General features: G+C 35.4%; 4 protein-coding genes and 1 long non-coding RNA gene across 6 annotated transcripts in view; 3 read left to right on the forward strand and 2 right to left on the reverse strand.

The window, feature by feature from the left end:
• LOC125666159 (uncharacterized) overlaps nucleotides 1–21,099 on the reverse strand; it is a 22,129-nt gene extending 1,030 nt beyond the window's left edge. Inside the window, exons 1-3 of the mRNA XM_048899296.2 lie at nucleotides 20,623–21,099; nucleotides 10,068–10,132; nucleotides 3,926–4,026 (exon numbers count right to left, since the gene is read on the reverse strand). Coding sequence (XP_048755253.2) covers nucleotides 3,926–4,026; nucleotides 10,068–10,132; nucleotides 20,623–20,706 — 250 coding nt within the window. The 5' untranslated portion in view covers nucleotides 20,707–21,099. The remainder of the gene's footprint in view (nucleotides 1–3,925; nucleotides 4,027–10,067; nucleotides 10,133–20,622) is intronic.
• A 17,120-nt stretch (nucleotides 21,100–38,219) lies between these two features.
• LOC125666192 (ADP-ribosylation factor 2) lies at nucleotides 38,220–47,984 on the reverse strand. 2 transcript variants are annotated; one of them, XM_048899306.2, is made up of 5 exons: nucleotides 47,795–47,984; nucleotides 42,100–42,286; nucleotides 41,827–41,937; nucleotides 40,151–40,275; nucleotides 38,220–39,581 (listed from the first exon to the last, which is right to left on the reverse strand). In XM_048899306.2, the coding sequence occupies exons 2-5, from the start codon at nucleotides 42,245–42,247 to the stop codon at nucleotides 39,420–39,422; spliced, it is 546 nt and encodes a 181-aa protein (XP_048755263.1). In that variant the 5' UTR covers nucleotides 42,248–42,286; nucleotides 47,795–47,984; the 3' UTR covers nucleotides 38,220–39,419. The 2 variants fall into 2 exon arrangements, with proteins under 2 accessions (XP_048755263.1, XP_048755264.1); XM_048899307.2 differs by having other exon boundaries at nucleotides 47,587–47,928.
• An 8,935-nt stretch (nucleotides 47,985–56,919) lies between these two features.
• On the forward strand, nucleotides 56,920–62,339 carry LOC125666458 (serine protease inhibitor dipetalogastin-like). The gene is made up of 3 exons (XM_056151458.1): nucleotides 56,920–57,162; nucleotides 61,235–61,348; nucleotides 61,774–62,339. The coding sequence occupies exons 1-3, from the start codon at nucleotides 57,005–57,007 to the stop codon at nucleotides 61,808–61,810; spliced, it is 309 nt and encodes a 102-aa protein (XP_056007433.1). The 5' UTR covers nucleotides 56,920–57,004; the 3' UTR covers nucleotides 61,811–62,339.
• Nucleotides 62,340–66,341: 4,002 nt separating this feature from the next.
• On the forward strand, nucleotides 66,342–80,117 carry LOC125666193 (uncharacterized). The gene is made up of 7 exons (XM_048899308.2): nucleotides 66,342–66,475; nucleotides 69,887–70,048; nucleotides 70,956–71,092; nucleotides 72,038–72,150; nucleotides 73,965–74,117; nucleotides 74,645–74,759; nucleotides 76,930–80,117. Exons 2-7 carry the CDS (start codon nucleotides 69,894–69,896, stop codon nucleotides 77,673–77,675), a joined length of 1,419 nt encoding a protein of 472 aa, XP_048755265.1. The 5' UTR covers nucleotides 66,342–66,475; nucleotides 69,887–69,893; the 3' UTR covers nucleotides 77,676–80,117.
• A 55,038-nt stretch (nucleotides 80,118–135,155) lies between these two features.
• On the forward strand, nucleotides 135,156–137,113 carry LOC125654175 (uncharacterized). The gene is made up of 3 exons (XR_008799069.1): nucleotides 135,156–135,610; nucleotides 136,563–136,647; nucleotides 136,782–137,113. It is a non-coding gene; the product is annotated as an uncharacterized LOC125654175 (long non-coding RNA).
• The last annotated feature ends 7,066 nt before the right edge of the window (nucleotides 137,114–144,179 follow it).

Genomic DNA, 144,179 nt, shown 5'->3' on the forward strand with positions numbered 1-144,179 from the left:
AGGCACTATTTATCCGGAACTACACAACGAATTCGACACCGTTAATCCTGAACTACACATCAAAAGTAATCGGATAATACGGATTTTATAGAATATACATACTTGTACTCCATACAAGTGTAAACAGGGTTATTTTAAATTTTAATCCGCTTGAAAAGAATAACGAGAAATAGGGAAGAAACAAATGTAGGTAGATACAGGAACACTACTGGATGTCAAATGTCCTTAGTAAAACAAATGTAGGTAGATGTCTAATGTCTATATCAAAACAAATGTATATAGATACAGGGACACTACTGGATGTCAAATGTCTGTAGTAAAACAAATGTAGGTAGATGTCAAATGTATATAATAGAGAAAAGAGGTCTGACCGTACTTTATGTGTGAAATGTTTCATAATTACCCATTACTTCTATCATAATTACTCATTACTTCTATCATAATTACACATTAGTTCTATCATAATTACACATTACTTCTATCATAATTACCCATTACTTCTATCATAATTACACATTACTTCTATCATAATTACACATTACTTCTATCATAATTACCCAATACTTCTATCATAATTACTCATTACTTCTATCATAATTACTCATTACTTCTATCATAATTACCCAATACTTCTATCATAATTACCCATTACTTCTATCATAATTACCCATTACTTCTATCATAATTACTCAATACTTCTATCATAATTACTCATTACTTCTATCATAATTACTCATTACTTCTATCATAATTACTCATTACTTCTATCATAATTACACATTACTTCTATCATAATTACTCATTACTTCTATCATAATTACACATTAGTTCTATCATAATTACACAATACTTCTATTATAATTACTCATTACTTCTATCATAATTACACATTACTTCTATCATAATTACACATTACTCCTATCATAATTACCCAATACTTCTATCATAATTACCCAATACTTCTATCATAATTACACATTTCTTCTATCATAATTACCCAATACTTCTATCATAATTACTCATTACTTCTATCATAATTACACAATACTTCTATTATAATTACACATTACTTCTATCATAATTACACATTACTTCTATCATAATTACTCATTACTTCTATCATAATTACACAATACTTCTATTATAATTACACAATACTTCTATTATAATTACTCATTACTTCTATCATAATTACACATTACTTCTATCATAATTACACATTACTCCTATCATAATTACCCAATACTTCTATCATAATTACTCATTACTTCTATCATAATTACCCAATACTTCTATCATAATTACACATTTCTTCTATCATAATTACACATTACTTCTATTATAATTACCCAATACTTCTATCATAATTACTCATTACTTCTATCATAATTACCCAATACTTCTATCATAATTACTCATTACTTCTATCATAATTACTCATTACTTCTATCATAATTACACAATACTTCTATCATAATTACACAATACTTCTATCATAATTACTCATTACTTCTATCATAATTACACAATACTTCTATTATAATTACACAATACTTCTATTATAATTACTCATTACTTCTATCATAATTACACATTACTTCTATCATAATTACACATTACTCCTATCATAATTACCCAATACTTCTATCATAATTACCCAATACTTCTATCATAACTACTCATTACTTCTATCATAATTACCCAATACTTCTATCATAATTACACATTTCTTCTATCATAATTACACATTACTTCTATTATGATTACCCAATACTTCTATCATAATTACTCATTACTTCTATCATAATTACACATTACTTCTATCATAATTACCCATTACTTCTATCATAATTACACATTACTTCTATCATAATTACTCATTACTTCTATCATAATTACCCAATACTTCTATCATAATTACACATTTCTTCTATCATAATTACACATTACTTCTATCATAATTACTCATTACTTCTATCATAATTACACATTACTTCTATCATAATTACTCATTACTTCTATCATAATTACTCATTACTTCTATCATAATTACTCATTACTTCTATCATAATTACTCAATACTTCTATCATAATTACCCATTACTTCTATCATAATTACCCATTACTTCTATTATTCCTTTGTTTTATCGTTTGTCCGTTTAGTTTGATCGTTTGTTTTTTAATTTGTCCGATTGTATATTTGAAAGTCAATGTCCAACGTCCTAGATTTTCCATAATGCAAAGTGCATGCTATTTTGAAATAAAATGATAGGTTTGTCACTTTCATCAATTGGAATTCACAAATGACACACAAAAGTTCCAGCAGAGGTCGCTTGTAGTGGGCCAACTCATAATGAAGAGTTGGTTCTACTATAATTCTGTTTTGGTCTATCGGTGGGAAGGTAGCGAAATGATTTCATCCTCTCTGAAATAATGCCAACAGTGTTTATTCTAATAGTATATAAATAGACCATTATAATAGAATCGTGTGTTTTTAATTTTGACTTTTTTTTTCTGGGAGAAGGGGTGGGGGTGGGGGTGGGGGGGATTGCAATAAAAAAATGACATTTTCCGATCAGAATCAGTCCTGTACGAGATTATATTACACATTCGAGCACCTGTTATCAGCGTCAGAAATTCTGGACTTTTTCTTGATTTGAACACTTAATTCGCCGGTGTCACAGCTATCAATAACAAGTACAGACCTACCGTATAATAGTTTCTATCTAAATCGGTCGCAAACGGCTTTATGAAAATGTTTATTTAACGAATTGGCACACAGTTAAAAGCGGTGGGTCAATTTCGCCTGTTAAAGGTAAATCCATTTCACGCCAAGCAATCTATAAACTTTGTATCGGTAGTACTAACGTCATTAAGAGGTTTAATCGTGTCGTGAGTGTGTTCCACATAATGCCGGAGCAAGTTTCATCAAATACCCTCAACCCCCCACCCCCCACCCCCGGTCACCCACCTCCAGGACATGACTTGCGAAATATTTCATTTTCATTTTTTGCAACCACATCAATGATTTTTAACACTTTAGTATAAATATCATTCAATATAAGAATCCAACATATGTTTCCATGCTATATGAGGAAATATTCAATCCCCAGGGGTGAGATTTCCCAATATTCCTGGGTAGGTCAACTCACGATGGGTCAGATTTGTGTCACTTCTTTATTGATTAATTTTGATAATCCGTTGATGAAACAAAACAAACTACTTCTTTTATTTTGTTGTTAAATCTAGAAATAAATACCAGACAATTTTTTTATTGACCCCCCCCCCCCCCCCCCCACCAAGTACTGAAGGTTGGCTTGCGTGCACTGCACAGCATGTGAAAAATTATGACGTCATAATGGAACTATATAGACCGATCTCTCTGGCTGATCCTATCTAACACGTCCAGTAAATATAAATGAAAAGGGTTTCCGAACAGACGGTGGGAAAGTATTCTGTAGGGCTACCGCCTCACAGAATTCCAAGTACTGATGGAACAAAGATAAACCTGCTCACGTGCTACACTTCCGTCATCCACCGTCCCTAAGTTCTGGGGAGCCTTAACGGAGATTTAAAAATAGCAATCCTGACATTTTAAAAGGAGATTGACACCTCTCCCAATCGTAACTACTCGGCTATTTCCTTAACCGGTTACGGAAAAGGACGACCGCGAGATCCGATTGACATCTCCCCCTATCTGATGATAAAGAAAGCGCATGCGCAATCGCATCTACATACACTGTTAGACGCGGATATGCAAGACTTCGCGAGGAAGAATTTGTCGTGCTAGTAAATAACCAGTGCAGTAATTTACAAGAGGGAGCTGGATTCACTTCTAGGCGGGAGGGGGACAAAACCCGTACAGACAGGACCTCTAGATGGTTAGGAAGTTATTTGAAGAAAAAGAGTTTGCCTTTTGACTTACCTGCTATTCTGCGCACGCGCGTTCTCCGTTTGGACCACTTGTGTTTGTAATAGACTATAACCATGGTGATTAAAACTGTGATGAAGAGTCCAAGAGCAACCCTGTAATACAGAGAGAAATCATACAGGACAGTCAAAATAAACTGTACCGCAGTTCTATATATAGAACAGTCAAAATAAACTGTACTGTAGTTCTAAATATAGAATAGAACAGTCAAAATAAACTGTACTGTAGTTCTAAATATAGAACAGTCAAAATAAACTGTACTGTAGTTCTAAATATGGAACAGTCAAAATAAACTGTACTGTAGTTCTAAATATAGAACAGTCAAAATAAACTATACTGTAGTTCTAAATATAGAACAGTCAAAATAAACTGTACTGTAGTTCTAAATATGGAACAGTCAAAATAAACTGTACTGTAGTTCTAAATATAGAACAGTCAAAATAAACTGTACTGTAGTTCTAAATATAGAACAGTCAAAATAAACTGTACTGTAGTTCTAAATATAGAACAGTCAAAATAAACTGTACTGTAGGCCTACAATGACGAGAACAGATAAGGAAATTTATCATCTGACGTAATTCTACACGGAAAATACGTCATTGTGGGACGCACTTATCTGCGTCCTTCCTGTACTTGTGTTTATCAATGGCGGCAATAGGAAAAAAGGAGGTGTAACGGCTTCTATTTCTTTGAATTTTTTCCTTTGTAGAGAAATTTAGATTCTTTTGAATCGGACCACGAACAAATTATGTTGTCACAACATGCATCTACCTAATAAAGATCCCCCTGTGTGTCTACTGTGTAGCGAAATCATCACCCACACTTACTTCCATTCCTTCACTTCCGCTACCGGAGAAAAGGAATGAATCTTGATTTTCTTCTAATGTGTAATCAAATCTCATACCATATTTTTTTCAATATATACAATACGGCCATCGCGGATCCCGTATTAGACCGCGCTCCCCCCGCGGTATGTTAATCCTTCCCGCCTTATCCCTCCGCGGGATTTCATCGCGGGGCAGATTTACACCACCGCGGTGTGAAGTACCGTTATTTACCTGTTAGGACAAACTAACTGTACGATGGCTATTTCATTCGTCGGCAAAAAATGAGTACGGCTTGCTTATGGACAGCTATCTCGCATTACATACCGATATATTAAATAAATCATTTTAGAAAAATGAAAAATAAAATCAGGGACCTACTAAAACCAGATATACTTAGGATAACAAAAAAAAAAAACAAAAACAAAAAAAAAAACAGCATTTAATTTTGTTTTTAATAGTATTTTTATGCTACAATTAATGATAAGGATTAGGAGCTGTGTCCTAATATTTTTTACAGTGAAAAAATAATACAAACAGATTTACAAATGACCGTATACGAGTGCAAGATTAATATGTTCTGTCTGTTTTAATGGTGTTTGTGTAGATTTCGAGAATTGGTTCAATAATTTATTAGTAACAAAATATTATTTTGCATGTTTTAAGAATAACAAAATGTAAATTTTATATTATGCTAAAAGAAAGATTTTTGTTTTCTCATTTCAATCGAACATCGTTTATATGTACACCTGTTGGGGCCCTGCTGCACGTGTTCTTAAAACAACACACGGGGGAGAAGACCCTGTGTGTATATGTTCAACGCGTCGAATACAGGATGTCAAAATGGTAATGTCTCTACTTCAGGGCATGCGATCTGCTTATCAGCTTACAATTACCTACATGTATACCCAACAAATTTTACCAGTAATTAAACTAGGGTGTTTGTTTTTAATTCCTTCGTCAAGTGCTGGTTTCCTCGCTTACAACTTACTAATTCCTTTTATTACGGTACATATGAATGTCAGTATCATCAAAATTACTCTCTAATTGCATGTTAAATCAAAATTTAATATACGCTGTGGAGTAAGGCCACACATATACGACAGGGGTGATGTATACCCCAAAACTGTGTTTTACTTGTTATCTACTTTTTGGTATTATATTACCTCCTTTAAAATATGCATTACGTTTTTTTCTCCTCTCTTTCAGATGTTCAAAGCCCCAGAAATGTAATTAAAATTTGAGAATTTGGATCCAATTGATATTTTATTTTAATTAGATTGATGCTTTATTTGTATTGATTACCAAGCGGTGTTTGTGTGGCTAGTCTAATGTTGTCATAGCAGTTTCACGGGTAGAGCGTGCGCTGATCGAGGTCTGGGACGTTGAAGCAGACAGGAAGTGTTATGTAACAGATATACACATACCCGAGACGTTCTATACACAATGAAACCTGTTAAGTTAGGACGTCTTCACAATGTCTAGAAAAGAAAATGTACTGTGTTAGGTATAGCTATAGGGACACCTATATAATACTCTCTTTCGAATTGGGGAAAAATGGTTTGGAGAGAATATTAATTAGAGCATATCCTCACACCACTTGTCCCCTCTAACCTAACATTTTGTATCTACATCTTTCGTATGCTGCGGGTCACGTTTATGGAGACGTAACTTGGACAGCTTTTTGTCAAATGGTTAAAAATTGTCTTCACTTTACACGTTTTATCCCCCCTCTCAAATTTTATATAGAGTTTGATGATACTTGGCTTTCCTTTTCCTACTTTAATATTTGCGTGATACATGTTTTTCTTAATATATATTTGTACAAATACATGTATAGACTTATATTCCTGAAAAATAAGTTATGAAACCACCAATCTGTGATTGATACTAACAGGGAAAATCAGTTTTCGTGAAGTTACTTTTGCTGTTTCACGGGTAAAGCGTGTGCCGATCGATGTCTGGGGTGTTGGAGCAGACGGTATTCGGAGCAGACAGGGCGTGTTATGTAACAGATATACACATACCCATGACCGTTTCTTCACAGTCCAGTCAGCTATGTTAAATAGTACTCTCTCTCTCTCTCTCTCTCTCTCTCTCTCTCTCTCTCTCTCAAATTTTATAAAGATTAGAATTTGCTGATGCAAGGTTTTCCTTTCCTTACTTTGATATAAATTTATGTTATCCATGTTTTGTTTTTAAATATTTATACAAATACATTGTTTAGAATTAAATTCCTGAAAAACAATTAATATGTGATTGATACTGACAGGGATAATCAGTTTTCGTGAAGTTACTTTTGCCGTTTTACGGATAAAGCGTATATATATGCACTTGTATATGGTCATCTTCCGACATTGGTATGTGATAATCTACCCTTATATTGAATGTGTGGTTCAATAAAGGTAACATGAGAAGTTTTTGTAAAATGTGTTTTACAAACGATGCATGCACATGTATATGGCAATTTAATGATTTATTTATAGTATTGCTGAACAAACGATCTGTTTTCAGTTTATGATCAGTATATATTTTTTTTTACGTTAACGGGAGATAACTCGCGTTTGTTGATGGCCTTGTACCTTGGTTCAACATGTATCTCATTCATAAGAAAAAAATATTTCATCCTTCACAGACAAATGAGAGAAAAGAGAGAGGGAAACAGTGACGTACGCCTCGCAACTCTAAGAATCAAATAGCGTACAGATTTTATCTGTATAACGTACAGAATTTATTTATAGCGTACAGCATTTATCTATATAGTGTATAGAATTTATCTATATAGTGTACAGAATTTATCTATAGTGGACAAAATTTATCTGTGTAGTGTACAGAATTTATCTATATAGTCTACAGAATTTATCTATAGTGGACAAAATTTATCTGTGTAGTGTACAGAATTTATATATAGTGTACAAAATTTATATATAGCGTACAGAATTTATATATAGCGTACAGAATTTATCCGTGTAGTGTACAGAATTTATTTATATAGTGTACAGAATTTATCTACAGTGTACAGAATTCATATATAGCGTACAGAATTTATCTATATAGTGTACAGAATTTATCGATAGCGTACAGAATTTATCTGTATAACATACATAATTTATTTGTAGCGTACAGAACTTATCTGCATAGTGTATAGAATTTATCTGTATATTATAGTATACAGAATTTACCCACATACCGTACAGAATTTATCTATACCGTACAGAATTTATCTATACCGTACAAAGTTTATCTGTATAGTGTGCATAATTTATCTGTATACCATACATAATTTATTTATAGCGTACATAACTTATCTGCATAGTGTATAGAGATTATCTATAACGTACAGAATTTATCTATAGTGTACAGAACTTATATATATAGTGTACAGAATTTATCTACATAACGCACAGAATTTATATATATCGTGTACATAAAATGTCTATATGGCGTACAGAATTAATCTGTTGAGGAAGGTGTAACAGAAAGGTATTTCCAATTCGGCAATTGTTTTAATGCAATAGCAGTACTTTTGAAAATAAAAAAAGACATTATTTGAAAAATGAACTACACGATATATAAGATTAATTTTCTGAAGGACGCTGGAATTGTACTGAAGATCGCATCAAACAAGCGTTAATTGCAAACGGCTGAGCACTAATTACAGGTCTGGGGGTATTTGCTTTTCATTCAATCTGATCACCACGTGTCATTGTCTGAGGGTAGACTTTCAACAGCGGAAGGATATCGAGTTACCCGCGATATAATCATCCGCAATACACCACAATATCGGAGAGAAACAGAACAAATATTATCCTGCTGTATTTAGCAACAGCAATTGCTTTTTGTCAGCGAATTCAAACGAAGTGCAGATCGTTTTAAGTATTGGATTTTCCTCTGTCACGGTGAGAAGGTAAATATGGCCTCATTTTGACAAGGCCGTGCAGATATTAAACTGAGATCTAAAAACCTTTTGGGTATGTAAATATTGTAAATACAAGTCAGCAGGTAAGTTTTAAACAGTGTTGCTATTCAAACGACACGTTGGCTTGTTGGCTTGTTCTGTGACTTTGGATTTTTTCTTATTTGTGATTTGGGTCGAATCGAATTGGAAAAGAACAATATGTGAGAGAGAGAGAGAGAGAGAGAGAGAGAGAGAGAGAGAGACAGAGAGAGAGAGAGAGAGAGACAGAGAGAGAGAGAGAGAAAGAAAGAGAGAGAGAGAGAGAGGAGAAAGAATGAATCTGATGCAATGCAATATATTGTATAAATATCATTCAGCAAAAATTAGAATGTTATGTTATTTTTTTATAAGAGAGAAAGAAAGTGAAAAGTGAAAGTTATTAAAAGAATGAGAAAATGGATGATAGTGAGAAAAGGGCGTATCAAGATAGGAGACAAATAGAAAGAGAGAGAGAGAGAGAGAGAGAGAGAGAGAGAGAAGAGAGAGAGAAAGAAGATAGAAAAGGAAGAAGAGAGAGCAGAGAGAAAGAAAGAAAGGAGAGACAGAAAGGAAAGAGAAAAGAGACAAAGAGAGGAGAGAGAGAGAGAGAGAGAGAGAGAGAGAGAGAGAGAGAGGAGCGAAGAAAAAGAAAGGAGAGACATATCCTGAAATATTATCCAACTTTGGCTGCATTTGAATCTGAAATTAAAACTGTTGCAGTAGTGCATGCAACTTGACCGTACTGTAATATGAGATAAATAAAACAAGACATTACAATAAAATCATAGACGAATTGAACCCTGTACAAAGGACTGAATCAGAAACTGTCAATATCCTCAAAATTAAACTGTTTACTACTCATAGCGAGCGAAGCTCGCGTCGCAAATCGACGCGACGAGCTCGCTCCAATGATTACACATATGAGTCACGTGATTTGCTCTTTTTCAGCTGAAAAAAGATGAGTATTACCCATAATGCTTCTGCAAAAATGTCTCCGTCACTGCGGTATACTTCATTGACAAACCCGTAATTAAAATAATTAGATTGTTTAGAAAGTACCATAAACGTTTTTAAATTCCAGACAAGCTTTCTCATAGCTTCAAAAATTTTGTTTTTGCTTGGTTTGAGAGAAGAAGAAAAAACATTGCAGCTAATGTGACGTCACAATTTGTAACTGTTTACACCTAGCGCGTTTTATTCCCCGCGTTAAATGAAAGGCGGATAAAAGTCGTGTTGCAAGATGTTAATGGGCTTCGCTCGTCTCAACGGTCACACCGTACAACATATTATTCAACGGGACCGGAAGTGAAGACAAGAGTAAGAAAGTAAGCAGTAACATTAAAAGTTTCATTTTAAGAACCGGAAGTAAACTTACCAGACATACCAAAACGTGTACCAACAGGAATCATTACTACTTCCGGTCTCACACGCAACTATCACCTGAAAATAATAAAAAATATTGCAAGTACTAAATAAATTCTAGCATTACATGAACTATGGCTTTACTCTGGTGTGGTACTCGTATTTACACCAGAAATTCTTAATGCAATTCATCACAAAGTTAAGATATGTGGGTACAATTCATCACAAAGTAAGATATGTGAGTACAATTCATCACAAAGTAAGAGATGTGAGTACAATTCATCACAAAGTAAGAGATGTGAGTACAATTCATCACAAAGTTAAGATATGTGGGTACAATTCATCACAAAGTTAAGATATGTGAGTACAATTCATCACAAAGTAAGAGATGTGAGTACAATTCATCACAAAGTAAGAGATGTGAGTACAATTCATCACAAAGTAAGAGATGTGAGTACAATTCATCACAAAGTAAGAGATGTGAGTACAATTCATCACAAAGTAAGAGATGTGAGTACAATTCATCACAAAGTAAGAGATGTGAGTACAATTCATCACAAAGTAAGAGATGTGAGTACAATTCATCACAAAGTAAGAGATGTGAGTACAATTCATCACAACGTTAAGAGATGTGGGTACTTTGAGTCCGCTCTCTATAAGGTTGGGTCTGGTTTTTCTACAGATTAAAGTAACTCCACCCTCCTGTGATGTCATCAGATTTTGCAAAATCAATGATTTATTTATGATTTATGTATGATACGAACATAAATTTTGTTGGAGTCTTTTCCTATAGTTATTGTAAAAAATCTTGTTAAAAATAAAATATTTCAAAAGTCTAAGTTATAGATGAATAATCAATGATACGTTTCAAAATATTGAATCCAAGGGCAATCACTCAGTTTCTATTGATTTCTTTATCAAGTCTATTATGCGACGATTTTCTGTATTTTTTACAGACATTTTGTACATTTTTGTGAAGATACAGTTTCATGAAATTGTTATGAATGCTATTATATCGCCATAACCAGTTTGTATGGAATTTTGATAACACTGTTTAAGGAAAATTGCAATTTTCTGACGATGATATAGTATTCTGTTTATGTACGTCTTACATCTTAAAAAGTGTGATGACCTATGTATTTTATTTGATAATTTGTTAGTTTTAACTTTAATGAATGGAAATAAATACACATTTTAAACTTGTATCAGATAAAACTGCAAGTATGGAGTTACCTTAAATGAATAACGGAAATGGCTGAAATAACATCACACTAAACTGGCCCCCTATCTCAAATTTCATCGGGAGATAGCAGACCGGCATCTTCGCTAGCCAATGGTGACGCTCCATGGTGTTTCTATGCGTCCCCTATATGAGTTCGCGCATGCGCGTACCGCTTCAACGGAATCCGGACTACTACCGATGCTACGTCATGGTACAATTCACTCCGCGCCCTTCTCTTTTAAGAGGATATATAGATATATAAACATGAAGAAGGACGAAGCGGTCATAATTTCAATGTTTATTGGGCATTAAATGTAAACATAATTAGATTTTCTAATTAATCTACATATATCAGAAAGGCAGACATATGACTCTTGATGATGTACCAAAATTGAGTTACTGAATTTGAAAGCATGTAACTTGAAAAATACTTGAAGCAAATTTCCTGTGAAATGTATGTCGAATTGACAAGAATTCCATGATGTAACTAGTAAAAAAGAATATATTCTTGACTGTAATAAAAATGAAATAAATAACATTATATCAAATGTCATTACAATCCGTGTATATATCAAATGTCATAAAATCATCACCTCAAATACTTTATGAAGTGCAAGAGTGTAGGAACTGCGACGCTCCACGCCGGCGTACTTCATTTCTGTCTGAATGCTCCGCCATTACAACAGACGTACTATTTTTCTCCGTATTCATTCGCGCATTGTTCACAACTGCATCCCATTCATTACAATCCGTATATATATCAAATATCATTACAATCCGTATATATATCAAATGTCATTACAATCCGTATATATATCAAATGTCATTACAATCCGTATATATATCAAATGTCATTACAATCCGTATATATATCAAATGAAATTACAATCCGTATATATATCAAATGTCATTACAATCCGTATATATATCAAATGTCATTACAATCCGCATATATATCAAATGTCATTACAATCCGTATATATATCAAATGTCATTACAATCCGCATATATATCAAATGTCATTACAATCCGCATATATATCAAATGTCATTACAATCCGCATATATATCAAATGTCATTACAATCCGTATATATATCAAATGTCATTACAATCCGTATATATATCAAATGTCATTACAATCCGTATATATATCAAATGTTATTACAATCCGTGTATATATCAAAAGCAAAATCATTAGAAATGTAAATAGTGTTAGATATATACCACACAGAATTCAAATTAGCTTTGAGAAACAACTACGCGATTTTTTTTTGGATTTTTTTTTTTGTAAAGAAACATTTGAAGTTATTTGAGCAACTTTGAGTACAATAGAATAAAAGTTATTTGCATGTGAGTTTTTGCTGCATGGATACTTATATAAAATACCCCCATATCCATTGGTTAGAGCGGAATGTTGGGTTTTTTAAATCCTAACCAAATAAAGTTATATCAATTGAGAACAACACGAAAACGAAGACTGAGATGCATTTCTATATTCCATCACGCCTCTTTTCTCGCGTGATTCTTGTACTAGTGAGATTTTTTCTTCTCACGTGACCTAGTTTCTGCCCTTTTATTTTTCAGAAACTTTTGTTTTTCATTTCCTTGACATGAAAAGTTTTTGCACGGTTTACGAAATAGGTTTGACTTTTATATTGTAGTAAGATGTCTGTCCTTCGTTTGTCGGTCTGATCGGCTCAGTGGTGAGATCACCTAGCAAGTAATACAAGAGGCCCGGGTTCGATACCCAATTAATGAAAAGTGAAGATAACAAACAGTGATCAATCTCAAAACTCCTATAAAAGTGTGAAGATAACGAACAGTGATCAATCTCAAAACTCATATAAAGTTGAAGATAGCGAACAGTGATCAATCTCATAACTCCTATAAAGGTGAAGATAACGAACAGTGACCAATCTCATAACTCCTATAAGAAAAAGTGAAGATAGCGAACAGTGATCAATCTCATAACTCCTATAAGGAAAAGTGAAGATAGCGAACAGTAATCAATCTCAAAACTCATATAAAGGTGAAGATAGCGAACAGTGATCAATCTCATAACTACTATAAAGGTGAATATAACGAACAGTAATCAATCTCATAACTCCTATAAAGGTGGAGATAAGGAACAGTGATCAATCTCATAACTCCTATAAAGGTGAAGATAACGAACAGTGATCAATCTCATAACTCCTATAAAGGTGAAGATAACGAACAGTGGTCAATCTCATAACCTTTATAAAGGTGAAGATAACGAACAGTGATCAATCTCATAACTCCTATAAAGGTGAAGATAATGAACAGTGATCAATCTCATAACTCCTATAAAGGTGAAGATAGCGAACAGTGATCAATCTCATAACTCCTATAAAGGTGAAGATAACGAACAGAGATCAATCTCATAACTCCTATAAAGGTGAAGATAGCGAACAGTGATCAATCTTATAACTCGTATAAAGGTGAAGATAACAAACAGTGATCAATCTCATAACTCATATAAATATGAATATAACGAGCAGTGATAAATCTCATAACTCCTATAAAGGTGAAGATATCGAACAGTGATCAATCTCATAACTCCTATAAACGTGTGAAGATAACGAACAGTGATCAATCTCAAAACTCATATAAAGGTGAAAATAACGAACAGTGATCAATCTCATAACTCCTATAAGCAATACAAAATAGAAAGTTGGGCAAACACGGACCCCTGGACACACCAGAGACATATTTCCCTCCTCTTCTTTGCTACAATGACTTAGTATTGCCCATACGGATAATCTTTTGTTATATATTAGAGCTGACTTCACATTTTTAGTTGCCATAATTTGAAAAAAAACGTTTTCTTTGCTTTTTTTTAGAAACAAGATAGAATGCAAGTTAATTACATCTAAAATGTCACGAAAACAAAAATGAAATATTAAAGAGAGACGTTGCATGTGACCTTAATACTCTCTTTCTGCAGACCCAGAGAGTGCATTGTTTCAGATCAACTATTCATAGATAATCAAACAAGTCTGTCATTGATTACGCATTACTAATATGTATTCGTACTTCAAAATGTCATTATCAACATTTTAAAACTATTGATATTGTGGTAGGAGACAATAAAGACCTCACGGCTATACGATATTGGAAAGGGAAGAAGTTCAAACAATTTAAGGTGGCCCAGCACCATATGATTCTGTCTCTGTTTGCTAGTATTTGGAAAGTACATATGGATATGGCGGATTTAGAGCTTACATTGTTTATACTGACAGCTGAAGTGTTTGACTAATTGCTTTATCGTATCTCAGTGGTCCTGTGTTGGAATAAATCTTAGAATATCTCTCTATATTTCTACATTAATATTTATATTAACTAATATTTTGTACGTTTGTTTTAACGATGTTTAACATGAACTAATATTTTATCCGTTTGTTTTGGCGATGTTTAACATGAACTAATATCTTGTACGTTTTTTTAGCGATGTTTCACATTAACTATAATATTTTATCCGTTTGTTTTAGCGATGTTTGACATGAAATAATATTTTGTACGTTTGTTCTAGCGATGTTTCACATTAACTAATAATTTTTCCGTTTGTTTGACTATTGACCGGGGGTCATAATGCGTATTATTGAGCTGCAGTGTTTTAAACATGACCTTTCTGCACTTAAAAGTTACTCAAGATTTATTCGTTTAAACAGCTTAATTGATTTTTCTGTTGTATCAACACAACATAAGCAACACAAATTAATCATTACATAAAATTGATATACTAGTATTATCATGTCTTTTAACAATGCAGATATATAAAAAAAGGTTTAATATTAGTAATAATAAGTAATAATCGTGACCTTTTTGCACTTCATACACGAAACAATATCGAGTTTACAACAGCATACACACAGGAGTGATGTCAATTTCTAAACTTGTACATTAATCACAAACTTGTACATTAATCACAAACTTGTACATTAATCACAAACTTGTACATTAATCACAAACTTGTACATTAATCACAAACTTGTGTCTTAAAATTTAAAATGAAACTTTAAGAAGCGATGGTTATAGATCAAATTTTTGATGTATTGGCCAAAATATTGAATTTTTATTATAATTTAGAATTTTTAACGAATCGGTTTAGAAAAATATATCAACCAAATTAATAAATTACAACATTTGAATTAGTTCCAAGTGTCAATTATTTGTATTATAAATTATAAAACTGAAATACAAGAATTTATAATATATTGGATCAAACAGAAACTGTAAAATCATGTAGTGTTAGAACTTTTTTATTTAGCAATCCTTCCGCTACAAAATGTAATCCCTGCCAAACCCTTCCAAAATTTGAATATTGACACAAAAATTTCAACTAATTGCGGTTAAGCAATGCATGTCTAATATGTTTGGTCCAATGGGATCAGTATTGAACCAGTACACACACAGGTGTAGCTGCCTGTGCAGTTGTGCTCCAAAGCTCAGGAGCTAAAATCCTTAAGACGGGTGCTATTCATTAGAAATGTTGTCATTTGATTTATTCTAACCCCCCCCCCCCCCCCCCCCCCCCCGAAAAAAACAACAACACGCAAGCAAACAAAACAACCGCTAATACTGGAGTTTTGAATATCTGAATAAAACATTATACAACAGTATGATTAAGTATGAAGAATTCGTCCTCATGCCTTTTGTTTAATGTAATTTACTAATTAGCATTTCCACAATTATCCATCCTCAATATTATTATGGAATCCTCGCACTCTTTTTCTTTAAATTATAAAAACCAATAAAATAAAACTCCATTCTTATTTACAATAAATGTCTAACTTGAGAAGCAAAGAACTGCCATCTTATATCTTTATTTTTATTCTTTGCTGGATTTTTATAGCCTTGTATACTTGTAAACTTTATATTTATTGGGTTTTTTCTGGCCTCGTACGCTTGTAAACTTTATTTTATTGTTGTTGGGTTTTCTTCTGGCCTCGTACACTGGCAAACTTTATATTTATTGTTTTGTTTTTTCCTGGCTTTGTACACTGGTAAACTTTATATTTATTGTGGGTTTTTTCTGGCCTTGTACACTGGTAAACTGTATATTTATTGTTTTTATCTGGCCTTGTATGCTGGTAAACTTTATATTTATTGTGTTTTTTTCTGGCCTTGTACACTGGTAAACTTTATATTTATTGTGTTTTTTTCTGGCCCTGTACACTGGTAAACTTTATATTTATTGGGGTTTTTTTCTGGCCTTGTACACTGGTAAACTTTATATTTATTGGGTTTTTTTTCTGGCCTTGTACACTGGTAAACTTTATATTTATTGGGTTTTTTTCTGGCCCTGTACACTGGTAAACTTTATATTTATTGGGTTTTTTTCTGGCCCTGTACACTGGTAAACTTGGCCGTGTTGCGCTGCGATTTCGCTAATTACGATCCAACTGTATTAACTTATTTCTTTTCAAATCAAAATAATCTGCACAGATTTAATGTCGGTAAATCCGGATTAAAAGGAAATCAAACTACAATTATTAAACGAGAAAACAGAAAAACTGCAAAGTCTCATAAATGCTACTTGTATAAAAGTATTATATTTATTCTATCACCGTAAGGGATGTTCTTCGGTGTTTTTAAGAAAAAGGAAGGAAAGGGGTAACAGAATTATTAATAGGCATGATCATATATACTTTTACTTAAATCAAATGTTTACTTCTCATTAAATGAAAACTTTTGTACACTTGAATTTATAGGCAATAATGCAAACTGAATATCTCAATTAAGGATGAATGACACACTAGATAAATTTAAGAACGAATGACACACGAGATAAATCTAAGGAGGGATGACACACCAGAGAAATTTGATATCGATGAAAAGTTGAGGATATGTACAATATTATGAAATTGAAAATTCATTAAGTTAAAAAAAAAAGATAGTTTTAGTAGTAAGTGGTCTGAATTTTTTAAAAACCCACTAGACTCGAACACGCTCTCTATGGCTACTTTAAATGCTGCAGGAAAATGTACCTAATACATTCAGCATGTATATTGTACTGGGTACGTGAAATACTACAGGAAGATTGTACCCGACACATTAAATAACTGTGGCCAAACGTCATTTGGATACAACAATTCCTACGCAGGATACAATCGTGTTTTAAACACAGAGTACAACCAACCCGTGCGACAATTTACTATGGAGAGTGTAGATGTCTGTGAGGAGGGGTAAAAAAAAGGGGAGGGGCATATTTTTCATTAAAAGGACAGGTGGTAAATTTTCTTTGTTTATGATAAATTCATATAATATCTACATCCGGGGTTAATTGCATACACATGATGATTGACAAATAAGAAGGATTCATCAGTTCCGGTGCTAAAAATCACTGAACGCGACTGCAATTAGCATCCGGCGGGAATACAACGCACCATTTAATACATCTAGCTCTTTCTTCGAATATTCCGATATCCAATACGTTCATTATTCACAATATCAGAAATAAATTTAGGTCCTTTCATCTTACAAATAGCGATCTATTCCTTGTGGTATTTTTTTAAAGTTAATATTTGGTCCAAAAGCGAGAGAATATTTAATACGGGTCTGTCGCAGTTCTTGTGTCGTCATCAATGATTATTTCTCAGTTAGTACCACAGACTATTGTAACTTGTTCCTGCAAAGGTTTCTCTGTGATGGTATGCACCTTAATATATTAACAATTCATTAGAGGGTGGGGTGGGGGTGAGGGGAATAAACAAAGTAACAGGGTGGAAAAGAAAAATCGGGTGTAAGTTGTATCTTATCTATAGAAGAATATCGAGAGCGACGATGCGTGGGGTAGGGAGGGAGGAGGAGAGACTTCAAGGGGGGGGGGGGGGGGGTGAACGATTTCTAGTGGCGGTGGTGGTGGTTAGGGCTATCAGTAACATGGGGTACAGTGGGGCTCTGAGTGAGAGGGGTACAATGGGGCTCTGAGTGGGAGGGGTACAGTGGGGCTCTGAGTGAGAGGGGTACAGTGGGGCTCTGAGTGAGAGGGGTACAGTGGGGCTCTGAGTGGGAGGGGTACAGTGGGGCTCTGAGTGGGAGGTGGACACTGGGGCTCTGAGTGGGAGGGGTATACTGGGGCTCTGAGTGGGGGGGGGGGGGTACACTGGGGCTCTGAGTGGGAGGGATGCGCATGGTGGAGATAATATATAATAAATTTTGCAATCAATTTACACTTTTGCTTTTTTACAATTAAAAAAAAAAAGAAGGATTTTCACATCAGGGTCGCCGTTTATGGTAGAAACACAGTATAAGAATATATATAAGTAATAACGGAATATGAAAAATTGATTATAAAGAAAGGAACCAAAGACAGCTAATATCAATTTTGGTGAGAAAAGACAGAATGCATGAAGGGATGGGGGGGGGGGGGGGGGTAACGATGCAGTGATCAGATGTTTACAATCTAATCACCATCTATGCACTAACGATGTCATTTGATTAGTTATATCAACCATTCGAAAAGAATTTTCACATTTTGATAAAAGTACTATGAGTTGACTGTAACAACACATGAATAACTGCAATGAAAACTTACAACGTGATTTGCGAAAAATATAACCATTTGAATTCAAAAACTAAATTTTTAAGTTTGTAAGTTCTCACCCCCGGAATGTCTGCGAGCGTTTAGCTGCATTTGTTTTTTCGTTTAATTTAATGGAAAACATGAAATATTAATTTATTTTGATTTCTAATGTCCTCCTGAATATTTTGGTGTATTATATGTAAATCTAACACCCTTTATAATGTCCACGAACTTTAGATCAGACCTCTTATGTACCCAATCGTATAGATGTTATATATGCATTATTCAATATGATAAAATAACCAGTGTCTGTCGATTCTGTAAATATTTGTTTTCTTGAGAGCGACATGTAAATTCTTTATTTCCAATTTTATCTATGTCTATTGATTTCACCTGTATGTCTTCATTCATTCATCTAATGGTTAATCATGTCATTCTAGATGTATTTCCGAACGTCTTCATCCCCCCCCCCTTTTTTCTCTCTCTTTTTTATCTAATCTTTTTTATCTATCTATTATTTTTTTTTTTAATGTTTTTATCTATATTTTTAAAAAATCTTTTTATCTATCTATTTTTTCTACCTTTTTTTCTTATCAATCCAATCTTTAACAATCTTTTTTATCTTTTAACTATCAATTTTATCTATCTATTTTTTATCCTTTTTTTTTTTATCTATCTACATTTTTATCTTTTTTTTATCTATCTATATTTTTATCTTTTTTTTATCTATAATAAACATTGAGAGCAGGGCAAACACAGATCCCTGGACACACCAGAGATGATATCAGATGAGATCAGGTGTTTCAGAGGATTAAGCATTCCCTGCAGACCGGTCACGCCCACCCTATTGATTGATTGATTTAACTTTGACCGCACTGTACACTGCGCTCTACAGGGTAATCCCAGTGTGTTTGTTTGCGTTGTAAAGGGATTAAGATTGCTTTCGTGGGATTACAAGATATGATCCTCTACACATGTAAATCAATCCCAGTTTCATATTTGTATATTCCCACCATTGCATATTCTCATTAATTAATGAATAAACGAATAACGTCGATGTAAATATATAATATAATTCTTTTTTTGTTTTAAAAAAAGGGTTACCGATGTTGCAAAGCGTCGTATATTTGCAACCCATAATGATAAATATACACTGGAAGTCCCGTACCCCAAAAGATATTCCGGGGATGACCCTGGGGACAAACTGATGACCACCAGGACAAGAGGATGACCCCGGGAACAAAATGTTATCCTTCGGAGACATCAAACCGCACCTGCCCTCCCTAAGTCACAGTTGATAAAATCACCCAATATATTGATAGTCTACATGAAATATACTCTGTACTTCTTATCATCAAAAGAATCTTACACAGTGCCTTATACATGTATTCATTATAACAAAAATCTGTCCAATTTCAGACATCAGAATTACCCTTTTTTTTTTTACAAGCAAAGAAAATAGTGATATGTTTTCTTAAATACCCTGCACTTGAGACATTGTGTATGAAGTATTGTCTACAGATAGAGAAAAAGAAGGTTTCTAACATCGGTTCATTAAATTGTCCACAGATAGAAAAAAAGAAGGTTTCTGACATCGGTTCATTAAATTGAATCTTACAAAGTTCACTGCAGGATATGTAAAATATATATATATTTTTTAATTTCATATTCAGGCAATAAAAAAAAAATTCAAATATCTCTCTCTCTCTTCTCTCTCCCTCTCTCCTTCCCCTCTCTCTCTCTCTCTCTCTCTCTCTCTCTCTCTCTCTCTCTCTCTCTCTCTCTCTCTGTACGCTTACCTGTGTTGGAATGAGAAGGAACAGTACCACACATAGATTAACATTTTCCATTATAAACAATTTTTCCCGAGGAATAAATAACATATCCCAGGGGATCACGTCATGTTCACCGGCGGAGTATCAGAAACAGGCGCGCACACAAACTCCCTCCAATTCAAAATAATCAGAAATCCAATAAAATAAGAAAAAAATGTACGATGTTTCCCCCCTCTTTCTACTATCCCCCGATTTCGACACTGGCGTGTATTGACAACCTACGGTCCCATTCCGGCAGGGTCACAGGTCAAATTGGAGAGCCCTGCCTGCACTTCACTGAATCTTCGGTGTAACGTAGGACATGGAATTTACGACAAGTTGAAATCGATAAATTTAAATGTACTTTCAATACAATCATTAAAAACTCCGGTTTGTTGGCGCACGTTTAAATCTATATGTGTCGTTAATAACTTCTGTATAAGAGATTAAAATGTTTGAGCACGAACATTTAAAACAGACGGTGTGTTGTATACGGTTCAAATTAAAAAAAAAAACCAAAACACCACGAATGTCAGGAATATAACCAAAATCTCTATTAAAGGACATTCTTTTTTCCTTTTTTCGGTTTTCAGGGCCGTTGTTCTTCGCGCTTAAATCAATATAAGTACAAATCGAAGATAGATGCGTTTAGTTGATTTATCTGACGTAAGCTTGACGTATTTCCATGATGGTGAATTAAGTAGTTCTGGCCGATCTATGTGAACAAAACGTGAAGAGAGAGAGAGAGTGCTTCACTTAACGATAGCATGGTACAGAGCAAAACATGGAGAGAGAGAGAGAGAGAGAGAGAGAGAGAGAGAGAGAGAGAGAGAGAGAGAGAGAGAGAGAGAGAGAGAAAGTGCTTCACATAACAATAGCATGATACAGAACAAAACATGAGGAGTGCTTGCGTTTACTACCATATTTGCAATATATTTATGAATTTGGCTGGTTGTTTGTTGGGTTTCTTGTTGTTGTTGGGTGTGTTTTTTTTTGGGGGGGGGGGGGTGTTTTTGTTTTACGTTCCACTGAGAATTTTTCTCTCATATTGAGACGTGATGTACATAGATCAACAATGTATGCTGAGTGCTTATTGCCGTAGCAGTGATAGTTCTTTAACTTGCCAGCGCCTGCCGCGAGACTGTCCCCTACGTCATATCCGAAAGACCCGTCATTCTAACTTCTAAATGCAATCACTACCTAAGTTCACGTCTAAGGTTTGACACGAACGGAGCTCGAACTCATGACCTCCAGGTTATGAAGCAAATGTTCTACCACTGAGCAGGAAAAAAGCAGTAACTTTCGCGTTATAACGCGAAACATTGGCTAACATTTCCGTAATTATCGCATTATATCGCGAATAAACGCGTAACTCTCGCGCTATAATAATGATAATCAACATTAAACCCAATTCATATAATTTGTACATCACAATGAAGAAGAATAAAAAAAATACTTGTCTGTAGTACTTTGGGTTTTTCTCTCTCTTATTTTGACTGATTGAGCTAAGCAGATCGTCCATTGAACTTAAATGTTGGAACTTATTTTGTGCTATCAATTGTCACATAGGAGAGGTCTTTCTTAGTTTTAAAAACTTTGGTTGTAACATCTTGCCAATAAAATATATTCAAACCAAAATTAAATCAGATGACAAATAGACCAGTTAAGTATTCTGGTTGCTGTGATAATTCTATAGGTTTCTCCCCAAACATGACAGTTAAAGGACATAAACTTTGAAAAGTGTGGATTTATTAATAGTATCGGAAAAAATGATTTAGGGTCACTGAGTGCTTTCTAGAGAAAGTTTAACGAGTTTTACAACTTATCTGAAGAACCCAAAGAAAATGTAGACTTAGTAATAAAACGTACGCGTGTGTGGGTATATAAAAAGCAGGAACAGTTTCTACAGTCATCTAGTCCAGAAAATTGATGATTTCAATAGGATATCCCAATATCTGCCATTCCAAAAGAGAATATATAAGAAAACCCGAACTAAATTTGATTTGATCCAAAATTGCTTCGTGTTATAATGACAAGAGCGTGAAGTTGGCATAACATTGCCAAAAATGCCAAAATCAATGAAAAAATTCATAAATTCAGGGGGGTTTCCTTTCAGAAAATATGCAGCTCATGCGTCGAGCAGACTCATATTTAAATATATTTTTTATCGTCTATTAATAAACAACATATATTAATTTCATTTTGCTCGACAGATGGGCACACCTTTTCCTAGGCAATAATCTGGATGCAATTTAGTTCAGTTATTACGCTTTGTTTGAAAAAAGGGCGGGAAAAAGTCTTTTTCATGACGTAATAATGTTATTAATTAAGCAATAACTTTGATTTAATTAAGTTGAGATAGTATACTTGGCATATATCTAACTTACTTTAAACACGGATCAAGCTTAATTCAAGACAAATTTAAAACAGAGAAATTTTTTGGGCCTTTTTATATACACAATCGTACGTTGTTCTTTGAACATGTGTGTGTGTAATTTGTACACTTGTGTGGTTTTTTGTACACGTGTGTGTGTAATTTGAACACGTGTGTGTGTAATTTGTGTATATAATTTGCACATGTATGAGTAATTTTTGTATATAATTTGTACGGGTGTAATTTATGTGTGTAATTTGTACACGTGTGTGTAATTTGTACACGTGTGTGTGTGTAATTTGTACAAGTATGGGGTAATTTGTGTATATAATTTGTACACGTGTGTGTTTTTTGTACACGTGTGTGTGTGATTTGAAAATGTGTGTGTAATTTGTACACGTGTGTGTGTTTTTGTTGTATACGTGTGTTAATTTGAACACGTGTGTGTACTTTGTACATGTGTGGGACGGTGTAATTTGTGTGTGTATTGGGAGAGAGTTAGTGGTCGATTACGTACATCCAATAGTACGTGTACTTTAAAATTCTGTCACATTTTAAGGCTTGATTTCAATGTATGAACTTTTATAACACTGGTATTAATCAATTACTAATACGTATTCTACTTTGCATTAATAGATTCAATAGCATATTTGCCAAACATTTTGGAATATGCGTGTTTTTAAAGTACGTGTGTCAGCATGTGTACATAGTTTTTACCCTAAGTTACTAATTGCGTATGCTAAAACGTCAGTCTTCGTTCATTGTACTATAATATCAGGTTCCTGTTGTACATAACCATATCTATCAATCTGTATGTAATTATAACATTATATCTATATATCTGTATGTAACTATAACATTATATCTGTATGTAGCTATAACATTATATCTATATATCTGTATGTAATTATAACATTATATCTGTATGTAACTATAACATTATATCTATATATCTGTATGTAATTATAACATTATATATATATATATATCTGTATGTAATTATAACATTATATCTGTATGTAACTATAACATTATATCTGTATATCTGTATGTAACTATAACATTATATCTATATATCTGTATGTAATTATAACATTATATATATATATCTGTATGTAATTATAACATTATATCTGTATGTAACTATAACATTATATCTGTATATCTGTATGTAACTATAACATTATATCTATATATCTGTATGTAATTATAACATTATAACTATATATCTGTATGTAACTATAACATTATATCTATATATCTGTATGTAATTATAACATGATATCTATATATCTGTATGTAATTATAACATTATATATATATATCTGTATGTAATTATAACATTATATCTATATATCTGTATGTAATTATAACAGTATATCTGTATGTAACTATAACATTATATCTATATATCTGTATGTAATTATAACATTATATCTATATATCTGTATGTAATTATAACATTATATCTGTTTATCTGTATGTAATTATAACATTATATCTATATATCTGTATGTAATTATAACATTATATCTATATATCTGTATGTAATTATAACATTATATCTGTTTATCTGTATGTAATTATAACATTATATCTATATATCTGTATGTAATTATAACATTATATCTGTATGTAATTATAACATTATATCTATATATCTGTATGTAATTATAACATTATATCTATATATCTGTATGTAACTATAACATTATATCTGTATATCTGTATGTAATTATAACATTATATCTATATATCTGTATGTAATTATAACATTATATCTATATATCTGTATGTAATTATAACATTATATCTATATATCTGTATGTAATTATAACATGATATCTATATATCTGTATGTAATTATAACATTATATCTATATATCTGTATGTAATTATAACATTATATCTGTATGTAGCTATAACATTATATCTATATATCTGTATGTAATTATAACATTATATCTATATATCTGTATGTAACTATAACATTATATCTGTATATCTGTGTGTAACTATAACATTATATCTATATATCTGTATGTAATTATAACATTATATCTATATATCTGTATGTAACTATAACATTATATCTGTATGTAATTATAACATTATATCTATATATCTGTATGTAATTATAACATTATATCTATATATCGGTATGTAATTATAACATTATATCTGTATGTAATTATAACATTATATCTATATATCTGTATGTAACTATAACATTATATCTGTATGTAATTATAACATTCTATCTATATATCTGTATGTAACTATAACATTATATCTATCTATCTGTATGTAATTATAACATTATATCTATATATCTGTATGTAATTATAACATTATATCTATCTATCTGTATGTAATTATAACATTATATCTATATATCTGTATGTAATTATAACATTATATCTATCTATCTCTATGTAACTATAACATTATATCTATCTATCTGTATGTAACTATAACATTATATCTATATATCTGTATGTAATTATAACATTATATCTATATATCTGTATGTAATTATAACATTATATCTATATATCTGTATGTAATTATAACAGTATATCTGTATGTAACTATAACATTATATCTATATATCTGTATGTAATTATAACATTATATCTATATATCTGTATGTAATTATAACATTATATCTGTTTATCTGTATGTAATTATAACATTATATCTATATATCTGTATGTAATTATAACATTATATCTATATATCTGTATGTAATTATAACATTATATCTGTTTATCTGTATGTAATTATAACATTATATCTATATATCTGTATGTAATTATAACATTATATCTGTATGTAATTATAACATTATATCTATATATCTGTATGTAACTATAACATTATATCTATATATCTGTATGTAACTATAACATTATATCTATATATCTGCATGTAATTATAACATTATATCTATATATCTGTATGTAATTATAACATTATATCTATATATCTGTATGTAATTATAACATTATATCTATATATCTGTATGTAACTATAACATTATATCTGTATATCTGTGTGTAACTATAACATTATATCTATATATCTGTATGTAATTATAACATTATATTTATATATCTGTATGTAATTATAACATTATATCTGTATGTAATTATAACATTATATCTATATATCTGTATGTAATTATAACATTATATCTATATATCTGTATGTAACTATAACATTATATCTATATATCTGTATGTAATTATAACATTATATCTATATATCTGTATGTAATTATAACATTATATCTATATATCTGTATGTAACTATAACATTATATCTATATATCTGTATGTAACTATAACATTATATCTGTATGTAATTATAACATTATATCTGTATGTAACTATAACATTATATCTATATATCTGTATGTAATTATAACATTATATCTATATATCTGTATGTAACTATAACATTATATCTGTATGTAACTATAACATTATATCTATATATCTGTATGTAATTATAACATTATATCTGTATGTAATTATAACATTATATCTATATATCTGTATGTAACTATAACATTATATCTATATATCTGTATGTAATTATAACATTATATCTATATATCTGTATGTAACTATAACATTATATTTATATATCTGTATGTAATTATAACATTATATCTGTATATCTGTATGTAATTATAACATTATATCTATATATCTGTATGTAATTATAACATTATATCTATATATCTGTATGTAATTATAACATTATATCTATATATCTGTATGTAATTATAACATTATATCTGTATGTAATTATAACATTATATCTATATATTTGTATGTAATTATAACATTATATCTATATATCTGTATGTAATTATAACATTATATCTATATATCTGTATGTAATTATAACATTATATCTATATATCTGTATGTAACTATAACATTATATCTATATATCTGTATGTAACTATAACATTATATCTATATATCTGTATGTAATTATAACATTATATCTATATATCTGTATGTAATTATAACATTATATCTATATATCTGTATGTAATTATAACATTATATCTATATATCTGTATGTAATTATAACATTATATCTATATATCTGTATGTAACTATAACATTATATCTATATATACAGTTTCCGAGTGGTCTCTACAGCCCAGTATCTAAGTACTTCGTTACTAGCTTGAAAATACGTATGTGTATTTAATTGCTGGGATAGAATTTAGAAATTCATTTCAAAATTAAGGATTATCTCCCTCACACATAGCTCTGATCCTTGGACGAATTTGGCTCCAGTATCTTGGCACTTTAATTTTCCATTTAGCTCTTTCAAGTTTTTTGTGTTTTCGAATTTCCAAAATTTCGGCTTGAGCATCACTGAAGAGACATTGTTTGTCGAAATGCGCATCTTGTGCATCAAAATTGGTACTGTATAAGGTTTACATGCATATATATGTAACTATATCAATATACATGTATCTGTATACATACTCATACATGTACTTTCGCCCGACTCCTGTCTTGAATGTTTCATAGTTAGTACTTTCAGTGAAAGTACTATCAGGAACTTATCGTTGATTATTATGTGACCATTTTGGATTTTCTATACATATACATGTAGGTAATTATATCTATATCTCTAAATACACAATATGTTACTATATCTACATGTATATACAGATATGTAAAGTACATGCACATCTACATATTTCCGTGGGGATCCGGGTTAGAATAGGTCCTCAGTACCCATTGCTTGTCGTAAGAGGCGACTAAATGGGGCGATGTGGCACGATTAAGATCCATTGATCCCTGCTCAAAACCCATAAGCACCGAGCATGGGCCTAAATTTTGCAGCCCTTCACATGAGTGAAATATTCTCGAGAGGGACGTTAAACAATATACAATCAATAAATACATCTATATATATGTAACTACATGTGTGTGTGTGTGTGTGTGTGTGTGTGTGTGTGTGTGTGTGTGTGTGTGTGTGTGTATAACTACATTTGTATATTTATATGGAATAGTTCGAGTTATCGCGCGAAAGTTGTGCGTTTATTCATGAAAGTTTCCCTATATTCGCGAACAGGACTTGGTTTTTAGTAGGTTAGAAATAGTATACGAGATTTTGGGTTTTCAAGTGCGTAGCATAGGGGAGACCAAACAGGCATGCCCCCACCCTCTTCCCCTCTTTTCAAAGTGGGGGCACAACCAAGTTCCTTAACCCCACATAATAGTATCTATATAGTTATCATTAGAATGCCCAGTTTCCGAGTTACTCACTAGTACCCTTACATGTACGTACGAGGATTTTCATACACACGCTGTGGGTGCAAATGTTTATATACTGTCTAAGAGCAATCACCAGCCTTCATACCACCACCAGAACTGCAGGGACACACACATTTAGTAAGCTCATAAGTATTTGATAATAAAATAGCTAAAAAAACAAAAACAAAACATTTTCAAAGGGGGTACGTGCGACCCAAGTTAATACCTTTTCGGCCCAAGAGAGGGGGCTAAAAGCCCCAAGATAGCAAAAAATAAATCCTTTTAAAAAAAGAATGAATAAAATTCAACCAAAGGGGTGGGGGGATCTGCCACTGTATTAAAACAAAATGCATTTAATTAATCATGGTGGGATAGAAGACCCCAAGGTTACTCAAGGTCAATATTGAACTTTTTTTTTCATATCAAATTTTTTTTTATCACCCTCCCCCCTCTTGTGTACAAAGGAAAGGAATATATTACTATGTACAAATTCGCTGTCTGTCAATAGAGCGTATCACTGATTCGCTGTCAATTTATCCCAGGAAAGAGCGGTAACTCGTTCACGAATGTATGCTCAATTTGTGCTGTGTTCAGGCGATGACCGTACTGGATATATTAGAGGGGCGGACAGGGTGAGAGGGAGGGAGAGGATCCGCATCCTCATATCACGGTCATTAAAAATGGCGGCGTCCGTTTATACTAAGTGACATAATCAAATTCCAATGGACACATACCGTTTCTGGAATTCAAGCGAATTAAACGATAAAACGACCTCAGTATCATGACCGTGACATTTTTTGTAAAGAATTAGAATTTACGATGACCGTCAACATCCTTTTTGGTTTGCTTTTCTTTTGTGTCATTGTAGTGTCGATTCTCCGGGATAACTTTCCCCTACGAATATTGGAGTTGTAGCGTAACGAAATATACTGAGCTGACCGGAGCTTGTAGAGGTAGTTAACTTGTTTAATCCACATGTTAATCTTGTTCATCCGCATGTTAATCCACAGGCATCTGAAGTATGAATATCACTAACCCCCCCCACTTTCGATATTTTTTTTGTGGCAATAAATTCTCTGAAATGTGTGATTTCCCTGTCTATCTCATCCCTCTTTCGATTCATGTAATTGTTTCACGTTTTTGGAAGCGATAATACTTGAGACAAGGACATTTGGACCAAGGTCTTTCAAGGTCATTTAGGAAGGTCACTCAGAATATATAAAAGTTCCCTATTTCAACAGTTTTTGATATTAAAAGTTCTCGTCTTCTAAACCTTTCAACAGAAATTGATCATAATTGATCCCAAAAATTCCTTGAGACAGTGACTTTTGGACCAAGGTCATTTTGAAAGGTCAAGGTCACTCAGAACTTATCAGTAAAAAATTCTTTATTTTAACAGTTTTGAACATGTATTGATGATACATCACATAATTAAGTAAAAGGGAAACAACTCCCAGACAAAGGTCACTCAAGGTCATTTTCTAAAGGCCAACGTCACTCATTATACCATATGTGAAAAAGAAACCTTCATTTCAACAATATTTCAGCAGTTATTGATCACTGTGAGTCATTCTTCATATGAAGTAGTTCATGGATTAGATGCATTTCGGGGAGCATCCATCAGATTTACTGAAACTCTTGTTGTTTTTTTTATATGCTGTACGTCAATATATTTAGCAAACCAAACATTGAAATCATTGCCAATATTCCCAGAACTGTCTTAGATGCCAGAATATTGTGTTTATTCAGGTGCATCAATTAAAAACTCAAACATTTTCAGCTTCACGCATCACAAGATAAAACTTTGCCAGTCAATTGATTGGATTGATTGATTATAGACCGGTGAAGGGCTGCAAAATTTAGGCCTATGCTCGGCGCTTACGGCCTTTGAGCAGGGAGGGATCTTGCCTGCTGTGACACAGGGTCTCTGTTTTTGCGGTCTCATCCGAAGGACCGCCCCATTTAATCGCCTCTTACCACAAGCATGGGGTACTGTGGACCTATTCTAACCCGGATCCCCACGGGATCAGTTGACTGGATATTCTATAAAGATGACGGAACTCTACCGTCCAGTCACTTTTCAGTTTACAGAATGGCATAATTTCATTCTGTGTCGTAGATAGAATTTATAATAAATTTTAGTTAGTACCCTCAACTCTCTGTGTATGCAGTACCCAGGGGAAATAATTCCAGGAGGGGGTACATGTATGGGTGCCCAGCCATTGTCGCAGTATCATCTCCCCTTTTATTACTTAGATACCACTAACATTGGATCGGAGGGCGTGGCGGGGGTGGGGGTAGGGGGGGGGGGGTAGGTGTCACCAATGGTGTATTTAAGCGCTGTAAAAATCTGGTAACTTTTTTTTAAATACAAGGGGGGTCATGAGGCGGTACGGGAGGTGTTCTCCGGGTAGAGAGAAAATCCGACCATTTCCAGGCAAATATTTTTATATCTAATAACTTTGCTTTGTTTGCGAGATATATATTACTTAAGGGCAGATGATACAAACAATTTTTTTCTTTCGAAGAGACTTTATATGATGTCATTCTTTTATAAAAGTGAATAATTCCTTGAATTCTTTTCCCCTTTGACTTGGAGAGTGAAATATTTTCCGTATTTCCAAAAAAGTACAAAACAATAGTTATCATGGTAAATTAGTTTATTCTTCATTTGTTTACCATTTCTATAATTAAAAAAAAAAAAAATGGTTGTCAGGGAGAACAGAGTGTACTGATATTAGATTTACACCATAACAAGTAACATATTAATGCATTACAAATTTTACACTTGGAAAATATCAATTGCTGCTTCAATAAAATTACATATATGGACATTGCACCCTCAGTAAAGGTTTACAAATTAAAATAAACTTCATAATATGTTGACTTAATGCTTAAAGCGTAATATAAACTTAAAAATCATATACCATACGGGGTGAATTTTCTGTGTAGAAGCAAAATGGTAAAAATCACATTGGCTGATTTTCTAAAGACAAAGAAGTTATCTCCCATAATATAAGAGTAAAATTTTACAATTTCTGAAAATAATTTTCAATGGCAATTATGATTTTACTGTTTGTTTGGTGGTGGTTTTTTTTTTTTTTTTTTTTTTTATGTTTTTGTTTTGTCACTCTTGATTTTCCTTTGCTATTCATCTCTGGAAAAATAAAGAAATGCCTAATACAGGATCTCTTTGATGTGCCATTTTACGTTAGTTTCTGCATTATGACGTTTCCCAGTAGAAACAGGAGAAAGATGACTGCATGCTTCCTGCTGACATCTCATATATAGCAATGATCCAAGTCCATACCGTTTTTCGTCCTCACAATGTCTTATGCGTTGTTAAATCTAGTGGTCTACCACACGCAGCACAACCTTTTTCCAAATTGTCCTCTAGAATTCCAAGTTCCACAACTCGTCTCCCACTTCTTCATCAAATCATCTCCTCATGCTCTTCTTCCGATTCCTCACTCTCTGATACATCAGATGGATACGTGTCTTCATTTCCTAGGCATTCTTGTGAATTATCACCAGTCGAACAATTTTTTCTTGATTCATCCAACTTCTCGATCACATCAACATTCACTATCTTACGTCCAAGGGATAATGCATAACCTTTCGTAGCATTCTGTAACCTTTGATGACGTTTTTTACCAATAATTTTTCCTGATTATTTCCTCCTGAATGATTCTGGCACCATAATTGTTTACATTGTTTACTGACCCCCCTTCCTGCTCTTAAAACACAGAAGAGTTCCAAACAACTATAAATGAGAAAACCAAAACCAACCAAACTATTTTTCTACCATGGGAACTCTTCAGTGCTAAAGTTAGAAAAATTTGTTTATATTATCTGTCCTTAAGTTAAAGTTTCTCTCACTTTAAAACAACAATCATGAGGGGGTGGGTGGGTGGGGGGCTTATATGTGACAGTTTACACGAATAAAATTCCGGTCCCGTATAAATTCAATATACAGTTGTATAAATCAGAGTACTGAAAGGACTCAAGAAGGGAGTTGAACTGACGATTTAAAAAAGGAAAAAAAAAAAAAAAAAACACAAAAAAAACTTTCTTCCTATGTACACGTATCAACACTTCGCCACAAGTTACGTCCCTTGTTTGCCACCTTACGGTGAAAAATCTTATTCTAGATACCACTGTTATTGCAAAACTCAAAAGACATTTATTCTGCGACATACCTTCGTACGTAATAATTTATTATGAGTAAATTGATACATTTCGTGTTTTGCTGATACAATGATAAGGTGAATAACTGATAATTAATTTTTATAATCATACAAATGAGTAAGAACAAGTTTAAATTATATATTGTACTGCCATTACCCATCGTCGGGTACCCACATCATAATGAGTAGAAGACGAAATCAGCCGTGAGTATCCGACGATGGACATTACCATGCTTTGATATATCGGCCTGGGTTTTTCAGTAGTCAGATGACCTAACTAGTGGCGAAAGGGCCCCGGGTTCGATACCTGATTGTTCTAATGATTTTTTTCCCCTCATCCTCTTTGCTGTAGGAACATCCACATAATTATACAACTTTCTGTAATACATTATCAGTTGAATTACATTGTACTTGCCACAACTATCAAAATATGCTAACTCTAAAACAAACCTGGTACTATATAACCCCCCCGGGGGGGGGGGGCGCACTCAATTTAACAAAGTTTAATCTGCACTACCTGAAGATGATTGTACAATAATTAACGACTGATTTACTTACTTACTTATCCTCTTCGTGTTAGGTAACACGCAAGGCTTCCAACAGGGTCCGCCAACCAGCTCTGTCCTGGCTGCACAAAGCTTGGTATTGTTCCCCGTTTTCCGTTTCTGTAGCTTTGCTGTTTCCCATGTTTACATGGTCCTGTGTTTGGGACGCTAGCCCAACGCAACTAATTACGATTAATTACGGCTCTGCTATTCTTCAGAAGATTTTTAAAAATTGTTAATGCTTCCATATATCTTCTATCCCGTGGGGATCCGGGTTAGAATAGGTCCTCAGTACCCCTTGCTTGTCGTAAGAGGCGACTAAATGCATGGGCGGTCCTTCGGATGAAACCGCTGAAATCGAGGTCCCGAGTCACAGCAGATGTGGCACGATAAAGATCCCTCCCTGCTCAATGGACATAAGCGCCGAACATAGGCCTAAATTTTGCAGCCTTTTACCGGCAATGGTGACGTCTCCATGAGTGAAATATTCTAGAGTGGAACGTTAAACAATATTCAATCAATCAACCCTAGCTCTTCTCATGCAAAACTTCCATCCCCTATTACGGTCCCACCTCAATATACACCACCTGAGGATACTTGCACATCGATGATTTATCATGGCCCTCTTGTTCTTTAGAGAATTTTAAATATTTACCTTGCATAATGTATATTCGTAAGTAAAACTTTGATCCCCGAATTTGACTCCATCCTACTCTCGTGGACTATAATTTGTACAAACTTGAATCTGTTCTATGTCAGGAAGTTTTCATGTAAATTTCAACTTTTCCGGTCCAGTACCGTATATACTCGCCTATAGGTCGGTTCACCTGTAAGTCGGTTGTATATTTTGTAGGCCATTTTGGAGGGATTTGCCATTGACCCGCTTATAAGTCGGTATAACTTTTTTTCAAGAATCGGTTGACCATTTCAAATCAATGCTCTAACGTTTTCAACTCCGTTTCAAATAATATTTTTGTGAAATGTGCTAATATTTATTCATTTTCTCAACAAATCAATTTCAATAATATAAAATCATTAAGATATGTAAATAATTGTACTTTATGTATATAATCCTAGAATACATGAATAATATAATATGTCCAGTCAATGTTAATCGCGGTAATCGTTACTTCATTAGATGGTGGGTTTTTTTTAATTTGCCTTGTAATTATTATCTCCCCTTTCAGGGGACGGAGTATGGACCTTCAAATGAACAAACCTGTACCCCTTTAACACTCAAGGATGATTTGTACCAAGTTTGACGAAGATCAGCTATGTGGTTCTTGAGAAGATGAAAATGTGAAAAGTTTACGACAACCGACAATTAAAAAAACAAAAGGCCCATGGGCCACATTGCTCACCTGAGTCACCTTGCCCCATATCTGAAGACCTCCCATATATATTTGCATGCGAGTCCTTAGTTCCTATTGTGACCCCAAACTACCCTTTGCAAACTTGAATCTACACTATGTCAGAAAGCTTTCATGTAAATGTCAACTTCTTTGGCCCAATGGTTCTTGAGAAGAACATATTTGTATGTAAAACTTTGACCCCCCCCCCACTTGTGGCCCCATCTAACCTCCCGGAGGCCATGATTTGAACAAATTTGAATCTGCACTATGTCAGAAAGTTTTCTTGTAAATATCAGCTTTTCTGACTCAGTGGTTATTGAGAAAAAGATTTTCACTATATATTTGTATGTAAAACTTTGATCCCCCTTGTGGCCCCATCCTACCCCCGGGGACCATGATTTGAACAAACTTGAATCTGCACTATGTCAGAAAGTTTTCATGTAAAAATCAGCTCTTCTGGCTCAGTGGTTCTTGAGAAGAAGATTTTTGCTATATATTTGTATGTAAAACTTTGATCCCCTATTGTGGCCCCATCCAACCCCCGAAGCCCATGATTTGAACAAACTTGAATCTGCATTATGTCAGGAAGCTGTCATGTAAATCTCAGCTTTTCTGGCTTAGTGGTTCTTGAGAAGAAGATTTTTAAAGTTTTTCCCGATATATTTGTGTGTAAAACTTTGATCCCCCCTTGGGGCCCCATCTTATCCCCGGGGGCCATGATTTGAAGAAACTTGAATCTGCACTATGTCAGAAAGTTTTCATGTAAAAATCAGCTTTTCTGGCTCAGTGGTTCTTGAGAAGAAGATTTTTAAAGATTTATCCTGTATATTTGTATGTAAAACTTTGATCCCCTATTGTGGCTCCATCCAACTCCAGGGGCCCATGATTTGAACAAACTTGAATCTGCACTATGTCAGAAAGTTTTCATGTAAAAATCAGCTTTTCTGACTCAGTGGTTCTTGAGAAGATTTTAAAAGATTTATCCTATATATATTTGTATGTAAAACTTTGATCCCCTATTGTGGCCCCATCCAACCCCAGGGGTCCATGATTTGAACAAACTTGAATCTGCATTATGTCAGGAAGCTTTCATGTAAATCTCAGCTTTTCTGGCTTAGTGGTTCTTGAGAAGAAGACTTTTAAAGTTTTTCCCTATATATTTGTGTGTAAAACTTTGATCCCCCCTTGGGGCCCCATCTTATCCCCGGGGGCCATGATTTTTACAAACTTGAATCTGCATATTTGTCAGAAAGTTTTCATGTAAAAATCAGCTCTTCTAGCTCAGTGGTTCTTGAGAAGAAGATTTTTAAAGTTTTTCCCTATATATTTGTGTGTAAAACTTTGATCCCCCCTACCACCCATCCTACCACCAGGGGCCATGATTTGAACAAACTTGAATCTGCAATATGTCAGGAAGCTTTCAGGTAAATTTAGCTCTTCTGGCCCAGTGGTTCTTGAGAAGATTTTTAAATGACCCCACCCTATTTTTGCATTTTTGTGATTATCTCCCCTTTGAAAGGGACATGGCCCTTCATTTGAACAAACTTGAAAGCCCTTCACCCAAGGATGCTTTTGGCCATGTTTGGTTGAAATTGGCCCAGTGGTTCTGGAGAAGAAGTCGAAAATGTGAAAAGTTTAACAGACAGACGACGGACAAAAAGCGATCAGAAAAGCTCACTTGAGCTTTCAGCTCAGGTGAGCTAAAAACTAAAAACTGAACTCACAACATTTACATTGATATGATTTAGTGATACTAGTGAATTTCTTTTCCTTCATATTTCCAATATCTTCTCTGTTACAATCAATTCCCTATCGAAACAAGAACTCGACAAGGCGGAGATCCCCTCGCAATGAGTGTCTGTGACAATCTTTAATTACGTAGTCCAATAGTAATCCTTTTTAATGACTTTAACAAACTTGAATCTGCACTATTCCAGGAAGCTGTCATGTAAATTTGAACTTTCCTGGGTCCAATGGTTCTTGAGAAGAATTTCGCTACATATTAGAGGTTTTTAAGGGTAAAACCTGTTTACGGTTGTCGGTATGCCAGATTTTCATTCCTTGACACTTTTAAATGGGCAACAGGGAAAGAACAAAATAAACGTAAACCTGTTATGGTGAGTTCAATCTTTACTTTTACTATTTATGTACGTGTACTCAGTAAATGCAATTAAGCTATCCCGTCCAAATTCTGTAAAATGTTGATGTAGGTAAGTATAGATATTGATGTAAACTGAAGGTCTGTACGGGTAAAACCTGTTTACGATATATCTATACTAATACCCGCATCATCCATCCCTTGTTTGATTGAGTCATAGTTGTCTAGGTCCTCACAAAACAAGCGGAAGTGTTTGCGCATTATGGGTATACAGAGTGTATGCTACCACAGGGGTTGTCTCAAAAGTTCAGGCAAGTTTTAAGCAGTCCGGCGAAAATGCAAAAAGTTGATGCAGTTAACCGTAGATATTGATGTAAACTCGCATGTAAAACTTTTGACCTCCTATTGTGGCCCCACCCTAACTCCGGGGGTCATGATTTTAACAAACTTGAATCTACACTATGTCAGGAGTTTTTCATGTAAAATTTCAGCTTTTCTGGCCCAGCGATTCTCGAGATTTTTAAACGACCTCACCCTATCTCTGTGATTATTTTCCCTTGGAAGGGGGCATGGCCCTTCATTAGAAATTGAAACTATTCACCCAAGGATGCTTTTGCCAAGTTTTGTTGAAATTGGCCCAGTAGTTCTATAGAAGAAATGTGAACAATCTATAGACGGACAATGGGTGATCAGAGTAGCTCATTTGAGCTTTCAATTCACGTGAGCTAAACCAGAGGTCAGCAGTAATAGTTGAAGTATCATCCCGACTCGTGCCAAGGGCTAAGAAATCCTGTACCTTCTTAATATCTCATAAATCTATTCAGCATCAATAGCACTGAAGATCGATATGTCCTACACATATATACTATGTAATACTAAGTTTTAGCCCCATCGTGGGGTCAGAACCCTACCCAGTGGATAATAAAAATTTTGCAGATGCCTTTTTACTCTACATCAAGATATAATCAGTTTGTCTTACACATGTACAGTTGTAGAAAAGATTTTTGAAAAATGATCAATTTTTGGCAGTTTCCCCCCTGCCCTAAAAGTTAGTTTATGTCCCCCTTGTCCCAAAGATGCTTCATACCAAATTTGAAAGTAATTGGAATAGTACTTATCAAGAAGTTAAAAATGTTCTATTGTTCAAACATCTAATAACTGACCATTTTGGCCCAACCCCGATACCAAATCCCCTGCACCTGGGGTCTGTAAATTAATAATTGTGGTAAAGGACTACTTGTTCTTTCTAAATATCTATCTAGTTCCAATCTAGTATCAATAGCACTAAAGCTGTTATTTAAGCGTTTTACACACCAACACTATATATACCAAATTTGGCCACGCCCTGGGTATCATAAAATTGACAATTTTGGTAGAGGTCTTCCTGCTCTAAATCACTATGCATTTAGTTTTTCTTACACATGGTTGTAGAGAAAAAATTTAAAAATTGGTCAATTTTTGCCCCATTCCCAAGGCCCTGGGGGTGCAGGAGTTCTGAAATTTACAATTCATGCCCCCCTTGCCCCAAAGATGCTTCATACCAAATTTGAAAAGAATTGGAATGGTAGTTATCAAGAAGTAAAAAAAACACACTCAATTGTTGATGCATGATGGACGACAACCAATTGCAATGTTGTCAAATCAACTCCGGCGACCTAAAAACAGACAACATACAAATGATCAGAAAAGTTCACTCGAGGTTATAGGTGGGCTAAAAAAGAAAAAGAAGCCATTGTAGACGAACTGTGTTTATTTAAGTGTAGTACTTATCTATTCACAAATGATAAATATAAAACAGGTACTGTATACAGAAAGCTTGCATCTCAAATACACCATTATTATGACTATTAAATTTCATTCTCTGGATTTTCAGAAGAAATATAAGCACTCTTGGGCTATGAAGATAGATTGTTAAATAAGTTTTTTACGGAGCGCAATTAGTCCGCTCTGGATACGAGAAAGAGGACTTTAAAAGACAACGAGAGCTTTAGAACAATATACTCCACGGCATCACTCGAGTCACGTACAAACACACGCTCTCAAAACACAATCACCCCGCGGATCAAAGAGCCATCTCATGGACTCGGATAGACCTGTTATAGCAGAATTGTCTTGTTGGAATGTTGATATTCAAAATCCCAGAATCTTTTTAAAAAAAAAACATCTTTCTGATTCTAGACAGCTTCATTAAAGCTATGATATTGTAAGTTTACAGTACAACATTAAAGTTATGCTTAATAACCTGAATATCGCCCCAGAAATGCGAGCTTTTTGGTGGAGAGGGAAAATAAAGGTCCTTTATCTGAATCTGGGACTATAAGAAAGACAACTATGAAAACTGATGACTGTGAATGAAATAAATCTCATTACCCAACATAGGGCGATGCTTAGCCCTACACACAGGGCAATATTGAATATGTTGCCTCAGTTACATACAGCAACTTCTAACACATTATCATCTGTTAATTACATGATGTAAAAAGATAACATTTGACAAGTTACACATGGTAAATTTCCACTAAAAAGAAAAAATACACCAGACAGAAAAAAATATCGACAGCCACACATATCCATGGCAACGCTTTGTTACATCATTGATGATTAGTAAACTAGATACGAGTTTGAAGAAATCAGCTCATTTTTAACATATTCATAGTTTCAACAGCCACACTTAAAAAAAAAAAAAATCCATACTAAACATAGCAAAAAGAAAGAGAGTGACCACATTAATAGGAAGATGTGCCCCTCCTTCTTATCCGTAAACAATGGAGAAGTAAAACTAAACATTAGTGTCGAGATATGTCTGTCCCTAGAACTCCTTGACACAATAAATAGCTTCCCCAGTATACAACTGTAGTCCTTTAAACATCCTCCTTGTACAGTTTTTTTTTTTATATATCTCCCCTTATTCCATTACTTGGTGGCACCTCTACTATTTCGTGTTTTTTAGTGTGTTTGACAGCCAATCGAGACCCTCGTATAAACCATCGCCGCTAGTGGCACATGTAGCCTGGATGTACCACGCTCGGTTCCTTAGGCTGTGGAGTCCCAGTTTATCTGTGACTTCTGCGGCATTCATTGCATTTGGCAGATCCTGTAAAAAAAAATTTTTTAAAAATCAATGGGTATAACATCTTGCCGCTACCCAAAAAATTCATCCTGTTCAATGCCCTTATCAGCTGAACAGTTTGGTAAAATTCATCCTGTTCAATGCCCTTATCAGCTGAACAGTTTGGTAAAATTCATCCTGTTCAATGCCCTTATCAGCTGAACAGTTTGGTAAAATTCATCCTGTTCAATGCCCTTATCAGCTGAACAGTTTGGTAAAATTCATCCCGTTCAATGCCCTTATCAGCTGAACAGTTTGGTCTACAAAGGACACACAGAACTTTACTTTTCCCCAACAGGAGGTGAATCAGGTTTTAAATGTAGATCACATGGTCAACCTTGACCTAAAACTTAATTTTGACCTCCATGGGGGATTCATCCTCTGTCCCTCCACTACGTTTTGTATAAAGGAATTATTAGATCGACCATTATATGTACCTTAAAAGTTATGAGATCAATCATTACCTTAGTTACGAGATCAATCATTACCTTCACCTTAAAGGAGTTACGAGATCGATCGTTATCTTCACCATCGGCTTAAGAAACAACACCCACCTGTTTATTACAGAAGACCAAAAGTGCGGCATCTCGGAGTTCATCTTCATTTAACATCCTGGTCAGTTCCTCGCGAGCCTCAGTGATACGTTCTCTGTCGTTACTATCAACCACAAAGATTAACCCTGTAACAAAAGACCGGAAAAATTACAGTAATTAACAATCTACACCCATAACAGAATCAACCATGATGATTAACCTTAAAAGACGGGAAAATTACAGTAATCAACAATCTACACCCGTAACAGAATCAACCATCAAGATTAACCCTGTAACAAAAGACCGGAAAATTCCTGCTCTACATCACTATGCATTTAGTTTTTCTTACACATCAGTGATTTTTTTGTTTTTCAAACTACCACCCCTCCTTTTGAATTGGGAAAAATTAGCAACATTTTCCTCAAATTGGGAAAAATCATTCATAGTAAATTAAAATGGTAAAGATGCATAAAATAATCAAATAACAATTTTTTGTTTGAGGTTTATTTCAGATCTGATTTAAAATCATAAATAAATCATTATTTAACATTAAATATGTATTGGAAGTCACACCTTGTATAGATATTATTTACTTTTTCTAAGAAATACTTATGTCTAATTTCATAAAGAAAATAATAAATTATTAATTCACCAGCATTTGTACCCATAATCTTGTAAATATTATATTAATAATCAAGTTTCCAGAATGTCTCTCCTGTTTTGTATTTTTCGAATTTTAGTAAAACCCTATACTGTTGGCCACTTCCTGTTATTAGCCTGACCCTACAAAAATGGCGGTCAAAATAAATTGTAAACAATATGGCTTAATGTGCATCTGGAAGCTATATACTTCGCTGCATATCTGCTAATATGGATGCCTCTATTGTTTTACATATTCTTTACAAAACTTTTTGCATGTGCAGTGGTTTGGAGAATAAAACTGAAGAAAAAAAACGTATTCACTGTCAGAAATATACGGTAACCTTTTTTTTTTAAATGGCCTAATTTCCCTAGATTTGAAATTGGGAAAAACATATATATATAATTGGGAAAAAATAGCTAATTTTAGTAAGGGGAAACAGCCGAATATCGGTGGCATTTTAGCCCCAAAAAAATCACAGCACATGTGCGGTTGTAGAGGAGAAGAGTTTTGAAAATAATAATTGGTCAACTTTTGCCCCGCCCCTCAGGCCCAAGGGGTGCAGGAGTCCTGAAATTAACGATTTAAGCCCCCCCCCCCCCAAGATGCTTCATGCCAAATTTGAAAAGAATTGGAATGGTATTTATCAAGAAAGAAGAAGTAAAACATTGTTCAATTGTTAACACAAGACGGACGACAACCATTTGCAATAGGTCACCTGTGTTTTACTCAGGTGATCAAAAAATTAAAAATCAACTTAACAACTTTTAATTTGGGATTTTTTCATCATCAGGTACAGTGTCTGCCCCGCATGCGGAAGGTCGGGGTTCGAATCCCAGCCATGACAGACCCAAGTTGTTAAAACAGGTAGTGACAGTTCCAGTGTTACAATATTGTCGGAGGCATACCAAGTTAAATTTCAATTTTATAAAATTAAATAACGTCAACAAAATATGTTTAATTATTAATTTTGGAAAATTCTGGTGGACTGGTAACATAAAAAGTTAGTTTCCAGTCCTGCTATATAGTGCGAATCAGCGAGTGTAGAAAAGCTTACCTTGTGTGTTCTGGAAGTAATGTCTCCATAATGGCCGAATTTTGTCCTGACCTCCAACATCCCACACCGTAAAACTTATGTTTTTATATTCTACAGTCTCAACGTTAAAACCTGCAATACGAGGTGAGGTGGTTATTTTCATGTGAGAGAGAGAATCAGAGAGAAAGAGTCAAAGAGAGAATCATAGAGAGAGAGAGAGAGAGTCAGAGAATTAGAGAGAGAGAGAGAGAGAGAGAGAGAGAGAGAGAGAGAGAGAGAGAGAGAACTTCTTACCTATTGTGGGAATAGTTGTGACAATTTCTCCTAGCTTAAGTTTGTACAAAATTGTGGTTTTACCAGCGGCATCCAAACCCACCATCAATATTCTCATCTCCTTTTTCCCGATTAAACTTTTAAACAGCTGGCTAAACATGCTCCCCATGATGGACTGTTAAGTGGGTCAACTTTTACTAATTAAAACCTGAAAGTATACAAATTTCAATGACATTACTTCTAGCAAAATGTATTGATGAAAGATGGCCGATATTCAAAATGTACGGATGTTCATTGAAAGATGGCCAATATTCAAAACGGCTTTGATTTGTTCAATCTACCCAGCAATGATATCCAGACAAGACACGTCACGAAAGTTATGATCCTCAATAATCTAAAGGGTCGAATAACAGTGGACCGATGACCCAGGTCCACCAGAAGATTGGTGGCCCAGGTCCATCTAAAACTGGATGATCCCACCTAACATTCTGTACTAGGTGGACCGTGTGTACACTGAAATTTAGATCTATCAATGAGAATTTAAATCAGATTACAAATTACCTTCCTTGTTTCTATTTCACCAGCAGTTAATCGGCCGATAACAAGCAATTCTATTTCACCAGCAGTCAATCGGCAGATAACAAGCAATTCTATTTCACCAGCAGTCAATCGGCCGATAACAAGTAATTCTATTTCATCAGCAGTCAATTGGCAGATAACAAGCAATTCTATTTCATGAGAAATGATTTAAAATCACCTCGGAATAAACACATAAATTTAGAATTAAATTTTATTTTACTGATAATTCTCAAGGCCTTAGCTTATAGCCTCTGTAAAAATTGTAAAACAGTATTGTAAACTATATACTTGGAAATGTAACTGTTCTCGATTAAAATTCAATTGACTACCAATTTAAAAACAAACGCTCTTCAAACACTCATTTTCAAAAATGAATGCTAATACCAAATTCACAAAGAACCCACTCACTCTGGAAAACAGTGAAACATCTGAGCACCAAAGGCTAGAGGTGCCAGGGAAGTCTAGGGAAAATTGTGTAGAAGGCCATTCCTTGAGTTTAGGCACTTAAATCTAACATTAAAATAATTTGTGAAATGTCAGCAAAATGTGTTAATTACATGTAAGTGACTGGTAACAATCTATTTTTTTCTCTAATGATAAGATTTTATATCAAACCATGACATGGTCTGTGGTCAATGTGTTCACGTTCTTGGACCTCTGAATGCGTCATTCTGGGTGTGGGGTGGGGTGGACCTCTGAATGTGTCATTCTGGGTGTGGGGTGGGGTGGACCTCTGAATGCGTCATTCTGGGTGTGGGGTGGGGTTATGTAGTAGTGAAATCATTTTCAAATCCTTAATTTCATTTGCATTTTTTGTAATGAACCAACATTGTCACAACAAAATCTGCCTTACTGATTAAATTTAATTTACAGAGATTCTTGCTCAACTTATTAAATCTAACAGTTCAATGTAATATGTAGAAAGGTTAAATTTTAAATTTGAACAAGATTCAACTCCCAATGAATGCTACCTAGCCTGGGTTTCTTTGTAAAAATAACCCTTACTCTAAGTTTCACGCTTTCGTTTTTGCTTAAAAGAAAATTGAGATCAAAATTACCAAAAACAAAACCGGAAATAGTCTTTGTGAAAACCCCAACTGAAGTGTTTTATTGAATCTAATGATGATATAGCACAACCTTTTTTTATTTTTGGTCTCAACTATAGAAAGTATGCAACAATTTTACTCAAAGTTGAGGGTGAGAAATTAAATGGGCGTCGGCTCTCAACGAGAACCCTGCCCACTCCCTCCTCTGAAAGCTAATAACTGTATTCTCAAAAATTAATGGGTAGTAACATCTTAAAGCTGGATAAAACCTTGCAGTCTTGGAAAGATGACTTGAGAGACAAGAAGTGTATGACGTGCTGCTGACACATAATTTACCCGTACAATCGAAATTCAAACAGGCCGATATATATGTCTGCAGTGCTACAAGGAAAACAGTGTTTGCCAGTGCACCGATTGATTTTCTTTAGTCAATTCATGGACACAATTTTCATCAAAGGAGAAATATTCTACCTTCATATTACTTAACTTTGATGTTACAATGTTTACCTAGATATTTCTCGATTAACAGAGTTTAATATGAAGCTATAAATTAAATTTCCATTTATAACTCAGCATTTCTTCTTTACTGGTATCGGGTACCCATTGTATTGGGAAAAATAGCATCAAAAATCAAACAAATTGGGAATTTTCTAACAATGTATCTGCAAATGATATCAACTAACAGAAGAAAACAAATAAAGAACACAATACTGGTCGTAGCTCTACAACTCGCGCAGGTACTGCCATGATCTCAACTTTCGATTTCATACCGGAAGTGAACATATTAGTTAACTCGTACAACGTTTCAGACTAAGTAAATTACGATGTCAGCGATCTATTTTTCGGAAAGTGAATTGGGAATTTTTAGTCTCAAAATTGGGAAAAATCAACGTTTTTTGGGGGGCATTGGGAATGATACCATTTATTGGTCCCAGTTATGTAAGGGGGGCAAAAATGCTGTAACTAATGGCGTAGTATTGATTGCAGTAATATTCTGTAAGAGGTCAAATCTCCATATTTAGGACCTCACTAGAAGGGTGCACTTATGTTTAGACAAAAAGCTCCAGGAAAATGGATGCTGTAGACAGCGAAATTCAATCTTGTACGTTTTTTTTCTCTCCCTCTACACCAATCAAAAAGGAATTACTAACATGTGAGTTGATTTAGTTCTCCTTTCTACACCAATAAAACTGGAATTATTAACAATAAACATGCGAGTTGTTTTAGTTCTCCCTTCTACACCAATAAAACTCAATCTAATTAAAATTAGATCCTTTGATCCGCTCACGTATATCGCTACACAAGGATCTAACAAAACCGCATACGGAGTTCAAATCTAGTGACCTTCTAGTCTAACCAATCAGCGCATTGGCTATTAAATCGACGTTGTAAACGCACGTCATTCGAATCACTGAAATCTTACTAATAGCTGCCAAAGTATTCCGGTAACAGCAACGTGCCAGACACGCCGAGGACACTATTTGTTGATTTGCATTTGTTGTAAGAGAGACCGACATTGAATGGAACTTCAAAATCAAGATGTTATATGAAGGTTGATGTGATTCAACAGGTGATAATTTTGCTGCGGAGTGTAGGAAAAACTGTCATATAGTCTTCATTAGTCAGCACAGTATTAACACATCTTTCTTGTTCTTCGTTTAAAGATTAAATCTTGCAATCATTCAAAACTCATAACGTGCGCATATTTGTTGTTTTTCCGAATTTTTTGTTTACCAAATGTAAATATTATGAGTTCTCTGATTGGATGAACGTATCGATGAATATGCATGATTAACAGGCAGGGCTCACACTGGACCAAAATTTTGTGTCGCAACCTGGCGCGCGTGCATCGACTCATACACGTTTACTGTACATCTATATTTCATGTATATTATTCAAGAGGCATATACAACATATCATATCTCTGATTAATCTTACACGATGTATACAACATAGCTTTGTTTAGCTTTTATCACAAATCACTATAATTATTAGGATATTGTGAAAATCGATTGTATTTCAGCAGATTGCTTTTTAGTCAGTCTGATGACATTGCAGCACAATCATGGTTTTATTTCTAAATATTGTTTTTGGCTATTAAGTTGACTCAATTCTATTTCATACCAGAAAAAAATAGGAGTATTTCATAGCATATAAACTGGCTATATTAAATAAAGACAAGAAATGAGTTTCTAAATGTTTATTAATCATTTTAGTAGTGTAAATGACATATATTACTCATTAAATTTGCAGTCTAGAAAAAGTCACTGATGACAAAGTTACTGAAAATTGATTACTGTAATACATAACACATGATCATAGTTTCACATCACATTTTCACTGAATAATTCTGTTTTCATCTTGAAATCCAGAATGACAAAGTGGTCCTTTGGTGAATCTCATCATGTAGAGGAGAAGGGACTTCATGAAGTCTGAAACAAATTTTAAATGGCTTAAGATGATGTGAAGTCAAAAGATGACAGGATAACAATTTCAGAAGAACTTACTGTTTTGCGTTTCCTCATGGCCATTTTCTAAATAGATCAAACTAAAGACCTAAAGAATAATGCAATATCCCAACATTCCTCTATTTATACACTATACTAACGTCAAATGGATTAGAAAACATAGCTGAGCATTCTAGTTTACCTTTCTAGATGAAATCGCTTTTGTACTGTGATGAACCGACAAATTAAATTTTAAATATTTTTATTAACACGGAAGTATCTTCCATTGACTAGCTTGTGTGCACAATCACACGCTTTTTATTCCATCCAGTACAAAACAGATAGCTTCCCAGTAATGACTCGGGGTATCTCTATATTTACGATATGTACTGTAGGCAACTGGCACGCGCAAAGTTCATTTCATTCACACCTACCTGCACATAGAGGATCAACCCTTTGTTTTGTGTAAACTGCTAAATAAACAAGACGCCCCTAAGTCTTATTGTTCCCATGCGACAGGGTATCCACATTCTGCACAGGTAAAACAGCCCTGAGGCTGTTTGGATGCCAACAGCTGAAATTCAAAATGGCGCGCGAATACTAAAATACGAAATGTCCGTGTCGCATTTCCGGAATTTCTGTCGCATTTTTTTCTGAAAAATCGCAAAATGCGACAAATGCGATGGGCAGCGCGAGCCCTGACAGGTCACTAGATTTGACCTCGGTATGCGATTTCGTTAGATCCTTGAGTAGCGATATACGTGAGCGGATCAAAGGATCTAATTTTAATTAGATTGAATAAAACTGGAATTATTAACAATAAACATGTGAGTTGTTTTAGTTCTCCCTTCTACACCAATAAAACTGGAATTATTAACAATAAATATGTGAGTTGTGAAGGTAACCTTTCAGTGTTTAGTAAGGATGTAATACAATCTTACTGACATGTATGCAATGTGTACCTGTCATTTTGCTACATTCCGGGCATTTGAAATGCTTTCTATAGTTAAACTGGGTTTGTAATACAATAATGAGTATCACATCAACTTAAAAAAAACATTCTGTCTAGTTAAATGGCTGCTTAATTAGGTCTACAATCCACTCATTGATAATCTTAACAGTCGTCATTGTGGTTATGAAGTCACACACAGTGAACAATACTACACTGAATCTTCCATCAACATGTAGACACATGATTTGCCACGAAAGACTTCTGCCTCAATAATTACCAAAAACGACTCCACCACCGCCAAAAATAACAAAGTCTTCTAATACTCGACAAAAAAATTAAACCCTCGTACTCCCGTCATCTCAATGAAGGGACATTTTAAAGATTCTTTTTGTGTTCAGTCACAGTCACAATGGTGTTGCGCATAATTTTTTTAATTGCTAGGCCTAAATGAACTTTCTACCATCTCGATGTAAAATATTCTCACCGATTTTAACTTGCTTCAATGATCTAGATTACAACTGCTGATATGCTGCTATTCAATACACTCTCAGATATCCTCCAGACAAGTCCCCGTACACGTAGGTCACTGTACCTATTGTCAAATCAAGTCGACTCGCAACCGGAAGTATAATTTCATTTACAAAATATGAATAATTCAGAGACACCCTATTAAATATTTTACAGACTTTTACCTTCTAGTACCCTGATTTACTTCTCCGCTTCTCGAGAATGTACTACAGTGCTTGGTTTGCTTCCAATTCAAGAATTATGCCTCGGACTGTTCGCTATGTTGAGTCAAAATGGCGGACGTGGAGAAAGAGTCGTTGCACATGCCACGTCAATGACCCGCATTTGGGATATACGTATTGAGCAATTCTCTCATCCCAAGGGAGTCTTCATTGTACACACATCCTGTATGTGTGATTTGCCTTAACACAGTATTTGGAATATATTGGATTCATCATTTCATCAACTTTGATTAAAAGACATAAAATTAGAATCCATACTTTATTGAAAATCTCCAAACAGAGGTTTAAGTTGCTTAAAGGGACCAGCTAGTAAATTTGATGGCGCCAAAATTTAAAAGGGCTTATTCCGAGCTTATACCGAAATGTGTATTTTTGACATACAAATCACGTAAAACCACGCAATATTTAAACGCCATCATCTTTCATGCTAATTTTCTTACGGTTTTTCTTTTTCAATAGCCCCCCCCCTCCCCTCCCCCCCCCCCCCCCCCCCACACACACACACACGCACACACACATTTGTTTAAATGGTGAAATTAATACGTCTATGTCCATGAACATCATATATAAACACATTATTGCGTTATGTACAAAGAAAGCGCACATATAATTAGATACTCTGTATATGAAAAGTGAAGATAACGAACAGTGATCAATGTCTTTTTTTTTTTATCGATGTGGTTTTTTAAGACATCTATTTTTCTTAATATATACTAGTATGAAAGGTGATAACAAACAGTGATCAATTTCACAACTCCTGTAAGCAATACACAGGGGCGGATCCAGGATGTGCGGTTACTGGGGGCGCCTCTTTATGAGGGGCCGCCTTGAGGCTCCTGGAGTTTACAGATTTTATGGGGCTTGAAATATGTCTCCTATTTAGTCATTTGTACTATTTTCTATCATTTCTAAGAACGTAAAATTAATAAAATGACGCAAAATTTTAAGGGTTTTTGGAAAAAATTAAGTTCTACCGATTGTCATGCCAATGACCCCAAGGCAAAGGATATGCTTATTGAGGTTATGAATGATTTAACATTTTTAAAGTAGACTATATGCGAGTTCTCAAACCATGGAATAAATTGTATACATGGAGGAAAAGAAAGTCATTCAAGCAAGCATGCCTGGACTATATCTTAATCTCATAAAACTTTACCAATATCACTGAAGACTGTTCAATTAGATCTGGTTATAGATCTGACCATTCCATAGTAGTCATCGAGTTCAGATTTAACACATTTGAGAGAGGACGGGGTTTATGGAAATTCAATAAACTACACTTATATGACAAAGTTTTTGTTGAAAAGGTAAAACAACATATTCAGTTAGTAAAAACACAATATTCCCATGACTCTCTAGATGAGAATTCTGAGCTTGATGATGCTTTATTTCTAGAAACCTTACTTATGGAAATACGAGGAATGACAATTTCTTACTCGTCTTACAAAAAACGAGAAAGAAATACTTTAGAAGCCAGTTTGATTGAAGAAATCAATGAGATCAAAACCAATGACTCGGAGGAGCTTGGGGTATTGGAAGAAAAACAAAAAACAAATGGAAAACATAGGAAAGGAAAAATCAAAAGGTCACTTTGTGCGATCTAGAGCCAATGGATTGAAGAAGTGGAAAAACCCACACAGTATTTTTGTCATCTAGAGGCAAGAAACTATTTAAATAGGACAACTAAAAAAAAAAAAAAATAGAAACCCAAGATAATGGAATTATCTATAATCAATCAGATATTCTGAAAGAAATCAAACAGTTTTATGAAAACCTGTATAAGAATTATGACTCTGATTTGATCAATATGGACCTGAATGATATATTGACTTTCACAGAATTCCCCAGACTTGATAAAAAAAAAAAAAAAAACTTCGGATCCATGGATCTAGAAAAAAGATATTGGTGAGTATGAAATCTTTCAAGTGCTTAGAGAAATGAACAATAATAAGTCTCCAGGCAGTGATGGATTTACAACAGATTTTTTTTTTTTTTTAAATGATCTTAAGGTTTATATTACTGGTGCTATTAACCAAATTTTTAGGCAAGGGTATTTACCAGTCTCACAGAGACTTGGTATCATTTCTTGTTTACCAAAGGGTGATAAACCAAGACAATTCCTTAAGAATTGGCGGCCTATCACTCTACTTAATGTGTTATATAAATTAATATCAGGCTGTATTAGCCAAAAAATTAAAAGTACTTTAGATTATCGTATTTCTAATACACAAACTAGCTTCATAAAAGGTAGATATATCACTTATTTTCTGCACTACCAAATCCCACTCAAGAAATCATAAACTCATTAACACAGGAACTCATTAGATTTATATGGAAAGCAAAATGTGATAAAGTTAAAAGAGTAAATAATTTAATATCTTTAAAGTGCTCATGGATTCAAAAAGTAATAACACGCAATCAAACCGGGATAAACATTTTTGAAGCTTCTTATGGAAAAGGAGTGGTGAATAAAATCTTAGATTTTGGGGATGAATATATATATATATATATATATATATATATATATATATATATATATATATATATATTGTCTGCTAAAAAATACTTTTAATCCATTTTGGACTGATGTTTTTACTTCGTGATTGAAGGTAACGAGTTCACACTTGGCACTGAATTCTCGGACGCAAACGAGACTTGTAAATGTTCCAGTATGGTACAATTCAAAAGTAAAAGTTGGCAAGTCATATGTGTTTGTAAAAATAAATGGTATGAAATGATTTTGTAGACTCTAACGGTGTTTTTCTAACAATGGATAGATTTGAAGGGAAAAAAATTGATATTGATCATGTTTGTTTTATGCAATACAACAGTATTATAAATTCTATTTCTACGATGGCAAAAAAAAAAAAAACAACAACAAAAAAAACAACAAACAAATGTGTCAAAAGAGTTGAGAAACTATGTTAATGGTCCAGCCACACCTTTTCACCATGAAGATATACTATTGCCTAAGAAATGCACAAATTATATCTATAAGAACATTACTTATAAAGAAGAAATTCCGACTTCAATTGCTAAATGGAATTCCTGTCCATTTGTGAGGGGCTATAGAGATATCATTACCAAGGAAGTTTTTGAAATGTATTTTAAATTAACGTCAGATTCAGCAATACAAAGGCTGCAATACAGAATTTTACATAGAATTATACCTGTTAACAGTTACTTGAAATAAATCAAAGTTGTGGAAAATGATATTTGCTCATTTTGTGGACAACGTACAAGAGAGATACAGAGCTCATAATTCCTTGTTATGTAAACAAGGCTCGTGCCATGCTTTTATTTATATAGATTAAATTATGCAAGTAAAAGTTTGTTTATAGCAGATGTTATCAATTCACAAGTTAATTCTTAATACAATCAACTAGTTTCTAGTTTTTGGCACATCTCATTTTCTTTTTAAACATGTTATTTTCTAGTAAGTTATTTATATGTAAACATCCCGTGGGGATCCTGGTCCTCAGTACCCCTTTGCTTGTCGTAGAAGGCGACTAAATGGGGTGGTCCTTCGGATGAGAGCGCAAAATCCGAGGTCCCGTGTCGCAGCAGATGTGGCACGATAAAGATCCCTCCCTGCTCAATAACCATAAGCGTTGAGCATAGGCCTAAAGTTTGCAGCCTTTCACCGGCTGTGGTGACGTCTCCATATTAGTGAAATATTCTCGAACAATATTCAATCAATCAATCATATGTAAACAAAAACATGGCACAAGCCTTGTTTACATTTCAAAGAATTGCGAGTGCTGCATCTCGCTTGTAACTCAACAACTGATATTCAAATTTTGGTCGGTCATTAGAAACACTTGGTTAAGCATTGCAAAGAATGAAATGGAAAAATAAAATTTGAAAAGTTTCAGCTCAAATCGTGTCCATGCCCCTTTAATAATAGTTTGATATTACGTTATTCACACCGACCAACACCATTAGGTGAAGAATACTTTGGAAGTTAATGATAGACTTTTAGATTCAGGATTTGAAATTAAGCATCTGTCGACTGTTAGCTTGACCGGCTATCTGGTCATTATGATTATGTTTATGGTGATGACCACTATATCTATGGTCAATTAATTGTACCTTCTGGTCAAACAGATAACTGTCCACCATACTATGACATTCAGAGACTGAGAAATAATTTCATTATTTAAGTGTACTAATACATGTCATGTAGCAATCGTAACTACTCGGCTATTTCCGTAACCGCAAATGAACCGGTTACGGAAAAAGACGAGCGCGTGATCCGATTGGTCATGTAGCTGAAATATTCGTTTTGTTTTGTTTCAGGGCTATAGATACTATATATACAGAGTGAAGGGGAGGGAGAAACCAATTTTTCATGAAATCACACGACCGCTTTTCACGAAATTGCTTCGGATAATGCACGTGAAATACTACAAATAGTGCTGAGGGCCGTAATCGGTAAGGGTTCTTTATCGTGCCAACGCCCGTCGTAACACGAGACCTCCCGTTTTTATGGTCGTATCCGAAGGACCCGCGATTCTCACTTCTAAATCCCGAGCGTTTGGCGAAGGAACAATCACACCCTATGCTTACGTGACAATGAACCTCTGTTTTATCTCAAGGTTTTATCTGGAAAAAAAAAACACCCGCGTCAGAGACTCTCACTTGTAAATGATGACAAAGGAGCAGTCCTGTCCACAGGTGCCTGGATTCAGCCCCCCCCCCCCCCCCCCCCCCCTCTCCGAATAAGCTACATGAGTTGATTTAATATTTTTTTTTTTGAAAATATTTCTAATACATGTCAACAATGTCTTGCATACCTTTACAGTCCAAAATAATTCAAAATAAGCCTCTTTTAAAGAGAGTCCCTCACTGGTTATAATAACAGAAAATAAATGTCGGCACGAACAATGATGCTTCACACATATTTCGTAAAGAGCGCTAGCGCAAGGATTGCAGTTTATAACCTTATGTATTTTCGAAACTGAAATAAAATTTTTACGTCATCTTCACAGGTCAAGGGTTATTGATTCGTTTAGTGCGAGGTAACGAGTCGATAACCTCTGACCTGTGAAGATGTTTTTACGTCTACATTCTACTGTCATTCCTGTCGGAATTCACGGCCGTTGAAATAGACGTACTATATTCTACAAGATTCATGCGCACATTGTTCACAAAATGAAATCAACAGCTCCGCGATCACGAGGAAACGGTTATCACTATCCATGGTAAAAATATCGATGGCAAAAATATCGGAAATCTAAATAACAGAACATTAACACACTGGATGAGAAGGGATCAAGAGACTTGCTTGGTTTAGATCTATATGTACATGTGGTAGTGATAGTACAAATCTATTCTTATTGATTTATTATGTATCTATTCATTTTTTTGTATGATTATACTTTCGAAAAGTTTAGTAAGTATTCTTTAGTTGGATTGAGTAGGACTTCTACTGCGCATCGGATTGAGTTGTTTTTCTTATGCGCATTGGATTGAGTTGATTCTTTTGTAACGCTAAATTTCATTTGTCATTAAGTATTACCTAATAGTCATGATTCACCTTTAACTATAAGTTTCCGTTCAAACTCTGTAAAACAGAGCAGTGTACAGTTTTACTTTGAAGATCTGCCCAGCTTCTATCAGGTGCATCTTGTGGTACGTAAGAATCATATTTACTTAGGTCTTACTTTACTACAATATTTCTGTGTATGACTCTGATTCTTAATTGCAACGTTTACACTTTATTGTATTTTTTTTGCAGTGAAAGTTGTCAAAGTATATTTTCAGAGTTTGTTTGTAAGTTCAAAGGTAAATTTCTTACAGAACGAAGTTTTATAATATAAATTTATACTCTATTAATGGTAACTTATTGTCAACAGTTTATCTTAATTATTAACTTGTACTTTTTGTCTAATACAATTGTTATTTGTTTTGCTTATATAGGTCAATGCCTTATAGATTTCTACCAAAATAAATGAACACAACGCCGGGTCACGACTTCCTCCTAGCTGCCCGGTTACATATACCCCGAATTCCATTTTATAAGCACGAAATTAGCCGAGTTTGTATAGAGTATGTATAGTGGTTATAGAGGTATTGTCCTAACAATTACATATTGTTGGAGAATTGACACCTTTAACCAGAATGAAAACTTTCAAACTGTTTTATTTGGGTATCACTGCATTTAATCCCATTATGACGATGTAGAGTACATCCTTAATCCCATTATGACGATGTAGAGTACCTCCTTAATCCCATTATGACGATGTAGAGTACATCCTTAATCCCATTGCATGAATATTGGCCTACATGTTGAAAATAGTCATATTTACTCGATGGACTGATTTTATATTGTTTAACCTCCCTCTTGAGACATCAATATATTGCCAGTGAAGGGCTGCAAAGATTAGGCCGATGCTCGGCGCTTATGGTTATTGAGCAGGGAAGGATCTTTATCGTGCCACACCTGCTGTGACACGAGACCTCGGTTTTTGCGGTCTCATTCGAAGGACACCCCCTCCCATTTAGTCGCCTCCTGCGAGAAGCAAGGTGGCACTGAGGATGTATGCATGGTGATAAGGGTGAATATAACCAATCTATTGTTATACCTTATGTTTGTAAGTTGGATTCAATGACGACAATGAGATGGTTTTCTCGGTGAACTTGACAACTTTATACCATGCTTCCATTAAGTTCACTGTTGACATTTCCATATTCAGTAACGTCTGTCTAGATACCACGTGTACAATCAATGACGGACATGTCGAGTTCAGTCTTCACACCAAACCCACGGACTTCCATCTATATCTCAAGCTGTCATACACCCCACACATTCAAAGGAGTACCTAAACATTTAGACACCAGGGTCCGTCGTACTTGATTCACTCCTGCACTTTATTAAGAACAGAACGCCCATCTGATAAAGAGGAAAAAACCCACATCCGTGCAAGAGAGGCTATGAAGCCCCAGAAGAGCAAGCAGCTACTGATGAGATGTCAAAACACGACAGACATTCCATACTACTATAACAGGAAGTGAGAAAATGCAACGGACCAGACCGGGATTCAAACCCGGGCCCCCTGAATCTTTAGTCAGGTGCTCTACCGACAGAGCTAACTGACCGCTACACTACACTATAGAGAAAAACCGGAAGGTGACAGAGCTCCAAGGGTAGCAACGTATCACCCTGTCTTAAAAGATCTCAACAAAATTCTGAAGAAGCAGATTCCAATTCTTCATACTAACCCGAGAATGACTGAGGGTTTTAAAAGAGCCCTCGTGGCTGCATTAAAACGTCCCAACAATCTGAGAGACATGGTAAAACCAGATTGGAAAATCCTTTGTCCATTGGTTCTTTTAAACTTGTTCTGATGGCAGTTGCCCGATGTACAAGCACAGCGAGAACGCTGACAGTGTTAAGAGCCCTGTCACCCACTGGCCGATGTACAAACACAGCGAGAACACTGACAGTGTTAAGAGCCCTGTCACCCACTGGCCGATGTACAAACACAGCGAGAACGCTGACAGTGTTAAGAGCCCTGTCACCCACTGGCCGATGTACAAACACAGCGAGAACGCTGACAGTTTTAAGAGCCCTGTCACCCACTGGCCGATGTACAAACACAGCGAGAACACTGACAGTTTTAAGAGCCTTGGCCGATGTACAAACACAGCGAGAACACTGACAGTGTTAAGAGCTATGTCACCCACTGGCCGGTGCTACCGGAGTCTTGGGGACACTTTCTTTCGTACGAACAACTGCATCCTCCTCGTAAGCTGCAAGGTCTGTGACCAACAATCCACGGCTAGGTAAAATGGGGACCTATGTAGAAGTATCAATAACCATTGGTCTACCAATAAAACCAAAAGGGTCTAGGAAACCGTTGCGGAGTGCCAATCTCACAGTTTGACACAAATGGGGAATGACATAAACTCAATGACGTCACCAGAACGGATGCGGCCTAGCTTCCCCTCAGTGAAGTTCTGTCTGTTTTACACGTTCTATTCACCGTTTTCTTTCTGTATCAGCACACCCATTAACAGTCAATCTTTCCATATTTTTCTAATTAGCATTTTTTTTTATAGGGGTATTCATATTTTTTTTTTTTGGAATAAAATTCTCGAGAGTGACGTTAAACAATATATAATCAACAATGCGTATGTACACAATCTATCTAAAAATCAGCGACAGTCGTGGGCAGCTGTACTTTGGGGGGCCATTTTTATTGATCTTTCATAAATTTCTGAAATCTTTACATTTTGGAGACGTTACAATTTAATGATCTTTGATTTGATTTGTTTCACACACACTTAAATTTGGATTTCACCAGTTTGACGAAGTTTGGGAAAATTTACTTTTTAAATAGGACATGGCGGTCACACGGGTTTCTCGTGCCTACATTAAACGACTGCGTGGACTGCGAACCATTGTAAAACTAGATCATGGTCGATTATAGAATAATTAAATTCCAAATTTCGCAACGCTTAGTTCGAAATCAAAAATAGAAAATGTAATCGTCCTGAATTATGAAATTTCACAACGACCATGATGGGGCTGAAATGACCAGTTTGACATTTGATTATCTTATCATGGAAACAATTTTAAAATTAGAAGTTCGCATTCATATATAAAGCGTACTCCTCTATTTAGTCTGCTGTTCCGAGCCTAGCAGACGTGTGTGAGCAGTAGATCGTCAAACTGGACATAAAACAGTTAGGTAAATAACATCTAAAGCTTAACTCAATACCATGCATTGCTATTGGATTCATTTCCTAAATAATTCAATCTTTTGTTTGTAACACATAATTTGATTGGCTGAGGAATATCACTTTTTTAACAAGATAAATCACTACTGTTTTAAAACAGCCTTGTGACGTCATTAAGTATGGACGTGTCTTTTTGAAATTCATGCTACACCATATTGAAAAATATTTAACATATTAGAAAACGCACACACGTTTTCACCAATGATTAATCTTATATGGAATAAATCTGATTGCAAAACATGGCAGAAAAAAATCTTTATTTTTATATGAGGCATTCCAAATGACATACACTCACGTACGCTTTTAAAGCCCGGGCACTCATGTAAGATCAAGCCCGGGCACTCTCATAAGAACTTTAACAAGTTAGATTTATTTTGGACAAACTTATTCTTGAAACTTTATGAAGCCATGGAAAGAGGACCCGTTTTCCTGTGTGTGGTGATATTTTTTGTGGGCCTTGGTGACGCGGTTCTTCGGGACCTCCCAGCACCCTGCACTGCTAACCACGCCCCCGTGTGCGGAGAGAACGGACAGACGTACGACAACGTATGCTTGGCCCGCTCTGTGTAAGTAAGGATGTTCTAAACAAATTCTACGTTTTACGTCACTCACGGCTCCGTGTAAGTAAGGCTGGGCTGCTTTTAAGATCGTAGCGGCTAGTCTACCTGCTAGGCTAGATATCTAAGTCTATTGAACGCACTATATGAATTAACGCTTGTTATCCCTACGTAGGGCTAGCCTAGCATATCGTTCAAGATTGTAGCGCTACCGAGTCCTACGTAGTCGCTACGATATTGAACACAGTCCCGTATTCTATACAAATTCTTCGTTTTACATCACTCACGGTTGTCTGGCCCGCTCCGAACGAGAGACATTCTTTTTTATGTCAGTCATGAGTGTCTGATATGTACAGTTCAGTAGGTATTGCGCTGTCCTGGTGTCCGGCCCTTTGTCTATCTGTCTAATTGTTGATATCTCCGTCTGTCCGTCCCTTTATCTATCTATCTATTTCTCTCTCTCTCTCTCTCTCTCTCTCTCTCTCTCTCTCTCTCTCTCATTGATATGAAACTGAGGGTGTGTGTAAATTCCTGATGACTAACTAATATTTATTGTTCATGTTTTACTTCCTTGAGGTTTTAAGATAGTACACATGTACACTGTGACATTGACGTGATCTTACACAGCTTAATGTGAAGTATATCATATCTGTCAAGGTCACTGTGTCTTTTGTTGACTTGAGATATAACACGGAAGAGGAAGTGTGATGGGGATATGATACGAAGTCTGCATCTTGTACAATATCAATCTACACCAGAGGTCGCACTCAATTTCGCTTTAACGTGCGAGCGCCCTCTGGTGGAGATTGGTGTATTTCAAAATGTGTAGGAGTAATAAGCTTGTCAAAGAGCCACAAAATTAAATCCTTTATCTTCATGCAACTGTTTGTGTGTATAATGTGAAATCTAGAATTGTTTTTATCCACCTGTTTGTGTGTATAATGTGAAATCTAGAATTGTTTTTATCCATCTGTTTGTGTGTATAATGTCAAATCTAGAATTGTTTTTATCCACCTGTTTGTGTGTATAATGTCAAGTCTAGAATTGTTTTTATCCATCTGTTTGTGTGTATAATGTCAAGTCTAGAATTGTTTTTATCCATCTGTTTGTGTGTATAATGTCAAGTCTAGAATTGTTTTTATCCACCTGTTTGTGTGTTTAATGAAGTCTAGAATTGTTTTTATCCATCTGTTTGTGTGTATAATGTCAAGTCTAGAATTGTTTTTATCCACCTGTTTGTGTGTATAATGTCAAGTCTAGAATTGTTTTTATCCACCTGTTTGTGTGTATAATGTCAAGTCTAGAATTGTTTTTATCCACCTGTTTGTGTGTATAATGTCAAATCTAGAATTGTTTTCATCCACCTGTTTGTGTGTATAATGTCAAATCTAGAATTGTTTTCATCCACCTGTTTGTGTGTATAATGTCAAATCTAGAATTGTTTTTATCCACCTGTTTGTGTGTATAATGTCAAGTCTAGAATTGTTTTTATCCACCTGTTTGTGTGTATAATGTCAAATCTAGAATTGTTTTCATCCACCTGTTTGTGTGTATAATGTCAAGTCTAGAATTGTTTTTATCCACCTGTTTGTGTGTATAATGTCAAATCTAGAATTGTTTTCATCCACCTGTTTGTGTGTATAATGTCAAGTCTAGAATTGTTTTCATCCACCTGTTTGTGTGTATAATGTCAAATCTAGAATTGTTTTCATCCACCTGTTTGTGTGTATAATGTCAAGTCTAGAATTGTTTTCATCCACCTGTTTGTGTGTATAATGTCAAATCTAGAATTGTTTTCATCCACCTGTTTGTGTGTATAATGTCAAGTCTAGAATTGTTTTTATCCACCTGTTTGTGTGTATAATGTCAAGTCTAGAATTGTTTTCATCCACCTGTTTGTGTGTATAATGAAGTCTAGAATTGTTTTTATCCACTTGTTTGTGTGTATAATGTCAAGTCTAGAATTGTTTTTTTAATTTTTGGTCACAAGGGGATGGGGGGGGGCTGTGAATCCACCACTGGGTACGACAGATCAAAAATCGATTTACCATACTACTCGATCTTGCGGGAATAAAAAAACAAGAGGCCCAAGGGCCTAGAATCGCTCTTCTGATAAATTGTACAACCTCACCATTTCTATTCTTAGCCTCTTAGTATTCTAAATCTTTAGTTAAATCCTAAGAATTCAAAAAAAGTAGGTCAATGTGACCTACTTTTTGGTTTACACATTTTGAGAACCCAAGAAATATCAACTGACAAAGTTTGATGATTTTAAGCCAATTAGTATCTGAATATTGAAATATAGCTGTCAAATTCCAATCGTAGGTCATGGTGACCTACTTTCTGGTCAGCGAACTCCGAACATGCAAGACCCATCAACTGACAAAGTTTGATGACTGTAGGTCAAATAGTATCTGAAATATATAAATATAGCCGTCCAATTCCAAAAGTAGGTCAAGGTGACCTACTTTTTGGTCAACACCCTTTGAACATGCAAGACGCATCAACTGACAAAGTTTGATGACTGTAGGTCAAATAGTATCTGAAATATATAAATATAGGTGTCCAATTCCAAAAGTAGGTCAAGTTGACCTACTTTTTGGTCGAAACCCTTCGAACATGCAAGACCCATCAACTGACAAAGTTTGATGACTGTAGGTCAAATAGTATTTGAAATATATAAATATAGCCGTCAAATTCCAAAAGTAGGTCAAGGTGACCTACTTTTTGGTCGACACACTCCATTGACTCAAGATGCATCAACTGTCAAAGTTTGATGATTGTAGGTCAATTAGTGACTGAAATATATAAATATAACTGTCAAATGCCAAAAGTAGGTCACAGTGACCTACTTTTTGGTCGATACACTCCGAAGACTCAAGATGCATCAACTGACAAAGTTTGATGATTGTAGGTCAAATAGTGTCTGAAATATAGTAATTTAGCTGTCAAATACCAAAAGTAGGTCACGGTGACCTACTTTTTGGTCGACACAAACCGAAGACTGAAGACGCATCAATTGACAAAGTTTGATGATCCTAGGTTTTACAGTGCCCAAAATATGCATCTAAAATTGAAAATGTGAAATTTGAATAGCTGCAAAATTCAAAAAGTAGGTCACTGTGACCTACTTTTTTATAAATATGTTTCAAGGCCTCAAGATGCATCAACTTACAAGATTTGACGATTCTAAACCTCTCGGTATTTGAAATAACAACTTAAAATATATCTATAAATGATAAGCCATAAAATTCAGAAAGTAGGTCATGGTGACCTATTTTTCAGTTGACGCATTTCAAGGTCCCATGATCCACCAACTGACAAGTTTTGATGATCATGGGCTTCAAAGTGTCCAAGATATGCATCAAAATTAATTTTAAAATAAATACCTGCAAAATTCAAAAAGTAGGTCACCGTGACCTACTTTTGAAACAACTTGACACAAGGTCCTAAGATGCATCAACTGTCAAAATTTGATGATCCTAGTCCTTATAATGACTAAAATATCTAAGATTTAAGGAATTTAAAAAAAATTTAAATTTAGGTCAACTTTGAAGTGACCTTGAGACCATGCCCTTTGCCCCAGGGTAATGCCTTGAACAATTTTTAATCTACAACATATCCTCATCCTTATGTGTAAGTTTGGTGATAATCTGCCCTGTGGTTCTTGAGAAGAAGATTTTTTAGCAACCACTACTTTTTTTTGTATTTTCCTGATTATCTCCCCTTGTTAAAGGGTCACATCCCTTTATTTAGTATGTATGAAAGCCCTTGGGCCAATGATACCCTGTAACAAATTTGAAAAAAATTGGCCAAGGGGTTCTTGAGTTATAGCCCTTTTTCTAAAAAGTTTACGCACACCGCACACCGCACACCGCACAAATGGCCATAGCATTAGCTCTTTGAGCCTTTGGCTCAGAAGAGCTAAAAAGTATCGGAAGTGACGTCAGTTTGAAAAAAAAAACTTTCGGTATTATATCAAATATTTAATGTTACCATCATATCAAGTCTTTGAGCAACACCATTACTTAGAATTATAGTAAAATTTTGTTGTAATCATAGTTTTGTTTTTATCGTCTAGAGGTATTGGTATCGCCTATCAAGGGAAGTGTAACTGCGCATGCCCAAAAGTGAAAATGCCTGTTTGTGGGTATAATGGAATTACGTATGACAATGCCTGCCTGGCAAAATGCGAGTAAGTGGGATCTAGATGCATTAATACATGTATCGACTTTCTAATTAAATCAATAAATACATGTATCGACTTTCTAATTAAATCAATAAACACATGTAGCACCTTCTAATCGAATAATTAAATACATGTAGCACCTCTCTAATTGAATAATTAAATACATATAGCACCTTACTAATCGAATAATTAAATACATGTAGCACCTTCTAATCGAATAATTAAATACATGTAGCACCTTACTAATCGAATAATTAAATACATGTAGCACCTTACTAATCGATAATTAAATACATGTAGTACCTTACTAATCGAATAATTAAATACATGTAGCACCTTACTAATCGAATAATTAAATACATGTAGCACCTTACTAATCGATAATTAAATACATGTAGTACCTTACTAATCGAATTTCTTTTATATTTCAGTCTCGTCAGTTTTACCCCCGGAGCATGCAGTTTGTGAATGAAGTCATTTTTTCTTCTTTATACAGCTCATCCAAAACTTTATATTGAAATTTAGGCACGACTCAACGTTATGTAGACAAAGAAATAAAACAAAAACAAACGAATTAAAGAAACAAATATAAAAACCTAACGTCCCCGTACACACTGAATGGTGACTGTGTACCACGTGACCACTGTCTACCTGGATGGATCTTTAGATTGATGTTTATTGCACGAATATATTTTGTAATCAACACTTGGGTACTTTCGTTCCCCCTCGGACTTTATCAATCCAAACACGCACACTAACTTGGTGAAAACTTGCGATTTATTCTGTTTTATATTGGTATGCCATAAATATCAGAAAATTAGAGATTCCTTTTCATGTCTGTGTGTACACGTCCTCCTGGGCGGTCTTTAGAAGAGCGCGGTGGGGGCTGTTTATTTGTAATGCACAATGGGCATACATGCATTTTTTCTATGACTATTATGCATAATTGTATAAATACATGTAATGTTTCAAAATAAACTCAAGAATTCTACGCACATTAATTGTTGTGAAAACTTTTTAGATGATCCGAGCCGTTGCAATAATAATTCATCTTATTTAAGATATACTTGGTTACAGAATTGTATTTTTAGTAAACTAATTTTGTGTGTCATGATTGATCTATGTGTTTTTCGAAAAAGATTATGTTGCAGACTAGATTTCATGGAGGAAGGTTTTCTAGGAGAAAATATATCATAGATACAGAGTAGATTTTTGGCGGAATGTTTTGAAGGAGAAAACACCCGATAATACATAAATGTGATGATAAATCCTGGCCCTACTATTTGAACAGAATATTTGATACTTTATCTAGATAATTTCATTTTCATAAGGCTTTTTACCATCCTTATTTTGCAAATTATACAAAAACTGACAATCAAGTCTGGAAGTGTGTAATATTGCTTTATTACGTCACTAGTGAAGAACACACTGTTTATTAAACTATCTATTAAACTGTGTTGAAAGAATTAACATGTGACACGCGGATCCTACGGCTTCAGGCAACAGATCCGTTCTCGGGTCAAACAAAACAGCTGTTGTCCTCGAACCCAGTCAATAACTGTATATTGTTAAATACATAAGATAAAAAGGTAAATTTTAACAGCTATTTGACTTTAAGACAGTGAGTAAATTAATGTATATGCCTATGCCAAGGATAACCCATGAAAGCCATATGGCTTATTCCAATGGGGTCCTTCTGATCTTATAATATGATATACACAATATATTATAATTATTAGCATAATAAAACAATGCAAACAAAAAGATATTGATTTGAAACACATAAGAATACTTTAAATATCTTAAATTTCAACAGTGCTTAGTATTGAAATAACAACTGTAATAACTATGTATGAACAAGACAATGTGGATCAATAATACTAATCAATAATAATCACTATCTGCCTTTTTCTTCATTTCATTGAGTAAATGTTTTTTAACTGCAGATTTGAATGAAAATCTATTGTTTATACATTTTATTTCATCAGGGAGAGAATTCCAGTCTTTGATGCCGTTAAAATAAAAAGTTTCTGATTCCATTGTCTCAACCCTTGGTAAAAAGAAATTAAGCTTACTTGATCTAGTTGATCTGGATGAACAATTTATTCTAAAATTATATTTCAAATAATCTGGACATTTTTCATGAAAAATATTAAAGACGTGCTTCAGTCGAAGCTGTTTGACTCTATTGCTAATGTTCAAATACTCCAGCTCACATGTATACATGTACTAGATGTATTCCGATGAGTTGTATAACTCGAGGGCAATAAAGAATTGAATTGAACATGTATGGCACCGGTGTTTCATGTAAGTCACGTAATTACCGGTGATTTATGTAACCATTCTACTGTAAGTCACGTAATTACCGGTGATTTATGTAACCATTCTAATGTAAGTCACGTAATTACCGGTGATTAATGTAACCATTCTACTGTAAGTCACGTAATTACCGGTGATTAATGTAACCATTCTAATGTAAGTCACGTAATTACCGGTGATTAATGTAACCATTCTAATGTAAGTCTGGTAATTACCGGTGATTAATGTAACCGTTCTACTGTAAGTCATTCTATTGACACTCTGCGTTCAGCCACAGGTTAGGATACGACGCTGTAGTACTTACACCTTTCACTATTGTAACCCCCCCCCCCCCCCAATAAATAGATAGATAAATAAAACATAAATAAATAGGAAAAAACCTTTTTGGACATTGTAAGCCTCTAAAAAGTCATTGACTTTGGTACTGTTCATGCTGTTATGTTTTCGTTCACCATTGGATATTGGCTTTGGTATGGTTTAAAACTGTGTCATTTTCTCATTCATGATTAGAAATTGATCGCAAAATAATTGTATGTAATTATCTAATCATTCATCAGGCAGGGGAACCGAAGACTATTTCATCCTTGGAAGTCCCTTTGGTTAAATCAGGCATGTCACAGAGAGAGAGAGAGAGAGAGAGAGAGAGAGAGAGAGAGAGAGAGAGAGAGAGAAAGAGAAAGAGAGAGAGAGAGAATATATTCCCCCGTCATTTGTACCATTCTGATATGCAAAGACCGTTGTATATATTACATGCAAAGCTTGTTCACCAGCAGAACCCCCCCCCCCCCCCCACATACTTCTATTTCATGGCAATTAGTAAAAGGTAGTAAAAATGTAAACTTAAACCGATTCTCCATTAACCCCAAATCATAGCCAAAAGCTTTGCTTTTTGCTTTTAGAATTTCTAAATGAAGAATTTTACAAATTGTTAATACAATACCTCTCGCTTTAACAAAGAACCAAAAAAAAAAAAGAAAAAGAAAAGAAGAGGACCCCCCCCCCCCCCAATAAAAACAAGGGACGTTAATGGATAAAAGCGGCGGTGCTTCCAAAACATACCATATCTTGCAGGAGTGACATTTGTTTTCCTTTAAAGAGGTTCGCACCTGAAATTGGGAGTAATGTCAATTTTTTGGGAAGTATATTTTTGATTTCTGCATTGAATTTTCTCCTTTCAGTCATATATGATATATTTACCATTCGCTCGTTGCTTTGAATTTAAGACAATAAATTTACAATCTTGCATTGTTAACTCTAACGCTGACCTCCTCCGAGGTTCAGTTTTCCTTGGGGATGACGTCATTGACGTCATGGTATTTACAGTCCCCTAACTTTCCTATATCTTCCTCCAAGTTAAATTTTTATGCCACAGGTAAAAAAAAAAAAAAATAAAAAAAAAAAAATACAAATACCCCCCCCCCTCCAAAAAATCCAACAAACTTTTTATGCTAAAAAAAAAAGTATTCATTGAGAGATGAACTCAACAGGTTTTGTCTAGCTCAGTTTGAGAAACTCTGGGAAAGATCGGTGTAGTATCTGACATGGGATCCCTGATGAAACAAATGCGTAAAACTTGTAGATTTTTTCAGGACTATTAATATTGAAACTCGTATTCTGTGGAATATAAATGTGTATAAATACATTTAGCTTTATCGTGTTAATAAACAGTTTGCGGAAGGATCACGTGTTAAATACGCGGATGAAGAAAAGAATGCCAATAATTGTTCTGTTCAGACACGTGCTAGACATCGATCTAATCAAAATCAGAGTTGTAGATCCGCTCCCCTACGATGTGCTTTAATACATGTACATTGGAGCGTAGAGGAGCGGATTTAGAAGTCTGATTTTAATCAGATTGGTAGAACACGCCGGCCTGTCCCTTTAAAAAAATATTCTTTAAAAAATTGTGAATATAAACATTTGATGAAGATCGCTGATGGAGTCGCACAGTGCTACTCGCGCTATCCGTAATGTCTTATTCACTGAGGACGACACCCAGGATTACTTACGTGTGCATGTATTTGGTGATAAATGTATGAAATAAAAACATTTCTGTCTGACTGTCGGTATTTGGCCAAATCTGTTAAATGGAGGGTTATGATAAAGGATGCCATTGTTACATGAATGAGAAATTATTTCCTTGGGTAAAGCAAGACATTTCAAGTGGCACAACTTCAGATGTTACATATAGCAAATATATCTAACGACGTAATAAAAAGCCTCCGTGCTTATAGACATATATCTACACTAGTAACGTAAATATTACAACCCCCCACAGGTAAAAGAATTTTCAAAAGTTACAACCCCCCCCCTCTCTCTCTCTCTCTCTCTCTCTCTCTCTCTCTCTCTCTCTCTCTCTCTCTGACTTTCTCTCTTTGACTCTATTTAACAGTGTGTCTCTCTGGCGAGGAGTATGTAGAATAAAAATTTTAAGTTGTTTAAGAGGGTTACCAAAAGCCCCCCCCCCCCCCCCCCCCCCGGAAAAATATTCTGGATCCGCACGTAATGTATTTTCTGTAAAAACTTAATTATTTACAATCTAACAGAAGCGAGAATATAAATGGTAATAATCAATGATAGAAAATGTCCAATTTCCGTAGAGGGAATATCAACTTGCTGTATATAAAATTTTCTAACACTTAGCAACAATGCTTGTTACGGAAATGTGAATCCCGACCATGCAATTTTTACTACTACATTACAGGTGTTTGAAAATACAAACGTAAATATATCTCACCTGGAGGGGATGTGTGTGTTTCATCCAACAAAATCAAACTGAAAGGAAAGTTATAAAAATGAACCTCACCTGAACAGGTAAGCGTTTCCGTGTTCGTATTTTGTGATTTTCTTTTGTTTTTTGACTCTGTCGTTAAAGTCTAGGTACGTGTGTATTACCTGTGTAGGAAATATGTTGAGGTAAATATAGGTCAGACGGCCAATTTGACAAATAAATGGATGTCTGCGTCGCTGTTATCAAGGCTTATGAACGTATGTTTAACTTAATATCGTTGTGATTTGGGATATATCCCAGATTATGTGAATTCTCGATACGAAATTGGTGAATTATTAATCCCGGTGGTGGATCTTCAAATTTCTCCCGGACAGGAACGTCCGGAATGCGGAGCGTACATACCTGGCGGTGTGATTAATGAATCATTACCTGTGTGACTTACCAGTGGATAGCAATTGGGCCACCACACACCTTATATTCTAAATTTGAATACAATTCATTTAAAAATTGAGCACGTGGGAGTTTGATTTTTAGAAGAATGGGGACACCAGATATGTATTATACAAAGTATTAACATTATGAAAAGGTTGATTTCTATAAACAGTGATAAATGACATTTCCAATGTGAAGATATTCGGGGGGGGGGGGGGGGGGCTATTTTATTTTATTTACAATGAGATTCATTACCTGAATCATTTAATATACTGATCACAGTTAAAATCTGAAAAACACCCGTTTAATATTAGCATGAGCAACTTAAATCAAATTAAATCAATTGTATAAATAATCAAGGTATGTATTGTGTGTATATATATATATATATATATATATATATATATATATATATATACACACACAATACATACCTTGATTTTTTATACAATTGATTTAATTTGATTGCGTAAAACATATTGATATATGATTATACTGTACATATAGATGGATGCATATATAGGTTTACTGATAGTGGTGTCGATTTTTCTCATAACAAACTGGAGAGAGAGAGAGATAGATAGAGAGAGAGAATCAGAGAGAGAGAGAGAGAGAGAGAGAATCAGAGAGAGAGAAGAGAGAGAGAGAGACACACACAGAGAGAGAGGAGAGAGAGAGAGACACAGAGAGAGAGAGAGAGTCTCAGAGAGAGAGAGAGAGAGAATCAGAGAGAAAGTGAGAGAGAGAGAGAGAGAGAGAGAGAATCAGAGAGAGAGAGAGAGAGAGAATCAGAGAGAGAGTCTCAGAGAGAGAGAGAGAGAGTCTCTCAGATAGAGAGAGAGATATATATCAGATCAATGTTAGTCTATTCTAGCTGCACTATGACCCCTGACCTTCTCCATTTTATCTAGAGATACATGAACAAATCGTTTTTGATGACATGATTACACATTGAAAACTGCTTTAAAAAGAATGATAATAAATATCTATAAATAGATTAGTGTTCTACATTGTTTTTATCTGAGGTATGCAGTGTATAATGAAAGGATTAATGAACAGTTTTGAAGGATTTAAACAAATCTACACAAATTGACAGCTAGTCTGACCTATTATCTATCTGAACATATTTCCTTCACTGGTAAATGATCAATTTTATTATAGACTTCAATATATAATTCTAGGTGAGATAGATTTAGCAGTAAACCAAATGGGTGGGGTTAGAGAGGATGTTGGATTCTGGAGAAGATTGGAGAGAATGTTGGATTTTTGATGGGATTAGAGAGGATGTTTGATCATGTATGGGATTAGAGAGGATGTTGGATTTTGGAGAAGATTGGAGAGAATGTTGGATTTTGGATGGGATTAGAGAGGATGTTTGATCATGTATGGAATTAGAGAGAATGTTGGATTTTGGATTAGATTAGAGAGGATGTTGGATTTTGGATTAGATTAGAGAGGATGTTGGATTTTGTATGGGATTAGAGAGGATGTTTGATCATGTATGGGATTAGAGAGGATGTTGGATTTTGGATAGGATAAGAGAGGATTTTGTGTGGGATTGGAGAGAATTTTTTATTTTGGTGTGGGACTAAAGGGGATGTTGGATTTTATCATGGGGTTGGAGAAGATGTTGTGTGGTATTAGAGAAGCATAAAGAATAAGTTGAAATTTGTGTGGAATTAGAGAGGATGGATTGATTTTATTATGGGATTAGAGAGGACTTTGGGTGGGATTAAAAAAGATTTTTGATTGTGTGTGAGATTAGATAGGATTTTGGATTGTGTGTGGGATTAGAGAGGATTTTGCATGGGATTAGAGAGGATGTTGGATTTTGGGTGGAATTTGAAAGGATATTGGATTTTATCATGGGATTGGAGAGAATGTTGGATTGTGTGAGATTAGAGAGGATTTTGTATGGGATTAGAGAGGATTTTGTATGGGATTAGAGAGGATTTTTTGTTTTTGTGTGGGATTAAAGAGAATGTTGGATTTTATCTTGGGATTAGAACTAATTTTGTGTGAGATTAGAGAGGATTTTGGATTTTGCCTGGGATTAGAGAGGGTGTTGGATTTTGTGTTGAATTAGAGAGAATAATAACAATAATAATAATAAGTAACTACACATCACATTTCTCTGTTATTCCTCCTTAATAGGTAACTACACATCACATTTCTCTATTATTCCTCCTTAATAGGTAACTACATATCACATTTCTCTGTTATTCCTCGTTAATAGGTAACTACATATCACATTTCTCTGTTATTCCTCCTTAATAGGTAACTACACATCACATTTCTCTGTTATTCCTCCTTAATAGGTAACTACATATCACATTTCTCTGTTATTCCTCCTTAATAGGTAACTACACATCACATTTCTCTATTATTCCTCCTTAATAGGTAACTACACATCACATTTCTCTGTTATTCCTCCTTAATAGGTAACTACATATCACATTTCTCTGTTATTCCTTGTTAATAGGTAATTACATATCACATTTTTCTGTTATTCCTCCTTAATAGGTAACTACATATCACATTTCTCTGTTATTCCTCCTTAATAGGTAACTACACATCACATTTTTCTGTTATTTATCCTTAATAGGTAACTACACATCACATTTCTCTGTTATTCCTCCTTAATAGGTAATTACATATCACATTTCTCTGTTATTTCTCCTTAATAGGTAACTACACATCACATTTTTCTGTTATTTATCCTTAATAGGTAACTACACATCACATTTCTCTGTTATTCCTCCTTAATAGGTAAATACACATCACATTTCTCTGTTATTCCTCCTTAATAGGTAACTACACATCACATTTCTCTGTTATTCCTCCTTAATAGGTAATTACATATCACATTTCTCTGTTATTTCTCCTTAATAGGTAACTACATATCACATTTCTCTGTTATTCCTCCTTAATAGGTAACTACACATCACATTTCTCTGTTATTCCTTGTTAATAGGTAACTACACATCATAATAATTAATATCTTTCACATGTATAGAGTTTTACAGTCTATTTATTGGAGCATATTTTGAATATCTTCTCAGCCTCGTTATGGATAAACACCAGGAGGCGCTGATCATTGCTCGGGAGGAGGAAGTGGTTAGACATGGAAATGTTTTGTACGGACTTGTCAAGCCACGCAGGGAAGGGAGAGAACTCCTACTGGAGTCATCAGCAGCCATGGTCAATGTTCTTCCACGAAAGAGGTAAGTTTATGTCTTAAACGTGTAACTTAATTCCAGCCCTGTCAGAATGTGGTTAAGATTATGTCATAGAGAAAGGTCTTAAACGTGTAACTTCCAACCCTGTTGGAATGTGGTAAGTATATAAAAGAGAAAGGTTTTTAAAAATGTGCAACTTTCATTCCTGTAAGAATGTGGTGAGTTTAAAAAATTTAGTTTAAGTTATCAGAATGTTGGATGCAATTTAATTGTCTTTAGAGAAAAATGTGTAGCCTCTAATTAGAATTTAATAAGTCATCTATGTAAATGTACTAGTCAGCAAAATGACATCAGGTAAACAACATTCAGGTAAAATGGGATCTTTTACTCAAGTACCCGTTTATTAGTTGTAGCTAGCAGTACCAGAGGTTTTTTTGAAGGAATTTCAATATACATGTATATCAACAGCAAAATATCAACCTCATAGTACCACAACTTCTGATGAGGTGAATGACAAAATAGACTTCATGATACCATGATGTATGATGATGATAATAAGACAAACCTGAACCATTGTGCTGGGTATGAGATGAATGATATGGAGAGGTTAACAGTACTGAACCATTGTGCTGGGTATGAGATGAATGATATGGAGAGGTTAACAGTACTGAACCATTGTGCTGGGTATGAGATGAATGATATGGAGAGGTTAACAGTACTGAACCATTGTGCTGGGTATGAGATGAATGATGTGGAGAGGTTAACAGTACTGAACCATTGTGCTGGGTATGAGATGAATGATATGGAGAGGTTAACAGTACTATGGCCGTTAGTGTAGATTGAATGTCTAATCTTAAGTTTGAGAAAATATTAATTGGAATTGGGAAATTGGAGCCTTCGGAAATTTATTAAAGATAACTTCAGATTTTTTACAGGATGAAATATTTTACAGGATTTACCGGATGGGAGGAAGTGATGAATTGGAGACTTTTCGAGCTGAACTGTTGAAGCGCCCTTTAGTGGTGCAACCCATCGTTTCTGTAGGGTCAGGGTTTCAATCCATCAACTGCTTCTTTTCAGTCCAAAGAGGTAAGAAACAGAGGTCAAAGCCCAGAAAAAGAGGTCAAAGTGCTATGAAAGATGTCAAAAGGGTCAGAGGTTAAAGAGGTCAGAGAAGTTACAAAGGTAAAATATATCAGAGAGGTCTGAGAGAGGTTGAAAGTTTAATGATCAGGAATGTGTAGAAAAATTCTTTGGAAATCTTCTGAAGAAATTATTCATGTAGGTCAAATCAATTTGTAAGTATTCGATATTAGATTCAGGGTTGCTCACACTGCAAACTTGCCCAAGCTGATTAAAATTAGATCCTATGATCTGCTCATTTACCATCGATAGTAGATGAGCGGATCATAGGATCTAATCTTAATTAGATTGCAAACTTGCCTTGAGTGATTATATGCAAATTTTCAAAAGGACAGAATTATTTTTAGAAATGAATTCAAGCTAAAATGTAAATATAAAAGATAAATTCATTTTTAAAAATACATGAGGTCATGATCTGCTGCAAATGCATCACCCCAGCATTCTTTTAATGAAGACTTTTAATGAAGCGCTAGCATGCTTCGACATTAAGTTTGCTGACGTAAAGCATCAAAGTTCATGCCCTCATGTATTTTAGAAATTGAAATTTATTTCTTAAATGCATATACTCTGTATATTGTGTATAGTTGTCCAGTTACTGAACCATTTCATTATTGTTCCAAATCAATGCATCCGGGCTCTTTTTGACTGTTATCCCGGCTCAGATGAGCATTGTGGCGCATGGGCCTCTTGTTTTGTTCCTGACCTGTCCCACTTTGATTGTGTATGTAAATATTTTGTTGACCTTTGAGATGAACCCTCTCTTGTTTTGTACCTGACCTATACCCATTTTAGTTGTGTATATATTTCGTTGACCTTTGAGATGAACCCTCTCTTGTTTTGTATCTGACCTTTAACCTATGCCCACTTTAAGGAGAATGTTGTGTTCTGTAGAGAATTGGACGGTGATGATTAACCAGACGCACCCCAAGATCTTAGGACGACTGCTGATGGGAATCGATGCGGCTAAGCGAGTTCTGCGGCGAGGCGAACCCTTTGTCCTTGAAGTAAGATAGAATTTCGTGCTACAGTCTAGAGGTGCAACTGAAACAAAAATTGTACAATAGATACAGATAAGATAGAATTGTGTACTAGTAAGATATACAGATAAGATAGAATTGTGTACTAGTAAGATATACAGATAAGATAGAATTGTGTACTAGTAAGATATACAGATAAGATAGAATTCAATTTTGTACTAGGCATTATGGTATAAATATAGAATTTAACACTTAGACGTACAGTTATAAATATAGAATTTAATACTTAGACGTACAGTTATAAATATAGAATTTAACACCTAGACGTACAGTTATAAATGTAGAATTTAACACCTAGACGTACAGTTATAAATATAGAATTTAATACTTAGACATACAGTTATAAATATAGAATTTAACACCTAGACGTACAGTTATAAATATAGAATTTAACACCTAGACGTACAGTTATAAATGTAGAATTTAATACTTAGACGTACAGTTATAAATGAAGAATTTAATACCTAGACGTACATTTATAAATATAGAATTTAATACTTAGATGTACAGTTATAAATGTAGAATTTAACACCTAGACGTACAGTTAGAAATATAGAATTTAATACTTAGACGTACAGTTAGAAATATAGAATTTAATACTTAGATGTACAGTTATAAATGTAGAATTTAATACTTAGATGTACAGTTATAAATGTAGAATTTAATACTTAGATGTACAGTTATAAATATAGAATTTAATACTTAGACGTACAGTTATAAATGTAGAATTTAATACTTAGATGTACAGTTATAAATATAGAATTTAATACTTAGATGTACAGTTATAAATATAGAATTTAATACTTAGATGTACAGTTAGAAATATAGAATTTAATACTTAGACGTACAGTTAGAAATATAGAATTTAATACTTAGATGTACAGTTAGAAATATAGAATTTAATACTTAGACGTACAGTTAGAAATATAGAATTTAATACTTAGACGTACAGTTATAAATGTAGAATTTAATACTTAGACGTACAGTTATAAATATAGAATTTAACACCTAGACGTACAGTTATAAATATAGAATTTAATACTTAGACGTACAGTTATAAATATAGAATTTAATACTTAGACGTACAGTTATAAATGTAGAATTTCATACTAGGCATACAGCTATAAACATAAAATTTTGTAATAGAAGTACAGATAAAATAAAACATGGTACTAGAGATAAAAAGTAATATAGAATTTGTACATTACAAGTATGAATAGCTTAGCTAAATTTTGTAGCAATTCCTTATAATGTGGAGATACTAATTAAGTTATTACTTATAATGTGGAGATACTAATTAAGTTATTACTTATAATGTGGAGATACTAATTAAGTTATTACTTATAATGTGAAGATACTAATTAAGTTATTACTTATAATGTGGAGATAATTAAGTTATTACTTATAATGTGGAGATACTTAAGTTATTACTTATGATGTGGAGATCCTTAAGTTATTACTTATAATGTGGAGATACTAATTAAGTTATAACTTATAATGTGTAGATACTAATTAAGTTATTACTTATAATGTGGAGATACTTTAGTTATTACTTATAATGTGGAGATACTAATTAAGTTATTACTTATAATGTGGAGATACTAATTAAGTTATTACTTATAATGTGGAGATACTAATTAAGATATTACTGATAATGTGGAGATACTAATTAAGTTATTACTTAAAATGTGGAGATACTAATTAAGTTATTACTTATAATGTGGAGATATCATGTTAATCTTTGTTTATGATATTCAGCTTGTTATATAAATCTGTTACAGTTTCTGTTCAGCGATATCATTCGTCGATTGTACTATGATGTGGTGAGGGGCGGTACCAACTCTAAGTATAAATACACAGACTGCGAGTTTGGAGATCTTGTTATCCGCTACCCGGGGGATTTTCGTCATCAAGGAATCAAATGGGAGATGAAGGTACGGTTACACAGATTTCTTCTGTGCCCAGATCATTAAGCTGATCAAGCTTATAATCCTGAATTATTTCAGCCCTACAGCTAACCCTGAATCGTATCAGATCATTTAGCGAATCGAACTAACCCTGAATCGTCCCAGATCATTCAGCGAATCGAGCTAACCCTGAATCGTCCCAATCCTACAGCTAGCTAGTTCATTTAAAGGCAGTGGACAAAATATCAATTATAAGCCAAGTCTTTTAAAATTGTTTTTTTTAAAGTGTGTATATAGCTCCCCTGAAAAAACATGTCAGCCATTATATCATTTTGCTATTCCTCCTTAATATGTGTTATGCATGCTTAAAGAACTAGGTATGTTAGGGAGCAAAATCTTATCAAATCTAATACATATTAAGAAGTCCATCTAGCTCTTTAGTGGAAAGCTAGGGTATCAAAATGGCGTATTTATAGCAGATGAAGTTAGCATCACTGCTGTTTTGTAGGATTTTGCGTGAACAATTTGATTTGAATCTAAATTCTTGTTAATAGGCTTCCCGAATGCGGTTTACCTTTGATGACATCACAACTTCAGAAATTCGAATTAGAGGTTTCCAGGAAGCAAACCGTGAGACTGAAGACACACGTATCGTCGTATTACCCCGGGGTGAGTATCCATAGTAACATGTATAGTGGTATTACCCCGGGGTGAGTATCCATAGTAACATGTATAGTGTTATTACCTGGGGGTGAGTATCCATAGTAACATGTATAGTGTTATTACCTGGGGGTGAGTATCCATAGTAACATGTATAGTGTTATTACCCCGGGGTGAGTATCCAAAGTAACATGTATAGTGTTATTACCCTGGGGTGAGTATCCATAGTAACATGTATAGTGCTATTACCCGGGGGTGAGTATCCATAGTAACATGTATAGTGGTATTACCCCGGGGTGAGTATCCATAGTAACATGTATAGTGTTATTACCTGGGGGTGAGTATCCATAGTAACATGTATAGTGTTATTACCCCGGGGTGAGTATCCATAGTAACATGTATAGTGTTATTACCCTGGGGTGAGTATATCCATAGTAACATGTATAGTGTTATTACCCCGGGGTGAGTGTCCATAGTAACATGTATAGTGTTATTACCCGGGGTGAGTATCCATAGTAACATGTATAGTGTTATTACCCCGGGGTGAGTATCCATAGTAACATGTATAGTGGTATTACCCCGGGGTGAGTATCCATAGTAACATGTATAGTGGTATTACCCCGGGGTGAGTATCCATAGTAACATGTATAGTGTTATTACCCTGGGGTGAGTATCCATAGTAACATGTATAGTGTTATTACCCCGGGGTGAGTGTCCATAGTAACATGTATAGTGTTATTACCCGGGGTGAGTATCCATAGTAACATGTATAGTGTTATTACCCCGGGGTGAGTATCCATAGTAACATGTATAGTGGTATTACCCTGGGGTGAGTATCCATAGTAACATGTATAGTGGTATTACCCCGGGGTGAGTATCCATAGTAACATGTATAGTGGTATTACCCCGGGGTGAGTATCCATAGTAACATGTATAGTGGTATTACCCCGGGGTGAGTATCCTTAGTAACATGTATAGTGGTATTACCCCGGGGTGAGTATCCATAGTAACATGTATAGTGTTATTACCCCGGGGTGAGTGTCCATAGTAACATGTATAGTGTTATTACCCCGGGGTGAGTGTCCATAGTAACATGTATAGTGTTATTACCCGGGGTGAGTATCCATAGTAACATGTATAGTGTTATTACCCGGGGGTGAGTATCCATAGTAACATGTATAGTGGTATTACCCCGGGGTGAGTGTCCATAGTAACATGTATAGTGTTATTACCCGGGGTGAGTATCCATAGTAACATGTATAGTGTTATTACCCCGGGGTGAGTATCCATAGTAACATGTATAGTGGTATTACCCCGGGGTGAGTATCCATAGTAACATGTATAGTGGTATTACCCCGGGGTGAGTATCCATAGTAACATGTATAGTGTTATTACCCCGGGGTGAGTATCCATAGTAACATGTATAGTGTTATTACCCCGGGGTGAGTGTCCATAGTAACATGTATAGTGGTATTACCCGGGGGTGAGTGTCCATAGTAACATGTATAGTGGTATTACCCGGGGGTGAGTATCCATTGTGACACATATAAGTGGTATTACCCGGGGGAATTCCTAATTTAAGACCTAAAATTACCTAAAATTTCTTATTTTTATTTCTAAAATTACCCCTAATTTTTTATCAACAAGTGCTGGACAGCGTGTCCATAGTAACACATATAGTCCTCATAATCATAATCCAGGACAGTAATCAGTAGGGGAAATCCAGGTAAAATCCAGACAGTTTCAGTAGGTGAAATCTGGATGAACCCCGGACAGTTTTCAGTAGGGGAAATCCAGGTCATTCCAGACAGTTTCTGAGTAAGTGAAATCAAGATAACCTTGGAGTTTTCAGTAGGAGAAATCTAGGTAATTCCAGAGTTTCAGTAAGTAAAATCTGGATGAACCCTGGGCAGTTTTCAATAGGAGAAATCGAGGTAATTCCGAACAGTTTCGGTAAGTGAAATCTGGATGAACCCGGACAGTTTTCAGTAGGAGAAATCTAGTATAGTTTTCAGTAAGAGAATTCCAGGTAATACCGGACAGTCATTTATCACACTGGTTAGTCTTGAATGCCATAGATAATTAGATATGTGAGTAAAAAAAATACAAAATGAAAATGATTTGCATATTGAATGACACAGTCAGTGTGTGAATTAACATTGCGTTTTCTTTAACTTAGATGAACTGCAGGTTCTGTTGCCAACCTGGACTTTTGATGAAGAAATCGCGGAGGAAAAACCTTACAACTACCAAAACTATCAGATCTGTGAAGAACAAAACCAGGCACCGATCTCTGTATCACATGATGTGCCACGAGAACAGACGGGAAGAATTAGAGGGCGTTCTAACCGTCACATGACTCCCAAAAAGTACGAAGTGTCTGTCGAGCTACATGCTCCAACGTCAAGTGAAGACACGCAAGAAACTAGTTTTGTTACCTCTGATTACAAAAGAGTGGCAGCACTTTCGGAAACTCATGGACCGTACGTAGGGAATAGATTTGTGCACAGACAGCAGGGCAGTGGAAGTGGACGTTCGGAGTCCTCTAAAGCTGACAGTGGATACGAGGGTGAAATTGACAGTGGTGGGTTTGACGTTAAGAGAAGTGATCGGGGGAAAGATTCTAAACCCAAAAAGTTCTCTACCCCAGGGAACACTGAACGAGTGCCATATGACAACCCAGCCTTCGAGGAGGACGGACCTCCATCAGGTGACCACTACGCACACGGAAGTGACGGAAATTCACATAGATACCGGACAAATGACTACAGCATACATCATCAAAACCAAAGGTCTCCCAAATACTCGCTGTCACATGATCGTGACGTCAGCTCACAAGCACGGCAGTTTCAAACGATAGAGCAACTCGATGCGCGAATGCCATTCAGTGCAGACTACAAGCCGTCCCGCTCCAGCATGATTTGAGTGTCCCACCATTACAATACAGAGCTACCAATCTTAATTGTTCTGGTGATCTACAAACATATCTATCTTCATATTCTAGTGATGATATATTATCCTGCATGTCATGTGATGGTCTCGGGGAGGAATTTCACAATCCTGGCTGTATATGGGATTATTTGTTAGATCCTGTATACGGGATTATTTGTTAGATCCTGTATATGGGATTATTTATTAGATCCTGTATACCGGATTATTTATTAGATCCTGTATATGGGATTATTTATTAGATCCTGTATACAGGATTATTTATTAGATTAGCTCTCTATCCTGGTACTCTCTCGGGTTGTAAGTGGGATTCAAGTGCTGTATCTACAGGCTTGGATTTCTCGAAAAAATCCCAAACTTAAGTTTGAGTTTTCTTCTATTTGAGCAGTCACGATTTGAGTAAAATCTCAGACTTAAGTCCTAATTTCGACTTAAGTTCTTTTTGAGAAATCCAGGCCAGGTATATCAACCAGGTATGTTGTGTGTATCTACAGGTATATCAACCAGGTATGTTGTGCTCAAGGTGTAAATGATTAGAGTTATGTCCCTTTGTTGAATCAATCTCTGTTAAGTCCGAAGCGAAATTGCTATTTTGTTTAGAAATATAATAATGGGGGTGGGGGGGGGGGGTCGTCCAAACAGTTCTTTCCGTTCTTTCCCGTGCTTCCATATTTACAGAACGACACCATCGAATGATTACGAATACCGTAAACCTGTAAAAACGTTTATATTAAGGATTTACATCAAAGGGATTTTTGTTCCCTGTAGTTTGAAAACATAACATGAAGTTATTGGATATAACGAAATACATTTATAACAAACCAAGATTGTTCATCCCCAGCACTTTGCTGTAAGCAAGTTTTACTGTAGTGATTACATAGATATTGGCCTGGAATAATTCAAAATCTAAATTACCAAGACTGAAATCTCAGGATTTTTGTTGTTGATTATTTTATTTTGCTAGTCGACTCCCGGTTTTTTAAAAAAAAAATTCATTGATTGTTTTACATTTTTTTTCAAGAAGAATGCAATTTCTGTTCTTCTACAGAGGGATTAGGACTTAAAGAGACTGGTTCACGATTCTCCCCCAAGTTTTGTTTTTCACTTTAAATGATCAAAATATACAGTCTAATATGTTTAGAAGGTTTCATAAAAGAAAATTGCGGTTATTCATCTTGACAGAAGCTCATTATAGAGAGTTTGTTATTTCTTTTGAAAACAAAGATTGAGGTGTGTTATTGTTTATTAAGTTTTCAAAATAAATGGATAATGATCAAAGTTTTTATATATATCACAACTCTAGTATACTGTAGGTAAAATGTGCCATTTAAAAGTTAAAATTTGTGATTGTACAAAATAAAGATGCTTTAAAAATACAAAATTAACGTTTCACTGGTTTGTTTGTTTACATAAAAAGACTCAAGTCTTTGTTTACAAAATACAGAATTATTACTAAAATATTGCTCTTATTCTTGCATTCAGAAGGTCCAAATTTTGATGGTCAACATTAAATGAGTTGTATTTTTATTTTTTAGCATCAAAGATGAAAAATATTTCTGTCAAAAAATGTGAACCAGTCCCTTTAAAAGCTAAAATGAACAATATCTAAATGTAGGTATTTTTTTTTTACATTGGCATCGCCAGAAAGATATGTTACTGTTTTTAAAAATTGTAGCCCAACACAAAAATCTTTTTTGTAAAGAGTGATACCTGCATTTCATATTGTTCCGTAATTCCGAGTACTATACTGACTAATAATAGATCCAAATGCATTTTAGATTACTGACTTAGTCTTGCAGGGTGTATATAGCAGTGAACCTCACTCACCATCTTTATTGTGACAGCAGGTGATTGTATCATTATAAGTACGATTACGTTTCTTGATACTTGTAGTCTCTGATTTAATACATTTCTTGATACTCTCAGTCTACGTGACATGACATTGTGTATAAAACCAAATCAACATCAATGTTTTGTTTTGTCACTGTCGGTAAGCGTGACGTCTCTGATGTCACTGTCGGTAAGCGTGATGTCACTGTTGGTAAGCGTGACGTCAGTGATGTCACCGTCGGTAAGCGTGACGTCAGTGATGTCACCGTCGGTAAGCGTGACATCAGTGATGTCACTGTCGGTAAGCGTGGCGTCAGTGATGTCACTGTCGGTAAGTGTGATGTCACTGTCGCTCAGCAGTACATGGTACAGAGTTTTTGGTGCGTTATATACACCTTTATTTTATACATATATACATGTTTGATCTGAATTGCTTCAGTCAAAGGGTAGAAACATATTTATTACCTCCATTATGATGAAACGCTTTTCGGTAATTTCAGATCAGAACGTTTTATTTGCATGAATACTGTATGTTTATTTAATTGTTACTATACTAACCTTCAATAAAATTTGATTATAATCTTAAAATGTTATTTGAGTATTGACTTGTTTTGAACAATGGTAGTAATGACTTACGTAAATATCACAATGATTTCATTATGTCTCTAGAGTGTTGCATTATGGAAGTTTGAAAACAGTGTGGAAGCACTGAGTTAATTTGCATAATCAGAAATTACTGGACGGTTATGCTGAAATTACCCAATCCTTCCATCATTCCACCCTAACAAACAGCTTGGACATTTCACCACATTCATTTGTTACACTTCAATAACGCGCTATATGACTTACTGACATAACGCGCGGTGTATCAATTATCTTCATTAAAAATCTTATCTTTAAAATTACTTTTCTAAATTTATCTTAAGAATAATTGAAATATTATTATCATGAACAAAGAAAACAAAATTATTCGTTTTGAACAGCAGTTTTATATTCACCTATAGAACAATGCGAAGTCGGGCAATGACAACGTACAATGTAGCGCGCTATTAACCCAGTATGTTAATCGTGTACCCTCCTATTTAACAATAAAACCTTAATGATTCTGATTCCAAATATCACCTGAGTGATGAATATGAGAAAATTATTGATAGGAACACCTTATCTATACTTCTAGTCGTTTTTTTTTTTTAGCTCACCTGCGCTAAAAGCGCAAGTGAGCTTTTCTGATCACTCGCATTCCAGTGTCCGTCCGTCTGTCCGTCTGTAAACTTTTAACATTTTTGACTTCTTCTCAAAAACCACTGGACCGATTTCAACCAAAGTTGGCACAAAATATCCTTAGGTAAAGGGAATTCTAAATTGTTAAAATAAAGGACCAGGCCACCTTCCAAGGGGAGATAATCAAGAAAAGGTAAAAATAGAGTAGGGTCATTAAAAAATCTTCTCAAGAACCACTGGGCCAGAAAAGATGAAATTTATAGATAAGCTTTATTAGGTAATGCAGATTCTAAATTGTTAAAATCATGGACCCGGGGAGTCGGGTGGGGCCACAATAGGGGATCAAAGTTTTACATGCAAATATATAGGACAAATTTTCTCAAGAACCACTGAGCCAGAAAAGCTGAGATTTATATGAAAGCTTTCTGATATTGTGCAGATTCTAAATTGTTAAAATCATGGTCCCCGGGGATCGGATGGGGCCACAAGGGGATCAAAGTTTTACATACAAATATATAGGAAAAATCTTTAAAAATCTTCTCAAGAACCACTGAGCCAGAAAAGCTGAGATTTATATGGCAGCTTTCTGATATAGTGCAGATTCAGGTTTGTTAAAATCATGGCCCCCGGGGGTCGGATGGGACCACAAGGGGGATACAAACTTTACATACAAATATATAGGGGCAATCTTTAAAAAAAATCTTCTTCCCAAGAACCACTAAGCCAGAAAAGCTGATATTTACATGAAAGCTTTCTGACATAGTGCAGATTCAAGTTTGTTCAAATCATGACCCCTGGGGGTAGGATGGGGCCACATGGGGGTCAAAGTTTTACATACAAACATATAGGGAAAATCTTTAAAAATCTTCTTCTCAAGAACCATTGAGCCAGAAAAGATGAAATTTACATGAAAGCTTTCTGACATAGTGCAGATTCAAGTTTGTTCAAATCATGGCTCCTGGGGGTAGGATGGGGCCACAAGGGGGATCAAAGTTTTACATACAAATATATAGGAAAAATCTTTAAAAATCTTCTCAAGAACCATTTGGCCAAAGAAGTTCACATTTGCATGAAAGCTTTCTGACATAGTGTAGATTCAAGTTTGCAAAAACCATGGCCTCCGGGGTAGGTTGGCGCCATAATAGGGACTACGGTTTTACATGCAGATATACATGGAAAGTCTTCTGATATTGACCAAGGTGACTCAGGTGAGCGATGTGGCCCATGGGCCTCTTGTATAGTTTATTTCATTTAGTAGAAAAGGAGAGAAATAATATGGAAATTACCTAACGAGCATTACACCACGGAACATCAAGATCGACGAGAAAGTTGATTAATTTCTAGTTCCACACCGACTTCCGGTTACCATTGTAACCAACAAAATGATTTCCGGCGGTTGTTTAAAAGGAACGTGAAGATAATTAACTAACAGTGATCAAGCTCATAACTCCTATAAGGAATACAAAATTAAAGAGTTGGACAAACACGGACCCCTGGGCACATCAGAGGTGGAATCAGGTTCCTAGGAGGAGTAAGGTTGGACCCCTGGACACATCAGAGGTGGGATCAGGTGTCTAGGAGGAGTAAACACGGACCTCTTGACACATCAGAGGTGGGATCAGGTGCCTAGGAGGAGTAAGGTTGGACCCCTGGACACATCAGAGGTGGGATCAGGTGCCTAGGAGGAGTAAGGTTGGACCCCTGGACACATCAGAGGTGGAATCAGGTGCCTAGGAGGAGTAAGGTTGGACCCCTGGACACATCAGAGGTGGGACCAGGTTTCTAGGAGGAGTAAGCATCCCCATGTACTACAATTCTTCTGATTCCTGATATAACTGGAAGTTCATGGAGGGGGAAGTACAGTTCAACTTCCCTTCAATAAATCCACGAGCCTTACAAAGGAAAGGGTATGACGTGATGAAAATCTCAATTTAGAGGAAATTCGAAAGTCATAGACGTATCTATCCAACAATCAGAAAATGTAGGTAGCTTGCTCTTTATCACGTCTCGTTGGCAGGTATCCTAAATGCTTCACACACAGAACTGAATCTATGAAGAAGAAATCCGAAATATCCATGTCATTGTAATTAAGGTGGCTCCACCCTCCTGTGACTCATCAAAATTAATGGTTCACAGTGGAAAAACTATTGATTTCCACTTAATATAGATTGTTTAATCAATAACCAAAGAAAATATATATGTTGTCACCTTTTCAAGATGTCAGACATGCACCAACATTTTCAGTAAACCGCATGATATAAATGACAAAATTTAATTTCAACAGTTAAAAGAAAAATGCTGCTTGATGAATATATAATTATGTAAAATAGTTGTGAAAATCATTATATGATAGACATTCAATAGAAATATACCAGCATGGGAGTTACTGCCCTTGACAATATTTTAGTTGTATAGATAATTGATTACATGTATATAGAAAATATTAACCTCAAATATCAAATACATGTAGTTTACAATTTTTTATTGTACCCAGTGAATGAAATTCTCCAAAATTTATGTTTCTATTTTGCAAAATTTTTAGTAAATTAAAGATTTTGCAAAAACCTATGACATCACATGAGGATGGAGCTACCTTTCGCAGTTTCGTGGATACAGCAAGGGGCACCTTTTGATGACGCTAAAATCTGGCACCACACCGATTGCATGCATAATCACGTCCACCTCTGTGTATGTTAGTAAGCAATATTGTAGAACGCCAAGCTCCCTAGTTTACTTGACTCAACTTTTATGAGTACAGAACCGTTTTCCAACGTTAGGCATTAGCCGGGTTAATGAATTCTCTGTGCATAGTAGAGGGTCTTTGTTACCATCTAATCGCATAGACACAAATCAAGCTTACAACAACTTTGTCACCATCCAATCTTATAGGAACAACACCAATAGTACAACAATTTCGTTACCATCTGATCCCATAGAAACAACAAACCAAGCTCACAATAACTCTGTTACCATCTGATCCCATAGAAACAACAAACCAAGCTCACAATAACTCTGTTACCATCGAGTCTCATAGAAACAACAAACTAAGCTAATTTTTATCCGTCTTCAAAGCATGGAAAATAAGGAAAAGGCTATGAACTTTATCGAAGAAGCAGAAGCAAGCGTCATCATGAGTATAAAGACATGAATTTAACCATTGGATGCGGAAAGTCTTTCTTTCACTGGTACGTACATGATTTGGATTCTTTTTAGGAACTATGAACTTTAATACCATTCCTTATCTTCACCTTTTCACCGAACTACGAAACTGTCTGAAAAAAGACATCAATATACAATTAAGAATTGAACAGCACTTTAGAGCTGTACATGGTCAATATGAACGGATTTGGATTTGAGACAAATTCTCTGAATCGCGCTAGCCTCTATAACGCAATCAATATTTTGTTGCATAAAACTTAAGATCCACCTTTGTGACAGTCGGATTGTGACGTACATCAACACATAGACATGACGTCACACTTCGTCTTACCCTGCCTTTTATCAACATTGCACTGTGCACTGTACGTTGGAGCTAGGAAACCACAAAATTGGGGTGATGATCCACGTTAGTTCACAATCTTAATCCGAGGCGTGACTTTGCGAGAGTTTTGTAACCCATGTTGAATTTTTTAAAATCATTACGCTCTCCCAGTTGAGTGTTTTAAACTAGCTCATAATCCGTTCATAGTCAATATGAACGGATTGTGTCGCGTGCTGAGATTGGTTGATTCATAGAGGAAAATGCGATTTGTAATCAAAATATTAGAAATTGACACCACATTGCAAGCTAGATCTGGAAAACAATTTACCACGGATTATCGGATGTGTTTATAAACCACCACCAAGTGGAAATACTTACATGGAACAATTGTGTGACACCAGTCGGAGCTTTTTATCCAAGCAGAAACGCAACATTTTGGCTAGAGGGAACTTAAACCTGCCTGATATCAACTGGGATTCGACATCTATCAAAGGCAACCACGTTCTCCATACGAAGGCAAGAAAAAATGATTTTGAAATTGAAAACCTTCAGATTTTATTTATTTCGTTAAAAAAAAGTAATGTCGAGATTATTATGAGATTGATCTTCGCCTTTGTAGAAAATGGAGTTTTAGTATTAAAAGAATAATCTGGAAAAAAAATTCAGAACTCCCGCTGAACTGGAACCAGCGAGTTATAAATCAGCAGTCGACATGTTGAACTTCCTGTAGGTAGGGAATCAAATAAATAAAATAAGAAGATATTGTTGATGTTTATTTCTTCATTCATATTTTAAAGGACGTCAGCCATTACAACTATGTAGTATGCCTCCTTAAGACTTTTAGACAATTGTGAAATATTTAATGAAACCTACTACTGTAGTTCGTACGAGTTTTAGAGAACAGGGGATTTGTGATCGGAGATGCAGAGGTTGTTGAGACTTAATCAAATATTGTCTGCAGCTCCGATCCAGTTAGTGTTACGTTTGGAAAGATCAGAGTTTGTATAGAGTTAATCAATTATTGTCTCCAGCCCTGATCCAGTTAGCGTTATTTTTGGGACGTTCAGAGGTTTAGAGAGGTAATACTGATTATTGTATGCAACCCTGATTCACTTAGTGACGTCTTTGGGACGTTCAGAGGTTGTGGAGAAGTAGTTAATTATTGTCTGTAGCCCTGATCCAGTTAGCGTTATGTTTGGGACGTTCAGAGGTTGTGGAGAGGTACCATCCATTATTGTCTGCAGCCCCGATCCAATTAGTGTTCTGACTGAAACGTACAGAGATTGTGGAAAATTAGTTAATCATTGTCTGGATCCCATGATAAGTTAGTGTTAGGTTTGGGACGTTTCTAGCTTGTGGGGATGTAGTTAATCATTGTCTGCAGCTCCAATCCAGTTAGTGTTAGGTTTGGGACGTTCAGGGATGTGCCCGAAGGTGATAACCCTACTCAGACCTGATAATTTGTGATGTCTCCCTGCTAAACAGTCCATAACAGTTTTATTATGCTGAAGAATCTGAACGTTAAAAAATATCACACCATTTATTGACTTGTACCATGTATCTTTTTTTTTTTTTTATTTAAAACGTTAACAGATTTCTAATAACTTTCTCTGCAGAAAATTGAAGTTTGAAAAAGTTAAGGTAGTGATTGCAAGGCATCACGTGGTTTATTCAGGTAGTATCTAAAAATAGACTATTTTCGTTTCCTAGTCCGGAATACGTCAAGCGCTTAAGCATCAGTAATAATGGCAGACGATGGAAACAGACTTGACAGCTATAGTCTATAACCAGACACAGGGTAACATGAAAAAATGTTTAGAAATATACAAATGAAATACAATACAAATGAAAAATCCCTTATGTTTTAATTGTCTTTTTTTAAAAAAAAAATAGTCATTAGGCCCTAAGTCTCTATAATACATATACCCCCCTCCCTTGTAAATTTTCAGTCTTGGAGCACGTAAATTTAATTCACAAACCACTAAACCTGTTACAATCATAATATATAATGCTATGAATTTCATAACATGTATATTGTGTTAGTGCACATTAATCTAAAATGCTACTATGTAACGTGGATGTTAAGAGAAATCAAAAAGTGTGTATTCTGAAAAGCAGCGCTTGCTGTTAATATCTTTTTCTCAATTAGTTCAGTTATTTCTTATAATATAAAAAGTAAGAAAGTTTTGTTGTTTGATAATCGCTTGGTTTGAAAGGAGAGAAAAAATAAATAAAGACGTTGCAGGTATCGACGTCACAATGCAGTTTACATCGGATGGGTTACATTTCTCTCGTTTTTTAACATACGCTTACAGAGCAGGAATATACAAGTAATTTCAAACAGAAAGTAATAAAAACATCTCCAAAGCAACAGTACTATCATTATATGTAGAATAAATTCAATAATAAACATAAAAACATTTTCATACTTTTAATATGAGTTGAAATAAATGCATGTAAGATACATATCTATTGTAATTATCACCTGCAGCATTTATGTAAGGAGTGGAGGGGGGGGGGGGGGGGTAACTACAGTGATCATAGCGCCATAGAAAACCTGAAAACCAATATTGATACTTTCAGGAAAAATTCCTCCTAACATATGTTAAAACATATTTAAAAATAAAAAAAAAATTAATCGGTCATTTATTCCTGAGGGAGTGAAAATATGTCTGATTTGGTGAATAATTGCTTTCTAAAAATTGCGAAATTGCTCCATATATGATACTTTCATAATGAGTTACAGATACTGTCAACTACAAAATATGTAAAAATCAAAAAAAAAAATCATAGATTCATTAATTTTCAATGACCCATGCAATCACTACCTTAAACGAGAGAAAGTTTTCAATTGTGACGTCACAGTAGAATGACGCAAAACATAACGTCAAACGTAAACATTACGTAACGTATTTCAAGAGAAAAACGTAAACATCAAGTGAAATGCAGAATTGCATTAGTTTCCTCTCGATTGTTATTTGTGACCGTTAATATTGACACTGAAGTTTATGATTAACGATCCGTCATGTTTTTAATTATTTTTGATAGAGCTTTCTCGCTTGTGCCATTGGAATTTATCTTCTAAAGGGAGACAACACAGTTGTCATCCTGTGCGTAAGGGAGACATCACGAATTGTCTCCCTCCACGTGACCAGCCCTCGACCAATGAAATTGACTGTATTATTCTGAAGGATAATGATAGTTGTTGTCTGCAGCCCTAATACAGTTAAGTGTTATATTTGGAACGTTCAGAGGCTATGGAGATACTATCAATTATAGTTTGCAGCCCCTTACCCAGTTAGTGATGTCTTTAGGACGTTCAGAAGTTGTGGAGAGGTAATATTACACATGTATTGCATGCTAGTGAGGGGGATATATGAAGAACAATCATATTCCTCGAAGGGAACGTCCGAGGGGAATATTATTTTTCTTGGGTGAATACATCTTCATATTTACCGAACATTCATGCAATAAATTGTTTATTATACTGAAACAAAACAAGACCACAGAATTGCATTTGAGATTGGAGTCCGCTCATCTATACATTGTACATGTATGTAGCTGAGATTGTCCTAACGGTAACACCGCGCCTCAACGAATTAGAAGTTACAAACAGCGAAATACAGTGATATGATAACCAGTTTTTGTATTTCCATTCTCCTTGAATGCTGATTTACTTGCTTGTTTTTTGTATCAACCCAAACCAGGCGATTTAGCTGTGTATCAGAGACCTGCATATTTTGTGCCTTACGAACTATTGAAGCAAAATTACTCTAACTTATTGTGACGTCACAATACATTTCGTCGTCTTTGACGTTGAATATGTGGAAAATGTAGGAGGCTGCTCAAGGGATGAAATATGATAGGGAGATGTCTGAGAGGGAGATGGGAAGTTTTGTCATCCCAGGCACGTGACTGTTTAAACCAATCAGATTATGCGTTGCATAGAATTCTCACACTAAGGTATCGTAATAATTAATGTCGTCAGCCCCTGATCCAGTAGTGTTATGTTTGGGACGTTAAGAGATTGTGGAGGGTTAGTTGGTTATGGCCTTGGACCCCTGGTCCAATTTATGTTATGTTTATGACGTTCAAAGGTGGTGGAGAGGTAGTTAATTATTGTCTGCAGCCCCTGATCCAATTAGAGTTATGGTTGGGAGTTGAAGTGTGTTCATGAAAGGACTGTCTTGAATATTTTTGCCTTAACCATTCCAGGGGCTATCCTAAAAAAACTGGTGTGCAGCATTAAGTATAAGTATGTATTTATGATGATAGACAGGTCACATTCAATGCTATGACATCACATCAGCTTCCCCCATATCACACCATCTACTCTGAAAGTCAAAATATCAAAACAAAGCTGATAAATGATTGTGTTATATGGTTGACTGGCACCTTACCAGAGTTTTCAGTGTTGTTAGATTTGCTGCGTCTCGTGATATCATTGATATTCTCATATCAGGAAAAGTTTTCAGATTCATCAAACCAGAACTGAAATAATTTGAAATTGTTTCAGTTTCGAATAAATCATAAAATCCCATCAACAAATTTCCTTTTTACAGAAAATTAAAATGTGAGATATAATTATCAATGTATGTATATTATGTGACAATGTTAGTGAATCTGTTGGACACATATTCCATCATTTCCGCTAGGCACGTTTACTGAGTCCAGTACTACCTACTACCACACTATTTAATCTACGCATGTTGTTCATTAATGTCACATTCGTATCTCTGTGTCTTATAAACTTTGTGATTGATGATGTCCCGGAATACAGTAACCGAATTAGTACTAATACAGGTTAACAAATATAGTAAACGAATTAGCACAAGTACAAGTTAACAAATAAGTAAAGGTAGAAAAAACTACATGCAGGGAAAACAGGGTAAGAATAGAACACAACAAAAGAAGAGCAAACAGCACACGCAGAAAAACAGGGTAAGAAGAGAACACATCAAAAGAAGAGCAAACAGCACACCCAGGAAAACGGCACAAGAATAGAACACAACAAAATGCAGAAAATCTCACAAGCAGCACGAGCACAGAAAACAACAAAGATAGAAAAATAAGAAAGGCTTGAACAACTTTAGATATGCTCGCTCTTTATTGATCAATGTGTAATGAAATGACACAATCTGGCATCACGTAAAAGACGTTTGAAATCCACAAGAATTTCACAAGTGGTATGTATATTTCGTGAGATATAATTTATGAATTAAATTTCAAATTTGATAATGGACAAGGGTTAGTCCCGTGCAACCAGACGCTCTGCTTTCTCCGTAAATATCCGACGAACAGAGAGTCTGGTAAAAACACGCGATAACGTTTGTAATGTCAGAACGAGGCTTACCAAAATATCGGTATTTAATTTGATTGGTTGATTCAACACACCTCTAAAATAACGACTACCGAAGAAATTGTCCATAGATTGAATTTGCCGTTTAAGCTTAAGGATTTACAACTAGAGTGTTTATAAAAACTTTTGTAAAAGAAAACGATTTATTAGCTGTTCCACCTACGGGAAATTGTAAAACCGTTTTTTCAAAATTTCTTTAGGAGGCAAAAATGAAAGTACAATTTCCAGCTGATAAAGACCGTAATTTTTCTTTCTATTCTTCTTCTTCCAATAATCTGCATACCAACTCTGGTGTATTGTCACAGATGTCGCAGACTACACTATTGTACATGTATTAATGATTTTCCAACTAGTATCACTGATGAAGGATCATCTAATTAGCATAAAATCTCGGAATGGACTGTTTATGTCAAAGAATCAAACCGAAACTAAATTAGCGCTCCCTAGCGGTAAGTTATTATCGCATGTTTCTACCAGTCTCTGCTTGTCGGAGATTTGCGGAGACAGCCGAGTGTGTGGATGAACAAAACTACATGAGGGTATGAGCTTTGACGCTTCACAACAGCATACGTCACGGAGAGTATGAGCTATGACGCTTCACAACAGCATACGTCACGGAGAGTATGAGCTGTGACGCTTCACAAAAGCATACGTCACGGAGAGCTGTGACGTTTCACACCAGCATACGTCACGGAGAGTATGAGCTGTGACGCTTCACAACAGCATATGTCACGGAGAGCTGTGACGTTTCACACCAGCATACGTCACGGAGAGTATGAGCTGTGCTGCTTCACAACAGCATACGTCACGGAGAGTATAAGCTGTGCCGTTTCATAACAGCATATGTCACGGAGAACTGTGACGTTTCACACCAGCATACGTCACGGAGAGTATGAGCTGTGACGTTTCACACCAGCATACGTCACGGAGAGTATGAGCTGTGACGCTTCACAACAGCATATGTCACGGAGAGTATGAGCTGTGACGTTTGACACCAGCATACGTCACGGAGAGTATGAGCTGTGACGTTTGACACCAGCATACGTCACGGAGAGTATGAGCTGTGACGTTTCACACCAGCATACGTCACGGAGAGTATGAGCTGTGACGTTTCACACCAGCATACGTCACGGAGAGTATGAGCTGTGACGTTTCACACCAGCATACGTCACGGAGAGTATGCCGGCGTGAGTTGTTGTTGTTCATACCTTCATGTACATGTATTTTCATAACTGAAAATTATTGTTTATATTCACATTCTACTTTCATTTCTGTTGGCCATGGGATTACCAGTCATTAGAATAGACGTACTATATTTATCAAGATTCATACGCGTATTGTTCACAACTGCAGCGGATTCGTGAGGAAATGACTATCATTTATCTTTACAATTTGTAATGAAAAAATTGGATGGTAAATATGGTGATATGAAGTATTCACAGATGCAGAAGTAAGAGAGTGTCTTGCTCTATATTTATGTTCCCCAAACAAAGTTTGGGAACATATTGTTTTTACTCTGTTTCTTATTAGGGTCTTCCGTCTTCAGCGGAAGAACCTTCTATTATTCTATTGTTGATTTTTCACTTTTCTTATTAAGGTCTTCCGTCTCCTGCGGAAGACCTTACTATTATTGTTCGCGTTCTTCTTCTTCATTATTAAGGTCTTCCGTCTCCTGCGGAAGACCTTACTATTATTGTTCGCGTTCTTCTTCTTCATTATTATTATTAAGGTCTTCCGTCTCCTGCGGAAGACCTTACTATTATTGTTCGCGTTCTTCTTCTTCATTATTATTATTATTATTTTCCTTGGTAGTACACGCGTTTTTCTCAGCCATTTCGCGATCGATTTTCACGAAATTTTCAGGAAAGATGTCTTTTGGTGACGAAACTTTGCTTGCAAAATTGCGTGCTTGACGTCACTTCCGGTCAGGAGTTATCTCTCTTTTAGTGACTTTTTGAAGGGCCTTGTTGTCCACACATCTCCTCCGTTAGTTTTGAAGCTAGAGTCTTGAAATTTCTACACAAGATAGAGTAAACATTTTAGAAGATTTGTGGGGGATTCGATTTTACCGGAGGCGATTTGCCTAACCGCTCGCCTGGACCTGAAAAAATGGATGCCAAAATTTTTCGCCCATTTCGGCAATTTTTGACCTTTGATCTCCAATATCTTTTTTTTTGCAAATATTTTGTTAAGACATGTAGAACAAAAGTTGTGCACATTTACGAGATCTTTTCGAAAATATCAAGATTTAGGGGCTAACCCCTTAAATGAGGGATCTAGAAGGGCTCAAAGTCTAGATCAAATATCTCAAAAATCGTTAATATTTTGGTATAAGTCAAAGAACAAAAAATGTTCATCTCAACAATCCAAATCTATTCATATAAAAATTTAGGTCATATGTTACGTAATAAGGGATTTTAAGGGCCAAAACCATAAATTTTTTACCCCTTGTATCTCGAAAACGACAAATATTTTGAAAAGCAATAAAGAACAAAAGTTATTCAGAATGATGATCTGAAGAATATGCATATTTCGTTTTTACCCTATGTGGCCCCGTTAGGGAGCTACAGTTTGGCCCCTAAAAATTACTTCTAGAAATAACTCGAGAACGGTAAAGAATTTCTAAATACTTGTTGAACAAAAAATGTTTGAAATGTCATGACCTTTCTTACGATATCAAGCAAAAGGGGCTGACCCTTTAAATTAGGGGCCCAGAAGGGTCCAAAGGTTTATGAGAATATCTCAGAAACTATTAATATTTTGTAATAAGTCATTGAAGCGGAAATGTTCATCTAAACGAGCTTGTTCTTATCAAATCAAAAAGTAGGTCATATGTTACGTAATAAGGGATTTTAAGGGCCAAAATCATAAATAATTGACGCCTCATATCTTGAAAACGACAAATATTTTGAAAAGCATTATTGAACAAAAGTTGTTCAGAATGATAATCTAAACAATATGTACATTTCGTTTTTTCCCTATGTGGCCCCGTTAGGGAGCTACAGTTTGGCCCCTAAATATTTCTTGTAGAGATAACCCGAGAACAGTAAAGAATTTCTAAATACTTGTTGAGCAAAAAATGTTTAAAATGACAAGGCCTTTCTTACAATATCAAGCAAAACGGGCTGGCCCTTTCGCCTGCGGGCCTCATGGCTCACCAGTAGAGTCGATGTTTTGTCGATATCTTTCGATAGCAATAACTCTCTATTGGTAAATATTTTGTTAAGACATGTAGAACAAAAGTTGTTTAATTTGTCAAGACCTATCGATCGATATCAAGAAATAGGCCCGCGGACATTTTAGCTCACCTGTAGAGTCGAATTTCTGTCAATATTAGTCAATCTCCGTCACTTTTTACTGGTAAATATTTTGTTAAGACATATTGAACAAAAGTTGTTAAGTTTATCAAGACTAATCCCTTCATATCAAGAAATAGGCCCGCGGGCCTAATGGCTCGCCTGGAGAGTCGATATCAGTCGATATCAATAACTTTTGACTGGTAAATATTTTGTAAAGACATATAGAACAAAAGTTGTTCACTTTATCAAGGCCTATCGACTGATATCCGAAAATAGGACTGCGGGTCTGATGGCTTACCTGTAGAGTCGATTTTTTTTCGATATCTTTCGAAAGGTATAACTCTTTATTGGTAAATATTTTGTTAAGACATGTAGAACAAAAGTTGTTCAATGTGTCATAACCTATCGATCAATATCAAAAAATGGGTCTGTGGGCCTCATGGCTCGCCTGTAGAGTCGATTTTTGTCGATATCAGTCGATTTCAAAAACTTGTAACTGGTAAATATTTTGTAAGGACATATTGAACAAAAGTTGTTCAGTTTATCGAGATCTATTCATTGATATCAAGAAATAGGCCTATGGTCCTAATGGCTCGCCTGTAGAGTCGATTTTTTGTCAATATCGGTCGATCTCAATAACTTTTTACAGGTAAATATTTTGTAAAGACATATAGAACTAAAGTTGTTGAGTCTATAGAGGGCTAACAAATGACATCAAGAAATAGGCCCGCGGGCCTTATGGCTCGCCTGGAGAGTCGAATTTCAAACGAATTTCACCGCAACTTTGCTTCAGAAGCTTATGATATGAAAAATTGATTATATCTAAAGTGTCTTAAAGTCGGAAACTAAATTGGGACTCATTTGTCTTTTTTTTTTTTTTTAACTCCGAGTGCATCAACAAATCGGACGGAAGACCTACTCGTTGCTCGCAACGAGATCGTGTCTAGTTATTATTATTATTATTATTATTTTCCTTGGTAGTACACGCGTTTTTCTCAGCCATTTCTCGATCGATTTTCACGAAATTTTCAGGAAAGATGTCTTTTGGTGACGAAACTTTGCTTGCAAAATTTCGTGCTTGACGTCACTTCCGGTCAGGAGTAATCTCTCTTTTAGTGACTTTTTGAAGGGCCTTGTTGTCCACGCATCTCCTCCGTTAGTTTTGAAGCTAGAGTCTTGAAATTTCTACACAAGATAGAGTAAACATTTTAGAAGATTTGTGGGGGATTCGATTTTACCGGAAGCGATTTGCCTAAACGCTCGCCTGGACCTGAAAAAATGGATGCCAAAATTTGTCGCCGATTTCGGCGATTTTTGACCTTTGATCTCCAATATCTTTTTTCTTGCAAATATTTTGTTAAGATATGTAGAACAAAAGTTGTGCACATTTACGAGATCTTTTCGAAAATATCAAGATTTAGGGGCTAACCCCTTAAATGAGGGATCTACAAGGGCTCAAAGTCTAGATCAAATATCTCAAAAATCGTTAATATTTTGGTATAAGTCAAAGAACAAAAAATGTTCATCTCAACAATCCACATCTATTCATATAAAAATTTAGGTCATATGTTACGTAATAAGGGATTTTAAGGGCCAAAACCATAAATTTTTTACCCCTTGTATCTCGAAAACGACAAATATTTTGAAAAGCAATAAAGAACAAAAGTTGTTCAGAATGATGATCTGAACAATATGCATATTTCGATTTTACCCTATGTGGCCCCGTTAGGGAGCTACAGTTTGGCCCCTAAAAATTACTTCTAGAAATAACTCGAGAACGGTAAAGAATTTCTAAATACTTGTTGAACAAAAAATGTTTGAAATGTCATGACCTTTCTTACGATATCAAGCAAAAGGGGCTGACCCTTTAAATTAGGGGCCCAGAAGGGTCCAAAGGTTTATGAGAATATCTCAGAAACTATTAATATTTTGTAATAAGTCATTGAAGCGGAAATGTTCATCTAAACGAGCTTGTTCTTATCAAATCAAAAAGTAGGTCATATGTTACGTAATAAGGGATTTTAAGGGCCAAAATCATAAATAATTGACGCATCATATCTTGAAAACCACAAATATTTTGAAAAGCATTATTGAACAAAAGTTGTTCAGAATGATAATCTAAACAATATGTACATTTCGTTTTTTCCCTATGTGGCCCCGTTAGGGAGCTACAGTTTGGCCCCTAAAAATTACTTCTAGAAATAACTCGAGAACGGTAAAGAATTTCTAAATACTTGTTGAACAAAAAATGTTTGAAATGTCATGACCTTTCTTACGATATCAAGCAAAAGGGGCTGACCTTTTAAATTAGGGGCCCAGAAGGGTCAAAAGGTTTATGAGAATATCTCAGAAACTATTAATATTTTGTAATAAGTCATTGAAGCGGAAATGTTCATCTAAACGAGCTTGTTCTTATCAAATCAAAAAGTAGGTCATATGTTACGTAATAAGGGATTTTAAGGGCCAAAATCATAAATAATTGACGCCTCATATCTTGAAAACGACAAATATTTTGAAAAGCATTATTGAACAAAAGTTGTTCAGAATGATAATCTAAACAATATGTACATTTCGTTTTTTCCCTATGTGGCCCCGTTAGGGAGCTACAGTTTGGCCCCTAAATATTTCTTGTAGAGATAACTCGAGAACGGTCAAGAATTTCTAAATACTTGTTGAGCAAAAAATGTTTAAAATGACAAGGCCTTTCTTACGATATCAAGCAAAAGGGGCTGGCCCTTTAAATTAGGGGTTCAGAAGGGTCCAAATGTTTTTGAGAATATCTCAGAAACTATTAATATTTTATTATAAGTTGTAGAAGCTGAAATGTTCATCTAAACGAGCTTGTTCTTATCAAATCAAAAAGTAGGTCATATGTTACGTAATAAGGGATTTTAAGGGCCAAAATCATAAATAATTGACGCATCATATCTTGAAAACCACAAATATTTTGAAAAGCATTATTGAACAAAAGTTGTTCAGAATGATAATCTAAACAATATGTACATTTCGTTTTTTCCCTATGTGGCCCCGTTAGGGAGCTACAGTTTGGCCCCTAAATATTTCTTGTAGAGATAACTCGAGAACGGTCAAGAATTTCTAAATACTTGTTGAGCAAAAAATGTTTAAAATGACAAGGCCTTTCTTACGATATCAAGCAAAAGGGGCTGGCCCTTTAAATTAGGGGTTCAGAAGGGTCCAAATGTTTTTGAGAATATCTCAGAAACTATTAATATTTTATAATAAGTTGTAGAAGCGGAAATGTTCATCTCAACGAGCTTGATCTTATCAAATCAAAAAGTAGGTCATATGTTACGTAATTAGAGATTTTAAGGGCCAAAATCGTAAATATTTGACGCCTCATATCTTTAAAACGACATATTTTTTGAAAAGCATTATTGAACAAAAGTTGTTCAATGTGTCATAACCTATCGATCAATATCAAAAAATGGGTCTGTGGGCCTCATGGCTCGCCTGTAGAGTCGATTTTTGTCGATATCAGTCGATTTCAAAAACTTGTAACTGGTAAATATTTTGTAAGGACATATTGAACAAAAGTTGTTCAGTTTATCGAGATCTATCGATTGATATCAAGAAATAGGCCTATGGTCCTAATGGCTCGTCTGTAGAGTCGATTTTTTGTCGATATCGTTCGATTTCAATAACTTTTTACAGGTAAATATTTTGTAAAGACATATAGAACTAAAGTTGTTGAGTCTATAGAGGGCTAACAAATGACATCAAGAAATAGGCCCCCGGGCCTTATGGCTCGCCTGGAGAGTAGAATTTCAAACGAATTTCACCGCAACTTTGCTTCAGAAGCTTATGATATGAACAATTGATTATATCTAAAGTGTCTTAAAGTCGGAAACTAAATTGGGACTCATTTGTCTTTTTTTTTTTTTTTAACTCCGAGTGCATCAGCAAATCGGACGGAAGACCTACTCGTTGCTCGCAACGGGATCGTGTCTAGTTATTATTATTTTCCTTGGTAGTACACGCGTTTTTCTCAGCCATTTCTCGATCGATTTTCACGAAATTTTCAGGAAAGATGTCTTTTGGTGACGAAACTTTGCTTGCAAAATTTCGTGCTTGACGTCACTTCCGGTCAGGAGTTATCTCTCTTTTAGTGACTTTTTGAAGGGCCTTGTTGTCCACACATCTCCTCCGTTAGTTTTGAAGCTAGAGTCTTGAAATTTCTACACAAGATAGAGTAAACATTTTAGAAGATTTGTGTGGGATTCGATTTTACCGGAAGCGATTTGCCTAACCGCTCGCCTGGACCTGAAAAAATGGATGCCAAAATTTTTCGCCGATTTCGGCGATTTTTGACCTTTGATCTCCAATATCTTTTTTCTTGCAAATATTTTGTTAAGACATGTAGAACAAAAGTTGTGCACATTTACGAGATCTTTTCGAAAATATCAAGATTTAGGGGCTAGCCCCTTCAATTAGGGATCTAGAAGGGCTCAAAGTCTAGATCAAATATCTCAAAAATCGTTAATATTTTGGTATAAGTCAAAGAACAAAAAATGTTCATCTCAACAATCCAAATCTATTCATATAAAAATTTAGGTCATATGTTACGTAATAAGGGATTTTAAGGGCCAAAACCATAATTTTTTACTCCTTGTATCTCGAAAACGACAAATATTTTGAAAAGCAATAAAGAACAAAAGTTGTTCAGAATGATGATCTGAAGAATATGCATATTTCGTTTTTACCCTATGTGGCCCCGTTAGGGAGCTACAGTTTGGCCCCTAAAAATTACTTCTAGAAATAACTCGAGAACGGTAAAGAATTTCTAAATACTTGTTGAACACAAAATGTTTGAAATGTCATGACCTTTCTTACGATATCAAGCAAAAGGGGCTGACCCTTTAAATTAGGGGCCCAGAAGGGTCCAAAGGTTTATGAGAATATCTCAGAAACTATTAATATTTTGTAATAAGTCATTGAAGCGGAAATGTTCATCTAAACGAGTTTGTTCTTATCAAATCAAAAAGTAGGTCATATGTTACGTAATAAGGGATTTTAAGGGCCAAAATCATAAATAATTGACGCATCATATCTTGAAAACCACAAATATTTTGAAAAGCATTATTGAACAAAAGTTGTTCAGAATGATAATCTAAACAATATGTACATTTCGTTTTTTCCCTATGTGGCCCCGTTAGGGAGCTACAGTTTGGCCCCTAAATATTTCTTGTAGTGATAACTCGAGAACGGTAAAGAATTTCTAAATACTTGTTTGAACAAAAAATGTTTGAAATGTCATGACCGTTCTTACGATATCAAGCAAATGGGGCTGACCCTTTAAATTAGGGGCCCAGAAGGGTCCAAAGGTTTATGAGAATATCTCAGAAACTATTAATATTTTGTAATAAGTCATGAAGCGGAAATGTTCATCTAAACGAGCTTGTTCTTATCAAATCAAAAAGTAGGTCATATGTTACGTAATAAGGGATTTTAAGGGCCAAAATCATAAATAATTGACGCCTCATATCTTGAAAACGACAAATATTTTGAAAAGCATTATTGAACAAAAGTTGTTCAGAATGATAATCTAAACAATATGTACATTTCGTTTTTTCCCTATATGGCCCCGTTAGGGAGCTACAGTTTGGCCCCTAAATATTTCTTGTAGAGATAACTCGAGAACGGTAAAGAATTTCTAAATACTTGTTGAGCAAAAAATGTTTAAAATGACAAGGCCTTTCTTACGATATCAAGCAAAAGGGGCTGGCCCTTTAAATTAGGGGTTCAGAAGGGTCCAAATGTTTTTGAGAATATCTCAGAAACTATTAATATTTTATAATAAGGTGTAGAAGCGGAAATGTTCATCTCAACGAGCTTGATCTTATCAAATCAAAAAGTAGGTCATATGTTACGTAATTAGAGATTTTAAGGGCCAAAATCGTCAATATTTGACGCCTCATATCTTTAAACGACATATTTTTTGAAAAGCATTATTGAACAAAAGTTGTTCAATGTGTCATAACCTATCGATCAATATCAAAAAATGGGTCTGTGGGCCTCATGGCTCGCCTGTAGAGTCGATTTTTGTGGATATCAGTCGATTTCAAAAACTTGTAACTGGTAAATATTTTGTAAGGACATATTGAACAAAAGTTGTTCAGTTTATCGAGATCTATCGATTGATATCAAGAAATAGGCCAATGGTCCTAATGGCTCGCCTGTAGAGTCGATTTTTTGTCGATATCGGTCGATTTCAATAACTTTTTACAGGTAAATATTTTGTAAAGACATATAGAACTAAAGTTGTTGAGTCTATAGAGGACTAACAAATGACATCAAGAAATAGGCCCGCGGGCCTTATGGCTCGCCTGGAGAGTCGAATTTCAAACGAATTTCACCGCAACTTTGCTTCAGAAGCTTATGATATGAAAAATTGATTATATCTAAAGTGTCTTAAAGTCGGAAACTAAATTGGGACTCATTTGTCTTTTTTTTTTTTTTTTTTTAACTCCGAGTGCATCAACAAATCGGAAGGAAGACCTACTCGTTGCTCACAACGAGATCGTGTCTAGTTATTATTATTTTTATTCTTTTTTTTTTCCTTACCGATTTTGTGCAGAGGATTTCTCAGAGATGGCTCGACCGATTTACTTCAAATTTTCAGGGTTGATGCATTGCTATTTGAAGTTTATATCTTTTTTTGAATTTTTGAAAATTCATTTCCGGTTGGAAGTTATCTCCCTTTTATCGATTTTCAGATGACCATTTTGTCCAGCCAAAATCTCAAAAACGATAAAAGCTAGAGTGCTGAAATTTTCAGTGATGTTAGACGACATGTTGTAGTTGTGCACATCGGTTTTAAAAATTTCCGGAAGTGCCTGGTATGGAAGCTCGGTAGGGGTCGAAAATGGAGTTTAAAAAAGAGTCCATTTTTTTCCACGTTTTAAATCATAACTTTTTACTCGTAAATATTTTGCTTGGACATATATAACAAAAGTTGTAAAGTTTATTGAGATCTTTCGTGTCATATCAAGAAATGGGCCCATAGGCCTCATGGCTCGCCTGAACCATTGTATTTCTGTTACAATGATTAACTTTTTTCTCACGAAACTTTTGATAAGACATGTACAATAAAAGTTGTTTTTGCAAGATCTATCTAATGATATCAAAAACTAGGCCTCAGGGCGTCATGGCTCGCCTGAACAGTCGAATTTGTATCACAATTAATAACATTAATAACTTTTTTCTCGAGAAACTTTTGACAAGACATGTAGAACAAAAGTTGTTCAGTTTCGCAAGCGTTAACTATCGATGTTAAGAAATAGGCCTGCAGGTCTCATGGCTCACCTGAACAGTTGGGTTATTGTTGCAAGCTATAACATTTTTGTCAAGAAACTTTTAATAAGACATCTAGAACAAAGGTTTTTCAGTTTTGCAAGATCTTTCGAACAAGATCATGAAAAGGCGATCGGGCCTCATGGCTCGCCTGAACAGTTTGATTAGCGTCACAATCAATAACTTTTTTCTCGAAAAACGTTTGATAAGACATGTAGAACAAAAGTTGTTCAGGTTTGCAAGATCTTTCAAACGATATCATGAAAAAGGCCCACGGGCCTTATGACTCGCCTTAACAGTCTCATAAATGTCGCAATCAATAACTTTTTTCTCAAGAAAATTTTAATAGGACATGTAGAACAAAATTTGTTCAGTTTTGCGAGGTATATCTAGAATGATAAAAAAAAAAAGGGCCTCCGGGCGACATGACTCGCCTGATCAGTCGACTTTCTATCGCAGTAAATAACATTATTAACTTTTTTGTCGAAAAAAAGGCTGACCCCTTTCATTAGTGGCCGAGTGCGGCAGAGATTCTTTAATTCATAGCACTTAAATGATCAATATTTGTAAAACATTACCGAAGCTAAATTGTACGTCTAGACAAAATATTTGTATCATTATTTATGAACGAAAATCTCAGTCAAATTCTTATCTCCTCACATCTAAAATTGGACGGAAGACCCACTCGTTGCTCGCAACGAGATTGCATCTAGTTATTATTATTAGGGTCTTCCGTCTTCAGCGGAAGACCCTTCTATTATTCTATTGTTGATTTTTCACTTTTCTTATTATTAAGGTCTTCCGTCTCCTGCGGAAGACCTTACTATTATTGTTCGCGTTCTTCTTCTTCATTATTATTATTATTATTTTCCTTGGTAGTACACGCGATTTTCTCAGCCATTTCTCGATCGATTTTCACGAAATTTTCAGGAAAGATGTCTTTTGGTGACGAGACTTTGCTTGCAAAATTTCGTGCTTGACGTCACTTCCGGTCAGGAGTTATCTCTCTTTTAGCGACTTTTTGAAGGGCCTTGTTGTCCACACCTCTCCTCCGTTAGTTTTGAAGCTAGAGTCTTGAAATTTCTACACAAGATAGAGTAAACATTTTAGAAGATTTGTGTGGGATTCGATTTTACCGGAGGCGATTTGCCTAAACGCTCGCCTGGACCTGAAAAAATGGATGCCAACATTTTTCGCCCATTTCGGCGATTTTTGACCTTTGATCTCCAATATCTTTTTTCTTGCAAATATTTTGTTAAGACATGTAGAACAAAAGTTGTGCACATTTACGAGATCTTTTCGAAAATATCAAGATTTAGGGGCTAGCCCCTTAAATTAGGGATCTAGAAAGGCTCAAAGTTTAGATCAAATATCTCAAAAATCGTTAATATTTTGGTATAAGTCAAAGAACAAAAAATGTTCATCTCAACAATCCAAATCTATTCATATAAAAATTTAGGTCATATGTTACGTAATAAGGGATTTTAAGGGCCAAAACCATAAATTTTTTACCCCTTGTATCTCGAAAACGACAAATATTTTGAAAAGCAATAAAGAACAAAAGTTGTTCAGAATGATGATCTGAACAATATGCATATTTCGTTTTTACCCTATATGGCCCCGTTAGGGAGCTACAGTTTGGCCCCTAAAAATTACTTCTAGAAATAACTCGAGAACGGTAAAGAATTTCTAAATACTTGTTGAACAAAAAATGTTTGAAATGTCATGACCTTTCTTACGATATCAAGCAAAAGGGGCTGACCCTTTAAATTAGGGGCCCAGAAGGGTCCAAAGGTTTATGAGAATATCTCAGAAACTATTAATATTTTGTAATAAGTCATTGAAGCGGAAATGTTCATCTAAACGAGCTTGTTCTTATCAAATCAAAAAGTAGGTCATATGTTACGTAATAAGGGATTTTAAGGGCCAAAATCATAAATATTTCACGCCTCATATCTTGAAAACCACAAATATTTTGAAAAGCATTATTGAACAAAAGTTGTTCAGAATGATAATCTAAACAATATGTACATTTCGTTTTTTCCCTATGTGGCCCCGTTAGGGAGCTACAGTTTGGCCCCTAAATATTTCTTGTAGAGATAACTCGAGAACGGTCAAGAATTTCTAAATACTTGTTGAGCAAAAAATGTTTAAAATGACAAGGCCTTTCTTACGATATCAAGCAAAAGGGGCTGGCCCTTTAAATTAGGGGTTCAGAAGGGTCCAAATGTTTTTGAGAATATCTCAGAAACTATTAATATTTTATAATAAGTTGTAGAAGCGGAAATGTTCATCTCAACGAGCTTGATCTTATCAAATTAAAAAGTAGGTCATATGTTACGTAATTAGAGATTTTAAGGGCCAAAATCGTAAATATTTGACGCCTCATATCTTTAAAACGACATATTTTTTGAAAAGCATTATTGAACAAAAGTTGTTCAATGTGTCATAACCTATCGATCAATATCAAAAAATGGGTCTGTGGGCCTCATGGCTCGCCTGTAGAGTCGATTTTTGTCGATGTCAGTCGATTTCAAAAACTTGTAACTGGTAAATATTTTGTAAGGACATATTGAACAAAAGTTGTTCAGTTTATCGAGATCTATCGATTGATATCAAGAAATAGGCCTATGGTCCTAATGGCTCGCCTGTAGAGTCGATTTTTTGTCGATATCGGTCGATCTCAATAACTTTTTACAGGTAAATATTTTGTAAAGACATATAGAACTAAAGTTGTTGAGTCTATAGAGGGCTAACAAATGACATCAAGAAATAGGCCCGCGGGCCTTATGGCTCGCCTGGAGAGTCGAATTTCAAACGAATTTCACCGCAACTTTGCTTCAGAAGCTTATGATATGAAAAATTGATTATATCTAAAGTGTCTTAAAGTCGGAAACTAAATTGGGACTCATTTGTTTTTTGTTTTTTTTTTTAACTCCGAGTGCATCAACAAATCGGACGGAAGACCTACTCGTTGCTCGCAACGAGATCGTGTCTAGTTAATTAGGGCTTTCCACCTTTCAGTGGAAAGTCCTATTGTTATTGTTCTGTTTATTATTATTATTATTATTATTATTATTATTATTATTTTCCTGCCGTCAAAAAAAATCTTCGTCTTAAGACTTATCGAAAAACTTTATAGTCCATCATATAGTACTTCTTGAGAAACGAATACAGTTCACCCTGCGTAATTGAACTTTGACCCCTTACGGAGTTATTTGACCTTTCGCAGAAATCATTGTTAGCACTTCTACTTTGTAACCGTAAATGATAGGAGGATGAAACCTTTTCTAAAACATAGAGGGTAATTAGTAGAAGCGAAGAATTTCAAATGAAGGGGTTCGGTGTCCCCTAAGGGGAGTTAATGCCTCTTTATGTTTTGCGATTTATTCGTAAAACATGTCGAGCTTGAGCACGGTTTGTCGTAGAGACATGGGACCAACTGGAATAGGATCGGTGACATTTGACCTTGAAAATTAGGTCAAGGTCATCAGAAAAGAGGAAAAAATAGCACTTTTTATACTCTCTTTCCTGCTTAAGATAGCGTTGAAATATTATATGGGTAAGTATTGACTTCATGATTGGTTTTGATAGTATGCATTACAACTTTGAACTCTGACCCTTCTGTGAATTTCGGAGACTCGCGTCGAAAACCTTGTTATCGCTACTCTTACTTAACGGAAAGTCATAGAGACATGAAACCTTCGCTAATGAATTCACAGTAAAACCCTCTTGCAAAGAAAAAATAATCAAAGGGATACGAAAGCCCTTAAGCATAGTTATTGCCCCTGAAAGTCTCCAATATCATTATCTAAGCCTATAACTTTTATATTAATATAGATAGAGACATGGGACCACTTGCTTTAAGATCGATGACCTCTGACCTTCAAAATGCGGTCAAGGTCAAGATCAAATTTTTTTTTCCATTTTCAAGGTCTTTAGCATTGATAAGCTAACCGAAAGTAACCAAAAATCCCTAAACAAATTATTGCCCCTGAATGTCTTGATTAACATTTTTTAAGCTTATAGCTTTTACATTAATATAGATAGAGACATGGGATCACTTGCATTAAGAGCGATGACTTTTGACCTTCAAAATGAGGTCAAGGTCAAAGGTCAAGGTCATCGTGAAAATTATTAATTACATTTTCTTGGTCATTTTGAGATTCGTACATCATCTTAAATATTCTTAAATATCTTTTTTTAAATCATTGTAGGTGGAAAGCCCTCTAATTGTTCGCGAACAATTAGGATCACTAGTTATTATTATTATTCTTTTTTTTTTCTCCTTACCGATTTTTGTGCAGAAGATTTCTCGGAGATGGCTGGATCAATTTGCTTCAAATTTTCAGGATTGATGCGTTGCCATTTGAAGTTTGTACCACCGTTTCAATTTTTGAAAAATCACTTCCGGTTGGAAGTTATCCCCCTTTTATCGATTTTCAGATGACCATTTTGTCCAGACAAAAACTCAAAAACGATAAAAGCTAGAGTGCTGAAATTTTCAGTGATGCTAGACGACATGTTGTAGTTGTGCACCTGGGTTTTCAAAATTTCCGGAAGTGCCTAGTATGGAAGCTCGGTAGGGGTCGAAAATGGGGTTTAAAAAAGTGTCTCATTTTTCTCCACGTTTTAAATCATAACTATTTACTCGTAAATATTTTGCTTAGACATATATAACAAAAGTTGTACAGTTTATTGAGATCTTTCGTGTCATATCAAGAAATGGGCCCATAGGCCTCATGGCTCGCCTGAACCATTGAATTCCTGTTACAATGATTAACTTTTTTCTCACGAAACTTTTGATAAGACATGTAGAATAAAAGTTGTTCAGGTTTGCAAGATCTATCTAATGATATCAAAAACTAGGCCTCAGGGCGTCATGGCTCGCCTGAACAGTCGAATTTGTATCACAATTAATAACATTAATAACTTTTTTCTCGAGAAACTTTTGACAAGACATGTAGACCAAAAGTTGTTCAGTTTCGCAAGGGTTAACTAACGATGTTAATAAATAAGCCTGCGGGTCTCATGGCTCACCTGTACAGTTGGGTTATTGTTGCAATCTATAACATTTATGTCAAGAAACTTTTGATGAGACATCTTGAACAAAAGTTGTTCAGTTTTGCAAGATCTTTCGAACAACATCATGAAAAAGGCCAACGGGCCTCATGGCTCGCCTGAACAGTTTGATCAGTGTCACAATTACTAACTTTTTTCTCGAGAATCTTTTGATAAGACATGTACAACAAAAGTTGTTCAGTTTTGCAAGATCTTTCAAACGATATCAAGAAAAAGGCCCACGGGCCTTATGACTCGCCTTAACAGTGATAAATGTCACATAACGTTATATTCGTAAATATTTTTTTTTAGACATATATAACAAAAGTTGTACAGTTTATTGAGATCTTTCGTGCCGTATCAAGAAATGGGCCCATGGGCCTCATGGCTCGCCTGAACCATTGAATTTCTGTTACAATGATTAACTTTTTCCTCACGAAACTTTGATAAAACATGTAGAATAAAAGTTGTTCAGATTTGCAAGATATATCTAATGATATCAAAAAATAGGCCTGCGGGCGTCATGGCTCGCCTGAACAGTCGAATTTGTATCACAATTAATAACATTAATAACTTTTTTCTCGAGAAATTTTTGATAAGACATGTAGAACAAAAGTTGTTCAGATTCGCAAGCGTTACTAACGATGTTAAGAATAAGGCCTGCGGGTCTCATGGCTCACCTGAACAGTTGGGTTATTGTTGTAATCTATAACATTTTAGTCAAGAAACTTTTAATGAGACATCTAGAACAAAAGTTGTTCATTTTGCAAGATGTTTCAAACAACATCATGAAAAAGGCGAACGTGCCTCATGGCTCGCCTGAAGAGTTTGATTAGTGTCACAATCAATAGCTTTTTTCTGGAGAAACTTTTGATAAAACATGTAGACCAAAAGTTGTTCAGGTTTGCAAGATCTTTTAAACGATATCAAGAAAAAGGCCCACGGGCCTTATGACTCGCCTTAACAGTCTGATAAATCTCGCAATCAATAACTTTTTTCTTAAAAAAATTTCCATAGGACATGTAGAACAAAATTTGTTCAGTTTTGCGAGATATATCTAGAATGATATAAAAAAAATAGGCCTCCGGGCGGCATGACTCGCCTGATCAGTCGAATCTGTATCGCAGTAAATAACATTATTAACTTTTTTCTCGAAAAAAAGCTGACCCCTTTAATTAGTTGCCGAGAGGTAGAGAGAGTCTTTAATTTATAACATTTAAATGATCAATATTTGTAAAACATTACCAAAGCTAAATTGTACGTCTAAACAATATATTTGTATCATTATTTATGAACGAAAATGTCAGTCAAATTCTTATCTAATCACATCTAAATTTGGACGGAAGACCCACTCGTTGCTCGCAACGAGATCGAATCTAGTTATTATTCTTTTTCTCCGGTACTTTTTTGTCCGGTAGTGTTCTCAGAAACTACAAAAGGGATCGATATGAAACTTTCCAGGATGATAGTATAGCGTTTGTAGATGTGCATAGCGATAGTCATTTTGTCTGCACGTGCATGCACACGCGCGCACGTGCACTGCAATTTTGGTACAAAAAATGGAAAATCAGAATATTAAAGGGATCGATATGAAACCTAAATAGGATGGTAGTATATCATTTGTAGATATGAAAAATGACAGTTATTTTGTCTTCACGCGCACGCATGCGCGTGCACGTACATTACAAAATTTGTACACTAACTTTGGAATCAGTCTAACTTTTTTGTTGTTCATTGAAATGGCTTGATATTCATATCATAGTTAGATATTGAGACCCTTAACTGATTTTCATGGTCAAAATTACGAATGCCCACGCGCATGCACGTGCGCTTCATTTTGATTGGATAATACTAAAACGTTTGTAACTATCTTATTTATAAAGCGAATGAGATGATATTCACAGCATACGTATACAATATGTGTATGTATATATTAGTGTAACAAAAAATGCCAACGTACACGTGCATGCGCGTGCAACGTTTTTCAAATGTTCAATTTTTAAAGGACAATAACGTTTTTGTTTTTCATCAAATTATATTGATATTAGGGGTTTAGATGTGTCTTGGTACTCCTTACAAATTGCTGTGGTTAGAATTGCTGCTCAGCACGTGCATGCACGTGTGCTGAATTCTGATTGGACGATTTTAAAATCGCTATAACTTCCTTATATGTGGTAGAAATGTTATGAAATTCATACTGTGGGTATATGATACAAATGCCTCTTGAACGACATCAACAAAAATTCGGAATCATACACGCGTGCACGTGTATGCACGTGCAACGCTTTCTTTCATTTCTTGGTACTGAAATGACCATATTGAACGTACTACATGTAATTAAAGGCTAAAATAAAATGATTTTTTGCTATAGATTCACAAGGACATCATTTTTTAATTGGGGGAGGTTTGGGGAACATCTGTAACGGTCCCCGTTACAATTAGAACTAGTATAATTGTAAGATTAAATTTTGTTTGAGAATAACACGGTGAAAATAGAACTAGTACTGGGTACATTGTTGTTATGAAAATTAGATGTAAAGGCACGAGGCAATCAACAACACGGTGAGTAAACAGGCCGGCTCCACGGATCTAGTTTGTCCAGATGTGTTTACATGATCCAGGCGGTTAAATCTCTCTGGGTCATACATGACGATCTTTTTACCCTCCAGGGGGCGCACTGTGCGATTTGCATCCAAAGGCTTGTCATCGTCATCTGAAAATCGAAGAACAGTAAGTACTAACAGGATTATATAGATTATTCCACCCAGAACACTAAGTACACATGGCAGGGTTATATAAAATACGCCATTCAGAATTTGAACCTAAACTTTTCCAGTGACCATTCCCTTCCAATTTGAAATATTTTTGAATGATTATAAAGGTAAATACATCTTGTTTTTTAAGCGTTTTATGTTATTTGAAGAAAGTAGTTCTTTTATTTAGATTTTCCAGTAGTGTTTAGCCAGATTCTACGAAATTACAAATTTTCACAAGATCAGCTCTCACTACTGTTTTGTATGTTTCAATTGATACAACATCCTCTTATCCCCTGTATATGGTGTGTGTATTTCTCAACTGATTCGATGCGCAAGAGTTTATTCTGCGTATGATCAGTTTTAAATCAAGGCAGGCTACTGACAAACATGTTGATGGTTTAGGGCTTTCAACAGTTTTGTTTAAAGGGACATGCACACGATTTGAGCTGAAAAGTTTTAAATTTCATCATTCCAGATTTAATATTTATAATGTTTAACAAGGATATTTCTAATGGTTATCAAAATTGAATGTCGGTTGTGGAGGTACATGAGAGATGCAGAGTTGTCGATTCTTTATTATGTAAACAAGGCCTGTGCAATGTTTTTGCTTATATAGATTAGACATACTAGTAAAAGCTTCGTGTAAAGCAGTTTTTTCATTTATAAGTTAATTCTGTATACAATTAAATAATTTCTAGCGTTTGGCACATCTCATTTTGTTTTAAACAAACTTTTGTCTATTAAGAGAACCCATGTGTAAACAAACACAGCAAAGGAGAAGCAAATTACAAACAAAGAATTGTGAGTGCTGTATCTCACTTATAACTCCACAACTGATATTGAAATTTTGGTTGACCATTAGAAAGACTTCTGTTAAGAATTGTAAATAATAAAAATGGAAAAATAAAATTAGAAAATGTTCAGCTGAAATAAATTCGAAAATTCTATGGTTCGTATAACAATCTTGTTTGTCGATACAACCTATCATTAAGTCAAACGCTGTCTGACGTGTTTCGTACCGATTGTTAGGTCATTTTTTGCATACTGATTTTTAGTCCGTTTATTCGATTACGATATCGGGCTCACGACGGGTGTGACCGGTTGACAAGGTATGCTTACTCCTCCTAGGCACCTGGTGTGTCCAGGGGTCCGTGCTTGCCCAACTCTCTATTTTGTATTGCTTAGAGGAGTTATGAAATTGATCATCGTTCGTTATATTCACCTTTCAATGATCTTTTCTTAGTAACACATACATGTAATAAAGCAAACAAAATACACACTCACACAACAACAATAAAACAAAACAAAAAACGCACTATAAAGATAAACAAGAGGCCCAAGGGCCACATCACTCACCTGAGTTACCTTGGCCCATATCTGAAGACTTTCCATATATATTTGCATGTAAAACTTATACGGTACCAATTTTGATGCACCAGGTGCGCATTTCAACAAATAATGTATCTTCAGTGATGCTCAACCGAAATGTTTGAAATCCAAAATAAATATAAAGTTTTGGAGCTAAATATAGCCAAAAACAGCGTGCCAAAAAGTGGAGCCAAATTCGTCCAAGGATAAGAGCTATGTACGAGGGAGATAATCCTTAATTTTGAAATGAATTTTTAAATTTTATAACAGCAATTAAATATACATCCATATTTTCAAGCTAGTAATGAAGTACTAAGCTACTGGGCTGTAGAGACCCTCGGGGACTAACAGTCCACCAGCAGAGGCCTCGACCCAGGGGTCATAATGTAAAACCTTAGTCCGTATGGTGGCCCCAGGCTACCCCTGTAGGCCATGATTTTTACAAACTTGAATCTGCACTATGTCAGGAAGATTTCATGTAACTTTCAGCTCTTCTGACTCATTGGTTCTTGAGAATATGATTTTAAAAGATTTTTTCGATTCATTCTCATATAAAACTTTGGTCCCCTGTTGTGGCCCCAATATACCTCCAGGGACTAGGATTTGGAGAGACTTGAATCTGTACTACATCTGGAAGCGTTCATGTAATTCGCAGCTCTTCTGGCTCATTGGTTCTAGGGAAGATAATTTTTAAAACATTTTTTCTATTTATGCTCAAGTAAAACTTTGATCCCCTATTGTGTCCCAATCTACCCCCAGGGGCCATGAATTGGACAAACTTGAATCTCCACTATGTCAGGAAGCTTTCATATAAATCTCAGCTCTTCTGGCTCATTGGTTCTTGAGACGAATATTTTCCCTATATATTTCTATGTAAAACTTTGATCCCCTATTGTGACCTCAATCTACCCCCGGGGAGGGGGGCCATGATTTTAACAATCTTGAATCTGCACTATGTGAGGAAGCTTTCATGAAAATTTAAGCTCCTCTAGCCCAGTGGTTCTTCAGAAGATTTTTAAATAACCCACGCTATTTTTGCATTTTTGTGATTATCTCCCCTTTGAAGGAAGCATGACCCTTTATTTGAATAAACGTGAAAGTCCTTAAACAAAGGATGTTTTTGGCGAAGTTTGGTTATAATTGGCTCCGTGTTTTTGTTTTAGAAGAAGATGAAAATGTGAAAAGTTTACGACGTCGCCAACGACGCTGACGACGACAGACAACGCACAAATTTTGATCAGAAAAGCTCACTTGAGCCTTCCGCTCAAGTAAACAAAAATAAAGCAGAACAAATGTTCAAACAACGGACTTACCACATCCGAAATAATATTTCGGGATACAGACAAATCTCCCGTGAAAACATCGACAAAGATCGCAGTCAGACACTATCCAGTATGAATGTGGAACATAGCTGCAGCTCCGGAAGTTAGCCTCGTATTCGCAGTAACGGCCATAGTAGTGACTGTAAACCGAAAGTAATAAAAAAAATGTATTTGTTCCGGGAAATTATTTTGTAATTTTATGCTTCAAAATTGTAGTTTGCTTAATCAGATTCTGAAAATTTACAGACACATTTACCAAAAGAAAAAAGAATGAAAGACCAACAAAACAAAACAAACAAACAAACAAAATAAGGTACAAGCTTAGGGTTACTTTTATCTCTCGCTCAAAATCCTAAATCGTGAGTATGTGTGTATATTGGGGAGGGGGGTGTCAGTGCAGGGATTAAAGTGTACAGTACAGGCTTTACCATGACCTTCTGTATTCACATATGTAGATACTGAAGTGACGGCCCATGGTCTATATTGCTCATCTATCAACATTTTGGACCCTTATAATGCTCCCTGCTTGCAGAACTGAGGGAACGGAGGGGTGAATTTTGACAACTATAGATTCTATCAAAGTATTTAATCAACAATTTATATACAATTTATATACATGCATAATGATGGTTTTATACATGTAATTTGTGCTACTACTGTATAACTTTGACCCTTTTGGGGGCTAAATTGAATCCTGGAGGCCACTATTTCAACATAGTTGGATTTCTAGCACAGTATAATGACGGTAACAAGGTCTATCACTATATGGTTCGTATAAAGAAGATTTAAAAATACAGAAAAATAGCCAATGCGTACCACATACCATAAGAAGTAGAAATAACCAATAGCGTACCATGTACCACCAGAAGCAAAAATAGCCAATAGCGTACCATGTACCATCAGAAGTAAAAAATAAAAATAACCAATAGCGTATCATGTACCACCAGAAGCAAAAATAACCAATAGCGTTCCATGTACCATCAGAAGTAAAAATAACCGATAGCGTACCATGTGCCATCAGAAGTAAAGATAACGAATTGCGACCGTGTACCTCCAAAAGTAAATGTAACCAATAGTGTACCATGTACCATCAGAAGTAAAAATAGCGAATACTGTACCGCGTACCATCAAAAGTAAATTGACCAAATTTGACCTCTTTTTGTGAGAATTGGCTCACTCTGTTAAATCAAAGTAATTAACAGAGCTTTTTGTAATTAGTACACACACACAGCCCACAGTCCACACAGAACACTGCAGGATGTACCATGTCAGAACACACACAGCCGACAGTCCACACAGGACACTGCTTGATCTACCGAGTCAGCACACACACAGCCGACAGTCCACACTGAACACTGCTTGATCTACCGAGTCAGTACACACACAGCCGACAGTTCACACAGAATACTGCAGGGTCTACCGAGTCAGTACACACACAGCCGACAGTCCACACAGAATACTGCAGGATCTACCGAGTCAGTACACTCACAACCGACAGTCGACACCAAAGGATCTACCGAGTCAGTACACACACAGCCGACAGTCCACACAGAACAGTGCTTGATCTACCGAGTCAGCACACACATAGCCGACAGTCCACACAGAATACTACATGATCTACCGAGTCAGTACACACACAACTGACAGTCCACATAGAACACTGCAGGGTCTACCGAGTCAGTAAACACACAGCCGACAGTCCACACAGGACACTGCATGATCTACCGAGTCAGCACACACACAGCCGACAGTCCACACAGAACACTGCTTGATCTACCGAGTCAGTACACACACAGCCGACAGTCCACACAGAACACTGCTTGATTTACCGAGTCAGTACACACACACATACAGCGGACAGTCCACACTAAAGGATCTACCGAGTCAGTACACACACAGCCGACAGTCCACACAGGACACTGCATGATCTACCGAGTCAGTCTTGAGTTTATCCCATCTATCGAGTCAGTATTGAGTTAATCCCGAATCATGAATTTCTCTCAAACACACAATATATCACACACGTCACAGACACATGTTCATTAATGAAGTATTATGAATTTTACCTGTCACATATACATGCCACGCCCCAAACACAGACACCATTGTTCTTACAGCAACCGGTCACCGAATCTGTTATGCAATAATTAGTTCAATATTAAATAATCCTGTACAAAATTACGTCATTTCTGACAACATGTGCATATTTTTATAAGGTAGCAAATCTTGCAGGCTGTAATGTACAAATGTAAAGGCCGAATACACTAAAAAAAATCAAACAGTTTGAAAATCTATTGCTTGCTTATTTCACAGTTAACATGATCTCAAAGGAGTATTTAGAAATATTCATGTAATATATGTTGGATTTTTAGGACGAATTGACACGTAGCAAGAAAGAGTGGATTTGATTTGATGTGACAACGCAAATTATCGATCTATATCCTTACATACAAAGTGTGATGTATTGGTTGACTAGCTCCACGGCACTTTTATGGTAGTAATAACAGAGAAAAGCTCACTTCTGATTTAGTTATTTCTATTCATTTTTGATACTTTTATGTATTAATTCATTTATCTATGTTTTTTTTTTGCTCGTAAAGATTTTTTCGCTCAGTAAATAAGTCATTCCGTCTCCCCTGTTCCTCAGTTTGATAAACGTTGTCTAACTGTCCGTAAATGGAGAAAACAAACATATTTTGATCATGAATGGTGAAGATAAGGAAGAATGATCAATCTCATAACTCCTATTAGCAATAAAAAATAGTGAGTTGGGCACACACGGACACCTGGGCGCACCAGAGATAAGATCAGGTGCTTAGGAGGAGTAATCATCCTCTGTCGACCAGTCACAACCACCGTGAGCCCTATATCTTGATCAGGTAAACGGAGTTTTCCGTAATCAAAATCAGTGTGCCAAGATCGGTCTTACATTCGGTATGAAACATGTCAGAGCGCATTTAATCCAAATGATAGGTTGAATTGGCAAACTAGATCGTTTTAACAACCATATAATTTGCTAAATACTGATTTCATTTGAGATTGCTGAAACCCCTGTATCATCAGCTTGTTTGTCAGTAGCTCATTTCATTATTCTTCATCTGGAGAATCTAGTTCTTAACTAGCAGTAGATTGAAGGTGAAGATAAGGAACAGTTATCAATCTCATAACTTTTATAAGCAATACAAAGTAAACAGTTGGGCAAACACAGACCCCCGCACACACCGGAGGTGGGATCAGGTGCCTAGGAGGAGTAACCATCCAATGTTGATCGGTCACACCCGCCGTGAGCCCTGTATCCCGATTAGATAAACGGAGTTATCCGCAGTCAAAATCAGTGTGCCAAGAACAGCCTAACAATCGGTATGAAACATGTCAGACAGAATTTGACCCAATGATAGGTTGTATTGAGGAACTAGATCGTTATAACAACCATAGAATTTGCGAAATGCTGACTTAAACCGAAACTGTTGAAATCCCTGTACCATCAACTTGTTTGTCAGTAGCTTGCTTCGATTTAAAAACTGACTATACGCAGAACAAGCTCTTGAGTATTGAATCAGTTGAGAAATATAAACACCATATGCAGTTGATAATGGAATATTGCTACATAAATATGGAAAGTTGACGATGGAGAAGCTGAAATCACCCCGTTTGTCATACAGTTGAGTTGTCAGTTTGCCGTTAATGTCTATTTTCAATCAAATATCTAAGTATGAAGCAGAAGTAGACGACTCTTTGGTGTATTTTATTTTGAGCTCACAGGGATATATTAAATCGACAGATGAATGAAAGTTATCATTGTTATTAAACAAAATGTTGTCGACATATCTAAATGTTGAATTGAAGGCCATAGCAAGAGATTTCTCCTCGCGTATAAGATTTTGAATACATTCTGTTTAATATGAATAAAGAAACAGGTCAGCTAACAAAGGAGCACAATTCGTACCCATGGGAATTCCAAGAGACTGTTGGAAGATCTGATCACCAAAGACGACGAAGGTATTGTCGATGAGGAATTCTAGCATGTTTTTTATTTCAACTTCAGAGTATGTGTGCGTGGAATCAGTGGTGTTTAACAAAGTAAGTTTTGGATGAGTGATCACTAGATAGGAATATTTCCTTTCTCCATTTTTATTGAAGAAGCAACTGTCTATGATGTCAAAAAGTCTACTCTTTAATTTATCGTGAGGAATGGTCGTGTATAGTGTTGAAAAGTCAAAGCCTTTGATGTTATTGATTTGGGGAACCAAGACGTAAAATCACAGAGAAAATTTATCACATCACGTGGTGAAGCGAGTTAGTCTTTTTCCAAAACAGGCAGTAACTCTAACTAGAATTAGAACATGTGGAATAAAAGCATCATATCATATTCATTCATAGACCATACCTTGTGAGGACTGCAGATCAGTTCCGGTGGAAAAGTAAATCCACGTGCTGTTAATGAAATAATAATTAAAAGTAAAACGATTTTTTATAACTTGATTTTATTCTAATGATCTGATAATTATGCCTACACAAGTACATACATGCATTATAAACATTTTGCCATATAGTGAATCTCAAGAACTCTTCTCAAAATCTTAACATTATGCAAATTCCGTTCCGTGACAATTTTGACAATTAAAAAAGGACATCTTCGCAAACTACGCCCCGTGTCCCCCTCCACTCTACGTCACACTCGGCTGATTTTATCTAACCTCGTATGTTTGTAACTGTTTCTCTTGGAGAATTATGTTCTTTTTCTCAAAATAGAAGGCAGTTTTCTAAGACGATTGATTGATTGTATCTTGCTTAACGTCTCTCTCGAGAATTTTTTCACTCATATAGAGACGTCACCAAGAGCAGTGAAGACCTTCAAATTTAGGCCTTCGCCCGGCGCTTACGGCCTTAGAGTAGTGAGAGTTCTTTACGTGCCACATCTACTGTGAAACGGGGCATCCGTTTTAAGGTCATCTCCGAGGACCCGTGACATTCACATCTGATTCCGAGGGTTTGGCGATGGAATTGACACTACCTGTTTTAACGACTTAGGTCTGTCGCAGCCGGGATTCGAACCCCGACCTTCCGCATGCGGGGCGAACGCTCTAACCTTAGGCCACTGTGGCGGTAAGGCAATCTTGATAAATTCATTTCGATCACTACTTTCTAAAAGCGGCATTTTTTCCTGGAATAGTAGATAGACAACAGCATTACAAATGTTGGGCTTGACTACATATCAATATACGTCATACATACGAGGTTATATGTAGGGTACCGGAATCTGCCGAAGGTCTATGTAATAGCTTTGTTTGATTGATAAGGTCTTTATGAAAGGGCTAAAACTCGGAACGGAAGATGGAACGGAACGGAAACGGAACAGAATGTAAGAATTATAATAACTAATGTAGAATAGTAATTAGGGCTATACGGTCCGTGGATATCGGCCTGGATAGCTCAGTGGTTAGAGCACCTGACTAGTAATGCAGGGATCCCCGGTTCGATTCCCGGTCTAGCCACAAATTATCTCCTATCTTCTATATATAGTACAGCATCTAATATAACACCAACAATCGAAAGAAAATACTTTATTATGATTAAAATCAAAATTTGGGGAATTGTTTACAAGCGGTAAAACAATTCTATCCTGAAATTCGGAATCATAAATTGATTAAGCGAAGTTAAACGTTTTTATATGAATTTACAGTGTTTTACAAGAATTTCTAAATGTCGACATTGACAGATGTGTTAGGGAGCAGCGACACGTATGGGTAGGGAGTGTACTTTAAATGTCACCCCTCCCCCCGGGTAGCAAAACGTCATTAACGGACATGTACATGTAAATTTACACATAATACCGTGTATGTGTATACTTACAACAGGGAACTTGGTAAGTATATAACAACGACAATTCATGGTCGAAGTCAGCAAGTTAAACATCTTTTGAAGGTGAAGATAACGAACAGTGATGAATCTCATAACTCCCACAAGTAATACAAAATAGAGTGCAAATACAGATTCCTGGATATACCGGTGCCTAGGAGGAGTATGCATCCTCTGTCAACCAGTCACACCCACCGTGAGCCCTATATCTTGATCGGGTAAACGGAGTTATCCGTAGTCAAAATTAGTTTGCCAAGAACGACCTAACAATTGGTATCAAATAAATCAGACTGCATGAGACCCAATGATAGGTTGAATTGGCAAACTAAAGTGTTATAACGACCATAGAATTTGCAAAATGCTGACTTTTAAACGAGACTGTTGAAACCCTGTACCTTTAACTTGATTGTCAGTAGCCTTCCTCAAAAACTGATAATACGTAGAACAAGCTCTTGTATATTGACTCATTCGAGAGATATAAACACCAAATGCAGGTGATAATTGAATATTGCTAGATAAACATGTTGTGAAAGCGAATTTCATTTGATAAACACGTGCATTGTACACTGTTGCTACATACTTGGGTTGTTTCTGAAAGAGTGACATGTGAGGTTTTCTGTCGGTCATCTGTAAACAATTGCTACAGATTTAGCTGTGGATGCAGCAATTAAAATCTAATCTGTCAATCTGTCATCATGATTGTGTCATTTCATACATATTCATGAAAATCGAATATTTAGCAGATCATACAGCCATGGTTTGAGGTAAGATAGGTTCATCCGGACCCAGTAAGCGTGGCACTTCCGGACTCAGTGAGCGTGGTACTCAGTATGTGTGGTACTTCCGGACTTAGTGAGCTTCGTACTTCCGAATTTAATGAGCATGGCACTTCCGGATTTAGTGAGCGTGGCTAGAGACGGTGGATACATATAGCTCTGGCCATTACTAGGGACAATAAATACATGGTGATTTAAGACTGATATAGTTGCGGATCTCTGTTTTCATCCACCTGTCGCGGTAACCAAAGTGTTGGGATGCAACCACGAGATCTCGGGTTCGATTTTCAGCGGCCGCATCAATCTGAAGACGTATTTTGTAGGTAGTGACTGTTCCGACACACGACCTGTCCCGCCCCCGTCTGATTGACTCTGGGTCAACACACTTAGAAATCCTAGTATTGATAAATATTGAATGAGGATACCGAATTATTCGCAACACCTTAGCAAACTTTCAGAGAATGAAATGACAGGGTATAAAAAACTACCAGTTTTATTTAAAATTTGAACGAAGTATTCTAGGGTAAAAAGATTCAAATGATTTACTCTTAAAAGCGTTTTGTTTTAAGAAATAACTAACTTTTTTAAATCGATCCATGTATGTGCTTGGAATTCATTGAGAAGATAATAAAAAAAATTACATTTACTCACCAAAAGATGACGTATTTGAGATACATTCTCACACGCTGAAATGAAAGAACACCTGACGATTAGGTAGAAGAAACCCCAAGAGTTCTGTTCGCCGTCAAGCTCGTTGTTGGCGACTGAAGTCAACTAAGGATCGCCCATGTGCTATTCAAACATAAAATATCGAAAGAAAATTTAATATATGTGTACTGCATGCGCGGTATTTAGCTGTATTAACACCTATTTCGTATATGTATGACGATTAGTAAATGTTTTAATGTCAATGTCCGATGATGCTGCTACGTCATTGCTGTTTGAAAATTCCTGCGCGTGGGTGTATAGGGAAAGGAAGGGTAGCCAGGGTCATGTACCTCCGCCGACTTCTCAAAGTTATCATGAAATCTAAACTGTACTAAGGCTCATTGTCATTGTAGAACTTGTATTGGGTTTTCTGTTACACCGACTTTTCAATCTATCCGAATTTTCACAAACGCAAAAAACGGATTTAATTTCTGTCCGTGCTTTGACCGTTTATGTATTAGTTGGGTCATTCAATAAAAGTATTATGATATAAGATTATGATATAATATTGAATCATGTTATTCTATACTGTGCTCCTCTCTGCATCTTTGACATTTTGATGATAACTTTATATAGAGAAACATACCTACTAGATTTTCAATTTGAGCAATTTGTTATGAAATCCAACTAATTAACTGATTTAAGGTCTCCTTCATTCTCCCCTCCACAAGAAGTTTACATACCCCCATGCCGTATTTTGTAATGAAAAGGAAAGTTAAATATATATTGATAATCGCCTTCTTCAACTTGCATATTGTCAAAATAGGGAGATAATGAATGATATAAAGGTGTTTTAAGGAATACCTGACTTTACTTTTGGTGTTGCTCGTAACATATCAGCATGAAATACATAATTCTTTTATATCGTGCATCTGGGTAGTTTGTGTTAGATTGATTGATTGATTGATTGAATATTGTTTAACGTCCCCCTCGAGAATATTTCACTCATATGGAGACGTTACCACTGCTGGTGAAGGTTTACAAAATTTAGGCCTATGCTTGGCTCTCATGACCATTGGGCAGGGAGAGATCTTTTTCGTGCCACACTTGTTGTGACCCGAGACCTCGGTTTTCATGGTCTCATCCGAAGGACCGCCCATTTAGTCGGCTCTCACAACAAGCTAGGGATACCGAGGACCTATTCTAACCAGGGTCCTCACGGTATTGTTGTGTCAGAAGTTAGAGAAATAAATCCAGAACAGAATAAAAGATTTCCTGCGCAACAGACATACAGTTTTTTCTATGGCTGACACCGTAGCTTCCGATCTCGCAAGAGACATCTTATATCTATATGTATATTTTGTTTGTTTAATAATGGTAGGTTGGTAAACTATATAGTCTTAACCGATTGGTGACTGTATTATCAGCCATAATACTATCCATCTCATTGCGATCCAGCCTCAACCTCCAACACCTCTCAAATGCACAAACACAGTGAAGCTAATATGTTTCGAAGTAACATTGATATGCTCTGTACGGGAGGTATGGGTTGTTCTGTGGTTTAATGAATAACTAAATATCAATAAAAAAGAACCGCCACGTACCAACACCTCTGTTGACTGGTACTATCTTTTGATGGCCGGACACATAAATGTTGTCACAGATCATAAATCATAACGAAATAAAGGAGTAACTTATGAAGAAAAAAAACCAACAACAACAAAAGAAGAAAAAACCCAATGGGGATTGGTTGGCTGGTTGTTTTAATTAGTAGAAATTAGAAATATAGTAGTAACAGTAATGAGTAATATTTGTGTTGATTTGAAGATATAAGTGTATATATACATGTGGAATCACTAAAATATATACAGAAAAGAATTAGGGGAGGGTCGCAAAGAGAAATTGGTGTTTGTTTATTTTTTAAAAATAGAGTGCTACTTGTTATTTAAATATTCATTGTGCCAAAACAAGAATTTTGAGGTCGTCGTCAGGCCCTACACCTCAGACCCTGTGCCATGTTTTTGTAGTTAATACTAGCCGTAGCACGACATGCCTCCATAATTCGTATCCGATAATATGTATTATGTGTATAAAACTTAAGTTTCATAATGTAATAAGTGGTGAGCTAGTGCTTATGCTAAATTTGTAAGACAGGTAAAATATCAACCATAACAAGTGGTATATTTAATTACATTATATATAGATCTAATTATATAAATAATTTAAATCATTATCATTATAATTTTTATATACATGTATACATATTATGAATAAAATAAGTAAACAGGTAAGTCACATATAGAATAAATGCAAAATCACAAATCGCATACATACGACAAGTTTACAGATATTTAATATAATGGTATGCAGCAAACCTGCATATATACAAACTGCGATATTGCATCTAAATGGTTGTCATAAAAGGAGAAGTTTACAAAATCACACACAAGTTAATTGTTATTTTGAATTTCTAAAATGTCGGCTTGAGCATCACTGAAGATACATTATTTGTCGAAATGCGCATCTGGTGCATCAAAATTAGCACCGTATAAGTTTTACATTACCACACTTTGGTTGAGGCTTCTGCTGGTGGACTGTTAGTCTAATAATAAGTTTTACACTCTAACATATCCGAATTTTATGCATATTTGCATATACTTATAACGCACCTGGATTTCGTGTATGGCTGCATCTATACTTTAACTACTGTTTATATCAACTAATACGATAAAAATCCAAAGTTTTTATTTATAATACAATTGTATTAATATGCTATTAGTTAGTGATGTCCTTGGGAAGTTCAGAGGTAGTAGAGAGGTAATGTTGCTTATTGTCTGCAGCCCTGATCCAGTTAGTGATGTTTTTGGGAAGTTCAGAGGTAGTAGAGAGGTAATGTTGCTTATTGTCTGCAGCCCTGATCCAGTTAGTGATGTTTTTGGGAAGTTCAGAGGTAGTAGAGAGGTAATGTTGCTTATTGTCTGCAGCCCTGAACCAGTTAATGATGTTTTTGGGAAGTTCAGAGGTAGTAGAGAAGTAATGTTGCTTATTGTCTGCAGCCCTGATCCAGTTAGTGATGTTTTTGGGAAGTTCAGAGGTAGTAGATAGGTAATGTTGCTTATTGTCTGCAGCCCTGATCCAGTTAATGATGTTTTTGGGAAGTTCAGAGGTTGTAGAGAGGTACTTAATTATTGTATTGAGGACCTGATCCAGTTAGTGTTATGTTTGGGACGTTCAGAAGTTATGGAGAGGTAATGTATAGATATTGCATGTAGTTGAGGGTAACGTAGAGAATTATCACCCCTCGAGAAACCATTGTCAACATCGGCTACGCCTCGATTGACAATGGTTTTCTCGAGGTGAAAATTCTCAATGTTACCCTCAACTACATGCAATATTTGTTTTATTATACTGTTATATAAACAACAAAGCAGAATGACTTGCGTCTGTTGACATTTGATCAATCAATGTCATGCGATATTTCGTATATCGATGCGGGTATTCGTGTTTATTCCAACGACGTCGTCTAATAATCTACGGCGAACCGTACGCTCACAAATTTGACGCATGTGGTAATTTCTCATAATATCACCCACTGTCAAGTACAGTGACCCTTTGCTAGATACTATCACCCTGGAGCGGGTGCGTTTTGTTCTCAGAGGGTAACAATATCTTTTTCCAAATGCTTCTCAACCAATCAAATTCAAGTATTTTACAATGAAGTATAATGTAAAACGTATACGGTACCAATTTTGATGCACCAGATGCGCATTTCGACAAATAATGTCTCTTCAGTGATGCTCAACCGAAATGTTTGAAATCCGAAATAACTATGAAGTTTTAGATCTAAATATAGCCAAAAACAGCGTGCCAAACAAGTGGAGCCAAATTCGTCCAAGGATAAGAGCTATGCATGAGGGAGATAATCCTTAATTTTGAAATGAATTTCTAAATTTTATAACAGCAATTAAATATACATCCGTATTTTCAAGCTAGTAACGAAGTACTTAGCTACTGGGCTGTAGAGACCCTCGGGGACTAACAGTCCACCAGCAGAGGCCTCGACCCAGGGATCATAATGTAAAACTTATACGGTACCAATTTTGATGCACCAGATGCGCATTTCGACAAATAATGTCTCTTCAGTGATGCTCAACCGAAATGTTTGAAACCCGAAATAACTATGAAGTTTTAGATCTAAATATAGCCAAAAACAGCGTGCCAAACAAGTGGAGCCAAATTCGTCCAAGGATAAGAGCTATGCATGAGGGAGATAATCCTTAATTTTGAAATGAATTTCTAAATTCTATAACAGCAATTAAATATACATCCGTATTTTCAAGCTAGTAACGAAGTACTTAGCTACTGGGCTGTAGAGACCCTCGGGGACTAACAGTCCACCAGCAGAGGCCTCGACCCAGGGATCATAATGTAAAACTTATACGGTACCAATTTTGATGCACCAGATGCGCATTTCGACAAATAATGTCTCTTCAGTGATGCTCAACCGAAATGTTTGAAACCCGAAATAACTATGAAGTTTTAGATCTAAATATAGCCAAAAACAGCGTGCCAAACAAGTGGAGCCAAATTCGTCCAAGGATAAGAGCTATGCATGAGGGAGATAATCCTTAATTTTGAAATGAATTTCTAAATTCTATAACAGCAATTAAATATACATCCGTATTTTCAAGCTAGTAACGAAGTACTTAGCTACTGGGCTGTAGAGACCCTCGGGGACTAACAGTCCACCAGCAGAGGCCTCGACCCAGGGATCATAATGTAAAACTTATACGGTACCAATTTTGATGCACCAGATGCGCATTTCGACAAATAATGTCTCTTCAGTGATGCTCAACCGAAATGTTTGAAACCCGAAATAACTATGAAGTTTTAGATCTAAATATAGCCAAAAACAGCGTGCCAAACAAGTGGAGCCAAATTCGTCCAAGGATAAGAGCTATGCATGAGGGAGATAATCCTTAATTTTGAAATGAATTTCTAAATTCTATAACAGCAATTAAATATACATCCGTATTTTCAAGCTAGTAACAATTATTATCTGCAGCCTGATCCAGTTAGTGTTATTTTGGGAGGTTCAGAGGTTGTGGAGAGTTAATATTACACATGTATTGCATGATAGTGAGGGAGATATGAAAATTTATTCACCTAAGAAAAATCAAATTCCCCCCAGGGGAATGCCCGAGGGGAATATGATTTTTCTTGGGTGAATAAATCTTCATATCTCCCGAACATTCATGTAATAAATTGTTTATAATACCGAGCAAGAACACAAAAAGAAACAGAGCAAGACCACAAAACTGCATTTGAAATTATCTTCCCTTCATATAATTGTACATGTATGTAGCTGAGATCACCGTAACAGTAACACCGCGCCGTCAACGTATTACAGCGAAATACAGTTTTTGTATTTCCATTCTTCTTGAATGCTGATTTACTTGCTTGTTTTTTGTATCAACCCAAACCAGACGATTTTCCTATACATCAAAGACCCCCATATTCTGTGTCTTACAAACTATGGAAGTAGAATTAATCAGACTTATTGTGACGTTACCATACATTTCGCTATCTTTGACGTTGAATTTGTGGAAACTGTACGAGGCTGCCAAATGGATGAAATATGATAGGGGAATCTGAAGTTTTGTCATCCCAGACAAGTGACTATCTAAACTGTCAGATTACGCGTTACATAGAATTCTCACACTGAGGTATCATAAAAAGTATTGTCTACAGCCCCTGATCCAGTTAATGTTATTTTTGGGACGTTCGGAGGTTGTGGATAGGTAATATTATACATTTATTGCATGATAGTAATGGAGATATAAAGATTTGTTCACCAAAGAAAAATCATATTCCCCCAGGGGAACGCCCGAGGGAACATGATTTTTCTTGGGTGAATAAATTTTCATATCTCCCGAACATTCATGCAATAATTTGTTTATTATACCGAAACAGAGCAAGACCACAAAATTGCATTTGAAATTGGAGTCCGCTCATTTATATATTGTACATGTCTGTAGCTGAGATCACCCTAACAGTAACACTGCACCGTCAGCGTATCAAAAGGTACAAACAGCGAAATACAGTGATATGATAACCAGTTTTTGTTTTACCATTCTCCTTGAATGCTGATTTACTTGCTCGTTGTTTGTATCAACCCAAACCAGGTGATTTAGCTGTGTATGAGAGACCCGCATATTTTGTGCCTTACGAATTATGGAAGTAGAATTACTCGGACTTATTGTGACGTCACAATGCATCTCGTCGTCTTTTCAACATTAAGGATTATCTCCTTCATGCATAGTTCTTTTTCTTAGACGAATTTGACTCCACTATTTTGGCACTCTGTTTCCCCCTAAAATAGCCCTTACAAGTTTATAACTGTTATTTCGGATTTCAAAATTTTCTGCTGAGCACCACAGAAGAGACATTATTTGTCGAAATGCGCATCTGGTGCATTAAAAGTGGCACCATATAAGATTAACATTATGACCCCTGGTCGAGGCCACTGTCGGTGGACTGTTAGTCTCCGAGGGTCTATACAGCCCAGTAGCTAACTGCTTCGTTACCAGCTTGAAAATACGGATGTATAATCAATTGCTGTGATAAAATTTGGAAATTCATTTCAAAATTAAGGATTATCTCCCTCATGCATAGCTCTTATCTTTTGACAAATTTTATTCCACATTTTTGGGCAATCTGTTTTCCCCTAAAATAGCTCTTACAAGTTTATAATTGTTATTTCGGATTTAAAAAAAATTCAGCTGAGCATCACTGAAGATACATTATTTGTCGAAATGCGCATCTGGTGCATCAAAATTGGTACCGTATAAGTTTAACGTTGAATGAGTGTAAAATGTACGAGGCCGCCCAAGGGATGAAATATGATAGGGAGATATGATGCTTGAGAGGGAGATCTGAAGTTTTGTCATCCCAGACAAGTGATTGTCTAAACTAATAAGATTAAGCGTTGCATAGAATTCTCACACTGAGATATCATAATAAGTATTGTCTGTAGCCCTGATCCAGTTATTGTTATGTTTGGGACGTTCAGAGGTTGTGGAGAGGTAGTTAATTATTGTCTGCAGCCCTTGATCCAATTAGTGTTATGTTTGGGACATTCAGGGGTTTTGGAGAGGTAATATCAATAATTGTCTGTAGTCCCTAATCCAGTTAGTCTTATGTCTATGACGTTCATGGGATGCAGATGTAATATCAATTAATGTCGTCAGCCCCTGATATACATGTGGTTAGTGATGTCTTTAGGACGTGCATAGGTTGTGGAGAGGTAGTTATGTATTGTCTGCAGCCGTTGATCTAGCTATGTCTGTGGTGATCAGATGTTGTGGAGAGGTAGTTCATTATAGAGCCCCTGGTCCAGTTAGTGTTATGTTTGGGACGTTCAGATGTTGTGGGGAGGTCATTGATTATTGTATTCATCCGCTGATCCAGTTAGTGTTGTGTTTTGGAATTGAAGTGTGTTGTGTAGATTATGTTGTGAGTTGGATGGAAATATTTCAAATGTTGAGTGAATTGGTTTAATGAGTTTGATCTTTTTTTATTTGAATAGTCATTTTGTTTCTCAATTGCACGAAAAGGTTTTCTTGAATATTTTTGCCTTAATCATTTCAGCGGCTGTCCTAGAAACTGGTCTGCAGCATTAAAAATCAGTATTTTTTCTCCTTGATGATGATAGACAGGTCACATTCAATGCTATGACATCACATCAGCTTCCCCCACATCACACCATCTCCTTTGAAAGTCAAAATATCAAAAGAAAGCTGATAAATGATTCTGTTATATGGTTCACTGGCATTTTAACAGAGTTTTCAGTGTAGATAGATTTGCTGAGTTTCGTGATATTTGTATTCTCATATCAGGAAAAGTTTTCAGATTCATCAAACAGAAACTGAAATAATTTGAAATTGTTTGAGTTTCGAATAAATCATAAAATCCCATCAACAAATTTCCTTTTTACAGAAAATTAAAATGTGAGATATAATTATCAATGTATGTATATTATGTGACAATGTTAGTAAATCTGTTGGACACATATTCTATCATTTCCGCTAGGCACGTTTACTGAGTCCAGTACTACTTACTACCACACTATTTAATCTACGCATGTTGTTCATTAATGTGACATTCGTATCTCCGTGTCTTATAAACTTTGTGATTGATGATGTCCTGGAATACAGTAACCGAATTAGTACTAATACAGGTTAACAAATATAGTAAACGAATTAGCACAAGTACAAGTTAACAAATAAGTAAAAGTAGAAAAAACTACATGCAGGGAGAACAGGACAAGAATAGAACACAACAAAAGAAGAGCAAACAGCACACGCTAAAAAACAGCACAAGAACAGAAAACAACAAAATGCAGAAAATCTCACAAGACGTTTGAAAGAGGAAAATGTTGACTCCCAGAGAATAATGACCGGGAGTCATTTTTCGACGTCCAAAAGTGACCCCGGTCATTATTCGACGTAGAATAATGACCCCTTTTGCCCGTAGAAAAAATATCTTTTCCAAAAATCAGTCCATTTCACGTTTAGAAAAATGACCCCCCGTTGAATAATGACCCCCTTGTAAATTTTATTATGGATTATTTCTCTGGTAATGCCTTAGGGAGGCAGTCCAACATTGTCATATTATAAGTAAATTTATCATTCATATGAAACGTAACCAGATTAAAACATATTAGGAATTGTTATTTTGTTTCAAAAATAAGAATTTACTTGTTTTAACAAAATAGTGACTAGTACCAAATAAGTGTCTAGTCACAACGAGTTATATTCGTTATTACGAGTAAATACATGCATAGTTATATCGAGATACATGCAATCGTCTTGTCATAAAGGGAATATGGGTTAATTCGTGAAAGGGGACTCTATAGTTACATTTGTAAACATGTATTAGTTTATTCTAAACTAAGGACCATGACATGCAAACAGAGTGCGTAATTGATTTGATATACACAGAGTAGCTACTGTCATAATTGTGAAATCCTTGTCCCCATGTGTTATTAAGGTTAGAGTGTTATGCTAACCCATTCAGAATTGCATATAGTCAATGTAGCTATAAATATCTTACAAAGAATATGTAGTATGATATCAAATGTAAGACTTTGCTTAAGAATGCAGACACATACTCGTCAATACTTTGCTTAAGAATGCAGACAAATACTCTTCAAGAACATTTCTCATCAGACTTGAATTTTTAATGTTGTTATGAATATACATGCATGGCATAGAGCAACAAGTAGCCTGTTTTGAATTTTCTCCGAGACTATTCTTAACGGTTTATACATATGGAAGATCTACTGATCCTATCTCATTCACACTTGCTTGGCTGATGTGATTGTGGATATATGGCACATCTTATGATATCATTATGGCATGAAATTATGTAATGTTATTTGTAATAAATATATAATATACAGAATAGTAGGTTATCATTATAAAATTATTGCTGGGTTTTTTTAGGTCAATACAGTGATTTAGACACCTGAGGAGTACAATATTCACCGAGCCCGAAGGATGAGGTGAATATTGCACTTCGAAGGTGGCTAAATCATCGTATAATATCGTATTATATCACATCGTAGACATATATTCTGATGTTATATTGATACATATGATGTCATTCCATTTAATCATATGAGATTGAATCATATGCTGTGATATAGTACTATGATATGAGTCGAAAAGCAAAATGTCTATCATAATTATAAGAAATGAAGAATGTAGTGCAATTGCTCTGGTGGTATAATCTACGATGCACTTAACACGACTTCGACCTTCGGAATGACCATTAAAACAACGAGGTCCTGTAGCTCTCTCTCACACACACACGCATTCATGTACATATATTGCACTTTATAGTCTTGAATGTATATGTCAAAAGTGCAATATCAAATTGTATAACTATAAATGAAATCATATTACGGTATATTTGATCAAAGAGGTGTTGACTCATGAAGACTTTTGATTACCTTTCTAGGCTACTTTGAAATTATAGGTAACAGTCCAAGTTAGAGTGTTGCACATGCATACTTTCTTTGTGTACTTCATCATACATATCTTACTTCATTTCAGGGGAAAATTGTTTTATCTGTGGGTACTAACTAACAATCCCAATCTCATAAAAATGAGATCCTCCATCTGCTCCTTTGTTTTTATGTTGTAGTGACAATATGAAAACAAAGGAGCGGATCGGGGATCATATTCTAATTAGATTGTAAAAAAGCCTTACGTAAGGGGGGGGGGGGGCACATCCATACTTCTTTCTCCTTTGAAAAGTGTGGGGACATGTGCCCTAGCTGTACGTTCCCCTACTCCCCTGTACTGTGTACGACATACTGCACTTTTGAACATTGCAATAGGGGGACCCCCTTCTAATATAAATGAGATATAAATATTTTCACCGTGAGAACATTTTTTCTTGTAACTAACAATTTTATGACGGTTTAAAACTAAAATTGATGGTAGAACCCCTTTTTGAAAATTCCCTGGATCCGTCTCTGAAATATGTGGGGGGGTTTTCAGTTGTAATTGGTCATGGAACCTACAGTGGGTTTTCCTCAAATTTAATGAACTAGTTCTTACTTTTATTTTATTAACCGTGAAAAAAATTTACATATGGAATAAATTTGATAAGAGGAGCAGCAGGAACGACAACTGTGGGTAAATAATGACCCGAAAACCCGTATCAACTCCTTTCAAATAAATCAATCTCCTAAGAAAGGGAGGGAGCATTTTTCTACGAGGGTAATTATTTTTCAGGTATGACACGCAAAATAATGACCCCTGGGTCTTCTTTCTACAAAATTATCAATTTTTTCTACGCCTATGGTGTCATATTTTGACGTGGAAAAATGGCCCCCGGTCTTTATTCTTTGCGAGTCAAAATTTGCCTCTACACCTGCGTGATATACCGTAGTTGACACCCTCATGTACATGTCATTTCATGATTGAAAATTATTGTTTATATTCCCATTCTACTTTCATTTCTGTTGGCCATGGGATTACCGGTCATTAGAATAGACGTAATATATCTATTAAGATTCATACGCGTATTGTTCACAACTGCAGCGGACTCGTGAGGAAATGACTATCATCTATAATTAAAATTTGTAATGAAAAAATTGAATGGTAAATATGGTGATATGAAGTATTCACAGATGCAGAAGTAAGAGGGTGTCCTGCTCTATTGTAATATCAAATTTTGTTTGAGAATAATGCGGTGAAAATAGAACTAGTACTGGGTACATTGTTGTTATGAAAATTAGATGTAAAGGCACGAGGCAATCAACAACATGGTGAGTAAACAGGCCGGCTGGACGGATCTAGTTTGTCCAGATGTGTTTACATGATCCAGTCGGTTAAATCTCTCTGGGTCATACAAGACGATCTTTTTACCCTCCAGGGGGCGCACTATGCGATTTGCATCCAAAGGTTCTTCATCGTCATCTGAAAATTGAAGAACAATAAGTACTAACAGTTTTATATAAATTATGCCATTCAGAATTGGAACCTAAACTTTCCCGGCGGCCCTTCCCTTCCAAATTATGCTATTTTTGAATGATTATCAAGGTATGCTTTAAAGCGCTTCATGTTATTTGAAGAAAGTTGTTCTTTTATTAAGATTTTCCAGTAGGGTTAACCATTCTACGAAATTACAAATTTTCACAAGATCAGCTCTCACTACTGTTTTCTATGTTTCAATTGATACAAATATTTCAGCACATCAAAACACCCAATATCTATCGACAACTTCCCATATTTATGTAGCAATATTCCATTATCACCTGCATATGGTGTTTATATATCTCAACTAATTCGATATGCAAGAGCTTGTTCTGGGTATAGTCAGTTTTTAAATCGAGGTAAGCTACTCAACTGTATGACAAACGGGATGATTTCAGCTTCTCCATCGTCAACTTCCCACATTTATGTAGCAATATTCCATTATCACCTGCATATGGTGTTTATATATCTCAACTAATTCGATATGCAAGAGCTTGTTCTGGGTATAGGCAGTTTTTAAATCGAGGTAAGCTACTGACAAACAAGTTGATGGTACAGGGATTTCAACAGTCTCGATTGAAGTCAGCATTTCGCAAATTCTATGGTCGTTATAACGATCTAGTTCGTCAATACGACCTCGCATTGGGTCAAATGCTGTCTGACGTGTTTCATACCGATTGTTAAGCCGTTCTTGACACACTGATTTTGACTGCGGATAACTCCGTTTACCTGATCAGGATATGGGGCTCACGGCGGGTGTGACCGGTCAACAGGGGATGCTTACTCCTACTAGGCACCTGATCCCACCTCTGGTGTGTCCAGGGGTCCGTGTTTGCCCAACTATCTATTTTGTATTGCTTGTAGGAGTTATGAGATTGATCACTGTTCGTTATCTTCACCTTGCATGTAGTAATATTCCCTTATCACTTACATATGGTGTGTATATTTCTCAACTGATTCGATGCGCAAGAGCTTGTTCTGCGTATGATCAGTTTTAAATCGAGGCAGGCTACTGACAAACAAGTTGACGGTGCAGGCGTTTCAACAGTCTCGTTTAAAGGGGCATGAACACCATTTGTGAGAAAAAAATTTAATTTCGTCTTTCCATTTTTAATGTTTACAATGCTTAACAAGGGTATTTCTAATGGTCATCAAAATTGAATGTCGGTTGTCGATGTACATTGGGGATGCTCGTGCCATGTTTTTGTTTGCATAAGTTAAAATACTGGAAAAGCTTCGTGTAAAGCAGTTTTTCAATTTACAGGTTAATTCTGTACACAATTAAATAGTTTCTAGCGTTGGGCACATTTCATTTTGTTTCAAGGAAACTTTCGTGCATTAAGCAATCTATATGTAAACAAAACACAGCAAAAGAGGAGTAAAATACAAAGACTTTTGAGTGCTGTATCTCACTTATAACTCAACAACTGACAATCAAATTTTAGTTGCCCATTAAATATACTTAGATAAGCAATGCAAATGGAAATATTAGATTTGAAAATTTTCAGCTCAAATCATGTCCATGTCCTTTTAAAGTTAGCATTTCTGAAATTCTACGATCCTTATAACAATCTAGTTTGCGGATACAAACTATCATTGGGTCAAACGCTGTCTGGCGTGTTTCGTACCGATTGTTAGGCCGTTCCTGGCACACTGATTTTGACTGAGGATAACTCCGTTTACCTGATGAAGATATAGGGCTCACGGCAGGAGTGACCAGTCAACAGGAGATGCTTACTCCTCCTTGCACCTGATCCCACCTCTGGTATATCCAAGAGCCCGTGTTTGTCTAACTCTCTATTTTGTATTTCTTATAGGAGTTATGAGATTAATCACTGTTCGCTGTCTTGACCTTTCATTGATCTATATATACACTGGTATTAAACTGATGTACGTAACTGCAGTTACGTACATCCCAAGATGGCGGAAGAAGAAATATTTAAATTAGAATAACGATGTTTTTGTCTTTTAGAAAGCGAAGTGAAATACACTTCAAGAAAGAGGATGTCTATGTATATCAATAGTTCACAATTGTACCCAAAGTCTTCATGATACCGTCCCGAATTGGCTGCAATCGGTATTTGAAATACGTAAAATGATGTACGTAACTTTCCCAATATGATGTACGTAACTTTCTGATTTGAACATTAAAGATGTACGTAACTCAAAAGATTTCCATTAAACTTTGATTCATTTGTTCATTCAAAAAGCCCGATAGAATGCCTTCATCAATAAAAATCACATGTTAAATAATGGTACCAACATACCATCAAATCAAACTTTCAATTTAAACTCTTTTAGGAAGATTTAGGAATTTCAGTTTGAATAAAAAATAAAAATGAAAAAATTCGCTTGCTCGCCCCTTTTTTTGCCATAAAAAAATCCAAACAATCAAAAATTAAATTGGCATAGCCTTGGTAATAAAAATGTTTCAACATTAAACAGTGAAATTAGATATATTTCTGAATTTCACAATAAGAAGTTTCACAAAAATCGAATGAAAATGGCTTTCAACAGATTTTTGTTGTTGAAAAAAAAAATGTAATTTTATATGAAGTACGAAAATTTTGACGTGTTACAACACGTATTTATATCATGCATATGCAGACGAGAACTCGTGAAATGATATTAAAATAATATATCGAAGGTAATTAATTGACATTAATTGTACTCGGATAAAACAAACTCTGGATCTCTGAAGATCACATGAAAATTTTCCAGGAGAGTTAATGTTAGCAAAGTAATTGAGTCTACGTAGTATTGCAGCAAAAGAATACCAAACAAATTATGTTTGTCAACGTATCCTAAAGAAATACCCGGTAAAACATCCCCCAAATATCTATGCACCCCCCCCCCCCCCCATAATAATAAAGAATTACTGAAAATTTACATAACCTGAGAAATATAATACATCTTAAAATCAAGATCTTCTAAGCTTGTGAAACATTCATACAAGTTAATGATAATGATATAAATGTCTCCTTTAATACCCCCTACCCCCCCCCCCCCCTCTCCCCCGACAGAAATACTACGGTTTTGTTGGACCTCCAGAAGACACCAAGATTCAAAATTTGTCCTCCCAAGAATAGGCATAGTCTATAAATGGTACACAATTTGAAGTAATACCCTCCTCCCTTTTCCCTGTGTGCAGCATCTGTTCGTATCAAATATTTCAAGAGGTTATAGAATGAGGTTTTTTTTTATCGTTAATGGCATTCTTTCTCTGCCACAAAGTATGTACATTACTTCTCAGCTTATTTAGCTGCTTAGAAAGCAAGCTTTAGGGTTTGTCGAACTACGAGTGAATTGCACAGTTACGTACATCATATAGGAAAATTACGTACATCAACCAAAAATATCTTAATGAGCTACGTACATCACGTGTGTTTTTACACAAGAGTTTAACTCGTCCATTCAGGAGAAACAAACGGATTTTACCATTCTGAACGATAATGCGTAAAGAAATATACAAACTTGACTAATTAATATCACTGAATAATTGATAGGATAAGATATAATCTAAATTGAAAAATTACCCGTTTCTTCTTCCGACATCTTAGGATGTACGTAACTGCAGTTACGTACACCAGTTTAATACCAGTGTATATAGTAACACATGCATGTAACAATGCAAACAAAATACACACACAACCAATGAAGAAAAACAAAACAAAACCAACCAACCAAACCAACAAAAAAAAAGATTGAATGTTCAAACAATGTACTTACCGCATCCGAAATAATATTTCGGAATACAGACAAATCTCCCGTTATAACATCGACAAAGATCGCAGTCAGACTTTACCCAGTATAAGTGTGGAACATAGCTGCAGTTGAAGTTAATCTCGTATTCACAGTAACGGCCATAGTAGTGACTGTAAACCGAAAGTCATCAAAACATGATATTTCTTCCTGGAAATTATTGTGTTGTTTTTCTTCAAAAATTGTATTTTGCTGAAATCAATTCAGATAATCAAATTCTAAAAATTTACAGGGACATTTAGCAAAAGCAAAAGCCCCCCCCCCCCCCCCCCACCAATAGGATATCAGAGGGAGATATTACTATATCAGATCGAAGATACAGAGATATCAGACCGGGGATGATAATGAGATATCAGACTGTATATATTGCGGCATCAGACCGCAAAGTCACAATTCCATCAACTAAAAAAGAAATCCATGCAATTCACGACTGTACCACTGACATACCGCATTCACATAATCTGTAGATGCTGAAGTGACGGCCCATGGTCTATATCGCTCACCTATCAATACTTTGGACCCTTATAATGCTCCCTGCATGCAAAACTGGGGGAACGGAGGGGTGAATTTGGACAAGTATAGATACTATCAAAGTATTGAATCAACAATTTATAGAAATGCATAAGGATGATTTTATTCTAACTTGTATAAATTTAACCCTTGTTGGCGCTAAATTTGAATCCGGGGGGGGGGGGGTCACTGTTTCAATATTTTTGGATTTCTTGCACATTATAATGACGGTAACATGGTCTATGACCTCTCGCCATATGGTTTGTATGAAGAAGATCTGAAAATACAGAAAAAATAGCCAATAGCGTACCACGTACCATAAGAAGTAGAAATAACCAATTGCGTATCATGTACCATCAGAAGTGAAAATAACCAATAGCGAACCGTATAACCAATAACGTACCGTGTACCATCAGAAGTAAAAATAACCAATAGCGTACCATGTACCATCAGAAGTAAAAATAACCAATAGCGGACCATGTACCATCAGAAGTAAAAATAACCAATAGCGGACCATGTACCATCAGAAGTAAAAATAACCAATAGCATACCATGTACCATCAGAAGTAAAAATAACCAATAGCATACCATGTGCCATCAGAAGTAAAATATAATCAATAGTGGATCGTGTACCATAAGAAGCAATTCGACTTAATTTGACCTCTTTTTGTGAAAATTGGCGAACTATATTGAATCAAAGTAATCATTAGAGCTATTTATAGTTAGTGCATACACAACCAACAGTCCACACAGGACACTGAGTCAGTATTGAGTTTATCCCGAATCACAGATTCTTCTCAAATACGTCACAGACACATGATCATTAATGAGGTATTACGAGTTTTACCTGTCACATATACATGCCACGCCCCAAACACAGACACCCTTGTTCTCACAGCATCTGGTCACCGAATCTGTTATGAAAACATTATTTCAATATTAATTAATTCTTTACAAAATTTCGTCATTTCTCACAAAATGTGCAAAATTTTATCAGGTACCAAATCTTGCAGACCGCAATGTGTGTACGTAAAGGCCAAATACACTAAAAAAATAAAACAGTTTGAATAGCTATTGCTTATTTCACAGTTAAAATGATCTCAAAGGAGTATTTAGAAACATTCAAGGAATATATGTTGGATTATTAGGAAGAATTGACACGTAGCAAGAAAGAGTGGATTCGATTTGATGTGACAACGCAAATTATCGATCTATATCCTTACATATAAAGTGTGATGTATTGGTTGACTAGCTCCCCGGCACTTTTATGGTAGTAATAACAGAGAAAAGCTCACTTCTGATTTAGTTATTTCTATTTATTTTTTATACTTTTATGTATTAAGGTAGAGACCGATAGCAACCACGTGATCAGTAAAAATCGTGTATTTTCACGTGAAATTATTTTTCGGAATTCCGTACATCGCCATAGAGTAGTTGAAAAACAAAAAGGGGTTCCGAAAGTACAAGTTGTTGCTGTGACTGAATCGATGATTGAGAGGGTCGTCTCGACGAAAGATATAGAAATTTGGCCATAGTTTAGATTAGGAATACGTCAATGTAATAATAGTGGACTAAATGTTTCGTCCGTACAGAATGGCACTTTTTACCTCACGAAATTCACCACCATGCATAGCTGCGCTACGTAAACAAAGTTGTTGATGTAGCGTGATCGTGGTGTCCGAGTGCTGCGAGTTTCAATACTGTTTATGTAGTCATTGAGAGTTTAAACAAAGTTTCTTCTGAGAAGAGGAATTCGATGGATGCATTGAACGTGGACAACGAAATCATAATTTCGTTTGGTAAGTGAAAAAAATGGCAAATTGAATTTGTATTCAACCCACTTTTCCTCTGCTATTTCACAACGCGATTTTATAATAACATCTATAAACGCACAATTTGGAGCTGTTTCATTTTTTGTGCATTTATGTATTCCATATGTGCCCAAAATATAACTCCTACATGTGCATGTAACTGTAAATGGATGTCATGTATATGCCAGATTTGAAAAAAAATAGGGCTCTCACAAGTTTGAGGGGGTGGGGGGGGGGGGTGTTGGACTAAAATTCTATTTGGTATAAATGATAGTACTTATAGTATCTTGAAATTTCATTGACCTAAGAGATATTTCAAATCTGGGGTTTCATGTTTCATGCAAGCATGTAGGTCTACAAAACTTTATTTAAAATATTTGTAAAATCACAAGCCCCCCTCATAGGCAAATAAATGTATGAAAATAAGATATGTATGTCCTTCTCTTGACCCACACTCCGTGAAGGAGACAGGTCTGATAAATCTAGAGTTGACTTGTTTTGATATTATTAGAATGAACTGGCAGTTTATGAAAACATATCTGTCATCTCATATTGTAATATGATAATTATGATGTTTATTCACCTCATTAAGGACCCGGGGGTGGGAGGGTATGTACAGTTTAAATAGAAGGTAACTATAACAATATGAAATAAATAACAATCATGCAGATGTACTACTACTGCAAGAGTTCACATTGCTGCACTGCACACATTTAACATACATGTAGTGTTACATATGTAATACTGATTTCAGACAAGATTTTAAAAATTAACATAATAAAATACATGTTATGTGTGTAATTTTCAATATATCAGCATTTTAAAGTTCACTAAACATGCATTGAGACACACAATTTTAAAATTAACATTGTCTGACACAGTATAATTAATGATTAATACTGACTGTGTAAATATTAATTATGATGATTTTTTTTCTAAGCATCATCCTAAGGACCAGTGCAAGTTGAAATAAGCTTCCAGCCAACAACTTCAACAGCAATTTGCCATGAAAATCAGCAAGAAAGGTACAATATTTTCTATCTTAGTAAGATAGAATTTTTCATTTTAACACCAGACATTTATAAAGACAATTCTTAGTATATTAGATATTCATCTTTTTTTCAATATTTGAATATACAGAATATATTTTTTATAACAGGTACTTCATTTACATTGATGATGTCATATCCCCTGGACCCCACAACTTTACAGGTTACAGAGAAAATTCAAGAACTTCTGCAAAATGTGGGACTTGGATAGAATCAATAATGTATTTGTGAGCCCAGAGCAATGGATATATTGTGCAACATACTAAAGTGTGAATTTAATGGAAAACAAGTACATGTACTCATGTATTACATGTCTTTTTTAAAGACAATAATATTGTATAAATATAGAGGAAGTGTCATTGTTGATTATTCTAAGTTTTTGATATATCAAAATCAGTAAACATTTCTAAATGAAAATAAAATACCAATTTTATAACTTTAATCAATGTGTTTGAATTTCTCATTTTCTAACCCCCCCCCTACCCCCACCCCACCCCACCCCCGTTACACACACTCATTGCATATATACTGTGAATGCAATATGCATGCATTCTAAGTTATCCAAGCGAGTTTTTGTTTCAGTGTGAGACTACAAGTAGGACTCGTAAACTTATGAAGAGACATATATATTTGTGAGAGCAAGATAGCTGATATGAGCCTTGAGATCAATGGGTCGAGACGAGGTGGTGGTCTAGAGGTTAGAGCGTTCGCCCCGCATGCGGAAGGCCAGGGTTCGAATCCCGGCCGCGACAGACCTGAGTTGTTGAAACAGGTAGTGACAGTTCCATTGCCAAACGCTCAGCATCAGGTGTGAATGTCACTTGTCCTCGGAGATGACCTTCAAAACGGATGCCCAGTGTCACAGTAGATGTGGCACGCTAAAGAACCCTCACTGCTCAATGGCCGTAAGCGCCGAGCAAAGGCCTAAATTTAAAGCCGTTCACCGGTCTTGGTAACGTCTCCATATGAGTAAAAAATATACAATCAATCAATCCATGGGCAACCGGCGCGAGCCCCCCTAAAATTTTCAAGTTTAAAGTAAATCGTGGTCTCTTGTTTAGAGAAATATATACTCTCAGAGAAATAAATGTCTGACAAAATCTTTTGATTTATTGAATTACTTTTAGTGGGAGAACGGCTACTTTTTCCAAAAACCCTTAAAATTTGCATTATTTTATTAATTTCACCTTATTAAAAATGACAGAAAATAATAAAAATGACTACATAGGAGACATATTTTAAGCCCTAAAAAATCTGTAAAATCCAGGAGTTTCTGGGGAATCGCCCCCCCCCCTTTCAAGGCGGCCCCCAGACCCCTGCCTCATACAGTTGCACCCCCCCTCCCAACTTCAATTCCTGATCCGCCCCTGAAATAGCTTATAGAAACCTTCTTATTGTCATGTTCAATTTTCAAAGAGGTAATTTGGGAATGCTTAAACATTCTAAGTTATAAAAAGGTCAGTAGTTTATCTCTGCTGGCTGAATCTTTCTTCTCAATGCACCGAGTGCAATTCATGACGTCTATGTTCCTACTCATTCTTTCTCCTCCATACCATGCAGTATATTAAAGGGGTTGGGATGTAATGGAGACATTTGTTTTAACAAATATAAATTGTATTTCAATTTTTTGTTGGGATTTTTATTTGGGAAAACTCTTGATATTAATCATCAAATATGATGACGTATGATAAATCTATATTCTGAGTGTAAGTGCACAAAGGTCAACAACGAGAACTACAACAAAATATAAGCTAAAATTTGAAATACATACTTTCTGTATTATATTTATTAATTTAAAAAAGGTATTACAAAGAATCTTCGAATTTCAGCAAGCTGTTTTTGATGGATTGTTTACAACATCTTTTAATAACCCTTTTTCTTACGAAAATGTGTAGTTTGTTAAAAGGGGGTGGGGTTAGGAATTTTTTGCTAGTTCCATATTGAACCCCATTATGGTGTATAATTTTTTTCATATATTTTACTTACTAATAGACTAACCACTTAATGAAATAAAATAAGAAATTTGATGAGTAATTTTTTTGCAGCTTAAGCAAAGGTATGACCCTGTGTGCAAATATTGTGCACTGTTTTAAGGTAATTGGCCAATGTAGCTCTGTTGAAGTAATGTTGTTGCATGTTAATAATGATTGCTGAACTTGAAATTGATGTGTAATATACAATTATGTGAAAGGTTGTTTGGAACCATATATGACAAGTTATGATCCTTTTTACAATAAAAATGTTATAGCTTTATTTGTATATTGCTCTCTACTTATTTTTCTTCACTTTTTACGCTTTACAAGGACTAAAGAAGGTGTTGTTAAAATCGCCATATTTCTCAAAAACAAGGTCGATTACCTACATTGATTTTTTATTATGTTTTATATCGAAGCTTCATCATAAACATATATCAAAATAAAAAAAATTCAATGGTTAATTTTTTTTAGCATCAACCTATCAATCTCTACCTTAATTCATTTATCTTTATTTAATTTTAATTACTCGTAAAGATTTTTTTCGCTAGGTAATTAAGTCCCCCCTTCCCCCTCTCCTGTTTCTCATTTTCATAAACGTTGTCTAACTGTCCGAAAATGGAGGGGGGAAACCATATTTTGATCATGAATGGTGAAGATAAGGAACACTGATCAATCTCATAACTCCTATAAGCAATACAAAATAGTGAGTTGGGCAAACATAGACCCCTGAGCACTTCAGAGGAGGATCAGGTGCTTAGGAGGAGTAAGCATCCCCTGTCGACCAGTCACCCGCCGTGAGCCCTATATCTTGATCAGATAAACGGAGGTATACGTAGTAAAACTCAGTGTGCCAAGAACGGCCTAACAATCAGTATGAAACACGTCAGACAGCATTTGACCCAAATGATAGGTTCAATTGGCAAACTAGATCGTTATAACGACCATATAATTTGCGAAATGCTGACTTCTTTCGAGATTGCTGAAATCCCTGTACCATCAACTTGTTTGTCAGTAGCTCATTCCATTATTCCTCATCTGCAGAATATGGTACTTAACTAGCAGTAGATCTGAAAGCACCTGCTTTATCATAACCAAGACGCAAAATCACAGAAAAAATTGATCACACCACGTGGAGAAGCGGGTTGGACTTTATCCAAACAAAGGCAAATAACTCTGACTAGAATTAGCACATGTGGAATAAAAACATCATATTTATTCATAGACCATACCTTCTGAAGACTGTTGATCAGTTCCGGTGGAAAAGTAAATCCATGTGCTGTTAATGAAATGATAATTAAAAGTAAAGCAATTGTTATAACTGTTATTCTAATGATCTGATAATTATGCCTACACAAGTACAGGCATGCATCATAATCATTTTGCCGTACGGTGAATCTCGAGAACTCTTTTCGAAACCTTAACATTATGCAAAACCCGTTTCGTGACATTCTGCCACGTGACAAAGAAATGCAAACCACGCCCCGTGTCCCTGTTCACTCTACGTCACGCTCGGCCGATTTCATCTAACCTCGGATGCATGATATTTCTGCCAATCATTTCTGAAACTACTGACAGTTCCTGTGAAATACAGTCCTTTCCATTACATAAGGCTCTGAATGGTTGGAACTGTTTCTTTTTGAGAATTCTGTTCTTTTTCTCCAAATAGAGGACAGTTTTTCTAAGTCAATTTCGATAAATTCATTTCTATCACATACTTTCTAAAAGCGGCAGTTTTTCTTGAAGAGTCAGAGGCGGATCCAGGAATTGCGGTTACGGGGGCGCCAATTTATTAGTCAGGGAATCTGGGGGCTGCCTTTGGGTGAGGATCAAGGGGGCGAAGCCCCCGGAAGCTCCTAGATTCTACATATTTAATAGGTCTTGAACATATCTCCCGTTTAAGTCATTTGTACTATTTTCTATCATTTTTAATATGATGAAATAAGTAAAATGACGCTAACTTTAAGGGTTTTTGAAAAAAAAGTAAGTTCTTCCAATAAAATAATTCAAGAAATCGAAAGAATGTCATTTATGTCACCAGGGGTGGAATAAATCACTGCTTCTTTTACCGATAAGTACATTGTAAACAACATACCACGATTAACATTAAATCCCATTACTAGGGACATTAAATACAGTGCGCAGGCAATGCTGATTTCAGACCGACACAGTGGCGGATCTCTGTTTACATCCACCTGTCGCGGTAACCAAGGTGTTGGGACGCAACCACGAGATCTTGTGTTCGATTCTCAGCGGCCGCATCAATCCGAAGACGTATTTTGTAGGTAGTGACTGTTCCGACACACGGCCTGTCCCGCCCCCGTCTTACTGACCGTCAACACACTTAAAAATTATTGTACTGATGAATATTGAATGAAGCTATTCGATTGATTCGCCACGCCTTAGCTTAAATTTCAACTAATGGAATGACAGGGTATAAAGAATTACACGGCCAGTTTCATTAAAAAAAATGTACAAAGTATTCTTGGGTAAATCGATTCAAATTCTTTAAACATGCTCCCGCGCAAAGCTCACAGACGAAGCATAGAAAATATTAAATCCAGACATGAAAAAACAAATTCTTAAAAGCTTGTTGTTTTAAAGATGTTCGCACCTGACATTTGGAGTAAAGTAAATTTTTTAGGAAGTGTATGTTTCCTTTCTACTTTGAAGGAGAATTAGGTACCTGAAAAGAAAAACTGGGGGTCGCAATGCTTGTTATTGAGCTACAGTGTTCTAAACATGACCCTTTTGCACTTAAAATTTGTTCAATTGAACTTGATTTGTCCGTTGGTATCAACATAATATAAGCAACAGAAATCGATCATTGCATAAGATAGATACATGATCACGTCTTTTAACAATACAGATAAAAAAGTATAATGCTAGTAATGGAAACAAATAATATCCTTTTCCCAATTAATATACGAAAAAAATCATGATATCAAAATTGAGAGTTTAAAATGACATATTAGGAGTTAAGTCAATTTCTAATTTCACATACTTTTCAAGGTCTTATCTTTCAAATTGAAAATGGAACTAAAAAAGTTGGCGTTGGTGACCAAATTTTCAACTTATTGGCCAAAAACATTCAATTTCCATACAAAATTTCGAGTATATTAATGGAAACTTTTTTGATATTTCAACCAAATTAATAAATCGCCACATTTGATCTAGTTCCAAGTCTCAACTACTTGTATCATAAATTATAAAACTGAAATAGACTTATAGGGGTATAAAAATAGAAGATATATTAGATGAACCAGAAACTGTAATATCATGCAGATTTAGAACTTTTTTATTAATCAATCCCTCCGCCACAAATTATAATCCCTGCAAAGCCCTATCAAAATTTGAATTGGCGAAAAATTTTCAACTGGATATATTTCAGTAATAGATGTGTAATATATTTGTACCAATGGGATCAGAATGAATCAGTAAATATTTAGTTGTAGCATCCTGCGCAGTTGTGCTCAAAAGCTCAGGAGCTATTAAGAAATAAATAACTTTGTTTTTAATTCGGCCCATGTATGTAATTCATTGATAAGATAATAAAAAATTAATTTACTCACCAAAAGATGACGTATTTGAGATACATTCTCACACATCGAAATTAAAGAAAACCTGACGATTAGGCAGAGGAAAACCCAAGTCCTGTTCGCCGTCAAGCTCGTTGTTGGCGACTGAAGTCAACTAAGGATCGCCCATGTGTTATTCAAACATAAAATATCGAAAGAAAAAAATAATATATGTGTACTGCATGTGTGGTATTTAGCTGTATTAGCACCTATTTCGTATATTGAGGATACGTAATTGTTTTAATGTCAATGTCCGATGCTGCTGATATGTCATGATTGATGTTTGAGAATGCCTGCTCGTGAGTATTAGAGACTAGGATGTAGGGGAGGAAGGACAGTCATGTACCTCCGCCGATTTCTCAAAGTTATCACGAAAACCAGACTTTACTTGGGTCCATTGTCATTGTAGAACTTGGATTGTTTGTTTTTTTACATCGACTTTTCAATTCATCCGGATTTAAAAGACGGATTTAATTTCTGTCCGTGTTTTGACGGTTTATGTATTCGTTCAGTCATTCAATAAAAGTATTATGATACAAGATTATGATATAATATTGACCATGACATTGAATTGTGTTATTCTATACTGTGCTCCTCTCTGCATCTTTAACATTTTGATGATACCTTTATATAGAGAAACATACCTACTAGATTTTTTATTTGAGTAATTTGTTCTGAATTCCAACTAATTAACTGATTTAAGTTCTCCTTCATTCCTCCTTCCACAAGAAGTTTACATACCCCCATGCCGTATTTTGTAATAAACGGAAAGTTAAATATATATTGATTATCGCTTTCTTCAACTTGCATATTGTCAAAATAGGGAGATAATGAATGATATGAAGGTCTATTAAGAGATACCTGACTCTATATTTGGTGTTGCTCGTAACATATCAGCATGAACTACAGAATTATCTTATATCGTGCATCCGGGCAGTTTGTGTTAGATTGATTGATTGAATATTGTTTAACGTCCCCTCGAGAATATTCACTCATATTGAGACGTCACCACTGATGGTGAAGGGCAGTAAAATTTAGGCCTATGCTCGGCTCTCATGGCCATTAGCAGGGAGGGATTTTTTTTCGTGCCACACCTGCTGTGACACAGGACCTCTGTTTTTGCGGTCTCATCCGAAGGACCGCCCCATTTAGTAGTCTCTTATGCCAAGCAATGGGTACTGACCTATTCTAACTAGGGTCCTCATGGGATTGCTGTGTTAGAAGTTAGAGAAATAAATCCAAAACAGAGTGCACAACAAACACACAGTTTTTTCTATGGCTGACGCCGTAGCTCTCCAGTCTGTCAACATAATTGTTTTTTCCGAAAAGCTACATTTCTGCAGCTACATAAGGATATGAACTGAAACACTCCGGCATAATTAATGAAGTAAATGAAGAAAGCAACATACTTTAAGCATATCATGAAACATACTATAGACATGTAGGTGCCCACTAAATAGAATAGCCCTGATCTGGTTTTCCTGTAGATTAAATTCTATGATATCGAATTATTTACTGACAAACGGACCTCTGATAATTGCTGTTTGTGTATTGCATTTTGGGATATTACCGGCATCTTGGTAGCTTAGCTGATCAGAGGAGTGTTGTTTACTTAAAAATATCATATCCCCTTAATTGTTATTTTGAATTTCTAAAATGTCGGCTTGAGCATCACCGAAGATACATTATTTGTCGAAATGTGCAACTGGTGCATCAAAATTAGCACCGTATAAGTTTTACATTACGACACTTTGGTTGAGGCCTCTGCTGGTGGACTGTTAGTCTAAGAATAAGTTTTACACACTAACATATCCGAATTTTGTGCATATTTGCATATACTGATTACGTACCTGGATTTCGTGTATGGATGCATCTATACTTTAACTACTGTTTATATCAACTAATACGATAAAAATCCAAAGTTTTTATTGATAATATTAATATGCTATTAGTTAGT

This window comes from Ostrea edulis, chromosome 10 (genome assembly GCF_947568905.1).
Source record: "Ostrea edulis chromosome 10, xbOstEdul1.1, whole genome shotgun sequence".
Lineage (NCBI taxonomy): Eukaryota > Metazoa > Mollusca > Bivalvia > Ostreida > Ostreidae > Ostrea > Ostrea edulis.

Excerpts from the sequence above, each read along its gene's own strand:
- LOC125666192 (XM_048899306.2), bottom strand. The coding sequence starts at position 42,247 with ATGGGGAGCATGTTTAGCCAGCTGTTTAAAAGTTTAATCGGGAAAAAG. Across the intron at positions 41,938-42,099 it reads CACAACTATTCCCACAATAG|GTTTTAACGTTGAGACTGTA; the intron begins GTAAGAAGTTCT and ends CTCGTATTGCAG. Across the intron at positions 39,582-40,150 it reads TGGTCTTCTGTAATAAACAG|GATCTGCCAAATGCAATGAA; the intron begins GTGGGTGTTGTT and ends TTTTTTTTACAG.
- LOC125666458 (XM_056151458.1), top strand. The coding sequence starts at position 57,005 with ATGGAAAGAGGACCCGTTTTCCTGTGTGTGGTGATATTTTTTGTGGGC. Across the intron at positions 57,163-61,234 it reads GTATGCTTGGCCCGCTCTGT|AGGTATTGGTATCGCCTATC; the intron begins GTAAGTAAGGAT and ends TTTATCGTCTAG. Across the intron at positions 61,349-61,773 it reads GCCTGCCTGGCAAAATGCGA|TCTCGTCAGTTTTACCCCCG; the intron begins GTAAGTGGGATC and ends TTTATATTTCAG.
- LOC125666193 (XM_048899308.2), top strand. The coding sequence starts at position 69,894 with ATGGATAAACACCAGGAGGCGCTGATCATTGCTCGGGAGGAGGAAGTG. Across the intron at positions 72,151-73,964 it reads GCGAACCCTTTGTCCTTGAA|TTTCTGTTCAGCGATATCAT; the intron begins GTAAGATAGAAT and ends AATCTGTTACAG. Across the intron at positions 74,760-76,929 it reads TATCGTCGTATTACCCCGGG|ATGAACTGCAGGTTCTGTTG; the intron begins GTGAGTATCCAT and ends TCTTTAACTTAG.